General features: G+C 34.7%; 7 protein-coding genes across 12 annotated transcripts in view; 5 read left to right on the forward strand and 2 right to left on the reverse strand.

Annotated features, from left to right (window-relative positions):
• LOC142615759 (3-methyl-2-oxobutanoate hydroxymethyltransferase 1, mitochondrial-like) overlaps nt 1-2201 on the forward strand; it is a 6293-nt gene extending 4092 nt beyond the window's left edge. The window contains exons 4-6 of one of the 4 annotated variants that reach the window (XR_012840843.1): nt 1108-1161; nt 1249-1575; nt 1712-2201. Coding sequence is in view for 1 of the 4 variants with exons in the window: in XM_075788585.1 (XP_075644700.1) it covers nt 1108-1161; nt 1249-1512 (318 nt within the window). In the remaining 3 variants the exon portion in view is untranslated. Of the gene's footprint in view, nt 1-1107; nt 1162-1248 lie in introns of all 4 variants that reach the window. The other 3 variants (XR_012840842.1, XR_012840841.1, XM_075788585.1) reach the window with 3 other exon arrangements.
• Nucleotides 2202-12605: 10404 nt separating this feature from the next.
• On the forward strand, nt 12606-15350 carry LOC142614783 (pentatricopeptide repeat-containing protein At3g61520, mitochondrial). Its single transcript, XM_075787419.1, has one exon. It carries the CDS (start codon nt 12693-12695, stop codon nt 14961-14963), a length of 2271 nt encoding a protein of 756 aa, XP_075643534.1. The 5' UTR covers nt 12606-12692; the 3' UTR covers nt 14964-15350.
• A 20623-nt stretch (nt 15351-35973) lies between these two features.
• LOC142614658 (WRKY transcription factor 22) lies at nt 35974-37883 on the reverse strand. Its single transcript, XM_075787216.1, has 3 exons — nt 37243-37883; nt 36972-37082; nt 35974-36819 (listed from the first exon to the last, which is right to left on the reverse strand). Exons 1-3 carry the CDS (start codon nt 37728-37730, stop codon nt 36285-36287), a joined length of 1134 nt encoding a protein of 377 aa, XP_075643331.1. The 5' UTR covers nt 37731-37883; the 3' UTR covers nt 35974-36284.
• A 7543-nt stretch (nt 37884-45426) lies between these two features.
• Nucleotides 45427-60711, reverse strand: LOC142615738 (exocyst complex component SEC10b). Of its 3 annotated transcripts, none has more exons than XM_075788554.1 (25): nt 60403-60711; nt 60137-60232; nt 59762-59995; nt 59543-59617; nt 58935-59036; nt 58760-58810; nt 58573-58678; nt 57853-57972; nt 55917-56008; nt 53664-53832; nt 53418-53494; nt 53183-53281; nt 52990-53080; nt 51387-51472; nt 51127-51297; nt 49079-49132; nt 48879-49007; nt 48668-48760; nt 48422-48568; nt 48210-48307; nt 47853-47937; nt 47271-47329; nt 46463-46561; nt 46301-46384; nt 45427-45981 (listed from the first exon to the last, which is right to left on the reverse strand). In XM_075788554.1, the coding sequence occupies exons 2-25, from the start codon at nt 60230-60232 to the stop codon at nt 45903-45905; spliced, it is 2496 nt and encodes an 831-aa protein (XP_075644669.1). In that variant the 5' UTR covers nt 60403-60711; the 3' UTR covers nt 45427-45902. The 3 variants fall into 3 exon arrangements, with proteins under 3 accessions (XP_075644669.1, XP_075644670.1, XP_075644671.1); XM_075788555.1 differs by having other exon boundaries at nt 60137-60235; nt 60403-60541; XM_075788556.1 differs by having other exon boundaries at nt 60137-60235; nt 60451-60467.
• A 9582-nt stretch (nt 60712-70293) lies between these two features.
• LOC142616354 (uncharacterized) lies at nt 70294-72313 on the forward strand. The gene is made up of 4 exons (XM_075789226.1): nt 70294-70513; nt 71221-71294; nt 71384-71605; nt 71699-72313. Exons 1-4 carry the CDS (start codon nt 70294-70296, stop codon nt 72311-72313), a joined length of 1131 nt encoding a protein of 376 aa, XP_075645341.1.
• Nucleotides 72314-90860: 18547 nt separating this feature from the next.
• On the forward strand, nt 90861-103675 carry LOC142614599 (uncharacterized). Its single transcript, XM_075787152.1, has 9 exons — nt 90861-91205; nt 91283-91544; nt 100520-100621; nt 100696-100778; nt 100884-101000; nt 101262-101364; nt 101445-102114; nt 102242-102417; nt 103089-103675. Exons 1-9 carry the CDS (start codon nt 91087-91089, stop codon nt 103209-103211), a joined length of 1755 nt encoding a protein of 584 aa, XP_075643267.1. The 5' UTR covers nt 90861-91086; the 3' UTR covers nt 103212-103675.
• Nucleotides 103676-124065: 20390 nt separating this feature from the next.
• Nucleotides 124066-125213, forward strand: LOC142616355 (uncharacterized). Its single transcript, XM_075789227.1, has 3 exons — nt 124066-124245; nt 124346-124915; nt 125076-125213. Exons 1-3 carry the CDS (start codon nt 124066-124068, stop codon nt 125211-125213), a joined length of 888 nt encoding a protein of 295 aa, XP_075645342.1.
• Nucleotides 125214-144179: the final 18966 nt, after the last annotated feature.

Raw genomic sequence — 144179 nt, forward strand, 5'->3', positions numbered from 1 at the left:
TGCACAGCCCAAGTCTCAGCAGATCATGAGGCTGAGGCAATGCTTGATACTGGTGCTACCCACAATTTTGTTGTTGAACATATGATCAAACAACTTGGTCTGAAAGTGAGCTAGTGCTGCATCTGCTAGATTTTAAGTTGCCCTTTGAAGTCCATACCGATGCTTTTGACAAAGCAATTGGTGATGTGCGAACAAAGCAATTGGTGATGTGCTGGTGCAAGAGAAACATCTGGTTGCCTGTGAAAGTAAGAAGCTGAATCAAGCTGCTATGTCTACTACAGATGCCTTAGTGGACTACAAATTCACTAAGCCTAGTGGGGATGATGAGAAATGTAAGTCCAAGGACAAAGGCAAAGACAAGCAGAAGAAAGATGGCAAGAAGAAAAAGGTTGCAAATTCACCCAACAATTCATGTGAGCTTTCATAAGCCTTATCATGGGGATGAGCAATACCCTGCAAGGAATGAGGCAATGCGTGCCCCATCTATTGTCATGGTGCAATTTGACTGTGAAGTTGACAGAATTCTTGACAAAGAGGTAACAAGTTATTGAAAGGGAGGAAATATGATAACTTAGTGAAGTAGAAAGGGGCAGCTGAAACAAAAGCAAGTTGGGAGAAAGCATCGACTTTATGGCAGTTTGAAAAGGAAGTGAAGTCTTACTCATTAATCCAACTTGAATAGGCAGACTAGGCAGGTCCCCCTCAAAGAGCCCTTAAGAGCATTACTAATTTGGCATGAGGAGTCATGAGTATGTTGAGAAAACATAAAACCAAGTGACTAGTCTAATGTTGCCCAAGCACCCACATTCCTCATGCTATCATTAGCAACCCAAACAAAACTGTCCAAAACCAACCAATGAAACGAGAGTCTCTGTCACTCACAATATCTTCAGGCAAACTAAAGTATTTCACCACATTTCTGTAAAACAGATCAGCAGCCACCTCTGCTGTAAAAGTGCAACAAGAGAGACCCAAATAAAATCAAATAAAATATAATAAATCTGTCTTCCCAATGCCTCCTGCATCAAATTATTTCTTGATGTAATAACGGTGTACCTCCTCTGCTTCTTTGTGTTCCACTATAATGAAGCTTCATTGTTAATGCAGGTTCTAGTTTACCATGATCTGCTTGGAATGCTTCAGCACCCCCATCATGCCAAGGTTGGTTGCAGAATTGTAACTCTGGCTAAATTTTTTCCTCTCCTTTTGATTGGCATGTTTCCATCATGAGAGACTGTTCTTTTGCAGGTTACCCCAAAGTTCTGTAAGCAGTTTGCTCATGTCGGAGATGTCATCAACAAAGCGCTTTTGGAGTACAGGGAAGAAGTGACAAATGGTTCATTTCCTGGTCCTGCCCACAGCCCATATAAAATTGGTGGCAGTGATGTTAAAGATTTCTTAAATGAGTTGCAGAAGTTAGGTTTGGAGAAGGCTGCATCTGCAGCAGCTGAAGCAGCTGAGAAGACTAGTAAGGCTGAATCCCCTGGTGGTGGAAGCCTGGCAAGTGATTGATAATGGGACTAATCCAGCTAGTAATTGAATTTTGGACTAGTCCAGTAGCAACCTTCTTCCTTGGTGAGTTTTAATTAATTTTGTTTATTATTTATTATTTCTTTTTTCTCCATTGATAGAAATGAAGAGTCAAGAATGTCATTTTTACGGCAGTGATATAGGCAGTTGTGGGTATTCAACCTTGTTTTCTTAGATACAGTTTGAAGAAGTAGCAGCTCCGCGTTCCCCAGTTTCCTTTCTCCTTCAGTAATGTTGAAGAAAGGTGTCTGAAATGTGCTTTTGGAAATCATTTTCAGGCACATTGAAAAAGTTATTCTTGCATGACTTTGCTCGGAACTTGGAATATTATTTCTAGAGATTCTTAACGTAAGCAAGCAGCATAAGAAAAAGGCTAAAAACCATCTTGAGATTATTCTTATATGAACAATATATAAGTATCCCAAATGAATATTTAACTCTTAATAATGCCTTGATTCACTCTACCATCAAATAGGCAGAGATGAACTCCTTTTTGTTTTATTCCTTTTGTTTTGGGCACACGAATTCTACTTTCTGTAGTGGTCTCTCTGCAGCACAGTGTCATGGAATGTGATTGTGTAATGTATTACGCGAAAGTTGGGACATATAGAAGCATGGTTTGTCAAAAAATTTGTGGACGAATTATCTCGAATCAAGCATAGATTTTGAAATCTTATAGTAAGTATATTATTATGAAAGTAATTAAATATTAATTAATTCCCCTTCTTTCTTTGTAATATATTTGGACCTGATAGCTATTACAATTGCACTCCCATCCTTTACAACTTGAGATAAAAAGCCAAGAGTAATGAGCTTGGAGCTGCTGATTTCAAGATCATAATGGCTTTGTTGTATGAGGAGGTACATTGCATATTGCATTAACAAATGATTCATTCATGTCACGTACACAGCTTGATCACCACATAATGAGGAAAGGCCACGCCAATGCCTTTCGAAGATCTCTTTAATGAGGAAAGGTAACATGAACACTGATTACAGATTGGCTTAGGGCTTGTTTGGTTCTTATTCAATAAAATGTGTTTTTTTACACAACCAAGCATGCTATAATTGAGTTCTTTGCCCATCCTGATTGGAAAAAAGACAAACAAGTACCTATTTTTTAATGTCTAACTGCTCATACTACACTTCATAGAAAAATAGAAGTAATGTAAAACAAAACACGTCTCCCACTAGGAAACCATAATCTCTCACACCGAATTAGCTAAACCTAACACAATTTTTTACCCCAATATATATATATATAAACAAAAATACATCTCTTGTATGGCTAAACTTGTCATCCTTTATACCTATTCATGCCTCTCTCTTTTTTCTTTTTTCTTTTTCTTTTTTCTTTTTTACGGAAACTCACTCCATGTGACTCAAATTCTAAGCAAAATAATAGTAAAATGTAACCAAAACCCCACCGCCTCCATCATATTTTTTTTACTCCTCTATCTCATACTTTTTCAGAGTTTTAAAGTATGATTTTTGTTATAAATTCAAATTTTTATTACTTAGAAAAATAGATTGAAAAATAATCAAAGTTGTAATTTTCTAAGTATATTACCCTTAATACTTTTAGAGTGGATTATTTTCTCAAGTTATTTTGAGCAATCAAATTAGATGTCTAAACTTTTTTTTTTCTTTTGATTAATCTCTTGCTTTGATGGTAAGTAACTATGGATGAGTTAATTTTATTTCTTTGTTTTAATATATGAAATATATATTTGTAGTAGATTGAAATTGTGGAGAAATCTTAAAGGTAATAATGAGTCCAGGGAATTCTAAATGAACTTGTATCAAGGTAAATTTTGCAAATTTTCCTTCCGATCCTTCTTTAAGAAGAAAATTTTCCGATTATCATCCTAATGATAGAGATCAAATTCAAAGAATATCTACAATGTGACATTGTCAACTAGTTGATCATACTTTTTCACAAAGAGAATTTGAAAAGTATAAATTGTTGATTTAATTCAACATGGTTCAATGAATAAAGGATTGGTTTTTCTTTTCTTTTCTTTTAATGTCCCCCCAAGTTTTAAAATACTGGCTCTGCCACTAATTTCATTCACAACATGTGACAAAAATCCACAAATCGATTTTATGATCCATTTTGGATAATTTAATTTACTAGTTTTTCTTATTTAAAAAAATACAATAAAAATAGATCTAATAAATAATAATTATACTTTAAAAAGGTAAATTTTTTTAATTATAAAAAAGGTAATATTGTTTTACTTTTAAGTTTGGGGGACACAGGACACCACCCCAAATTAATCTATATTAAAACTATTTATAGATAAAACTATGTAAATAAATGTGTATAACATTAAAATTGATCCTCTAAATAATAGTGATTCTAATGATATTTGAGTTTGAATTACGAATACATATGAGCAACATATGATCTTCTAAAAATTAGTGGTTCTAATGAATTACGAATACATATGAGGGATCAATATTCAATACATTGTGGAAAAATATATTTATTTTTTGTTTTTCGCTTAGTTATAATTTGAAGAGAAACTCTTAGCTTATATAATATCTTAAATTATTCATTGCCCTGAATATTCATATTCTAATTTCTTCAATTTTGTCTTCTCAAAAAAAAAATCTTCAAGTTCGGATGTCCTTAACAGATTCATGACAGAATTCTTCATTCAATTTCCTGTTAAAAGTAAATATTAAGACAACCAAAAAGAGGGTTGAAAGATATAATTTTTTTTTAATACCAAATGAGGAGTTTTTAAAAGTTATTTCAAGACCAATTACCATTCATAATATTAGCTTCGATTTCACCTGTGTTATTTGCAATTGCAATCATGAATATGAATTGTTGGACTTGGAGTATTTGTTTCTTCATTACTCATTTGTAAGAGCAATCTATTAGGATTCAGACCTAGCTTTAGGAACAGGTTTGCTTGACTTTGTTAGTGTGATTTCTTGAATAACAAGTTGGTTAGAAAATGTTGAAACTTGAAAGGGAGACTTCAACAGAGGATAGGGAAAGAAATTAAAATCGAGTAGGGGCTGTTTTCATTATCCGTGATTGCATAGAAATCAAGTTCTTTAAGAGGGCAATTATTAAAGAAAATATTTTAGTCTTGTAAAACTATATATTTTGTAGAGATGTATATAGGAGTTTTTTTTTTTTAATGTCAATGAAAATAATATTTATTACATTTATTATGTATATTTATATAAATAGTAATAAGCTGGTTTTTTTTTTTTATAGGAGTAAGCTAGTAACTTTGAACATGTATATCAGTAATGACTAAGGCTGTGTTTGGTTGGGTGTAAAATATTTTCTGGGTGTAAAATAATTTCTAAGTAAAAATATTTCCGGGAAAGGAAAATATTTTTTAGGTGTTTGGTGGCATTTTAAAAAATACTTTGGAAAATATTTGCAGGTGTTTGGTTGTAATCTTGAAAATATTATAGAAAATACATTTTCTACTTGTTGCTCACATTTTCTCAGCTTCCAAACAAATATATAACATCATTTCTTAGTAGAGAAACACAAAAGAAACAAAACCCAAAAAAAAAATCATAAAATCTGGAAGAGATTTGGGAGAGAAGAAGGAATCGCGATCGTGCAATCTAGATCGCGCCTCGCGATCGCGAAGTGGCGCGATCGCATTGCGATTGCTCGATCGCGAAGAAGGCGGCGCCGATGCTGGGGTGTGATCTCGCCGGCACCGCCTTCTTTCTACTCTCTCTCTTTGCGCGTCTATGAGCCCTCTCTCTCTCTCTCTCTCTCTCTCTCTGCACATCTGTGAGCCCGGAAATGGTTTGAAGTGAAAATTTTCACTTCAAACCATTTCCGGGTCAAAGGCCTTATTTTTCAGTCAACGTAAATGATTTTCCGAAAAACTCTATTTTCCATGCGCAACCAAACACACGAAAATGTATAAAATGATTTCCTGAAATCGTTTGAAGCCAAAATAAATGCAGCCTAACTAAACATATCATTCAGTTTCTCAAAAAAAAAAAAATATATCATTCAGGGGTGGAACTACATTGATAGGTGGACTGGGCATGGCCCCCACAATTTTGAAAGGGCTGGCCCTTCCAAGAATTATATTACAAGCTTGCTTTGTCAACTTGAAGACGCACCATTTCACTATTTGAAAACGCCACGTGCTTTTGGGTCATAAAAGCTTAACTAAATTGTCACTTAGAATTTGTTTCGAATTCGCTTATTTTACTAAAATTTTAAAAAAAAAATTGCTGAAAATACTGTAAATAAAAATAAAAGTAAAAGTTAACTGAAATAGTACAGTATGACTCATAAAAAGTACTAACAGTAGGACTCATGAATAGTATCAAAAATAAGCTGAATAATAAAATAAGTTGACAAAAAAATTCATGCCAAAAAAATTACGCTCCATTTATTTCGATGGAAAACTTTGTGTAAAGATAGTTTTCCATGTTTTCTAGTGTTTGGTAGCATAAAAAAAGATGAGTTAAATGAAAACTATTTTTGGTCAGCATAAAAAGTATGGCTTATTTTTAGAGATTGTTTTCTATTAAATTTTTTTGGAAAACAACTATATCTCACAGAAAGCTAAATAAGGGAAATTAGGAGGTTGTTTTTCAACTCATTTAAAGTTGCTACCAAACATTAGAAAATGAGATAGTTTTATAGAAAATACTTCTTGGAAAATGACTCGTTTTCTAGAAAACGTCATTGCTGAAACAAACAGAGCGTTAGTCATTACAATTCATTGACTTTCATTTACACTTACTTTTTCCCACAATAAATTTATCTTCCTTAAATAAAAATAAAAAATAAATAAAAAAAGAGGAAGAAAAGAAATTGCTAAAATTTTCACCATGATGAATTGAATTCTATAAAAGACCATGATGTCAAGTCATTGTTTAAATATTTGGTATATCGTGGGTTCCAGTTAGCTCAACTGGTAAAGTCTATGATGGTTGTATAAGAGATCTGGGGTTCAATCCTCGCCTACACCAAAAATTGATTGGTGTCTTGGTCTAATGATAAAGAGTTATTATCAGGAGCGGACGCTATTTTTTTGAAACTCTCTCTCAAAAAAAAATTATGGTATATCGAGTCCAAACACTTCTCCCACTCATTTTCTCTCCTATTTTTCATTTTTTCATCCTCTCCAAAATCCACCTAACCAAACATAGCCTTAAGTCTCGGCCTCTCAGGCAAGAATTCCTAGTTCCACCCCTGAGATCATTCCCTTGGCTAAATAGAAGAGACTTCCTCTACGAAATTGACTCCTTACTTTAAATTCCTTAATCACTTTCGGGTTTGTAAGCACGATGAAGAAGTTATTCTTGCATAAAGTTCTTTATTATAAAAATAAAAAAAATAAGTATCCCAAATGAATATTTTACTCTTGGCCTTGATCACTTTCCCATCAAATAGGCAGATGGGGTCTCCTTTTTGTTTTATGCCTTGATCACGAATAGTACTACTTTCCGTACTGATCTGCAACATACTGTCATGGAATGTGATCTGTGTATTATTCGAAAGTTGGGACATTAAGAAGCATGGATTGTCTCTAGGTTGTTCTTTTCAAACTTTTGTCGAGAAATTATTTCGAATGAAGCATAGATTCCGAAAGCTATATAATTATAAAGCTAATTTTCCCCCCCTTTATTTGTAATATTTTTTGGACTTGATAGCTATTCCAATAGCACTCCCATTTTTTTTCAACTTTGAGATAAAAGCCAAAAGTGACGAGCTTTGAGCTGCTCGTTTCCATATGATAATGACTTTGTCAATAGAATTGTTATATGAGTTATGTGGGGATAAAAGACCTAAGATGCGTTTTTGGGCCATGGGCTCTATTCGAGGATGTTTATCTGACCGAGGACAGATTGATAGCAATAAGGATGTCAAACTTAGAGACCCACGAGCAAACTGTGACGAAAGAAGTTAATGGAAGTAATTCGAGGAGGGGTATTTCCTCAGATCAGTGAAGTAAGGGTTAGATGGTACGTCATGTTGACTAGAATGATCTTTTAAGAGGTCTTGTGGATGAAGATATGTTTCACAGAGGCACAAAGAGCAACAGTTGGGAAATATCTTAGAGAAAGCTACTACCACTACATTAAATACTCTATACCTAAATCTCTGGCTCCATTAATGAGGAAGTGATATTTGAACAGTAATTTTTAGCCTTACAGCTAGTATCTAAAGACTTCAAGAAAGTGCTGATGAGACAAGTATCAAGGGGAGCAGTCTAGATCTACACGTGGAGAGCAAAAATGGGGAGGGGGAAGGAATATAAGAAGGAAGAAGGTCCCAAAGAAGAGGGGGATTGAGAGATAGAAAGAGAAAACACTGTAGACTGGATATTTGTAATTAATCTTTAAGAAAGAAGAAATATAAGAATTTGTTCCTCGGCTTGAGTTCGAAGACAAGTTTCATCATACAAACCCATCCATCCTTATCATTTTGTAATCTTGGGTCACCGTTGTTACCGTTTAAGCTCATTAGAAACAAGATTTCTTACCCACTCTCTATAAATTTATTGTATTATGCTCTTTGGGCCTATACCCTTCCTCTTGTTGGGCTTAGGTACAAATTGCGACCTTACAAGTTACAATGATTTTAAAGATCTTTTCAATAAGGAGAGGTAACCAAAACACTGATTTTGTGTCATATTCAAGATTGGATTAGTGTTAATTCCGGATTGGGTATTTTCTCAAACAGTTGGGTTAGGGCTTGTTTGGTTCTTATTCAAAATTTTCTTTTCTTTTTTAAACACAACCTAACATGTCCCTTACTATTCCAATATTCCCTCCCACAACATGTGACAAGAATCCAGGAATAGCTTCTTCTTTTTTTTGGAGAAGAAATCTAGGAATAGATTTCATGTAGAAATTCTAGAAGTCTAAGAATCCTTTCAAATTAAATCAAGTTTTCTAGTATTATTATCAGTTTTGGATAGTCTAATTCATTGCTTTATCTTATTTAAAAATAATTAAATAAATTTTGAAAGGATAAAATTAATTAAATAAAAATATAAAAGTAATATTTATATTTTTTTATATGAAAGTAATATTTATATTTTAAAAGTATATCCTACCAAACAAACTAAAAAAAAAAAAAGTAATATTAAGACATAATATTTTTTACAATTATTGACATAATTTATTATTATTATTATTATTATTATTGGAGCAAAGTACTCTTATCTGGATGCACCTTATAATTAATGGTATGGATTTTATTATGGTGCTTTTTTTTTTTTTTTTAAAGAGTTTCAACCTATGACGTTTATTCATGATATTGCATTTGTTTAATTATAAGCGGTCTTTAATGGTACATGCTTGCAATTATAGGTGGCATTTGTTCAACACTTTATTTATTTTTTTTTTTTTGATAATCTACAATTCATTAAAACAAAGACGAGAAACAAATGGGGGAATCCTCCTTACAAGCTACTAACAACGCAGAGGGAAGGTTTCCGGAATTAAAAAAACAAGAGGAATTAGAACTAAAAGCAAACTTTGCTGCTGTGTGGGCAGCAGAGTTAAGATTGTAGCCCAAACCTTAACGATAGTTCCAAGGTAATCTCTGGTAACAATTGCAAAAGCCGCTTTGCTGGTAGAAATAGCTACATCGACATTGATCTTTATGCTTCTAGGAGGGGGTGGGACCTAGCATGACGAAACAAGGGAGGGTGTAGGATGAGGCAGTCCATAAAGGGCAGTAAGGTACTCTTGAAACCTATAACGGATGCTTTGAACAACAGCAAGTATGTCTATATTGGCTTTACAGTGAAGCACCAGGTTTCGAACATGCCAAATCTCTTCAAGAGTAAGCGTCATGTTTAGGGACACTGTTCATAGTTCATGTGCTTGACAGGAAGCAGCAGGAGGATTTAAAATAAGGTTGATGATGTCCTCTTTGGAAGAGACCATCTGCTCATCTAATTTAAAACCCCAACATGAGGCAAACCAAATAGATTTGGTCAATTTGAAGAAAAGGTGGTAAGGGTACTCGATATCATGATTACAGAGAACACACTTCGGGTTCTCAGTACCACACTGAGAAGAGACGTTCCCTCTTGTGGGAAAGGCATTGACTCCCACCCTTCATAGAAACACCTTAATTCTCTCAGGAGCTTTAAGGTTCCACAGCTTCCTCCAGCACACATTTTGAGGGTATATAGATGGTGGGAGAGGGTTTAAAGCATGATATGCTAATTTAACCAAGAAGCATCCCTTGGAATCTAACACCCAAATCAACTTATCCACCCTTTGTCTAGCAGGAATAGGGATAGAAAGAATAGCTTGAGTGGATGTGGAGGAGAACAACTCCATAATGACCTCGAATTTCCAGCAGCGCAACTCTGAATCAATAAGCTGAGAAACTTTTAAAAGGGACATATCAACGAAGTTATCTTTAAGGGAAGGAATGAAGCTGTGCACCCAAGGATCCGACCAAACATCGACAGAATTTCCATCCCTAATGAGATAACAAGCACCTTTACGAACAATAGGCTTTTCTTTTTCAATAGCTTTCTAGATGGGAGATGCGGGGTTCAGAGCGGAGCCAATCCTGTTTGACCTTATATTTTGCTCTTAAAAGTCCTCATGCCCAAGCTATCCCTACCAATGCAATCATCCAGGGAAATTTAGCTAGAAGTGCATTGTTAATGTTTTTGGCTTTTTTGAATCCAAGTCCACCCACACACCTAGGATTGCAGACCTTGTCTCATGATCTCCATGCGATAAACCTACCATCCTTCTCTTTTGGTTTCCACCAAAATCTTTTAGATAAGGCATCGAGTTTGTCACGGACCTTATTGGGGACATTAAAGGTGGACATAGCACAATTTGAGATTAACTGAGCAACTGAGGTTATAAGAGTTTTAACTCAAGGGATGGAGGAGCAAAAGTCTTTCCTGGGTTTCTACCCTCTACTTGCTAAAGTATTGGTTTGGCCCATTAAAACCATTACACTCTGACACTCTCTCTCACCCATATATATATATATATATACCTCTCTTGTGTTGGTAGTGACTAGAAGGTGTGGGTTTAGCCCATTAAGGAGAGAGAGAGTTTTGTTGCAAGGGAAGAGGTGTAGCTCTCCTTCCTCTCACACGCGCCTGATCATCCTCAACATCACTTGAGCTTGTGGCTTCTTCCTCTTGTTCCTGCTTTTGGCTCCTCATCAGGTGTGCTATGCTTGTCTACTCCTTTGATTTCTTGCAAATATATGCTATTGATGCTAGAGAGTTATTAAAGATCTTTTACTCTTTTGGTTTTGTGGATCTTGATTCAAGTCATCTTCATCTTATCTTTGATAGTGAATAATGATGTGTCCTATACATATATTGAAATAATAGAAACTCATCCAAATATTTAGAACTTTTGAGATTACTACATGTTCTATAAATCCATTGAACCTCTCACTTATGAAGAGTTTAGTAGCTCAACTAGTTGACACTTCATAATATCTTCAACTACACCTAGGATATAAATTAAGAGTAGCAATATTCGACACGTCCCACGAGCATGACATAGTTAGTATATATGCAGGTTAGTATTTAGTGTAAATGGGACAGTGTCAAAAAAGGACCGACACACTTTAATACATTGATAAATAAGTCAATTTCGTATTAACTGTATAACTTGCAATCAATTTGAAATGGCCTGATTAACACAAATAAATGTCAATTTTTCTCTAAAATAAATATGAATTCTTAATATAATTAAGTAATAAAAAGAATTTTAATGACTATATTGATAAATTCTTCATTGAAACTCTAAAAAGTCCTTAACCCTTTTACCTAAAATAAAGAAGAAAAATCTCTTTTTACTTTGTTTTTATTAGATTGTGTATTAAGTTAAAAGTGGGTTGTATCATTTCAATCCATTCAATTAATGGATTGTGTTAAGATCGAAGGGATTCGACCAGGTTATTAAATGTGTCGCGTGACTCGGGTTAGGGTTGTTATGTTTTTTCTTTTTCATTTTTTATTTTTGCTGAAGGACCCATTGCCTAGGAGTGTGCAGCTAACCCGCCAACCCGCCAAAACCCACCCAACCCGCCAGGTTGGGTCAGCTTTTAGGCCTTGGTGGGTTAGGTTGGGTTACAAAAAAAATTTTGATAATGGGTCTGGTTGGGTTTGGGTCATAAAATTTCAAACCCGCCAAACCCAACCCGACCGGACCCAACCCACCCATATATTTAATATATATATAAATATATTATATAATTAATAAATTTTTTAAAATAACCAGTTCTTCCTATCTTATATAAAAGCTAATTAGTTCACACAAACCTTAGTAAATTACTATTGTTATTTAGTCATTAGTATTATTTGCCTTTAAAAAGTTACATTGATACTAAGCTTTGAGTTTTTTTTAATATATTTATATTTATATTTTTTTTTCTACTCAATTTAATAATAATAATAATTTGACCAACTCATGGGTTCAACCCGACCCATGTGGGTTGAGTTGGGTTAAATTTTTTTTGACCCACCATAATGAGTTGGGTCAAAAAAACCTCTCAACTCGACCCCACCAGACTCATGCACACCCCTACCATTGCCATTGGTATGTTGGGTATATTATATTTACCTCTTACCAAATAGAAGCATGTAAGCAAGGAGGAAGTATACCCTCTTAGAGCATCCGCAGCAGTGGAGCTAAAAATTTAGCAATTTAGCTCCATCAAAAATTACTTTATCTATTTTACCTATACACATGTTGCAGCAGTAGATCTATTTTAGCTTTCAACACAATAAAATAATATATCTACCACAATAAAGTAATACATCTCACTACAATAAAAACACCACAATAAAAAAGTAATGTGAACACAAAATAAAAAATTAATTTTTTTTTAGCTCTCATGAATAGTGCACATCTATCTATAAATGTGCACTGTAGTAATGAGCTAAAAAAATATAGATTTAGCTCCACTGCTACATGCTTCTTTTTGGTATTTTGATGGAGTTAAAATAGCTATATAACTATTTAGCTCCACTGCTGCAAGTGCTCTTACTGGTACACGTTTTCTGCCTCTCACAAACTGGTGGGTCTGTAAGAGGAGAGAAGCATACCCCGTTAACAGGGTGTATTTTCTCATAAGACAGGACAGACTCGGGCCTCCTGAGTTTTGAGCGACCATCTGTGTCTGTGTCTCTTGCCCAACAAAAATGGCCATATCAATCTCAGCATCAAAACTGTTCAAACTCCGCCTCCACTCTCCGATCATCCTCCGCCACCTCTCCACCGAATCCAACCCACCACCACTACCACAACACCAAGACCAAGACTCCCTAATAACCCAAGCTCTCCAACTCCTCCAAGCCCCCGATTATGACTCCAACTCCAACACCACCACGCAACTCCAGGAGCTCCTCTTTTCCTCATCTTCTCCTTCTTCTCCTTTCATTTTCCGCAACATCACTCGTCGCTTATCCTCTTCTTCTGAAGCCCTCAAGTTCTTCCACTACCTTCAATCCAACTCTCCTTCACAAGATATCTTACCCTCTTTGTCTTCCACCTTCCAAGCCATCTTCGAGCTCGCTAGCCGCGAACCCGATTCGCATAACAAGTTGTTAGAACTTTATGGCACGGCTAAAGAGCATAATGTCCCACTTACTATCAATGCCGCAACACTTCTTATTAGGTGCTTGGGAAGAGCTGGAATGGTGGACCAGGTCCTTGTTGTGGTTAAAGAAGTAGACCCTTCTTTGAAGAACACGCATTTTTGCAATGTGGCGATCGATGTGATGTTTAGATTGAGGCGTGTTGATGATGCACTCAAGGTGCTCGACGAAATGCTTCAATCGGATTCAAAGTGCCCACCTAATGACTCTACGGGTGATATTATATTTGGGGCCATGTTGAGGAGGGAGTGGCGTGGGAGGAGTATCAATGACGAGGAAATTGTTGGGTTGGTGTCGAAATTTGGCGAGCACAATGTGTTCCCTGATACGTTTAAACTTACACAGTTGATTACTAAATTTTGTAGGAATAGAAAGACAGGTCATGCTTGGGATCTTTTACATGACATGATGAAGTCTGGTGGTGTGGTGGAAGCTGCTTCTTGCAATGCGCTTTTGACAGGTTTGGGAAAAGGTGGGGATTTTGAGAGGATGAATAAGCTTACTACGGAGATGAAAGAGATGAATATTCAACCTGATGTGGTGACTTTTGGGATTCTTATTAATCTTATGTGCAAGTCTCGGAGGGTCGATGAGGCATTGGAGGTTTTCAAGAAAATGAAAGAAGGGAGTGATGGGGTCTTGGTTGAACCTGATGCAATCATGTATAATACTCTGATTGATGGACTTTGTAAAGTTGGGAGGCAAGAAGAAGGGTTGAGTTTGGTGGAACAGATGAGATCACAAAACGGATGTGCACCAAATACCGTTACCTATAATTGCTTGATTGATGGGTTCTGCAAATCTGGTGAAATTGAGAGGGCACAGGAGCTGTTTGATCAGATGAATAGGGAAAGCGTGTTTCCTAATGTGATCACCCTTAATACTTTAATTGATGGTATGTGCAGACATGGGCGGATCAATAGTGCAGTTGAGTTCCTCAATGACATGCAAAGTAAAGGTGTGAAAGGCAATGCAGTCACATATGCAATCTTGATTAATGCCTTTTGTAATGTCAACAATATTGATAAAGCAATGGAATTTTTCGATCAAATGTCAAATTCTGGATGCTCCCCCGATGCTATTGTTTATTACACCTTGATCTCAGGTTTGAGCCAAGCTGGAAGGATGGATGATGCCAGCTCTGTTGTATCAAAGTTGAAAGAAGTTGGGTTCTGCCTCGATACTGTGTGCTACAATGTTCTAATTGGTGGGTTCTGCAAGAAGAATAAGTTGGATAAAGCATATGAGATGCTCAAGGAAATGGAGGAAGCTGGAGTTAAGCCTGATAGTGTCACGTATAACACCTTGATCTCCTATTTGAGCAAAACTGGGAATTTTACAACCGCCCATAGAGTGATGAGAAAGATGATTAAGGAGGGTCTTACACCCACTGTTGTCACTTATGGTGCACTAATACATGCATATTGCTTAATCGGAAAAATAGATGAAGCCATGAAAATCTTTAGAGATATGGGTTCTGCATCAAAGGTTCCTCCCAACACCGTAATATACAATATTCTTATAGATTCTCTCTGCAAGAATGATGATGTAGAACATGCTCTTTCTCTGATGGATGATATGAAGGTTAAAGGGGTGAAGCCCAATATTACCACATACAATGCTATCTTCAAAGGCCTCCGGGACAAAAATTTATTAGAGAAAGCATTTGAACTTATGGACAGAATGATTGAACAGGCTTGTAATCCTGATTATATAACCATGGAGGTGCTTACTGAGTGGCTTTCTGCTGTTGGTGAAACAGTAAAGTTGAAAAATTTTGTGCAAGGATATGAGGTTTCTGCTTCTAGTGCATAAATTTTAAAGTATATCTTTTGCACTGATGAATTATCCATACAGAGAGAGAGAGAAGCACAGGGTCCAATCTTCTGGACTTATTGCCATTTTCTGGTTGGAATGCCTATTGGGCTTCACTCTGAGCATTGATTGAAGACCATTAGTTTCTCATGTGTGCATGCTTATTGAGCTCATCCTTGCTACAGTACACGCCCATGGTGGGTTCCATCCTTTCATGTTGAACTAATCAATCAAGGAGGGTAAATGTATTCCGAATGCGCATTACTATGTTATATGCTGTCGAGATTTTTGTATTTTGCAAATTATATGCCATTGAGACTGCAAACAATAAGATCTGGAACTGTTCAACACTTATTCTCAATTATAATTGAAGCTTCTTTTCTGACTTGCCTATAAATATCATTGACAGATATTTCATCATATAGCGTAGTCTTCTTTTGGTGGTTTGCATGACTAGAATGTTATGAATATGATGTCTTAATTACTTTTACTAATGTCGTATAGTGTAGTCTTCTTCTAATGTCATGTCTCAACTACTTTTTCTCCCACTCCTATTCTTCATCTTTAATAAGCCAATCTTTTAGCCCTAAAAGTGGGAAGATATTTACACACATTAAGATACAGGATTCTTAATACACAACAACAATGCCAGGATCATCCTTATTTGTCCAACTCCCCCATTGCAACTATCTAATATATCCAAAAAATAATAATAACAGTAACCAGTGAACCACTAGAGGGTCTAGTATGGAGTCTATGGACATTTCATTGAAGGGGGGAAATTTTCAAAATTGCAATTTTCTGGTCTAACTAATAATACTAGTCTAATTCTTGGATCAACTATATTTTTGCATTCTTTTTTTTTTTTTTTTTTAACTCCTACCTTCATGTTACAAACTTAGGCAAAAAGATTTAAAAAATAAAATATTATGTTAGAAAAATAAATACACCAATATGTAAGGAAGTGGTCGATTCAAATGATATGTGTTATATCCTGTTGGTGTCAAGCTAACATGTAAAGAATTGTTGGTGTTGGTATTATTATTTTAACTAAAGGGAAAAAGTTAATTGTTCCCAGTAGGGAGGTTGATGGAGTAGAGGAGTTGGCTTTGTTATATAGGGTTGTTCCCTACCTTAAAATTATTGCCGAATGGAAGGATAATTATTTTTATCTGGCTTATACATGTATTTTTCTTTCAATTTTCATTGAATCTTTCTCATATGGCAAACAGTTTGGAAAATTGCAGCAGAATATTTTACGGGGAGGATTTGGTGAGAGTTCAAGTTTCGCTTGGTAGATTAGAATGTGGTTTGTTTTACTCTCAGATTTGGATGATTGGAAATTTTGTTGCATAAACGGTTCTGGAATTTTGCCAAAGAAAGATATCATTATTTGAGGCACTTAATTATGGTAACATATAGGGAGTCAGGGATAGTAGACCGACAAATTTTGACTGCATACCTTACCGGCGTTGTCTTTGAATAAGCATAAGGGAGGTTGGGAGTGATTTTCTGGATTGCAAATTTCGTATGGGGGATGGTATGGGAGTTTGCTTTCGGAAAGATGTGTGGTGCAGGGATGTTGCTTGAAAAAGCTATTATCCTGATTTATATTTAACTGCTGAAGATAAGTGATGCTTCTGTTTATTCTTATTTAGGCTTATCTGAAGATGGAGAGATTCATTTAATGATTCTTTAGTTTATTTGTGCTTTTAAAGATTGAAAATTATAAACAGTAGTCTTTCTTTTGGATTTATTATATTCTAATTTTTTCTCTATTTTTATTTATCAAAAAATTTATTATATTCTAATTCCCAATGAGACTAGGGAAGGTTTGCTTGTTTTGGAAACTTAAGCATACTGGTAAATTTGATGTTGATTTTTTATGATTTTTCAAGAGGATCTAATGAGCTAGTATTTCATGGGAAGAGCATATGGCATAACAAAGTTCCTATAAATGTAATCCCCCCTCTTTTTTTTTTTCTTTTTTTTTTAAATGTAGCCTTTTTGACTTGTATATATGCTTTAAGTAAGATCTTAGCTCTCGATAATCTCATTAAAAGGCATTGCAAAATCCTAAGATTTTGCTCCATTATGTTTATATATGCGCTAGACATATTATATTAGTCATAGCCACTGGAATCATCTGCTTATGAGCCAATTGGTGGGCATCCTATTTGTTCCAAGGAAATCCTAGTTTTATACTAGCTAAGAAATTGGCAGCTTTGAAGTTGGATCTAAAAAGTGGAATGAAGCAAAGTTTGACAATGTCAATTTTAAGAAATAGCAACTCTTGAACAAATTGAATGATTTGGATGTTAGAGAGGAGACTCGTCCTTTAACAGCTGAGAAAAAGTTAGAACAAGTTAATCTCTGTGCCGATATTGAAAAGCTCACTCTTTTAGAAGAGATTAGTTGTAGGCAGAAGTCTAGAGTGCTACACTTGAGGGAGGGGGACGTAAATACCAGATTTTTCCATAGAATAGCTAATTCCAATAGATGAAATAACGGTATTGAGAGCCTTATGGTTGATGGAATCTTGTCTTCCGATTAAAACATGATTGCTAATTGTATTACTCAATTCTTTCTAAATTTATACTCTGAGCAACAAGTTGTTCAACCATTTCCAAAAGTCTTGGTATTTCCAAGGATATCTGATAATAATGCAAATTGGCTAAATAGACCCTTTGAGGAGGCAAAAAAATTTTATGTTATACAGAATTTTAATGGTGATAAATCGCCTGAATCATATGGGTTTCCAATGGCTTTCTTCCAAGCTTGCTGGGGGATTCTCAAACCTAATCTTATGGCTGTATTTCATCATTTTTTTTTGCTAAAGGTCAGTTTGAGAAAAGTTTGAATGCAACATTCATCACTCTCATCCCTAAAAAACATGCAGCAATTGAAGTCAAGAATTTTCACCCCATTAGTCTTGACTTTGTACTTATTGCTAATGAATGCCTTGACAATAGATTGAAAACTGGTTTTCCAGGGCTATTTTGCAAATTAGATGTTGAGAAAGTTTTTGATCATGTAAACTGAGGATTTCTTATGCAGTTACTAGAACAGTGTGGGTTTTCTTTTGTATATCTACAGTTTGCTTCTCTATTATGATAAAAGGCTTTCTTTGTGGGTTTTTTGAGAGTTCTAGGGGGTTGAGACAAGGTGACCTATTGTCCCCTTTACTGTTTGTCTTGGTTATAGAAGCCCCTGGGAGAATGTTGGATAAAGCTGTCCATGAAGGTCACATGTCAAGCTTTGGCGTGGGTCGTTTAGAGGGAGGATCTTTGGCGGTGTCTCATCTTCTCTTTGCGAATAACACTCTAATTTTTTGTGTTGCTAATCTAGATCAGGTTTTGTTTCTCCGTATGATCCTCATTTGATTTGAGGTGGTTTCTAGTCTAAAGATAATTGGGCAAGCCAGAGTTGATTCCTATTGGTATGGTGCATAATTTTGACTTATTGTTGAATGTCCTTAGCAATAAACAAGGTACTCTTCCAATGAAATATTTGGGTCTTCCTTTGGGAGCTAAATTCAAGGATAAGACAATATGGAATCCAATTCTAGAGAAGATAGAACGAAGATTCGCAAGATGGAAACGTTTGTACTTATCCAAAGGAGATAGAGTCACTTTAATAAAAGCACTCTATCTAATTTACCCACTTATTTTCTATCTTTATTTCCTATACCTGCAGCTGTTGCTAACTGAATTAAGAAACTTCAGAAGAATTTCTTGTGGGGTGGCATTACTAACGAACCAAAATTCCATTAGGTTAGATAGGCTACTGTCTACACTCCCATTTCTTCAAGTGGCTTGGGGATAAGGAAGGTAAGACTTTTTAATGAAGTTTTGCTTGGGAAGTGACTATGTAGATTTGGGGTGGAGAAGGTTGCCCTTTGGAGGCAAGTGATAGACGTGAAATATGGATGTGGATGGGGTAGCTGGTGTACAAAGCCTGTTAATGGTCCATATGGTGTTGGCTTGTGGAAAAATATTAGTCACGGATGACCTTTTTCTTTCCACATTCTATATGATATTAGGGATGGGTCTAGGGTGAAATTTTAGCAAGACTGTTAGTGTGGTAAGACATCTCTTGCAGTCAACTATCCTAAATTGTTTAGATTTTGCCAAGATAAGGAGGTTAGTGTGGCTGAGCTTATGAAGTTTAATAATGGAGCCCTATTTTGGGATGTAAGTTTCTTTAGGGGTGTGCATGCTTGGGAATCAGAGGCACTAGCCGATTTCATGGATACGCTATATGGTGCTTTAATGAAGGAGTTTGGTGAGGATAAGATGTGCTGGAAACCTGATAGAGAAAAGGGCTTTATGCTTAAGGATTATTATAGTCTTTTAGTGGGCTCTAATGACTATTGCTTTCCTTGGAAAAGTACTTGGAAATAGAAGATTCCTTCTCGAGTAGCTTTCTTTGTTTGGACTACTGCTCTAGGAAAATACTTAATGATTGACAATTTACAAAAAATGAAGGTTTAGATATTAAATTGGTGCTACATGTACAAGTGTAATGGTGAATCGGTTGATCATCTTTTTCTTCATTGTCCGATTGCAATGGATCTGTGGTCTATGGTGTTTGGTTTGTTTGGAGTGAGCTGGGTTATGCTGCAACCTATAGTGGGGCTTCTAGCATGTTGGCAAGGCAAATTTGGTCATCATCAAAATGGGTATGTATGGTTGATTGTTCCCCATTGCTTATTGTGGTGTCTTTGGAGGGAGAGAAATAGTAGGTACTTTGAAGATAAGGAGAGATCCATATCAGACCTAAAGCTATTTTTCTTTAGAACTTTAATGGATTGGTTGGCTGCTTTGCGGAACCAATCATTTATATCTTTTCTTGATTCCCTAGATTCTTGTAATTTTTGTTTTTGATTGTTTGGCCCTCTTGTATATTCCCTGTGTACTAGAGTGTTCCCTTTTTTATATCAATAAACTTATTACTTATAAAAAATGAAAAAAAAAAAAAAAAAAGATGTGCCAGAAGAAACAATGCATTATCATTTCAATGCAGCTAAGGCATCCCAGCTTGTATTCAAGTGGTGGTGAGGGTCATTGATATAAACTCCTGAGCTCTTCAATGAGAAATTTGAAAAACAGAAGTTTTATCTGAGGTTGAAAGGTGATGGGCTAACCCAAAAATTCAACATCAGGCATTTCTTTTCTTCATCATTTTGATTTACTTAACTCTGTCTCTGTGCTTTCTATTGTTGCTGTTCTTTTAACGTTCATCTGTGGATCTATTACTTCTCCTCTATATATGTGAGTTGTACATGCCCCTGCATATGTATCTTCTGATAACTTATTCAATTTTGCTTTTGTTACAGTTGAGAATAGTTAGCTTTTAAGTGTTGATAACATGGGGAGTGATTACCTTGCCCAGCAAGTTGACTAATCAGTGGGATTAATCGATGATGGCTATCCTGTTTTTTGGCATACAGCTTGTTGCTTCAAAGTTAAACCATTACTATGCAAAAGAATCCAATTCACAAGTTAAATAGTATTTAATCACCCATTAAAATTTACGATCTTTGATAAATTTATTTGACAAAGGAAAAAGGACAGTAGATGCTCACATATTGAAAGCAGAACAGGTAGACCATATGGTTACCTTATAGAGAAGACTACAATGATGTACTATACTTATTATCTTATAAGTATTCCAAACCTTGTTAGTTCAAGTTGAGTGCTCTTAGACTACATGATGAAGGGATTTGGTCGTTAAGCTTGGTCCAAGTTTGATATAGCGTAGGTTGAGTATGGTATATTATTAGACTATATAATGTGAGAAGTGCAGTGATATATAATCTTTTGACATTTGCAGGTGTTCTTACGTGAAAGTATGCACCATAAAATCCATTCGCTGGTCCTATAAGCCGAATTTACACTCCCTGAGTTCCTAACAATGGTAAGGCTTGTAGAGCATTAAGAAAAGTCATTACTAAGGTATGTTTGGTTGGGGTGAAAAAAAAAAAAAAAAAGGTAGAAAATAGCATTTTCCATTGTTTGGTTGAGAGGAGGAGGGGAGAGAAAAGTGGTGGGGCCCATAAGTTTTCTCTCCTCCCCTTCAAAATACAATCTCTCCAAATTGGAGAGAAAATTAGAGTGAAAAGTGGGAAAAATATTTGGACAAAACTACCCCATCTCTTTTTACTTTAGTCCTCTCCCATTTCTCTGATTCTATTCAGCAAAGGTTGAAGCTGCACAACACAAAACTTTTCTAATTTCACCAAAAAATTAAAAAAAAAAAAAAGAAGGAAAAAGAAGGAGAAAGAGAAGGAAAGAACGAAAGAGAGTAATCACTTTTGTTTTTCGGTAGGTAGAAGAACATTTCTTAAATGGGAAAGAAAGAGGTGCAGAGGGAGTAATACCAAATTTATAGAAAAGATAAGAAGAGCAAAAAAAAAGTAAGGTAATGAATAATAGAGAAAATAAGAGCCAAAAAATGGGGAGAGAGAATGGTCAGAAACAAGTGGCTGTTATGGCATAAGAAAAAAAATTTTAACTTCAAACTAATTTGAAATCATCTCTCTCCATCCAGTTATATGGCTATTGGAGAGACCATTCATTTGTAGTTATAGTCATATAAATTTTTTAATAAGTAACGGGCCTTATTTAAATAATACTCCCGTATAGTATTATAAATTATTAAATCACCACATAGTGAATTTGAGTAGATAGTTTCAACTAGTTTTGAGCTAAATTTTGTCCATGACATAACAAAAAATTAGCAAAAGTAATTGCTATTCCCTCATTATTATATACTAGTCGCAGCCCCGCGCGATACGCGTGATAAATATTTTTAGGGTGATCTTTTTGTTATTAATATTTGTCATGTTATTATGTCTCAAGCTGTGTTATATACGTATTGTAAGGTTGAAATTTATCAACCATTGTGTTGGCTTTATTCTATACCAATTTACTTGTAATTCAGCACTTAGAAACCCTGTATTTAGGTGGGATTCATGTAAGGGTAGTGTGTGAGAGAGTGTGAAGAAATGCTCAAGAATGTGCAGTGAAGCAGGGACTCGCGGCTGGATCACGCGGGTGGCTCGCGGCTAGCTAACCGCCAAATGATGCACACGAGCGAAGCGTGCTGAGAAGTTAAACAGTCACTCCAGGTGGAAAACTACAGGACAAATAGTCCAGTCTGGCCATTCTGTTTGCTCGCGGCTGGAACTCGCGACTCAGTCAAGTCGCGAGTCCAAGTCGCCAGCCAACCCTGTTTGGGAAAATATGACTCTTTGCATTCCTTTCTCACCCTAGTATAAATACCCCTTATACCCACAAAATGTTGAGAACTTCCAAAGAGAATTTTGAGAGAGAAACTCTAGAGAAAAACAAGATTGACTCCCACAATCTTCATTTAGAGACTCTTCAAATTCCTCTACTCTCTTCCTCTCCATTGTTACATCCTAGAGAGGTCCATTGCCAAAACTTTTTCTCACCATACCTATATATGTGAGAAGGCTGTTTGGTGCTTTGGGAAGCAGTTAGAAAGAGACCAATTTCATATTGGTTGATGCTATGGGCTATAGCGGAATCCGGTAAGCTAAAGAAGAAATAGGTTCGGCGCAACCTCGTTGGAGTAGGAGCTTGGAAGGCTTAGGTACACTGGGTAGATTAGGCTTGGAGGGTTTTCTGTTGTCCATATATCCCAACTACATTCTTTAGTGGATTATTGACCGCTTGGAGGGCAGCGGAGAGGTTTTATGCCGAGGGCTTCAGTTTCCTCTTCGATAACACATCGTTGCGTTGTCCTTGTGTTTGCATCTCTCTTCCATTAATCTTTGCCATTTAATTTCTGCTATGGATGTGGTTTTATTTGGTTTAGATTATGTTATCAATTCTGTTTTAGCTTATTTACATTTTCCGCACGTACATTGTTTGTCTATAAGCTTGAATTGGTAATTTGTTATTTGGGAGTCTAAACGTTCAAAAGTGTTTTACACACTTTTTGAACTTTCACATATCACCAATATATAGTAGGATTCATGTTGAAAGGAGCTTTAGCTCACGGAACTATATATTCTTTTTATTAGAGGTTACTATGAACAAAATGAGGATACTTTATAGTAGAATTGATTTTTTTTTTTTTTGAAATATTAATTTTACCATAATTAGTTGACTAATTTATAAATTTTCAAGTCAATTGAACACATTTTGCATGTTACATGTAATTCCTTGTTTCCATAAGGGTAAGGACATTCACAATCCCAATGATCCACTCCATTATTTTTGCATGCTTGGTTTTTTGGGATATGAAATGTGTTTGTTTCGAAAGTTGTATGTTGAAGGATTTATTGATAGTTTTGGAGAGGGATTTTTTTTTTTGTATCTGTTTGATTTAGAATCGAAAATAGTAGTTGTATTCCCTTGTTATTTGATTCACATTACAACGCAATTGCTAGTCCATATTTTACATTTTTGTCCCCTTCTATATTAGCTTGAAGAAGGATTTCTTTTGTGATCACGTTGTATGATCATTTTATGATTGTGTAGTTGTATGATGTTTTTAGTTTGTAATTTTTAAGTTGTTTAGGATTGTAATTTATAGTGTTGTGTGTGTTTTATGGATTAGTGATTGCTCTAGTTATTAGCAATATTTTTTAATTGTCGATTAAATGAATAAAAACTTTTCATATACCCTCCACAAGCCTTATAGTATTTAGGCATAAATGCAAATTTAGTCCCTACATTTTACCTTTTTTCCGTTTTGGTCCCTAAATTTTCATTTTTCCACATTTAGTCCCTAATCTAATTTGTGCTTCTCAAAATGGTCCTTGTCGTCACTACCCTAACGGAAAATGATGACATGTTAAACAGAGGGATTAAAAAGCCCAAGCCAAATAGTCTTTCACGATACAATACTTGTTCAATTGCCACTTTCCTTAAGAAAATCAAAAGACTATATATTAAATTATTGTCTTTATAATATCAAAAGTCTCTTATAATTAAATTATTAATAATATTGAAACAGCTGAAGCAGTCATTAATATCCAGTTCTTCTGCTCTTCCTCTCTTTATTTAATTGAATTACCATAAATATCTCTTTCTCTCTCTCTCTCTCTCTCTCTCTCTCTCTCTCAAAGAGAGAATATATATAATTTAATAGATTTGGAGGATGTAGTTGAATTTAAATATTGAATGAAATGAGCTAAGATTACATTTTGATTGTTAAATAATGAATTTTTATTTCAGCTTAAATGAGTAAATTTCATGGAATAGTAGTAGCTACAGTTGCTAGCTAGTATTGATGTGATTCATTATTTTTCTATATTTTAGAATTTATTTTTATTAGTGCTAGTGTTTAATTGGATACCCTTGATTCTTGTACCTCGTGGGGTCAAAAATTTTGCAGCTTCATTTATTTTATTTTTTGTTATTTTAATGATAATAAAAGTACGTAGAAGTTAAGACTGTAGGTAGAATAACTTGTATAAGTTTCCCCTCAAAAAAAAAAAACTTGTATAAGTTTCAATATTCCAAAAAAAATTTATTATTAATTGGTCAAAGACTTTTGCTTGATTGTTTTGCATAATATGAATTCCTATATTTGAATTCTCATCCCACCTTCCAATTATAGTCGTTAAATTTTAGTTGAAACACAAATGTTTTGCCAATGAGTTTTTCTATTTTCATTTAGTAAGTTGAAATTTACATTCATCTAATAAAATATTGAATATAATTTAGCATATTCTTGTCAAAGTAGATGAAAGATCATATATGCTAATTGTATGGTCTTACAATTGCACATTTGTTTGATAGTTCTCTTGCGATTGTTTGAAGTAATTTTTCAGCTTCCTTATCAAACAAAATAATTATAGCACTCATTTTTTTTTCTTTCTCAAAAAGAAAAAAAAAAAAAAGCTTACTATTATTATTATTATTATTATCATCATCAATGTTGCTTATGAAACTCATACGAATTCTTGTTATTTAATAAACATAAAGTAGAAACAATAGCTTGTAAATAGCAAAAAAAAACAAAGGAATGCAAATCTGCTTTCAACCATTAAAAAATTAATATATAGAAATTAATAGAGAAACATTGTGCACAAGTTTAATGAAAATATCCTTATTTAATAATATTATATCCTTATTTAATAATATTATCGATATGATACTTGAAAGATTATTATAGAAAATTTGGGTAATATTTCTGCTCTATTAAAATTCAGATATTTTAAATTATGGTCTAAAAAATTTTAGAACTACAACCCAAAAATATGGGTATTACATCTGATAAATGATCACAACCCAAAAATAAAAGTAAAATTGTGATTACCTAAAATTCTAATTTTAAAATTTCTTTCCGATTATTTGAATTAGATGTACCAAAGACCAAACATAGGAATTTTTAATTAGAGAGACAAATACTTATGAAAATAGAGTCAAATCCATATTGGAAAAAGCATACAATCTAATGAACAAAAAATTATGCCCATCAATTGATGGTGTCAATCTTGCACAAAAGTATTATAAAGCCGGAGTTATGGTATTTGTCTATAAACAAAGCATCAAACACATGATGAGCAAATAACCATATGACCTTAATGTTTAAACTATAAAGATTGAAAATTCAAACGATAAATTTAGAAAGTACATTGCTAACAAAAATAAAGTGACACTAACCTTTTGCATTAGCCTTTATATTTGTTGGCCATTTACTTATTCTCATAGCATAGGGCCATTTATTGGAGGCTCATAAAAAACACTCATATCAATATCATAATATGCCTTACATGTCACAAAAACTATCAATATTCATATTTTAATAGTATAACTTAAAAAGAGAAAAGATAACAATTAAATTTGATAAAAGAGTACCTGCAATAATGTTTAAGACAGCATCATATATTGTAATCCTCGTCTACTCTGGTAAAAGAATGGTAGTCCTACCGGAGAGAGACAAAGACAAAACTCTTACAATCTTGAATATTGTTTAACCTGGATTTAAAGGGTAATTTGCAATTTTTAAAATTAATCGATTAGAGTAGATAAACAATCAAAGAGAACAAAAGAAAAACTAAAAATACAAAATAAAAATCGCATCAACAAAAGTAGAGTTCTAAAGAATATAAAAAAAAATTATCAACCTAAAGAAAAGATGTAAGAGAAATTAAAAAAAATCAACCAAAAAATTGAGAGAGAGAGAGAGAGAGAGAGATAACTTTTTTGTGAAGGAAAGCTATACAAAGAATGGAAGAGAGAATAACGAATTTATAGTGAAATTGTGAGAATAAGAAGAGACAAAAGAAGGGAAGATGAAAAGAAGGATGAAGAGTGATATTAAAGTAGAAGGTAGTGGGGAGATGAAAAGATAAGGGAGGGAGAAAGTGTAAATATTAAAAAAAATGGGTAACATTAAAAAAAATTATCAAAAAATTAAAAAAAATAGAATAATGACGTGAAAGCTGATGTAACTTAACAGGAGCGTAGCAACAATTAATAAATGATATGCTTCAGCTTTTAGATATATATAAATATAGGGATTCAGATCCTCTAGAGTTCCTAGGAACTCTACCAAGTAGAGTTCATTAAATCCTAACCACTCTTTAATGATTTAATGGTTTAGATTCTGCCATGTCAGCATTTCATTAATAATATTCTTAAAATAATAAAATAATGTTGTAAACAAAACAATTAAGATGATTGTTAATGAAATGCTGACATGGCAGAATCTAGACCATTAAATCATTAAAGAGTGGTTAGGATTTAATGAACTCTACTTGGTAGAGTACCCTAAGAACTCTAGAGGATCTGAATCCATAAATATAGATATAGATTGTATGGATAGATTTAAAAAGACAAGTAGCATTAAAGGAAAGTGACACGTGTATAGAATATTAGCATATTATAGTGCAACACATTTAAAACACGATGATGATGATGTGGCAATGCCATATTTAAAACCTAGAAAGTGAAAAGTGCCAATTGCTACCGCTATTAGATTTTCCAATTCAAGTAATTTCTTAGAAACTGTCCTTCAATTAATTTTAAATAAAAGGAAAAGTTAACACTTGAAAATAACAGAATGGACAAGTGTGAAGATTGAGGATAATACTCCCCATGTTATAACGTAATAATTGAGGTTTCAAGTATAAGTAAAAGGCCATGTTCCAAGCAAAGACACATATCTAATTCCTCATGTTCTTTCGCTTGTAATTCACTAGTTTATGGTTATGTGTACTCTTGTTAAGGCTTTCGTGCAAGTAAGTAGCTTTGTAAGTAATAATTTTCTTAATTAGATTGTTAATTATCAAGTTGTTGTGATCCTTATCTTTTAGCTTGGATAATGGAATCGACAGCTAAAATTTCATCACTCGTAACCTAGATAGATGAGATGGGCTTGGGATAATGGCATGGATAGTTTAAGTTTCATCACTTGGAAGTTTATATGATTATGTTTTCCTAATGATATGGAATCGAGTTGGCGCAATTAACGTGTTTACCATCGATATGAAAGAATAACCAATGATAAAAGAAAAGTCATCTTAGTTTTAGACGAAAATGAACCCATCCCCTTTTAGAAGCAAATTCAAAGTCATAATAAAATCTGTAAGACTCAAGGAAAGCCATTGATGCAACTTGTGATTAAAATCAATGCTTGAAATTAAGATAAGAACAGTTGATTGGCAACGACAGTCCCATATATTCTTTTCCATCATCACATTCACATTATGCAAATATAATCATGAAGAGGTATTTATGCTTGCTTTTTTTCCCGCATGCTTATTCTCTTGGTCTTGGTATTGTTTCTATTATTATAAATTTTGGACCCAATCAGATTGGTATGAACGAGTGTTTTACGATCCTGATATGACAAAAAAATTTCTCCTACCATGAAAAACCTTAAAACCTTGGCCATTTCCATTAATGGTGACACTTGGAATTAAAATATCGTTGACAGTTTATTAAAGAAATGGAACCAGAATTTTTTATTTTTTCCAAGGGGATGGTTATAGTTGAACCAATAGATCCCAATCAGGGGCGCAGCTACATTGCCCCCCCAACCCCCCCAAAAAAAAATTTTCTCCTACAACTATACTAGTAATAGGATATAGCCCTCCCGGCCCCCAATTATTTCTAAGATTTCAAGTCAATCTAATGGATTTATAGTTGGCCTCCTCAATTGTCCAAAACTTTGTTACCTATCCACCTCAGTTATTCCTAAGATTTATAGTTAGTCCAAAATATAATAACTAACAGTTGATCTTCTCAATTGTCCAAAATATTTATAATTAATCCAATGGATAATAACTCACTCTCTAGCATCATTGACAACCCATTTTCTAACTTAATTTCAATTTTTTTTTTTTTTTTTTTATCTTTAGGTACCTACGGAGCTTTGTTGTAGGTTTATAGTTGCAAGTGCCAGCCCATTGCTCCATTTTCTTTCTTCTCAACACAAAAACTCCTATCTCAACCAAAATTATTAATCCATTTTTTTTCATGGTGCAACATCATCTTCTTGACTCTTTAAAGAAGTGAATATGCGAGTGCATTCTCTCTCTCTCTCTCTCTTATCAATCATCATTGTTATTTTATCATTAGTATTATTTTTGTTTCTTTCTTGTGCCACTATGTGTGTGTTGATATGCATATGGTTATTTAAGATTTTTTTTGTTCACATTTTTGTATTGCTATCTTTATTCCATTAAAGATCACTGGGCATAATTTTGATGTAATTGTATTTGTCTATAATAAACTATATAGCTTTTGTATGTTCATTAATATTTAAGAATATAACAATATATCAAAGTTAATAATTTTGTATTCAATATGAACTATGGTTAATATATCACTAATCCAATTTGGCCCCTCAAGTAAAATTTTCTCGCTACACCCCTATCCCAAGGTCCACCACATTTAAACAAATTTTTCATCACTCTTCACTCAATATTTGTCACTCATCACTCATCACTTAAAATACCTCAATTTTCTATACCCACCCGTTTGGCACACTTCACTCACCTTCTCATCACTCAATTTTTCTACTTTTTTGTAGGATCCATTTTTGTAAAGTGGTCAGACCCTTCTGTTAACAAAATCAGCTTCAACCACAAAACAAAAACAGTAACAACAACAACAGCAACAACAACAATAACAGCAGCAACAACACCCATCTCTCCCAAAACACAAACCCGAACCCATAAAAATTTCAGAAGTTCCCTCGCCTCGGCAAGACTGTCACCGGTGAACAACACCCATCTCTCCGACGTGTACGGTGGCACGATGGGGTGGGTCTTTTTTTAAATCGGCTGGTTTTTTTTGTGTGGATGCACATGTTTGTGGGTTTGTGTTTGTGTGTTAGTGTGTTAGAGAAAAGATCGTGAGAAGTGAAGAAAGGAAGAAAGAACAAGAAGAACAAAAGAGAGAGAGAGAACCTAGAAACCCAGTGAAAAGGAATGGGAAAAAAAATGCAACCATACCCAGAAACCCAATGTAATAAAAAAAATAAAAAATAAAAAAGATGAAGAAGACCATACCAACAGCGTGAAAGGGAAAAGAAAAATGGAAGAAGAAGAAGACCACCTCACCGAACCCTGTGAGGAAAAAAAAAAGGTCAAAAGTTGCGGCTAACCTGACTAGTGGGTCTCTCAATGTATATTTAATTATGGAAATGCCATTAAAAATAGAGTTATGGAAACTGAAAACATCTAAAATGTGTTTTCAGTTTTCATAATTCATCATTTAAAAATCAAAGAATTGAGTGATGGAAACAATAACTGGAAACAAAATCCAAACAAGCCTCTCAGTCATGGGTCTCACCATTTTTGAGTTATGGGTGATGAAAACAGAGTTATGAGTTATGAAAACATGAAATCCAAAAACCCCGCCTTAGCTATTCTATTGAGACACATTTTGCAAAATAAGATACTATTCCGTATGAGATATTGGCTTCTCTTGGTATTAAGTTGACATTTGCCCTTTCTGTTTTGTTGACTTGACCACCAATAGAGGATTGTGTTTCCAGAATAGTCAATCAACTCTTCGTTTTGGAGTTATTGATCCCTATTAGTATCACACTCACATTTTCGTTTGACCTTTATAAATATACTAACAGAATGAATTCTATCCACATGAAATGTTGTGTTATTTGAATGTAACTTTATAACAAGTGATGAGTCCATAAAAATTACTAAGTTCATCTATCTTAATGGACAACCTTGCATCATTAGTAGGCCAAAAGATGTAATCACTCAAGCACATTCAACACATTAATGGCGACCGTTACTCATCGGTCTTAAACGCCCATCAATACAATAACGGTTACACATGGGTAATAATCACTTCCAATTATGTACAACAACTATCCAAATCACCTATAAAAGGGATAGTCCATCTCACTTGTGAAGGTAACTGTTACAAAACATTATCTATATATAAAAGATATGAGCCGATACTAACTTAAGCATCGGAGGCTCCCCCACCAAGCACAATCCGATGGTCTCTTCAATCAACTCTCTTTATCTTGCAGGTCTTATAAGATCGTCAAAAGCTCCAGATTGAACGAGTGACCAAACTGACGATTTTGGCATTATCAACAAGGTTTAGTAGCATTTAACTATTTGTCAATGAAACAGAGAATCGTCCTTTTCTTTTTTTTCTTGTTTGGTGTTTTTTTTGAAAAAAAAAATTTCATAGTTTCAATAATTACTATAGTAAAAATAGAGAATTTATATTTTACGCATGTTCGTTGAAAACACTAAAAATATACTCAGAGCTGCAAGTGTTTTTTTGCTTTTTGGTTGAACACTAGACGCTAGTAACAAAGTACAAGCAATTTTCAGTCTAATAAATGAACAAACAATAGACTATTACATTTCTATCTACTCTCATGAACTCTTTTAGCTCTTTAAGGAACTATCGTAAAAGTTATCACTAATTCTTTAAGCCACTACAATTGAGATGCTACGTCATGTTGGAAAGATGCTGACATGACAAAATGGGTAACTTGCTGACAACTTGAAGAGGAACCAACTACAAGAGCTCCTTTCCTTTTCACTCCTTCCTTCCATTCTCCAAGTCCCAATCCTTCGTGTCCACACCTATCTATATATGTCTAAAAGGAGGGGGTTGGAGTGTGGAATTAGCCTAGCCGTCTAACAAAATATTCAACAACAAAATCGAGTCCTTTTTTTTTCTTTAAAGAATTTCAACATTTTTGCTCAATAATAACTCATCTTTATCATCAGACCAAAACACCTCTCTTATTTGATGATAAAATATTTTACCAATTGAGCTTATTGAAACCTACAAAATCGAGACCTAATACTACAATTTTTGTGTCACAATTTGTACCACAATTCTGATATGATAGACTGTAATAGGTCTATCAATTTTACATGAACCCACTCATTTTTCTTCATAACTCAAACTAGCCCATATTAAAATTAGGCAAAAGTTATGTCCCTAGACTTTTTATAGATTTTGTTATCAAAATCATGCCACATCATCCAAAATGTAACAAATTATGTTAGAGAATCATGAAAAATAATTCAAAAAATTTATTTATTATGTATTAATACGGTGCTAATCATATTTTGCACAAGATTCACAACATCAATTTTTTAGTATTAATAATTTTGAAAAGGAAACCTATTATTTTCAATTAAAATTTGCTTGCTTCTATTGGTAAACAACTTTACCAATGCTACAAGTCAGTAGCCACTAGGGAAAAGGATGGACCTAGCCCGCCTCACCTTTCGGCTGTAAATTTCCTACCCTGTGCCGTCAACCATTTAGAGCATTCACGCGTCTTTTTATAAATTTTTTTTTTTTTTGGATAATTGACTTAATTTTAGTTTAATACTCATTTTATTTATCTATTTTAGTTAATAAAATTTTTTTATCCGCATTCATTTAATTTTCTATTTTATTTAAATACTATCTTTTAATTTTTTTTTTTCTTATTCACAAACAAATACAATATAGTAATTGTTAAGATGAGCCACATCATGACCTAGATTTGCCACTCAATGGCCAAAACCAGCCTTCTCATGGCACGACCCATCCAATTGTCAAATCAACCACCCTATGCCCAATTTTAATCAACTAACAATGAACAGTGATCCTTATATTGAGAGTGAGAGGGAAAAATTAAATGATGTTGGATTAAAAAAACGAACATTTTGCTTGGCTATAATTAATGCTAATTAGACTTCAATTTGTACCGTAGCTAGCAGTTGTTTTGGCTAGGTTGTTGCCCCTTTTTTGGATTAGGCCATCAAATTTTAGGGTTTGTTTGAATACTATTTTTTGTTGAAAATTGAAAACTAAAAACACTGCAGTTAGGGCTGTCCACGGGTCGGGTTGGATCGGTTTTGGACCCAACCCGGACTCGACCCGCCGGCGTCGGGTGGAGGGGCGGAGGAACCCGTAACCGACCGCCGGAAAAATCGATTGAGTCGGTTTCGGGTGCGGGTGAGCGTCGGTTGGGCCGGGTGGGCCAGGCGGGTCGCCGGAATAAAAAAAGGATTGAAATCTGAAAAAAAAAAAAAAAAAAAAAAAAAAAAAAAAAAAAAGCGTCGCCGGAATCTAAAAAAACTCACCGGATTCTGCATTTTCTCGCCGGATTGTACATGTTTTTGCTGAAAATCACTGGGCTTTGGCCGGATTTCCTCGAATCGAATCTTGATCTCGTCAGATCTCCTCGAATCTAAGCTTCATCTCGCCGGAGTTGGCCGGATTTAAGCATATTTGAGTGAGGATTTGAGCGGATTTGAGTAAAGAAATGCCAAATGTCGCCGGATCAGAGCTAAGAAACCCAAATGTCGCCGGATTTCAGCTTCTTTTTGAGGTTTTGTCGGGCGGGTCGGGTAGATCGGGTTCTTGAGGACGAAACCCGTCACTCGACCCGCCGGGGTCGGGTTCTGAAGACTAGGACTCGTCACCGACCTGTTGGAGGTGTCGGTCCGGCCGTGACGGGTCGGTTTTGGTCGGGTTGATCGGGTCCGACGGGTCGGCGAGTCGTCTGGACAACCCTAACTGCAGTAAAATAATTTTTAAATGTGTGAATAATATCGTGAAATCCAGTTTTAAAAAAAAATTACTGAAAAAAAAAGGTTTGTGGATCCCGTAAACAATACACAGGACCCACTAAAAACGTTGAACGCTGAAAAAGTGTCCTTTAAACGTGCACTTAGTTGAACTTAGCTAAAAGGTTAGTACAGTACAGGTAATGCACTTAGAGAAAGGTAAAGTTCTACACAAATCTTAACTTAAAATGTTTTTTTTTTTTTTTCTATTTTAGCTAATCACTGCCAAATAAACCTCACATACAATCTACTTTCTTTCTCCATTCTTTTAAAAAAACTATTTCTAATCATTATCTCTCTTTTTTTTTCTCCCATTTCCTTAACCAAAATTCCACTCCTTCACTGAAAAAGGAAATGAGAGAGACCAAGACACGAATCGTTGCAAATCCAGAAATCACATTCTCTTATTTCTCGTATTTTCCACTTTAAAAAATCATCATAAAAATCACTACAAGTTGTTGCCACCTCTTTTGGCAATTTTTGCCATTGTGAGAGAAAAGCGCGAATCAATCAATCATTGCCTTATTCACCTCCACCACTGCCAAACTCATCAGAGTTAAACCTGCAAGCTATCAACAATTTGGGTGAATTGAAAAGAAAGGGAAAAAGAGAATTGGTTTGCAAAGGGATAGAGACTTCTAAAGACATAATAAAAAACTCTTTTGTTAAGCTACAATGCTGGGTTGACATGAGCACAAACAAAATAAGCACTAGCATATATTAAAAATAAAAATAAAAAACACAAATGAGAAATTTGGGCAACACCATACTCACAACCCTAGTTCCCCAAATAATGTTGCCTCATATATATCCTTTCATGTGGTGCGTGGTAGTGAGGGATTGAACTCAAAGCAGAGGAAGTAACAAGAACGAGAGGACGCCATTTTCATCCAGTGAAGAGGAAGTGAGGGAGGGGAGAGACAACAATTTAATAAAAACGTAAAAATAAAATTGCTGCTAATGTGGTTCAAACTAGAGGCATAAATTTGCAGACACATGCCTTCCCAGGAACGAGGGGTGCCGTCACTATTGAGTGAATAGGGGTGAGGGAAGGGAGAGGTGATTCTTCGTTAAAAGTAAAAATGGTTGCTAGCTAGTATGGTCCATACTTGACATAGGTTTGCAAAAAAAAAAAATCTTTCCAAATTCTATTGCCTTATCCTTTCATGTGGGGTACGGTGATGAGAGATTGAACTCAAAGTAGAGGAAGTCATAGGAATGAGAGGACATCATCGTCCTCATGAAGTAAAAATAAAATTGCTACTAAGAGCATTAGTATTGGGTGTAAAAACTCCTCAATTGCTATTTTACCACCTATACCCTTAAAAACATGCAACCTCCAGGTGAGGGTATTTAAAAATTTATACCAATTTGCTCTAGTAGTTTGGTATCCTTACCAACACACTGTAGCTAGTTGCTAAATGGTAAATAATATTTTTTATTTCAAAAAGTAGTTTTCTCTATCTTCATTTAATAAAATAAAATAAAAAAATAAAAACTCACTCTCTCCTCTTTCTCTCTCTTTTCTCTACCTCTTACCGAGGGTGGTAATTCGTGTTCGCGGGTCAGGTTCGTATCATGTCAAGCCATAAGTACTCTGATATATGGGTTGACCCGAACCCGACATGTTTAGTAAACGAGTCAAGAATTTTCAACCCTAACTTGACCCGTTTATTAAACAAGTTAACTTGACAAGACACGTTTAATTAATAAGTCATGTAAAAGTCAATACAAATAACCCATTTAATAATCTATTTGATTAATAGGTGATACATAACCTAAATAAACTATTATCAATTTCCATATATCTAAAATTAAAATACAATTACAACCATAAATATAGTAATAAGCATATAATTACAACAAAAAATTAAGCAATAATAACAAAATTTAATACTTTTATTATCTAAACAGGTCAGACGGGTTCACATGTTGAACACAAACACGACTCGTTTATTAAACAGGTTAGCCGTGTCGACCCGAATATGACCCGAACTCATTTAGCATCAACTCATAATCTGTTTATAAACGAGTTAGTCATGTCAAATTCGCAGGTCATGTCAAATTTTGCCACCCATACTTTCACCCGTTCATCTCTTCCCTCTCTCATTGCTCTCCTCTCTCTCCCATCTTTGCTTAGTCCCTTTTGGTGGCGACACGACAGTAAAGGCTTAAAGGCGACAGCAAAGGCTTGAAGGCGACACGGTAGTAGCGGCTTGTAGATCCTTTTTGGGTTTTGCTTGTTGTGGGTCGTGGGTTTGCCACCATGGGTCTAGGTTTTGCTTGCCGTGGGTCGTGGGTTTGTTGAATCGATGTTTGAGGCTTGGGTTGGAACAGGTTGTGGATCATGGGTTTGAATGGTTTGTGAGTCTTGGGTTGTTTTTTTATGGTTAGTGGCATTGTTTTTTATGGTCAATGGTGGCGGAGTTTTGGACTTTGGGTGGGGGTTCATGTGGCACATATTAGTGTTTGGGTGGCTGTAGGTTGTGATTTGGGGTGAGTGGGTTTCAATTTTGGGTCAGTGGGTTAGGATTTGGGTGAGATAGGAGAGGAAAGAGAAATGAGTTTTTTTTTTTATTTTATTAAGTAGTTTATATTATTTTATTAGATTATATGTATAATAAGAATTGAAATGTTGGATGTATTGTTAAATAAATTGGTAAAATAAATAAAATAGTATTTGAAGATGTAAAATGGATTTTTTTTTTACATCCTAGAACGTGAATACTCTAATGTATTTCGAACTTTGAGACATATATTTGCGAAACACATGCCTTCACCATAGGTCCTAATAAGTGAAGACACAGGTTTTTATAAGAGATCTTTATTAAATTGATTCTCTTAAACTATGGGTTTTAGGACCATAGTTTTCTAATCCCAACTCCATGCAAATTGATAAGTGATAATCATTCAAAAAAAACCAAGCACATGGCAAAAATATATGAACCACAAACAGAAAGTGAAACAAAGCAATTAAATTAATCACTAAATTTACTTTACTCCCACCAAAACAAAAAAGATGAAAAAGATAAAATAATGATTTTATCTACCAAATTACTTCTACGATCCACAAAGAAGAGAATATCTTCCCTTTTCCCTACTCTAGAAGACTCACTAACAACCATAAATTTAGATTCCACCCAATTGTTACCACTACCAGATACACCATCTCTCTCTCTCTCTCTCTCTCTCTCTCTCTAAAAACTGTGTCTACGTGTGTGTCACAAAAAGCATAATCCACGTCAGCATTTTGAAATTTCTTCAAGTCAGCCAGCATTGTTGGCCACCCAGTTACTACAGTTAGATATTGGAGCAAAGCTCGCCGGAAAGTTGTCGGGAAAGTAGTCTCCGGTGCCCGGACCGGCGAAGCCGTCCAAACCCATGAAGAAATCATCGTTAAGAACCATATCCGATATCCCAAACTCGTCCCCTTCTTCATCATCTTCCTCCACCAAGTCCTCTCTCTCTTCTTCTTCTTCTTCTTCTTCTTCTTCTTTGCTGTCGGTTGTTGTACTCTGAGTCTGAGTCTGAGTCTGAGTCTGAGGTACAACAAGCTCTTCCTCGAACGAGGTTTCTGGGGAAGAGTACTGCTTTTGGGCTTTGTTAGGGTCACCAGCGGTGACGTTTTGGGGTGTCAAGGGCTTCTGACGCGTGGACCCAGCTAGTGAGTTTCGGTGCGTGGGAGCTGGGTGGTTGTGCTCTCCTGTGTATGTCACTATGAACATTCCCGGGTCGGTTTTGTTTCGCTCCACTTGTTTTCGGGCCAAACACCCTTTTGAACTACTACATCTGTAATAACCCCTGTAAATAAATAAAAGAAACAAAATAAATTCAATTGTTATTATTTGTCTATTAACCAAAATATATAGAAGAGAATGTTGAATTAACTAAATGCATATCCAAAAATTAATGATTATAATATTAATTAGAAGTAAGGAATTTGAGAGACAAACCTTGGATATGGAGATCCTTTGATGGGTTTTTGGCCATATTTTCTCCAAGCCCATATGTCTGAAGAGAGACCCTCGGCTGGTACATGACTAACTTTCTTAAGGAGATTCTTCCTGAAATAGAAAATTCCAGAATTACAATTATTAACCAGCTTATTTTAAATTAAATGCTAAGTTAAAAATTACTATCAATCAAAGAGAAGATTTTAAGAACTGGGTATTTTTCGAATCTATGATTTTGGCTAAGTACTGAAAAAAAAGCTGTCAAATTTACCTTCTTTTGGACTTGGGGTTGGAAGCAGAGCCAGATTGAGACTGTTTAGTCTGTTGTTTTTGTTGTTGTTGTTGTTGTTGTTGTACTTGATGTTGATGTTGTTTTTGTTGTTGTTGTTGTTGTATTTGAGGTTTGGATTCAGTGAAAGAGGAAAGCGAATTAGAGAAGGATGTGAGAGGGGAGAGTTGTGGAGAGAGAGGCTCAGATTTGGGGAAGAAAGGCTTGCAAAGCTCATGCAAATCCAAATCCTCAGAAACATGTCGTCTTGCTTCAAAGGGATCTGAGAATGAGAAAAGTTGGCCTTGTCCTAGGCCAAGTTGTTCACCAACACTACCAGAAAAGTATGAGTTATTAATATTGGAATAATGAAAATCAGACATAAAAGATGTACTGGCGGTGGTGGTGGCGGCGGTGGTGGAGGAGTTAGTGCGAGAAGCGGTGGAGACACAGCCTCTGACCACAGCCTGTAGATCCCAATCTTCTTCCATGGCCTTAGAAGACAAACCCTGTGAATCTGTACCTTAATTTGTCTCTGCCAACACTGTTTGAAGAAAGAGAAAAAGAAAGACAAAACAAGGCGCTGACTTTTGGTGAAGGGAGAGAGAGAGAGAGAGAGAGAGAAGGGGTTATCTTATTCTTATAAGGGTGTAATGAGTGCGAGAGAATTATATATAGAGACAATGTTGGTAGTAGAGAGCGAAAGTGGGTTTCAATAGTCTAGAGAGAGAAACAAAGAGAGAGGGCAATTTCATTTGGCATCTCTATGCGTATCTTTTGTGCTTTCTTTTTCTTCGTGTTTTTTTATTCAAACATATACCAAAAAAAAAATATTGGTTTTTGGGGGTTGACCTGTGCAAATGTCAAAGGGGTGGGATTTTATTTTACGAGGAAAATTGTGCCACACGCTCTTACCTTTACAAAACTGCACACACCTCGTGAGTTATACCGACAATGAGGAAAAAGAAAACGAAGTGTGTGGAAAAAAGTGGAGGCCAGTGAATTTGTTTTCCATTTTTTTTTTTTGGGTGCTCTCATCAAAAATCATAGATGCCGCTTAGTGGGTAGGTATGTCTACGTGTCCTCACGCGCTTATTTTGCGCCGTTCTTGAATAACAATGACTACATGGGGATGAGGATGGGGATGGTGTTTTGAATCAAAATTGGCAAGAAAGAATCAATTAGTATAAAATACTACTGTAAGTGTATCTCACTTTCATTCTAGTTAATTTCATTCTATATTTATTTAATTTCATTAAAATTTCTATAATTGGTTATTTTATTTTGTTTTTTCCTTGTGAGTTTCTTTAAAGTTTATTTGTTTTTAGTGTTGCAACATTTAAACCGACATGTTTAATTTATTGTTTTTAATTTTTTATAGTTTTTCTTAACTCACACTCACGCATAACTTTTGATTAAAAAAAGCCTTGATCCTGCCTTGAGTTTCAGCTTATCTCATCAAATCTCTAATGTCTTGTTTCAATAAAATATATTTAAATTAAAATAGCACAAAAAAAAACCCAGTGTAATAAACCTTATTCTCGAATCTCAATTACGTAACTGGCAACATCAATTTAATTATCATATTAGTGTCATTTTTATCTTTCACGCAATAATTAAATTAAAATTATCGGATCCAAAAATTAGGGCTTAAATTTGGTTTGCACAGCAAGTATATGTTAGGAAATTTGCAAATATGGAATCGATATTTCAATCAAATTACATAAAAATACGATATCGATCAAATTAAATAAAGATTCTAACAATGGGAATCTCTCAATTACTGATTTTGAATGAAAATTGGAAAAAAAAAACCCACATGGAAAATATATGGATGCCTACGATTTTGCTGGTTGTTTACAAAAAAAAAATAATAATAATAATAATAATAGGAAGAAGAAGAAGAAAATAACCCAAAATTGTTTTGATATTTTGTTTGGTACTTAAAATTAGGCCTAGGCTTGTCTAGTCTAGACTCTAGTAGACTAGCACACACAATTTTTTTTTTTTTTTTTTTTTGAGAAGACTAGCACACACAATTTGACGTGGTTTCCACATGTTTATATAATAAGGCGAGTTGTACATGTCTATTTAGTCGAGCAAGTAGTGGGCTTGATTGAAAAGTTTTGGTCCAATTGTGAGCGACGATCCAACGGCCGAAAATGAGTTCAGACTAAACATGATAGAGCGCGTGGATTGACGGTGTAAGTGTAACGAGTTAAAATTTGGGGTGGCGTGACAGCTTGCAGATTTTATGGGGCCCACATCTTTTACGAAGAAAGAGTCTCAAGAGTTACCAGCAGCGCGTGGGTTCTGACTTTAATGCCGGCAACTTTCTCTCAGTCCCAACCCCCGAATCCTATGATATTGTTTAAAAAACAAAATTAGTATTAAAAATGTATATAAGTAATAACTTATTAATTTTAGTCTATATATAGAAAAGTTTTCACAAATTGTTTTTTACGGTTTTATCAATTTATGAAAAATATTATAGCTTTTTTATGAGAAAAAATATTATAGTTAAAAATATTATAGCTTTTTTTGTTAAGGAGACTTGAAAGAAGTCTTGCTTATGTGGAGAATAACTAAAATTCATAAAAATTTAGAGTTTATGTTCAAAGCGGGTTAAGTCCCTATAAATAATTGCTCAATTGCATAATTAAATTCTACCCTAACATAAATACTTCAACACCCATCAATATGACCTAAAATAAATAAATAAATAAATAAACCTATGAATTGTTGTGATACTAAGGTGGCAATGTTTTACATGACATAGACATGACAAAGTTTTTATAAGTCATTGTTTAGTATAAATAAATTAGTGTTAAAGTGGGTCGACCCGTTTTAACAAGATTATAATAAATGTCAATTTTTTTTGTTGGTGTACTCAATCTACAATTAATCTAGCTCAATTCATTATTCATTTCTAGACAAGTTGACCTAATTTCATATAAACCTAATTAACTTATTTAAATATGTCATGTTTATCCAACATGAATTTGAATTTTAAATATTTAATTTAGTAAGTAAACACATTTAAATGATATATTAGTAAATTCTTCTATGAAATCCTAAAGTCCATAATCCTTGTACCCCAAAAAAAAAAAAAAAACTCATTTGATTTTATTTTTCTTAGATTGTATGTTTCTAAATTTGAATGAAACTTTGTTGGATTGAACTAAGACCTTTTTTTATGGTATTTCTTTTGTACTTTAATTATTATTATTATAATACAGAATTTGTATGGAAGTTGTTTATAACATCCACTAAATGATAATTGTTTTTATCATTAAGTCAAGATATCAATTAGTTTTTAGAATAAGGAAATTCGATTATTCTACAGTAATAGACTATACCAATTAAACTATCGAAAACCCACTATATACTCATTAGTTATATAAGTCAAACAATTTTATAAGTCGTCACGTAATAAGTTAGAGGAGATTACTCTAATTGGTTGAGAAGTAAACTTTTGTCTTGTTATACATAACATGTTAATCATATTAATATTTAAGGTATATTTATTAAATGGTTTTAAATGGGTCATGATCATACAAACAACACGTGTTTCTATAAACTCAACCCAACATATTTATATTTATTAAGCATGTTTACATATGTCAATCCATTTAATAAACATTAGGATTAAGAGGGCTTGACACAATTATTAAATGGATCAAGTTGATGTTTACGTTGTCCATATATATAGCCAAATATCTCTGCTCAACACAGCACCAACATTACATGCCAACATCTATCTAGTTCTATTATGCATGATTAAGTTAACATACATCCTCAAAACTACATATATAGGAGTGTATACTATAGGATACTAAGACACGTGATCTTTATGTGAGTATTATAAATGGTCTAGATCTTAGAGACACACCAAGAACTATGATCGATTCCAAGACAATGTTGATTTTGAATCACTATAAGTGGATGGCACGAGGCTTTGGATTGCAAGTGTGTGGTGTGGGGACAGTGACATGGGTGCAAGTCTATAATTTGGATGTCTTGACATTTGACTCAGCCCAACCCGGACCCAAATCATTCTTTTTCTGTTTTTTTTTTTTTTTTTTAATGGGCTCGACCGTCCTCTCGCTCTCCTTTTAAGCAATTTGTTTCGGTTGACAATTTGATATTACTCCCATCAAGTTGTTTTTAGATGATAGTAACAAGAAAAAAAAGTACAATTTTTTTTTTAAAGATAAGGATTTTCATATTATATTATTAGAATAAAATACTATCAAAATCTCCGTTAAAAGAAAAAATATATAAAATAAAAAATAAAATAAAAAACACTATCAAAATCTCGTTCTTTATTCTTGGATGACGGCATTGTTGGACATGCGCAAAGCATGCCATCCCAAAAAAGAAAAATAATAAAATAAATAATACTCCTAGATTAGAGACAGGATATATATAGTTTTAAGTCCAAACTGGGTTGGAGCTATCTTTCTTCAATCTTTTTTTTTTTTTTTTTTTTTTAGAACCATAATCAAATTTCTTCTTCAACCTACTATATGAAAATTAAATAGTTTATGTAATTTTAGTAATATGATTTTTTTAATAAGTCATATGACTTATTAAAGAGCAAAGTTTGGTTACAAATGTTTAAATTTCAAGTTGTTATAGTTTAAAATTTTGCATAAAAAATAAGCTTATGAATCGAACAATAAATGATATATGATTGACATAAAATTTGACATGTATGTTAAGAAAATAAAGAACCTGCGATCCAACGGTTAAATTTTCAAAATATGTAATAATGTTAATTTGAAAGTATTAATAAATAAAATTTCAAGTTAGAGAATTTATTGAAATCATACAAAATTTTATTAAAATTGGTTGAGAAAAGATCAAATCTAATTTAACCAGGATTTGTTTGGTATTGCCGTGTTAGGTTTCTTCTTTATCCAAAATAAGGTGACTTCTAATTAATATATATATTAATATTGTTTATTACTATTTGTAACCCTAAAAACTAATTTTAAAATATATATGATGATGCATGGAAAATCAATGTGCCAATCATCTATCTAGAAGCATTGGAAGACTTGCAAGAAGGAAGAATACTATTGAAGGGCACTGGTGTGGTGTTGACCTTAAGTTTCTCTGATCCTCAAGTTTGGAACTCATACAAACCCAATAAAGCTCAAATGGCAGTAGTTTTTGGGTTAATGACGTCTTGGGCTAACCACTTTCCATGATGTTAGTTAGCTATTTTCTTAATTGGGCGTGATGGAAGGTGTGGAGTTAATGATAGCGAGATTCACAAAGTTTGTACCCACTATTTCAGAATGCAGGTTGGTGGGCGAATATCTTATGCTTAAGGCCTAGGGATTTCCATAAGTGTACTTTCATCAAAGTGTAATTGTTTAGAGGGAGGGACAACCCATGTTTAAGGCCGCCCACAATACATGTTGAACGACATAACATCTATGTCGAACGAGTTGCGTGGCTCGACTGGAAGGGCCCCGATGCTAGGTGATGGAAAGTCAAACGACTAAACACCAGTGTTGGATGAGTGGTGCATCTGGGTTTGAGAATCCTTGATGTTAGGAGATGTACATGTCAAATGGACATGGCTCTGTGTCAAAGGGTCATCTTTGTGATGATTGGGAGAAATAGTTGGCCAAACTGAATGTCTATTAAAGAACAACTTATTTAGTTGAACTGTAAACTTTTTGTTGAAAGTATTATAGGCTAAAGTAAAAATTAACTGAATAGTATATCGTGAGACTCATGAATAGTATCGAAAAATGCAGTAGAATTCATGAATATAGCAAAAATAAGCAAAAATTAGAAATAGAATATAGCAAAAATTAGAAATAGGTTGAAATTTTCAGCTTGTCCTAAACGGTCGCTAAGCCTCATAGTACCTGATATTGGAAGAGTTCTGACACTCGTTGGATGAGCCCGTCTGGAAGAATGCACCATAGTCATCCAAGGGGTTGGACGTCTGGCTTTGAACAATGTCAATGGAAGGTTGACCGGGGAATATGCTAGATGAGCATGTTGTGGAGAGCGTCGAATGATTAGTCAAATGGGTGAAAATATTAAACCCATCAACATACATTAGAATGATGACATGGAAAGAACGAGTTTTCAAAAGTGTGTGAGGCAACCCTAGAGGAAATCAAACAAAAAATAATTTTCAGTTTATATTTTATTTAGAAAAATGGACGAATCACATGTTAGGTCACAAAACACTGTCAATTTCACTAAAACAAAACAATACACATTCAATGATATAACGCTGTTCTTTTTTCCACAAGAAATCGGGAATCATTAAACAAAAAGCTGTTTAATAATTGGATATGAATGGTGCCTATTTTGCATGTTATGAGTATTATTCATGGCATAATAAGATTCCAAAATGGTTGCCAATATAGAATATAATTCAATTTAAAATGTGGAAAGGCTATGATGATGCATCATCAAACTCATTCTAGGGTCGAGTCTTATAATTACCAGTTTGCAAATGCAAGTAGGTTAAAATTATGGCCACTTGATAACGTAAACTACTTGTAATTAAACCCGGTCCTGATTGCCTTTATCATCATAAAATCGTATGTAGTTCGGTGCAGGTCCTTTTTATGTCTACGTGTGTATGTTTGTCAAGCTGGGATCAAATCTTAGTTGGCACAAATCATGTCAATCATACCATCTTTTCAGCTGAGAAAAAGATAAGAAATGAGTTATATATATATTGTTGATCTTGATGATGCATGTTGAAGAAGAGATGAAAGGCATTTCTAGACTCTAGAGTTGGACCACCACCACAGCCTATGGCACAAACCGGGCTGTCATACGTACCCTATATTTTTTCTCTTTTGCTATGCACTTTGTAAAACGTATTGAGTATTGACATTGATAGAGAGTAGTAAAGCACTAGGTGCTTTTGGGGGTGGATTGGGTTTGGTTGGTAGAGATCTTTTTATGTTATAGCCCATCGTAGATGGACGCTAAGTTTGAGAGATTTTAGTTCAGTTTCCATTTGGTTGGTCAAACATTTGCAGCACTTAACAAAGGTCTCCTTAATTTCTGTCAAAAGTATGGGAATGGGATAGAACAAGACTTTAGATGTCTAGTTAACAAGTCTAGCCGTATATGGTCGATGGAGGCTTGAAAAGAAATGGGATGGTGATAATCGATCATGAAGATATACATTGGTCATTTGTGGGGTCTTCAATATCTTAAGCACTTGTTTTCTTGGTATTTTTTTATGGAGAGAGAGAGAGAGAGAAGGTATCGAAGTGGCCCATTCTTACAGAGCAATTATCGTGGGTTTGGCACAAGGATATGCAAGTGATAGATACCTTAGCTATCAAAGAAGATAGCAATCTACAAGCAACCCACCCCCACTAAATTTCATCAATCAATCTCTCTCTATCTAATAAATCTCATGGAGAGAGAGAGAGAGAGAGCACTTTATAGTGGGAGAAAGATGCTACACTAGCAAAAATAGGAGCCCCCCACCACAATTACGTGAATTGCCATGTGTCCAAATCACTGGCTGCACTTTTTGTGCTTCTGCGTCCCCTTTCCATTTGCGATTCATGAACTTGGTAGGAGTAGACATGTACTTGCATTTTGGACCTTCATTGGTGCGTCCTTCATCATTATTAGAGACTAGAGAGTATCGTAGCATTTTTGTATACGTACTCTTATGACCCATTATTATTAATTCCTTCTTCATAAAGAGAGGAATCGAAGAGTTGTATAAAATTGAATAATTGTAAATCATATTACTTTTTGTATGGATGTAATTGAAAGGGTGTTTTTTCTTTTAAATGAAACAAGTACAAATTTGGAGTTTAAAACTAGGATGACAATTATTCTACTGCATTTATTACAATCTATCACTCAATTTTGCGTTTATTGGTCAAATACGCATATCACTCAATTTTGTCAAGATATATTCTGCAAGGTTGTAGATAGTTGAATATAACATATTACACCATCACGCACCAATGTCCGCTTCTTAACTGTAACTGAAAATGAAATAATCCAACCAACTATTTATTACTTTTGGCAATACATATTTCTTAAATCATGCAAATAGACTGCATTTTCAGAAGATGAGATGTTCCACAATAATTACTCAAAAGCCTAAGTAATAGGCAGATAACTTAAGGCAAGAAGTGACCTCCAAACAAGCAAAGATCAAAAGAAAAGTAGAACAAATAATTCTCATCGTATCTAATTTATATTGAAATAAAAACAAATACTATTTTAAGTTTGGACCACTCAATGCAACAAAATCAACTTTGTCATTATTCATACCCAAAAGTATCATTTACAAGGGCGCACACCGGGACATGAATTTCCTCGACACACAAACAAGAGCTATTGAACCTAACATAAGTTAAAGCCTTAAATAAATACAAACCTATTGCTCATCCTATCCATACCTTCAAAAAATATACACTCCAAGAAAGAAAGAAATTTAAATAATAAAAAAAATCTATTGTACTGAATTTTCTGTCCAAAGATGAGCTCATCAGCCTGGCCATTAATTTAATCTCGTACTGGTTCAGGTGCCACCAAATTAATTCAACTTGAGGAGTCGGTCCCCACAGCTTAGTAACAGCTTGCCATGAACTATTCAAGAAATCTCAAAGTCAAATTTAAATCAGCATTCCACTTCCATATCAACTCAAGCTTGGCCACAAGGAACTAAGTCTGGCTGCGAGTTTTGCACTCTTGTAGTCTTCTCTAAGCTGAATAAACCTGAGTTGGGAGATGAATCAAAATTTCACCATTAAAAACAGGCACCCGTCAATGTAAAAGACTCACCACTTACCAGAGAATGTCATAAACTCAAAACAAAATGTTCTTGTGAAATACGTTAAAATGCACTTCCTGGATGTGTTTGGATGAGAAGGGGGGAAAACCCAGAAAATTTAAACATTTTCTACCATTCTTATCCATGCTTGGTATTTAATGGAAAAGGAATTCTTGCTTCTTGGTAAAACAAAAAATAACTTTTTAAATGCATTCCTAGTGAATGAGTCACAAAAATTGCAATTTAACATGTACTCAATAATACCTTTGTGCATCTTTTCGGATACTGGGGGTACCCTCAAATAGAGTCGAGAGGCTTTCAGGAGCAACAATAAAGACATTTGCCATGCTGAATACAAAAATTCATCAGTAAACTGAGATACAAAATTGAATAAATTGAAAATCATGCAAACCTTTTGCAACTTACATGCCCAGCAATTCAAATTTTTCATCAACAGAAGGAGCGTTGAAACTGCGCACAAATTCTCCATACTCAGTTATGTCACGCTTCAGCCGCAGTCCGCCACTGTCAAAAAAAAAAGTGATTGAACATTTGTGCCAAGGACAAAGCAGACAAAAAAATCAATTTAAAAAGTATGAACAGAATCAACAAGAAATTGCAGAGTTTGACAATTTTTTTTTTGTTTGATAACAATAGTTCATCAAACAATATAATCCACAAAGGAAGATGATCAATAAAGCCACTGAACTGTTGGTGGATCAGAAAGACCTTTAGAGTGGAGAGGAAAAAAAAAAGAAGATAAAAAAGACGCATAAGAAATACTGAAAACAAAACTCAAAGACTGAGTCCCTGCCAATTCTAGAGGGGCCACAAACATAGGTAACAAGAAAACTCAAAAAATTCACTTTAGAGGGGAGGAGAGTGAAAAGAGAGAATGTGGTTTTCATTTTAAAGGGTAATACTTTGCCATATGTTGTTGAAATTGTTTCTTCAACTTCCTTTGTTGAGATTTTCATCATTTTTGTAAATCAATTACTCCATATAGTCAATATACAGGAATAACCTTCTGCCAATATCTGGACACAATAAGCTAATAGACCTCTCTGTCAAAATATATTAAAAAAAGGTTGCACAGTGCATAAAGACACCTCTGATAAAGCTCCAATTTATATCATAATGACAAACAACCATTCGCCATGTCAATCATACACAACTTTCATGAAATGATAAAAAAGAATAGCGGGGCATAAAACATTTGAGCCAAGCCAATCACCTGGGATTAAAAGTGAACTTCTGCCAATGATTAAGCAGCCCTTTATGCAAGCGGTTTCCCTAAATAACAAAATGATAAATTAGTATGTGAACAAAGATGTTAATATTAAGCATATCAAAACTTCAAATTTGCAGTCCATTCCCCAAAAGAAAGAAAAACAGAAAAGAAGGAATAAAAAGTGAAGGAATATCATATACACAAAAAAGGTTGCTGGAAAAACAACCAACAAGGTCAATAGTTTAATGCAATTATGATGCTCACACTAATTATGCTGTGTAGAAATGTAAATTAGTTGTCAGCATTCATTCTTTACCATGCCAAGGTAATCTATCTGTCTTAAATTCAGTCAATTTTCTTCATCATGAACAAAAATGGATCACATAATTATTTGATTCTTCAACTATGAAAGCTTCTGTTCTTACTGAATGTCCATCATACATGCTTACTTCACCAAATGCATGCTTGAACTCATTTGCACACAAATAACCCAGGCCAACAAGAGTCAAAGAGAGAAATGAGTCATTAAAATGACAGTCATATACAAGACTAGTCATGAGAAACTTCAGAAAATAAATATCATACCAATTCAGTCAGGAATGCTTGTTTGTTAAGACCTTCCAGTGCAGTGAATGCAGACTCAAGCACACGGGAAAGATATGCTACAACTCTAGCCAAGAGAAGAGAAACATTACTCAATATCCAGAAACATCATCATAATCAAATATAGTTTTTCCAATTAATGTAACAGATGGGCACAGATTTGTCACATAAAATGATTGACAAACATAATAAGTTAAAAGGTAAAAACAAGGTTATATATATATATATCTTAAAATAACCATATTTTAAACTGGTGAAGTAAATAGGTTTTCAGACTCAGTAAAAATTTCATCCTTATTAATTAAGTTCACAAGTTCCAAATTTGTCACTTCAATTTACCTCGTGCAGGCATTTGTTGGTCGATGATCAGGAGCAATTCCATCATCAGGAGATCGATAATCTGCTGCCTTTTGTTCAGCTGAAAGTAACCGCTCCACCTGAAAAGTAAGAGATTGCACCATCACTTGATCAATTTTTATAAAGGTTTTGTGCCCAGGTTACCTGCTTCTATGCACTAGAATCTAAAGAAATGATTTAATTCAGTAACGGACCTCAGCCATCACAGTTTCAATGCACTGTTGAAGCCCTTTATAAGCAGCAGTCTCTGCACTGGACATAGCAGTTGCCATTTCTTCACATGAAGCAGCATGTGCACCATCCACGGGCAGTAAAAGCCGAGAAATAGAATTTGCAAAATACTGAAGGGAAATGTTCAAATCATGTTTAAGTTCTCAACCATATCAGGTCATTATCTCATGAGCTAAATTTAAACAATTAAAGAAGGCATCCTAACATACTTGCTGAACTATAGCCACGCTACTACCACAACGCTGTACAGCAACCATGAAAGATCTGAAACTGCTTTCACCAGCAGCAGCAGCAGCTTCTGCCTATGTATCAAGCAATCACTCTTATGTTGGGTTATTCCATTTTAGACAGAAGAATTTTAAAATATATCTCACAATACATATAAAATGTATAGATATGGTAATGGGATCAGGTAGTTACAGCCGATGCAGCAGCAGCAGCCACCCTTCTACTAAGATTTGTGCCCAGTACAAACCTTTCCCTCAAATTAGCAGCTTCAGTCAGGCTGTCTCTAGCCCGTTCCAACCCTTCAGTTATGTATTGACTGACCTGCAAAAAGAGAAAATCTGAGCTCCTATGACACGAATCTAGAGAATACCATGAGTTCATTGACAACTTACTTGGTCTAGCAGGCAAGTGAAAACCGCTTTTACATTGGTTGCAAGGGTAGCAGGCTGTTCGTGGACAAGTTAAAAGTAAATTAGAAACCGGGTAAAATATCTGAATATGTTCTTCTTTTTTTTTTAAGTAGAATTGATTTACTAAAAAATAAAAGTAAAAATCAGGTTCATGATAATGAACACAGCCAAAAAAATTACAAAGCAAAGTTAAGAGAATTGTGAAAATCAAAAACAGAGTTACAATGAGTAAAACCCCAAACCCAAGACCACTCAAACAAGGTGCAAATCAAAGAAGATTTCAACTGGTTGGATCTCTCCCTATTATGAACCATGCACACCAACCACATCAAACAAGATGGCACTAAATTCTAAATTGCCCTTTCCCAACCAATTCCTCCACCCAAATGATAAAGATGCAACTGTCATTAGCATTACCTACTGAACTTCAAACATAGAGAAAACTTCACAACACAAGGCATAAGTAACATCACAGTGAAGCAATAAATGACTCACTGTTTCCCCACTACGCCTACATAAGCAACACCAACTAAAGAAAGAGAAGCCCTTCTTTATGATATTATCAGTAGTAAGGATTTTACCCCAAACGGCCATCCACATAAAAAAAGAAACCCTCTTTGGGGCTTTAAAGCACCATATACTCTTCCAAGGAAAGGAATACCGATCATGCCATGAATAGCCTTATAGAATGAGCTAACATCAAATGTATCATTCCCATTTAAACACCATCTCATCCTATCTCCCCCCTTCCCTTTAGGAAGAGTAAGGAAAGAATGAATTTACTGAATCCAGTTCCCAATTGTGCAACTCCCTGTAAAAATCACATTCCAACTCCTTATCTCTCTACCCACATGATGATCCAACAAATCAGACGCTGAAGCTTTCTTGTCAACTGAGCAAGCAAACAGATCTGGATACAGCTCCTTTGAAGGAGTGTGTCCACACCATGAGCCATGCCAAAGCCTTACTCAAACACCTTCGCCAACAACAAAAGTTACATGACCAAAAACAACATATCCCATCCCATTTTGATGCTCCGCCCAAGGCTACAACCATGCAACCAGCAACCCTCTACTAGCTTTTGTACACCATCCACCCTAGTCTTCCCCATATTTCAAAGCTACCACCCAATACCACAAGTGTGAAGTTCAAAATCCGAAACATTAAATACAGGTAGAACAGAGCTCAAGACCTCAACCACCATCAACAATAAATGCTGAGATGAAAACTAGTTGGTGCGGACACGAGATATAGGCCCCCAATTATACACACATATGGGAGGAAGAACAAAAAGAAGACGGCCCAACCTGTGGCCTTATGGATGGAGCCTATTAGTTATTGGGCTTGAGATTAAGCAAGCCCGAACATTTAATAATTAGGGTTTTGTGTTGTTAGGGTTTTGTGTTGTAGCTATTTAAACACTTTTTTGATTATTGTAACACAGCTTTGGAGAAATATAAAAAAACGTTTGTTTTCTTTTTACACTGGTGCCGACTCCAGTTTGCTTGGTGCTGATTCCAAGCAGCCCTTAGGTGCTGACTCCTAGGGTTTACTCTATCATTTTTCTTCTCTATTATACTATTGTGGTTGTCCTACGTCACTAGTACAGGTGGCAAAGGGATTCACCACTTCATTAACTAGTCTCTTTTTACCATTGGATGCAAAAGAGACATAGATAATGTCAAGTCACTATTCCAATCACCTACTTCAATTATTCAATCTTCCCACTCATCCACATAAACAACCCTCATTGCAATTTGACTTGCAGTGGTATTTTGAAGTGGTTTACTATTCCTATTCTTTAAGTATTTAGACAGATTTTTTGATAGGTAATTATTTGGACAGATATTAAAATAACTGCTTAGAAATCTTCAAAATTTCAATTGAAGCAATAAACTTGGAGAATTCATAACCTAATTTTACAGAAAGAAAACAAAACTGAGGTAGAAATGAAAGCAAACACATTTGCACATTTTATCCTTTTTTCCCTTCAAATAAGATGTAAAGTTGATTGCAGGGTCAAATGTTACCTGAGATGAAAATAAAGTGCATCTAGAAATTGCTTCTTCATTCCAGCGCACAAACTCTGTGACAACAGTGACAGATATTTGCTGATGAGAAGATGTTACTGAAGCTCCTCTTGAGCGCCCAATTGTCCCAGTTGAATCAGAGATCTGATTTTCAGCACGCAATTCTTCGATCTTCATGGCATAATTAAGTTACAGTCGTTTCCACTAAAACAAGATGAGAGCTAAAACATTGATCAAGAAATGATGAAACTGAAGCAAACCTTGGCTTGATATAGTTGTCTAAGAGAGGCCTGCTCATGTTCAGGATATTCATCCTTGTGAGCAGAAAAGAGAGACTCTGTGAGGCCTGAACCAAGAGAGAGTTGCTATTAAGACAGCAAGGTGAATCTTGTATATGAATCAAGGCATGTATTTAAATGAGGCTGTATTTATGTCAATGTTCACTTGAAAGAACCAACACTTACAAAATTAATAAGTAATAATTTCAGGTCATCAGCTATGATACATTATATTATGCCTAGGTTTGATGAAAAAGTTAAACAATCTAATATGGACCCACTACTAAATTGCAAAAATATGTTAAAGGAACTACACAGAGTATGAGTTTTCACAATCCATGTCTCTAATACCCCAAAAAAATGCTATTAAGAACGAAGGAGCACTAATATTTTTAGAATTAAGTTGAATCTTTTTTTCTTTTTTGACAGGTAAGAGTAAATTTATTGATAAAAGAAAAAAAACAATTGAGTTCATGATGATGAACACAACGAAAACAGCAACAACAAAACAGCAAAGAGACAAAGATATCAAGAGACTATTCTAAATGAAAGAAGTCTATGATGGAAGAACAATCTAAGGAACCCCAACACCAAGATCAATCAAAAAGAGTTCGCTGGCATAAATCTTTTAACTAATCCAACGATTTTTCAGTATCCTCAAATAAGAGATGATTCCACTCTGTCCAAACAATCCCCATCAAACAGATTGGAACCAAATTCCAAATATTTGACTTTTGGAATTTGGTTCCAAGCTGTTTGATTTGGATTGTTTAGAATTAAGTAGAATCAATTAATTGAGCCAGGTTAAAATTAAACCACTTATCATCTGATATAGTTCAACAGGTAATAGTTACTAAGTTACCAAATTCATAACAATAATTAGGTTCCCAAGAACTGTTGCAACATTATTCACCATAACAAGCTAGAGAAATTTCTGGATAGCAGGCACCCTGAGTTATGACTGCTCACAAGATAACATGAAAACCTGCTTGAAATCATGTATCTCTGCTGAACTATTCTGTCATAAATTTCCTTTAACATTACCAAAGTTTCCCCTCATTAGTGCTAAGGATTAAGGATTAATGAAGGAACCAAAGTTTTCCTTGAACTTAATAAAGGAAAAATTATTACCTATCTCTGGATTTTTTTTTTCTTTGGTTCCCTTTTGGTTCACTTAAAGGAAAACAATTGACAGGAAATTTGGTTCCTTCATTAAGTTAAAGGATTAAGGATTAAGGATTAATGAAGGAACCAAAAGGGAACCAAATTTATTAAGTTTTCCTTTGGTAACAATCTGCTAAACTATCTCTGCTATTAAGGATTAATGAAGGAACCATTGTCAACATGGTTCCTTCATTAATCCTTAATCGCTGATATCCATACAGTTTTTTTCCCCTTTTGGCTTGGAATATTTATTCACCCTCTGGACTTGAATCTTTGCACCCAATAGCCCATATTTATGGTGGTGGTGCCATTTGGCCCATAGGTCATTGGCCAAACCAGTATTTCTCTCAGAGATGGGAAGTTTGCAATAAGGAAAACGTTTAGGTAAAATCCAAAAGCACAAGCATATTAAATTCATTACCCTCAACATCCAAGTCACCACATCCAACAGCTCGTAAGTCTCTAGCTAGTTCTTGTGTCTTCTCATATGCCACTGCTACCATTCTTAGATACTGAAAACTCAAGTTAAATATGAAGAAAAAAAAAAAGGATGAGATCGTTGGTTCAACCTGGAATTTGTATGAGTAAAAACAAAACATAGTTAATCTACTCACTAATAGAAGTCCACCCTCTTCCATAGGAGGCAGATTCACAAGAGATGGCTTCACTAATAATTTGTCAAGGAGAGCTGTCACTCGCTGCTCCAAAACTCGCTGCATACAACATACAAAAGTAGTCATTTATAAAATTAACAACCAATATGACTTTTATGTCACATTAAAGTTTAATTGCAAAACAATTAAGTATATGAAACGTAGGAAAAAAAGAAAAGAGTCCCCGCATGCATACCTGAACTAGAATTGCCATAACTTCATTGGGAGAAGGGAATACAGCCATAATTGTTGCTGCTTCTTTACGCACAGTATCTGCAAGAGAATAACAAAGACATAACAAATGTATCAAAAAAAAAAATTTTGATAGGTAAAAAAGATATATATTCAAGAACACTTATGCAGAAAAACATAAGGCAGAGAGAAAAATACAGTATCAAAAAATTCAATCCTTCACATTAAGATGAGTGACAATCCTTCAAACCTGTAATTTCTTTGTACAACGAAGAAAGGCCACGAGCAACATTGCTGGGACTAGCTTGTGCACCCTGGTCACCAAGAACCGATCTTGTGTCTGCATTCATGACTTCCACATCAATAAACATTGGTCGTGTTGCCACATAATGTTGCATGGCACTAGTACCCCGATTAAACTGCAATGCAAAAGTAGGCCAGTCAGATTAAGAAGGAAAAAGAAAGGAAGGGAGAAGCAGAGGTGAAGGGGGATCCATCAGTGACTTCTAACAGATTATTCAGATTCAGTTAAAGCTAGCTGATTCACTTTTTTTTTTTTAAATAATTATCCTACTATTACAGCATCCTAAATTCATATTATCTGCTCAAAATGAAAAATAGGTCAAATCAAAATCATAGAACAATGAAACAACCAAGATGCAAAATGGTCTCCCACAACCCAAAACTCCCCTCCCCCCAAGCAGCCAAAAAATAAACGATTATAAGTATAAAGACAATAATAAAGAAGGCAAATGAAATCTAAAGGCTCTTTGCATCAATGCTTAAGATTTTGAAAAAGCAGTAAGTTGCATCATAATCTGGATAACATCAAAGAGTAATACGTCTAAGCATATAAAATCTATATGAGTTCCAGAAAATTAAATACACAGCCATTATTCTTATTTTGAAGAGTAGACAGCCATTAATGTTTTGAAGATGCAAGTAACCAAATAAAAAGTAGTTAATCACTATTTAATGTGCTGACCCATTTGGCAAAAACAAAAGAAAAAACACTGAATTTTTATTCAAAAATAAAATAAAAATAAAAAAGGAGAAACATCTCAACCCATGTACACAGGAAGTGTACAAGAGTTGCTATTAAAATCATCTAAAAGTACACAATCCAAAAATTCCAGAAAATTAGAGAGAAATACTTAAGGCTGCCATCCAATCATACATAACACAGAATAATAACAATTTTAACACCAAATGCAATCGCTCTTGTCCCTTCAAATGTGCGATTATTACATTCTCTCCAAATAATCCACATTACGCATAAAGGTATCATGCCCCAAATATCAACACTGCTATGCCTACCTAAACCCCCTTTCCAACACTCCAACAACGCCAATATGCTTTTAGGCATAGCCCAAACAAACAAAACACCAGTGACCATAGAACTGCGTAGGAACAATGAAGTAACCGATGGTCAATAGAGTTTCCACTTCGCTTGCACATACAACACCAGCCTACCAAACCTAGGAGAAAGACTATGGAATAGTCTAGGAATCTATGCAACAGCCAGGTGATTGGGTGTTGCAAATAAAGGAAAAGTATAGGCATTGGATGATTGGAACTGTGGAAGGCTGGAAGCCAACATTTCTCATAAAGGAGAATAAAAGGTGTTAAAAGTAAAAATAGGACATTCAAAAAAATCCTCTTTGTTTAATGTGGACTATATGGAAGGAGAGGAACAATTGAATGTTCCATGATATGGAATTTTTTTTTTATGATAATATGGAATTAATTTTTGAAGAGTAGAAAGCTAGCTTCTTGAGATCATAGTTCGAGTGGTCTAAAACTAAAGGGAAATTAGCAGTACACACTCTACTAAACACATTCTTATACACACTTGAAATGCACTGAAATCATGACATGAAGTAACAATTTCAGGCATTTCAAGTGTGTGTATAAGAATGTGAAAGAGGGTGTGTATAGTAAACGCTACCCAAAACTAAAACCATAGGCACTAGTGACTGTGTATTCTGTGATAGATTTTATTAAATTCATTTCTTTTTGCTTGTAACAATTAGTACTTGTAATCTCTTAGAAGTACTTGTAATCTCTTAGAAGTACTTTGTGTACACATCCTGGTGCATCAAGTATCTCCTTTTGCTCATAAAATTCTATTACTTATAAATAAATAAAAACCAAAATAACTAGCAATATTGTAAAAGTTTCCAGATTTTTGGAGAATACTGACATATATTAACACTGATTCATACTTATCAAAAAAAAATTAACACTGATTCATCACTAAGCCTTCAAACAATTGTAAGTGGCCTATAATTGATCTCTCCCAATGTTGCATATAAAAAACCATGGAAAAGAGAGAGAGATGAAGAAAGAATGGGAAAGAAGAAAGTGGGGGAGGGAGAGAAGAGTTAGTTGCTAACGCCATTAAGTTTAGAATTCATACTAAATTTCTTTCTTTTTTTTGATAAGTAGAATTAATATTAAATAAATTATATTATTACCTATCAGGCCTGACAAATAAAATTACCTGAGATAAAATTTTAGCACATTCTGCCATTGTAGACAATTCTCTTTTCTGTGATGCTGCATCAAACCTAGCAAGCAATCTGTTTTCCAGTTCTACACAGAACAAAGATATTTATAGAAATTAATATTAAATAAATCATATAACTCCAATATTAAAGGGAATTGCTGAAAAATGGTTTCTTTTTCCAATCCTTAATTTCTAGAATTTTAAAATTTCCCAAAATATATTTTCAAAATAAGAAGTTCCATGTGCCCACTACTTCTCTATAACATATATGTTTTAAACTTGACAACTTTTGCCCAAAGATCACATTACTCACTATCAAAATCTTGTTTCTGGGAACAATTTTAAATTTGCTTTTGGCATGATATTTGGAGTGGAGGTATCACAATTAAGGATAACTAGATAAGTATCTGGATTTATTTTTAATAGCTATAGATAGCAATGCAAAAGTGATAGACTATCTAGAGTTCCACAACAATAGCTCTCATTGGAACCCAATTTTCCTCAAGGTTAGTATTAGGAGTTAGAATCCATGGCACATTTAAGGGTGGACTTGTATGCTGGTACAATAAGCTGGGAGGAGGAAGACAAAATGGCATGTAACCCCAAAAGAATCATCAGTTTGAAGTGAGAAGTCATTATAATAAGGCCACATGGAAGGAGACAAACAATTTCCATAGCAAAGCATTTGAAAAGTTGGTGTACCTTTGAGGTTGGCTTTCTTCTTTTGGTGCACTGCATTGGGGAAAATTTTAACTACAAACAATTTTAGAATGATGGGAATAAGTATCATGGATTGGTGTTACATGTGTAAGAGTGAAGAGGAGTCAGTTGCACATTCATTCCTCCATTGTGATTTTGCCAGACAATTGTGGTCACTTGTGTTTTCCCTGTTTGGTGTGAATTGGGTGGTGCCTAATTTGGTGGTGGGCATGTTATACCACTGGAAAGGACTATTTTGAAAGAGGAGTAACGGTGAAGTATGGAAGGCTATGCTGTTATGTCTGTCGTGGTGTATTTGGAGAGAAAGAAACAAAATTTTATGAAGGAAAGGAGCTACCTGTGATGAAAATTATCACTTTTTTTTTGGCTAAATTCAATATTTACAATGAGGGATGATTTGAACCTTAGACGTCTTCATTGGAAACAAAAGAATGTGCCAATTCAGCTACAATGCTCTTGGCTGAAATTTTTATTTTAAAGACTCTAAATGAGTGGACTTTAGCATCGTCTTTCTCCACCTCAAGTTTGCTTGATTAGTTGATTTCTTGGATAACATGAGTTTTAGATAATCCATTGTATTCTTCTCTTTGTTTTTGGCTCTTCCTTTGCATACATCCCATGTACTAGGGCCTTGGACTCTTGGCCCTTTTTGCACTTTTAATGAAATTATTACTTACAAAAATGCAGAATTATAAAGTACTACGCAACATTGTTGAAACTTTGTATATAGTTATTATTTGTACCATCTATGTTTTCTTTTAAAAAGTAAACAAATTAATTCAAAAAAGAAGGGAAGATAACATATAAGATACGTGAATCTATCCCTATATAAAAAATACAATCACGCATACAAGTCTATAAAATCAAAAGAGGACATCAAAGGGATGCTACCCAACGCAGTCATCCAATCATACAAGAACCTCAATAGACACTAAGATTACAAATTCTGTTTATATCAAACAATCTTATTTTTCAATTTTTTACCCGGATGAACTAAGATTGAAAAACAATATCAACTTCCAACATAAATTTCAAATTGGGTCATCCAGGCAAAAAGAAATTATATCGAAGCATTTTATAAATATATATATATATACACACACTTTTCAAATTCTTTCAAGCAAAGTGAACTTCTTAAATTATGTAAAACACAATAAATAGTTTTGATATTAATAATAAACAAATATGTGCACTATTGTGTAAAACTTACCATTACAATAATCCTGCAGATTAGCAACCGCAACTTCCAATCCTCTGCTAGCAGCTGCATTTCCCATAACTGATGCTGCACCTATGCCTTGTCTTCCAATATCCTCCTCAGCAAAAGACCCTGAAATCAATAGAAACAATAAGATGATTGGCAGGCATTGGAAAGCACAAAAAAATATATAAAAAGCAATATTAATGATAAAAAACCTTTTGCCCCCCCCCCCCCAACTTCCTTTCATTTATGAAAGCCTCAAAATATTCGCACAGATAATTCGCATATGACACAATCCTATTGTAAACTTCTCTAACATTCTTGCCACGTAACTGTTGGTCTGGTTATTGGTGTAAACATAAAAGAAACCTAATCATGGGTATAGCTTCCAAACTCATGACGACCTATGCACATTCATCTCTAATCATTCTCAATAAAGAGAAACTTTAGATCATTTAATTCTGTTTATATCATACAATCTTCCACTAAACCTTCCTTGGTCTTCAACCCTCTTCTCGCATTTGCAAAGAAGCTTAAACTATTTTTCTCATGCTTTTTCAGTATAAGTCTTCATTGCTCTTCTCACAACTAATTCTACTAACAAAAGAATGATTCATGAATAGGTCACAAAAAGCAGTTAAGTTTGGAGAGAACATCATCAAGCTTTGCAAACCAATAAGGAGTTGGCTCATGAAAATATAACTATATAGGAAAGTGAGGCCATCTTACGCAATTTTTGTGCAATTGAAGCAGCCTCAGCAACACGGCTGTCATCAGAAAATAGAGGTGAAAGTTCCATTAGGTCTCCTGGGCTGCTATTGAACTCCATCAAGTACTGCAAGAATTAAATTAATAACATGGAATTAGTGATACTAAACAACGGGTAGCATAAACTAAATGATCAGTTACCAAATACCTTTATCAGCTCTATTGTTTGACTAGCAGTTTCTCGCTGAGCGTCTGCACTCTGACAAGAAAAATAACATATAAACAAAAACATAAAATAACAAAGTTTCAATGGAGATGGTACCAAGATTTTATCAAGTTCAGGGATCTAGGGCATAATGCAGTGAAGCATAGGAAAGCTTTACCTGCAAATGATCTCCTATCTTGGCAGCAGTCTGCCCTACACTTGAAATACGGGAATCCAACCTTGCAAAGCTACCAAACAACCCATCCACACCTTTTTCCAGCTGAAAATGAGATGCATAGTTATTGTATGCAAAACTCCCCTTTTTTTGGATAAGTAATCAAATTTATCAATGCAGAAGATCACCTCATATTCACCATGATGAACGTAAAGCAGCTACAAAAATTACAACAACAAAAAAATCCATTTTCTGTATGCAACTCCATTCTTCAGACTCTAATCCACTAGAATACAGAGTATTTTCATAATTTACATGTTCCCACTATTCCAATGAGTTGAACCCATTATCAGAAACAAAGCACAAGATCGCATTAATCCCAATCCCCCACTCATGGTCCTGAACCAGTATTGTGAAAACTACAGAAAAGACCAATAAAATTCAATCCACCCCCACCCAAGAAATAAAGCAAGGCTCCCAAATATCCAAAATGTACACAAATTTTCACTACTTTGGAGATTTCACAAAAACGAGTTATTCGGGTTTTTTTTTTTTTGCCCTGTATCTAGCATTCATAATGTTTCACAAAATATTAAAAATCAACTCATTACCTCAGCAAGTGTCTTGCGGTGCTTAGAATCTTGAATAGACACCTCCTTCTTGAGATTGTACAGTCTTCCATCAATCTTCAAGCAGTTTCAAACAAAAATAAATAAATAAATAATGAAACCTTGGCAAACAGCTAATTTACTTTTTCTTTTCTTTTTTTCATCAAAGTCAACATTTCATAACCTAGGTTTCTAAAAATAAATAAATAAATAAAACCGCACCTGCTTTCGAAGATCAACCAACTCCTTATAAGAATCATTGAACAAAGCTAAGAGCTTATCAACTTCTGGAAACAAAGGTGCGGCGGCCGCACCTCGCAAATGTCCATTCGACAACCCGTCGTTTCCACCATGCCCCCCTCCTCCTCCTTCCGATGAATCCGCTTCTTCGTCTTGAAACGACGGAAGAAGCTCGTTCACCAAGTTCCCAAACAACGCGTCAAATGAAAAATCACCCTACAAGAGTTTCTCTTCAAATTAAGCAAACTTCTCAAACCTAATGTTAATAACACACACTACTACTACTACCAATCACAAAAGAGCCAAAGACCTATGATTCCGAAATTGAAATCGATTCGGTTTTTTTTATAGGCTTACCTTAAAGTCATCTACGTCGAGAATGAGTGGAAGAGAGCTAACTGATGAAGATTTTGAAGTTCTATCATTCTTCATTTCATTTCTACTTTCTTTCATCTACTACAACAATAAAATTGATAAGGTCACGATTTCAAGCTCATTGATAATAATGCAATTAAAAACGGAATTGAAATTACTACAATTTCATGCAACAACAACGAATTTGAAAGTGTTTTTTTCTTTTTTTTGATTTGGATCTTGTGGAGGGTAGAAATGGAAATTGGTACCTCTGGCCAGAGTGAGCGAGAGAGTCAGAGAGAGAGAGAAACACGCACACACAGAGACGGTGGCGCTGACTCTGAGTTTGATTTCTTGGGTCTGTGCTTTGGCTGGATTAGATCGAGGGAGAGAGATGACAGAATGAATGTTCGCCAACGAAGGCCAAGATGAAAATGAAATATCGGGAATGACGAATTTGACCTTCTGATGGTTCACGCGTGGTGCTTGATATTGACGGTAAAGTTGGTAATTTACAATGTGCAAACAATGGAGAGCTGGACTTCTCTTTGTTATTTTCTTCTCATTGTTTTGTGTTTGGTTTGGTTTTTAACTTGGTGGCCTAATTTATTATTCCTAACAGTTGCGTTTTTGACCAACTTTTTCTTTCTCCCTCAGCCTCAAGGTTTTTCATTTTTTTTTATTTTTTAATTTTTTCTTTTAGGTAATTTCATTATACTTTTCATGATATTGAACTTACGCGGTGTCTTTCTTTTTCTTTTCTTTTTTTTTTGGGTAAAAAGTGGAATCTATATAGTATATAATAATTTTTATATATAATAATTAGTAAAATTAAGAGAAAATTTAATTAGATTTCAAATTAAAATTCAATTAAAATTTAATTTTGCTCCATGTGTCCTATTTAATTTAAGTTTTTAAATTTTTGTGCCAAGTGAGTTAATTCAATGTAAAAATTAGATCTCAATTAGAATTTAATTTTGCGACATGTATCCTATCTAATTTAAATTTTTTAATTTTTATACCAAATGAGTTAATTTAGTGTAAAAAAACGAGGAATCCAAAATAAGTAAACCATAAAAAAAAAACATAATTTTGAATGATTTTATATTTGTGAGTCTTTTTTTTTTTTTGTAGAACAAAAAACAATTCAAGGTTATAAGTCATCTATATATATATAAAAGTAAAGTTGAGAGAAAATACAATTAGAGTTTAAATTGGAATCTAATTAGAGTCTAAATTTACGCCACGTGTCCCATCTAATCAAAAATTTTAAATTTTTAAACCAAGTTAGTTAGTTCAGTGTAAAAATTCGATTTCAATTAGAGTTTAATTTTACTGCACGTGTTTCATCTGATCGAAGTTTTTTTAATTTTTATGTCAAATGAGTTAATTTAGAGTAGAAAACGACGAGTCCAATATAAATGAATCATAAAAAAATAATCATATATCTAAACACTATATATAAAATTAAAGGATGAGAGAGTTTAATGATTTTATATTTATGAGCCTTTTTTATAACTAAAAACAATTCATTTGGCACAAAAATTATATATATATATATATATAATAGGTAAAACTTAGAGAAAATTCAATTAAATTCTACAATTGAAGTCTAATTTTGCACCATGTGTCCTAAATTATTTATTTTTAGAGAGTTTTATTTCTTAATTTTTGAATCAAATGTAGGACCATATCGTAAATATCTATTTAAGTGAGTTGATGTGTACAAAAATCAAAAAGTCTAGAATTAATGAACATAAAAATATTTTTTTTAAATGGAAAATTTGCGTTTTCTACCTAATAACATTTTTACAAAACTTTTTAAATAGTTAAATATATATATATATATATATAAGAATGACTATTAATAATATTCAAATTATATATGTAAAATCATTATACTATGCATCTTAACGTGTATCTTTTAAGTAAATCCATGCATATGCATAGACTTACAAACTAGTATATATTAACTGACCACAAATACATACTCTCTTCGTCCCAATTTGTTTGTCCTCTATTTCATTTTGGGATGTCCCAAAATATTGTTCTGTTTCTAAAAATAAGTCATTAATTTACTAATATTCTTATTATACCCCTACTTTATTTTCAAAACTATTTGAAAAGAAAACTAACAAATATTTTTTTAAAATCAATCTAATTGGAACACATTTTTAGTTGCCTCATTAAGAAAAACTCTTTAAAAAAAAACTGATTAATTTATTTAACGATAGTTTTGTAAACTTATACATTTTTATAAGGTAGACAAAATAATAAATGATAAATGATACTCTCTTAAAAAGTTTGACCTTTTAAACAGGACAACACAAATTGGGATAGAGAGAGTATATAACATATACGACTAGCTTTGTCAAAAACCAAAAGAGGAAGAGCACCACAGGCAATGGATTCTCAAAAACTACAAAATCTAAAGCTTTTTTACTACCCAAAAAAATTTAGATAGCTCATCCGCACATTGATTCGCTTCGCTTCATAGTATATATGCTTCATCGAAGCATTAGGGAATGTCCTCAAGAGATCCTGCAATCAAGTAACAACGGTTCTAGCATAGTAGCATAAGATAGGCTCAACATCTAATTCAACAACTAACTAGGGAAGAAATTCTCAGTTGCTGGGTTAAAACAAATGTCCACAACTCAGTAATAATAATTGTCGGGTTTCCCAAGGCCCTAGCAAAACCAAACACCTCATCACTGTTTCGAAGCAGCCCCCCTCCTCTAGCCTTTATAGAATTTCTTAACAAAGACCCATCGGTGTTCAGCTTGGTCCACCCTTGCATGGGCTTAATCCATTTGATCTACACCTGTTCTCTAGGAGTTATGCAGGCAACATCAAGTCATCTATGGCCATTGTAAAAAAAAAATTTGCAGCAAGCCTTCTAACCCAGATGCAAATGGCACTATCCAAAATTCCATATCTTAAGATTAAAAGAGTTTCTATGTAACCAGAGTTGCTAGGTGACTAGAGGCAAAATAATTTTCCAAGGGATGGCAAACTTAGACAAGCTTTTAGATTATACAATTTGATTATAACCATACTTCAAAAGGGGAGGCAAAGAAATCACTGTCTAAATTCAAGATTCCCAAGTCTACCCAAAGTTTGCTGGCTGGCACGCAATTCCTGAACAAGTGATCAAAGGTTTCCAAAGCAACGTCGCAAATCTCACAAGTTGTATCAAGACTAAAACCCCTTAAACTCAAGACTTTTTTGGTGGGGACACTTTGGTGGAGGCAAAGCCACAAGAAGAATTTGATTCTCAGAGTAGTTACAGATTTCCATACCTAAGCACCATTAAAGAATTTTCGGTTCAACAGATTTAAACCTTTTGCAATATGATAAACTTTCCAAAGAAAAAAAGAGTCATCTTTATAAAAAGCCCAAAGTAGTTTATCTTTTGCAAAAGGGTTAATGGAAGTTGGGGTACCTTTGATTTCCTATACAATCTTATTGGGCAGCCTAAAGGATAACAGTTACATCTGATTCCCAGCCAAAAAAGAGTGAACCATCATATGTTCCTCTGCTAAAGTGAGTGGATCATGTATATGGATTCTAATCGGGCAAGAAGAAAGCCAAAAATCATTCCAAAAACAAATTGGATTTCGTTACTAACAAACCATTTTAGTCAAGCTTAAAGACACTACAACCAACTTTACAAGCAGCACAATCTCGAGAACAGTGGAGTTTCTTCCCATTATTACTAAGTTAACCAACATTTTTGCTCAAGGAGCTTCTTGCTCAAATGCTAATCTCCAACATAACTTGGCTAATATTGCTAAGTTTCTGGCTCTCATCTTCAAAATAGTCACGCTCTAGGTCATTGGTCAAAGTTAGTTTGTTCCAATTAACTAAGGCTGCATTTGGTTGAATGTAAAATATTTTTTGGGTGTAAAATAATTTCAGGTGAAAATATTTTTGGAAAAGGAAAATAATTTCTAGTGTTTGGTTGTAATTTTAAAATTATATTAGAAAATAATTTCAAGTGTTTGATAACATTCTGAAAATGCAAATTTTCTACTAATTTTTCACATTTTCTCAACCATTTTCTCAGCTTCCAAACAAATTTTATATCAAAAAATCCGTCAGCACCCACAGAAAATCCACCACCACACCCACACACTAGCACCACACTACACAAAAACCACCAAACACACCACCACCCACACCACCGCAACAACAACAAAAATATTAGAGATCAAAAGCCACCAAAACACCAAAAAATCAGAGATCAAAAGCCACCAAAAGCCATCAAAATCAGAGATCAAAAGGCATCAAAAGCCATAAAGATCGATAATGGCGGCCAGATCGGTAACGGCGGTTCGAGCTTGGGGCTTCGGGCGACGAGATTGGTCGTTCGATCTAGAGGCGGTAGCGACGACAGGGGTGGGTGGTGGGTTGTAGATCGGTGACATGGGATCTTGCCAGCAATCTCGCGGCTCGATCTCGCCGGCGTGAGCTCGACGACGCGTCTGGGCTTGGGGCGATGGTCTGAGCTCGACAGCGCGAGCTCGATCTCACTCTCTCTACTTTCTCTTCGTGCTTGTTCTCTCTCTCTCTCTCTTCGTGCTCTCTCTCTTTGTTTTCAGTCAGGAAAATCCAATTTGAAGGTAAAATAAAAACGGGTTTGATTTTCCATCAGACAAGGGCTATTTTACGGTCAAACTGTAAAATAATTTCAATTGACCAAATTTTTAGTGCCTACCAAACACACAACATGGTGTAAAACAATTTCCTGAAATGCTTTTCAGCCAAAACAAACAAAGCCTAAGTGTAATTTTCTTTTTCCTAGGGTTGAGCCCTGAAGGAAGTCCCTTATAAGTTCAGAAACTGGTAGTAAAAGTATTCACACTCGGTCTTCCATATGCCATATGTTGGTATATTTTAGCATCAAGGTACAAAAATAGCCCATTACTCAATTATGCAAAGTCTTTCAATTGTAAAAAAAAAAAAAATTGCAATTGTGCTATAGTGCCATCCTAAATGTATGATGGCATTGTAGCGCAATTGTAAACCAAAATAATATATTTTATTTTTTTCACCTTTTGTTTTCTCTCTCTTTTATCTTTCAACTCCTCTCTCTCTCTCTCCAATCACCATTTGCTCTCTCTTTCTCTCTCATGGCCCTGTCGATGACCCTATCTCTCCCCATGCCTCTCACTAGCCACTGTGCCTCTACCCATTTTCTCATCAATCCCTCACTCATGACGTGGTTGTGGGTTTGCAAATTGGATTTTCTGGGCGAGATTAGCGTGGTTGTGGGTTTGCAAATCGATTTTGGTTGTGGGTGGTGATGAGTTTGGTAATTGGTTTTGGCTGTGGGTCTGAGGCTGAGTTTCGGTGGTGGCTCTAGTGTTTGGTGGGTTTGCTTGGTGGGTCTAGGGCTGAGGATCATAGTGGATCGGTGTGGTGGGTCGTGGGTATTGGTGGTATGATGGGTTTAGAGCTAAGTTTCGATGTTGGCTCTGGTGTTTGGTGGGTTTGCTTGGTGGGTCTAGTAGGTTTGCTTGGTGTTTCCGACGGTGGCACCAATGGGTGGTGGTGTTGTTGATATGGATCAGTGGGTGGTCATTGGAAATTTTTTGATAGATAGGTGGGTGGTGCTGGGATATGTGGGGGTGGCAATGTGTTGTTACGGTTGTTTGTTGGTTTTTGTTTAATTGGTTTTGGTGGGTGGCATGGTGGTAGCGTGGTGGCAGCTATTGTGATTGTGATGACTAATATGGGCTATTATAGTTGTTGTGTGTGTTTTTTTCTTGTAATCTTTTGGTTTGTGGTTGGTGTGGTGGTGTGGTTGTTTCTAGGTTTCTATGTTTTTTTTTTATTGTGGCTGATGCTTAGAGGTAGAGGGAGAAAGAGAGGAAAAGGAAGAGAGAGAGAGAGAGGGAGAGAAATAGTAAGAAAAAAGAATAAAAAAGAATATTAAAATAAACTAGGAAAAAAAGAGTTTGAGTTGTTAGGTGTGCTGTAAAATGGTATGGTGTAAATGATAAAATAGCTTTTGAAAAGATAAAATGAGATTTTTTTTTTTTAGAAACCGAGTGTGAATGCTCTAAAGATGAGAGAGTTTGTGTTACTACGGACTTAAGGTTTTGATTACTGATTAAAGAGTAATTATGGGCTTTTGGGAGACTAGATACACAAGCTTGACTAGACCTAGAATTATGACTAATATATTTTCTCTTTTAATTATGAATGGACGACCTATTAGAAACATACTTAGCAATCACATCACTTGTAAGACGGATTGCTTTACTCTTCCCTTCATTTCATTGCTCTGCTATGCTAGAGCTGTCACCACTATACTGGTTGTTAGTGAGGTCATTTACAGGGAGTCTACCCATTATCATTGGGTAGGAGTTCCTGCCTTTTAAAGGAGGTTTTTTTTTTTTTTTTACCACAATCCACTCACCATAAGGATCTAGAGCAACATTTTTTACAAACATTGTGGTTGCTTAATAAGGCCATGTTGGTCTTCGTATGATGGCTAATACACCCACAAGTGAAACGTAGACTGTTTCTACCCAAAAAAAAAAAAAACAGAGTATTAATTCCCCTGTATTGGACAAGTTGGGTTAGCTTTCCAATAAGAATGGTAAGGTGTCGACCGTGTGTCTCTGAGTCTTAAGTCCATATCAAGCCCTTCCCATACCAACTTGGTTCTCAGCCTAGGGCACAGGGCTCTGTGGAGTCTTGTGCGCTAGAATGTAGTAGTGTGGTTCCTTTCTCTCAGAGAAAGTCGTCGTCCCTATAGGAACTTAGTTACTAGTAGGGTTTAGTTTCCTACTTCCTTCATAAGTGTGGGAGTTCAGAGGTATGAGTATGGAGGAATTAACTAGTAGATGTGATCAGTTATCGTTGTTTGCAAAAGAGGGCGAGAAGGTTATCTTAACCAAGACTCACGTGTCAACAAACCATATGTTGGTAGCAAAAAATTTTATGAAAAGATCGTTGAATATGGAGGCAATAGTACATACTTTCTGTTTTCTATGGCGCATAAAAGAGAGTTTTGAAGTGACGAACATGGGAAATAATGTGATGCTATTTGCGTTTGGACTATGCCAAGAAAGTTTTGCTTGGTGAACCATGGTCATATGATCGGCACCTAGTTATTCTACAATGGTTTGACGAAAGTAAACCTATTTCAGAATTAGAGTTCAAATACTGCTCCTTCTAGGTGCAAATCCACGATCTTCCGTTCATGTTTATGTACCCAAAAATCGCTGTTCAGATAGGTGAAACAATTGGGCTGGTGACCAAATCACAAGACCTATTAGAGATGAAGGGGGGTTGCTTCATGCAGGGTCCGAACAACCATTGATGTAACCCAGCCTCTGTGTCAAGGTAGAAGGATTGTGTTTGACGAGAATTCTGCAGGCTGGATTATCTTTCAATATGAAAGATTACCTAACATATGCTATTGGTGTGGAATGCTAACCCATAATGACAAAGATTGCGAGATATGGTTGAAGAGCAAGGGGACTCTATTAGTGGATAACCAACAGTTCGGGCAATGGTTGAGAGCTTCACAATTTAGTTCATCTAGAAAGCAAACGATTGAAGTCAAGGGCTATGATGTTGAAAAGACTAAGCCTCCTTCTATAAGAGCACTAGGGCTAAATCGTGGCTCATCATCCAAGAGCTTGGTGGAGGGGAAGGTGGACAGAGGATGGTAGGAAAAGCATGTAGCAGTGGTGGAGGCTAGAACAGAGAGTGGTCAGAAATTACCAGACACAAATCTGGAAAACTCCTTGATTGTAGGGATTTCAAACTCAGCACATCCTATCCCGGATTTTGAGGCTATTATTGAGGAGATTGACAATGCAGTTAATGAGGAGCATCCTATCCCAGACTCTACGGGTGAGAGAGAAGAAGCTGGGGAGGACCAGGGTTTATATTTGGAAAAAGGAAAGGCAGGGGCGTTGATCTCAGGGGAGGATGGTAAGTCCAATGTTAACATGTTAGGCCTTTATGGAGATGCGGAGGGAGAGTATGCAATGGGCTGGGCTGAACCAAATGGAAAAAATAAAGAAGGGAAATAAGGGAGAGGTAAAAAGGCCAAGGTAGAGTTGGGGAAAAAAGCAACAACAGGACCCAATACTAGCCCACTACGTAAGAAAGGAAGTTGGACCAAACAAACCACCAAGCCCATGTTGGAGAGTCATGTTTATCTTATACAGGAGAATGTGGGCTCTAAATGAAAATTGGAGGAGTCTAGCATGTTGGAAGAACCTGGGACTGAGGGGGAAAAAAGGTTGAAAGTTGCTGATGAGACTAAGAAATTAAGTGCTCTCTTTGCCACACACTTAGGATCGGCGGAGGTTGCTAAGCAACCCCACTGGGTCCAATGAATCTATTAAGCTGGAACTGTCGAGGGCTTGAGAACCCATAGACAGTAAAACCTTGAAGAAGGTAATTAGGCTAGAGAACCCCAATTTTTTTTTCTTAATGGAAACAAAATCAGATGAGGAGTGGATAGAGGTGGTGCAAAATTGTTGCGGATTTAAGGATAGTTTTGTTGTTCCAAGCAATGGCCTAAGTGGGGGCTTGGCGCTTTTTTGGAGGTCAAACATAAAGGTTTCGGTTCAGAGCTCTTCCTTGTTCCATATTGATGCAATTGTGGAGGGGGTGATAATATTGCGCAGCGGCATCTCACTGGATTTTATGGCAACTCGAACACTTCATTGAGGGTCGATTCTTGGCGCCTTTTGTTGTCCTTTAGCCATGGGTTAGACTTGTCGTGGCTGGTCATAGGAGATTTCAATGAAATCATGTGTGCCGCTGAGAGGGAGGGGGGAGCAAAGAGATCCAACGCGCAAATGTTAAGGTTTAAGAATACTGTTGAGTCATGTGAGCTTAGAGAAATCAATTATAATGGGCCGAAGTTTACTTGGATTTACCAAAGGAAGGACAGGTATCAGATTAGGGAGAGGCTTGATAGGGCCTTAGCCTCTTCAGATTGAGCCTTTTTATTCCCCTCAGCCAAGCTCTTTCACAAGTCCTCGTCTACTTTAGATCACAGCCCCCTTTTGCTAAACTCTTTTCCAAAAAATAAAAGGAAGAAACATAAAAGGGTTTTCTGTTTTGAGTCTATGTGGTTGCAAGACTAAAGATGTGAGAAAGTCATTGCTCAAGCATGGAATGAAGGTTAGAATGGTGGTTCGGCTTCCCCAATCAACACTTGCTCAGATTTGTGCAGATATCGGTTGGAGGCATGGAACACATCGGAGTATGGACATGTGGGTAAGGAAATTTCGCACTTGCAGAAAAGGTTAGAGTGGTTGGAGATGCAACCCACTTCCCCGAGCACCATTAAAGACATGAGGGAAACCAGAGTAGAGCTTAATTGCTCGTTAGAAAGAGAGGATGCTATATGGAGACAGAGAGCAAGGCTTAATTGGTTTCGAAAGGGTGAACAAAATACAAGGTTTTTCCACTCTAAGGCTTCAGCCCGATTCCTGAAGAATTCCGTTGATGCTGTCTTTAATCCGAATGAAGTTTGGCAAAAGGATGATAGCAAAATAGAGAAATGTTTTGTGAATTACTACACCGAGCTATTCACTTTGTCAAATCCTGTGGATTTCTCAGAAATTATTGAGGTAGTACAACCGAAAGTCTCTCAGGAAATGAACTCTCGTTTGCTCAAGGAATTTCAACCAGGTGAAGTGCTCCAAGCCTTGAAGCAAATGTATCATCTGAAAGCTCCAAGACCTGATGGTATGCCTCCCCTCTTTTTTCAACATTTCTAGCCAACTGTGGGTACTGTGGTTACTAAAACTGTGTTAGATTTTCTTAATTCTGGTATTATACTCTCAAATTTCAATGCTACTCACATTGTTTTAGTGCCAAAAACTAGTAGTCTTAAGAGAGTTACGGAATATAGACCAATAAGTCTTTGTAATGTAATCTATAAACTAGCTTCAAAAACATTGGCTAATAGATTGAAGAAAATCCTCCCCTCTATCATTAGTGACTCACAAAGTGTCTTTGTTAATGGTAGATTGATTACTGACAATGTCTTAGTAGCATTTGAAACTATGCATCATATCAGCCAGAGAAAATCAGGGTCCATTAGTGAGATGGCGGTAAAGCTCGACATGAGCAAGGCTTACGATATAGTGGAATGAGCGTGTCTTGATAAGATCATGGAGAAACTGGGTTTCTATCAGAGGTGGAGGAATTTAATGATGCAATGTGTTTCCTCGGTCACCTATTCTGTTCGGATTAACAGTAAGCCAAGGGGGCAGATAGTTCCTACAAGGGGTTTGCGCCAAGGTGATCCACTCTCTCCTTATATCTTTTTGCTATGTGCTGAGGGCCTTTCAGCTTTGATTAAAAATGCTATTTCTGAGGGCATTGTGGAGGGTATTTTTGTGTGTAGAAGGGGCCTTAGTATTTCTCATCTATTTTTTACAGATGATAGTATTATTTTCTACAAAGCCTCGATTGAGGAATGTGATGCTCTACATCGTATACTAAAGGTGTATGAGCAAGCTAGCTTTTAGGCAGCAGTTGAATAGGGCCAAAACGTCCTTATTCTTTAACCCCAACACAAAAACAGAAATAAAAAATGAAAACCAAGCTAGATTCGAAGCACAGGTGATAAAGCAGCACGAAAAGTACCTTGGGCTGCCTTCTTTGGTGGGAAAGAACAAAAGGAATACATTCAAAGAAATTAAGGAGAAGTTGGCCAAGAAATTAGCAGAATGGAAGGAAAAATTACTTTCAAAAGCAGGGAAGGAAATTTTGATAAACGCAGTAGCCCACGCAATCCCCACATATTTCATGAGTTGCTTCAAGATTCCTGATACGCTTAGTGACGAGATGACAAGCTTAATTAGAAACTTCTAGTGGGGGCAGTGCAAGAATGAAAGGAAGATGGCTTTGTTAGCTAGGAAAAACCATGCACTCCAAAAGCCCAAGGGGGGATGGGTTTTAAACAGCTTAAGCAATTTAATCTAGCCTTATTGGCCAAGCAAGGATGGCGGTTGCAAACGGGCAGTGACTCTTTACTGTTCAGGGCCTTTGAGGCGAAATATTTCCCCAACTATAAATTGCCCAAGCTTCTGTAGGGTGTAAGCCCTCCTATGTTTGGCAGAGCATCATGGCAGCTCAAGACATTGTTAGGAGGGGTATGAGGTGGCAGGTGGGTAATGGAAAGAGTATACACATTTGACAAGACAGATTCCCTTCCCTTCTCGGTACAAGGTGACTTTCCCACCCTCTCTTTTACAGTCTGATGCTCAGGTTAAGGAACTTATTGATCTTAGAACTAGGGAATGGAAAATGGAGTTAATCCAAAGGATTTTCCTCCCTCAAGAAGCAGACATCATTGGTGGTATTGCTTTAAGCTCTCAACTACCTAATGACAAGCAGATTTGGGCTGTCACGGCAAATGAAAGGTTTAATGTCAAGAGTGCATACAAGCTAGTTATGGAATTGTCTTCAAGAAGTGAGGTTGCATCTACCTCGGATGACAGCAATATGAGGAAGTTTTGGAAGTACCTATGGAGTATCAATATTCCCCACAAAGTGAAACATTTCACCTAGCGTGCATGCAAGGAAATTTTACCCACTAAAGAGAACTTGAAGAGAAGGAAAGTACTTGAGGATAGTGGGTGTGATAGCTACCATACTTATGAGGAGTCCACGGGTCACCTTTCCTGGAGCTGCTGTCGTGCCCAAGAAATGTGGGCTATTTCGAAGCTCTTTCCTAGAAATTGTGCTTGGCCTTTCTTGTCTTATTTGGACTTGTTGTGGTTCATTGTTATGGTAGAGCAGTGGGATCAGGATTGGGTAGAAAAGGTAGTCATGGTGGCTTGGGCTATATGGCAGAACAGGAATGAACACAGAAATAGGGGCAAAAAGAAGAATATTAGTGTTGTGGTCCATAAGGCAATTGACTACCTACATGAGTATCAAGCCTGTTGTGCAAAGGTGGAGGTGCATATACCAAGCTTGGATGCGAACTGGACCCCTCCACCCCCTCGACATTACAAAATAAATGTTGATGAAGCAGTTTTTGGAGCACAAAAAGCTGTTGGGATTGGTGTACTGGTCCGTGATGCTGAGGGCAGAATGGTAAGACTGTTCAACATTAACTTGAACGCATTATCTTGCAAATCTTCCTTGGGTAACATTGGCTATGTGGGCATTAATGCTTAGGACTAGGCCGATGGCTTGCCTAATCTTTTTGAGCATAAGTGGGTCATAGTATTCAATAGAAAGCACAAGTAGCATAATCATATAGCAACAAATGAGAAAGAGGCTCTAAAGTCTAGCTCCCATTGCATGATTGCTAGAAAGTGTTGCCCCACAAACTAAGGGCCACCTTTTAACACAAAACCTAGATCTTCCTGCCTTTCAAATTTAACAAAAAATTGTCTTGACCTAAGTCAATGCAGTCCATACGACCAAGATAATTGCACGAAGATTTGATTTTTGCAGATAGGAACATGAAACCTCATTTATACATATGTAATACCCCAAATTTATCATCATTATTAATTATTATTTCATGATAAGATTGTTTATATAGTTAGTTTTTTTTTTTATATGCTACTTCAATTGGTGTGAGGTGTAATTATATGGCCAAACAAAGAATGCTACCCAAAGTTAACAGATGAGACAATAACTTTTTTTTTGAGAAAGAGATGAGGCAATAACTTGCACAATTAGGAAACTGTATACACTGTGCATATGTATAATACGTGTAGTCCTCATTTATTTTTGTTTCAGTTATAGAAAGATAAGGGAATTAAAATCTTTAAGTCTTCTTATTAGTTAGGAAAAATGATAAGAGAATAAAACATATTTGGATTAGAAGTTTAAGAGTTATTGGAATTCTTTGGAGTTCCAACCTATCTAAACAAATAAACCTTAATTTGAAGTTAATTGGAAATTAAAGTCTTGGAAGCATATATAATATAAGTTGTTGGGTCTTTTCTTTATGCGAGGGAATCAAAATAAGTTAGAGGAAGAGAGAAACGATGGATGATAGAGGCTACGGCAAAAAGGATTAGAGGCAATGTTTGTTTGTAGCAAAGGTAATATGTCTCTTACTTAGAGTTCTCTATGGGCTTTTGTTTTAATATTGAGCCTTGATCTCCACTCGTGGGGTTTATATATACAACTAGGCCTGTTTGTAGTACATATGTTGTAGTAACATTGATTACTGGTAATGCACAGTTTAAGAGTTTTGATGTTGGGTTTCACAATATTATGATTCTGGCGGTTACTATACGTACCTTTTAATCGGTGAACTTGGATCAATTTATAGATTATAAACCGCAACATGTATGGGGAAACTCAGTTATTGTATGATTGGTTGAACACTTAAAATATCAAGTGGTGGCCTAGACTATCAAGTGTGGCTATAGAAGTTCATTTGAACTCTAGTAGTACAGATTAGGTTTAAGGTAATATTGTTGCAATGGGACCTTAATAAGGAATATTAAATTGATTAATCCAATGGAAAAATTATTAGGTACTCCCGAAGTATCATAAATGCGTACTCCCCCCTCTCACATGAATGGTGGGTTCTACCATGAATTTAAATAGTGGGACCCACCATTCATGTGAAAGGAGGGAGTACGCATTTATGATACTCCGGAAGTACCCAATAATTTCTTAATCCATTGGTGTATACGAAAGTAGTTTCCATATTTTAGTTTTGTAGGATAGTAAAAAAAGAAAAGGTTTCTAATGATTAGATTTCAAGCTTATTGATTAAAGTATTCCTTTGTATAGAGCTTACAGAAGACTAAAGTGTTCGGCTATGTTGGGATATATTAGTGAGAGAGGTAAGTAATTATGCATAATATGCACAAGTTTTGTTCGTTAAATTCTTATAAGTCAAGGGTTTTCTAAAGATACGTTTTCTAAAGTTTATCAAAAGCATTTTAACATCATTGAAAGAGAAACGACTTTTATATAATGTTTTAAAGAGAAATTTCAAAAAATTTAAATAATGTTTTGAATGTCCAAATCTCATTTAAAATATGATTTCTAAACTTAAACTATTTTTAGAAAATAATTGAGTTTCAAGATAAGTTTTCTAAGAAGGTTCTTGTTCTTCAAATTTGTTTAAAACCAAGTCATTTCAAAGTCATATTCCTATTTTCCAAATGGTATTTAAAATGTTTCTTTTAGCAAATTGAATTTTCAGACTTACTCAAGAGTGTTAAAATATTTATATAAACTCCTCAGTTCCTATTCATTCCCTAAAAGAGTCAAGCATCCTTTGATTTATGTTCAATTTGATATTGTGATCTTCAATAAGCCTCTATATTTGGAATGATTGTTACTATTAAGCATACTATTCTACTTTGTATAAACTTTGCTTTTGTAATATGTGACTTATTAAATGTTTTTAAAATTGATCAGATATATGTGTAAGTCTGCTTATAGGATTGTACGTGAGAATAAGTGTTAAATTCTAACCAGCAGGGGTTAGATGTTGGTATCCGCTCACAGAATTGTATGTGAGAATATGTGATATGTATACATGTGACACTGTGCTCTGATCAATTATTTGTATGTGTTTTTGAATGATTTTAATATTTGATTACATATGTATTAAGTGGCTCATTATATGTTTTGGAAAACTATATTTGATATCATTGAGTGAATTTGTGAAATCAAAATACTCATACTTTACTTGACTTTATTCTATTGTGTATTGTGTATAATTGCTTACAAGATATGTGTCTCACCCCATCAATTAATATTTTCAGATTAAAGTTTAGTTTAAGAACAAAACCTTTGGATCACTTTGTAAGGTGCAAGGTAGAGCATGAGAGTTTTTAGGCAACTTCAATAATGCTTGAAGCCTTATAGGATTTTTAGTTATTTTTAGTTCGCTTAAGATTTTACAATATTTGGATATTATTTATAAAGTGTGGATTTTAGATATTGTAAGAGGTTTATTAAGAGCCTTGTTTATTTGTAATTTTTTTTAAAATTTTGGAATTAATTACGTTTATTGAGATATGCAAGATCAACAAGTTAGTCATGCATCTAAATTCATGTTTCATGGATCTAGGTTGTGACACCATGTTTTTAACAATAATAGTATGTCCCCAAAGAGCCTTGTATGTACCTTATCTTCTCTAGATAGGCTAATGCTAGCAAACCTATCAGAAGTTAGCTCTTCTTTCGTTTCAGATTCCACATCTTCTTGCATCAAAGCATCTGGACCAAAAGCTTGCTCATAAGCCCCTGGAATAGCACCAACCAACTTCTACTTGTAAATATTGGGGGAATTCCTATTAGAAAGTAGCCCTTCTGAATCACCAGCAGGATTGGAAAACGCATCCTTGTACTTCTTCATACTCTTGACTAACATGTCCACTTCTTCCTTGCTACGCTCAGACTCTTTCTCACTTAACATTTTATTCCTTACAACATAACTATCCTTACACTTTAGATTGCTAACCGAAGGGGGGGGGGGGTTGGGGGTATTTCTTATGCTAAGTTGTCAACTGTTAAGCTTATCTTCTTTAATGTCATATCTGAAGCCATATATATACACTTTGAAGTAAGGTTCCAAGTGATAATCAAGTGGTAATAGAATCTTTTATGGTTTCCCCCTTAGAATTTAGTTAATTTTCCAAAGCCACTTCCCAATTGGATTGTTTAAGCTAAGGGTTAACCAAGTCAAAAGGCCTTGAATTGTTTAAACAACTTTTTTTTAAATAATTATTTTATTTTAATTTGAGAAAAAAAGTTTCAACACAACCATTATGGTTTTTATGAGCTGAGAAGTAGGGACAAACCTAGAACTTCAGACAAAGACAAAAAAGATTTCACATAGGAACAAATTAAATATAAAAAAAATTCTTTCAATAAAAAAACTTTCATGATAAAATTCTTTATTAGCAATATCTATTTTTATAGTTCCATATCTTTGAACATTTTTAGGGGGTTCAACATGTAAAGTTTCAATATTTAGAATTGAAAATTCAATAGTAACCTTCGAATCTTAAACATTCTATAGACACCGCATTTTGTACCCCTTACAACTTAGGCCATTGTTCCCCAATAATATTGGAATTCTAAAGCCCAAGGTTGGTTTAGACCCCGATCAAATTGAAATTGACTTGAGGAAAGTGTTTTCGTAAAATATAACTCTTTTATGAACTAAATAAGCTATTTTTGGAAAAAGAAAGGAAACAAAAACCCTAGGGCATGCATGCGCATGCTAGGGTTCTAGAAACTATGAAAGATAAATTTTCAGTATTTAAAACTTGGTTTTGAACGAATCTCACATCGTCTAAGAGCTGTTCCAAACCCCTATTTTCTTACTATAAAAAGCCATACATGGTACATTTTCAAAACACTCAAAAATTCCCAAAAGAAAACACAACATTCACTACAAATAGTGAATCAAAGAAGAAGTTTTTTCGCAAAATATCATCAAGTCAATATTTTTCTAATTAAGGTATTTTACAGCCTTAATCTTCGAGTTTCAAGTTTACTAATCATTTTTTATTTGATTGTGAATAGATTGACTGAGGGAAACGGTCAAAATCAAGCAAAAGAGCTTTGTGTTTTGAGGTATAATGTTCTAGTTCCTTTTCTTTTTCTTTACTTTGTTTTGATCTTCATTTCCTTTCTTTTTCTTGTTTGTTTATATTACAATATGCATGTTTAGTTTAGGTTTTCTTTACTTTGTTGTTTTGAGCATGTTAGTTTTAAGATTCTGTTCTGCTGTGTTCTTGTGTTTCTGGCTTAGGGTTTAGGGCTTAGGGTTTCAATATTTACATTCTAAACTCACACTCTAGCATGCATCTAACATACAATCATGTCATTATTCTTCCCAAAACAACACTTATCTATCCATAAGGCAAAAGGAAGCCAAACCACAAATAATAAACCCTAGCATTCATCTAACATATGAACACCCTATCATACATCTAAACGAGGTAGCAACTCAAACATTTCAACATGGCAATCACAAGATCATGTAAAGCATATGATCAGACATAAAACAAACATTCAAACAACATACATCATCAAATGCATGTTCATACCTATGCATGACCTACCTTCACTTACCTTTCAGCAACACAACACCTAGGGGCATAATGAATGGGTATGTGAATGTATGTTTATGACATCAAAGCAAGAAACAAGCATAAGACCCTAATTCTAGGCATGTTAGAGACAAACAAGCATACAAGACAAAGACTTAGATACATATAAACACATGAAAATGGACCAAACATGTGAAACAAACAAACCAAACAACATAAGAAATCTGGATTAGGGTTTCTGGGCAAGTACTTGCGTACATAGCTAGAGGCCTACATATGCAAGATTTAACCTACGTACGCATGCTTATGGCATATGTGCGTGGGACTTGTTCAAAACATTAACCTAGAAACACGAAACAGGAAAACAAAGCACAAACAAAAAAACCTGATTCTAGCAATCAAACATGTTCAAAACATAAAAGAACTATAAAACTAACCTAAACAAACATGCATAAACATAAACTAAGTAAAAAGTAAGATTAAAGCATATGAAGAAAAGCATAAAGAAAAAAGAAAGAGTTGAGGCTTGATACCTCAAAAAGGAGTTCCCAAGCTTTGATTTTGACTATTCCCTTCAGTCAAATCTATCATAAGTCATTAAACAAGAGATTAGATATGTTAAACTAAAGGATTGGAGCAAAAAAAAAGTCACAATCAAATAAAATTGACTTGAGGGAGTTTTGTGAAAAACTCTCTTTCAATTCACTATTTTCTAGTGAATCTTAGGTTTTTCCTGTGAGATTTTTCTGTGTTTTAAAAATGTACCATATAAGGCTTTATATAGTGGAAAAAATGGGGTTTGGAATGGCTCCCAAACAAGTGGGATTCATTCCAAACCTCTACCATTATTACAGAAAACTTGTCTTTTCCATGCTTTTGAAACCCTAGCCGCATACGCAGGAATGTGCTTGAGTACGCATGCTTTGGCTTGCGTACGTAGGTCATTTCCCACGTATGTGGAAAGATCTCTTTGGTCATTTTATTTCCAAAAATAGATTTTTGCTCAATTAAAAAGCTATATTTTCCATTTTAACATTTCTCAAGTCAATTTAATATTTGATTGGGCTCTAAACTGGCCTTGGGCCTTAGAGTTTGAGTATCATTGGGGAACGGTGGCCCAAGTTGTAAGGAGTATAAAATGCGACGGCTACACACGCAGGCCCTATGTATGCGCAAGCATACTTATGCCCAAAAACCCTAATCCGAACCTTTTTGCTTCTATTTCTTTATTTTACTTATATAATATGTATTTGCCTTGTTTGCTTTGTTTGTTCTTTGTATGTTAGTTTAGGGTTTTAGCCCATTTTTTTTGCCATGAACATGCAAATAACATGTCCATGCATTGATACATAGGTGCTGTGATGCAATAAGGTAAGACATGCATTTACATGAATACGCATTTGTTTATGGATGTGATCTTATTTTGTCTTGATGAATATGACTTGAGTTTTGATGAACATGATATGCAAGTTTATATGCCATGCCTTGGATATGATAATATGCTTATTTAATTGCTACCATATCTATGTTTTTGCCTTGGATACAATATAATGTAATGTATGATAGATGTATGCTAGAGTTTGAGATATGATGAGATGAATGATAGATGTATGCTAGGGTTTGGTATGATTTGCTGCCATATTGTTTGCTAGATGAATGCTAGTGTGTGTGTGTGTGTGTGTGTGTGTGTGTGAGTCTAGAATGATAAATGTTGAATATGCTTTTAATGAGATTAAGACGAAAGACACAATGTGTGGAAGTCGACCCATGAGTCGGGTTGGGTACCTTAACCGTCCTATTTCCATACCTTACACCTTCCTATTTCCATACCTAAACTTTGGATACGTGCTCTCATAGTAGATCAATCCTTCAATGAAGGACGCTATATTTATGGTTCCTAGATCTAATCTAGGTGGTGACTCCATTTCTTTCTCTACCCCGATCCATTCGGGCGAGGTATACTCTGTAGGAAAAATACTTGTTTATATCGTATACAAAACATACACAGCGAAAAATTAAGGGATCTACTTCATTCGCAATTGATAACATGCACTATGTAAGTTTTAGAATTTAAGAACAAGAAAGTGTACCTTAGTGTGGTGAATTTCAAAACAAAGATCAAAAGCACTTGGGAACACTTTTAATCTTCACTCCAATTCCACTAACGCCCAAGAAGTGTGGTCTCTCAATCAGTTTCTAAGGGAGAATTAGAGAGAGTGGCATGCACACACACATACACCATTTCACAAGAGTGTTATTTCTTCTAAAAAATTTTGTATGTTTCTCCCTTTACATCTAACTGATTATCTAATTGGGTTGGCTTTTTGGGCCTTTCCAATTGGGTTTAAGTGTGTAGCTTGGAGTGGGACCAAAAATGACCAATAAGATACTAGCTCCAATGAGCCTTGGGCTTTTCTGTCAACTCTTGACAAGTTCAAAGTTACCATTAACTATATTTAATACCACTAGATAAATATAGTTGCACTCTAGGCCTTATTTATATATTATATCCCAAGACTTTATTGTACATGCAACCCCTTCATAAAATATTCGTAGTAATACAAAGTCATGAATGTAGACTGCCACTTTGAAAATTACTACATCTTAATTCTTTGAGTACCCAGTTTAATTATTTAAGTTATTCATCATATATATATGAAATCCAATTCCATAAATATATACTTTAGTAACTCCTTACTAAAGTAGTTAAGCCTAACACTCTGAATAACCAAACCCATTAAACTTATCTCAAGGGAATATTTTGTATCTTCGTTAAGAGATTATGAATTCTATCTTGAGAATATATGTTTCATCAACACTAAATGTGGTTGCCCAATATACTGAGATTTTGATCGTATCTTTAGACTTCACTCCTGATATATCAAAACAATTTACACTTCATGATCAGGTCCATTATCCTTTAAGGATTAAAAGTTCATGTAAATAGAAGTCATGAGTTTATTATCCATTTGACAGTCATTAGGAGAATAATAAATCTCACAACGGTCCAATTCAATATGTTTCAACTCTTAAAACATATCAATATACCAACTAGAAATCTCCATTTTCATGATCAAGACAAATCATCTTAGTTGATATGTTATAGTCTTTGCAGATGAAATACCCAATTTCATCACCGACTACGAACTAAAATTCTGAGTTTACAAAGAATTTGTGATTTATATCTTCTGTGACTAAATTACATAAATCGCATACTATGCATCTCATGGACTATGTGATAATGTCTCAATATTCATGTTACCATTATTTTTAGATAATAATAAAACAACTTTATTAATCGCAACATAATGTCATACATAGCATCATACAATAGGATTTAAAGGCACACATTCTAACAATCTCTCACTTGCCCTAAAGATTATTGTGCACTAATCTAATTTTCATTTCCTCTAAATTTGACTCAAAAGTCCTTTGGGGCAAGGCTTTGGTAAAAGGATCCTCTAGATTCTTTGCACTATCTATCTTTGCTACATTACATCTCCATGAGCAACAATGTTTTGAATGATATAGTACTTTCTTTCTATGTGCTTTCCTTTCTTGTGATTCCTTGGATTGTGCAACCACTCCACTATTGTCACAAAACAATGTGATAGGAACTTGCTCAACTCTCACGACACCAAGATCAGAATGGAATTTCTTGAGCCAAGCAACTTCCTTTGTCACTTCACAAGCAGCGACATATTTAGCTTCTATGGTGGAGTCGGTAATACAAGATTTCTTAACACTCTTCCAACTTATGGCTCCACCTCCTAAGGTAAACACACAACCTGAAGTGGACTTTTTGAAATCAAGATCTGACTGAAAATCTTAATCTGTATAGCTAATGGGAATCAAATCCTCACAACGGTAAACAAGCATGTAATCCTTCGTTCTCCTTAAATATTTGAGAATATGTTTTACAGCTTGCCAATATTTAAGTCTTGAATTTGATTGATATCGGCTGACCATGCCTACTAAATAACAAATATCTAGTCTAGTACAAAGCATGACATACATAAGATTTTCCACCGTCGAAGCATAAAGAACTTGTCTCATCATGTTTTCTTCCTCAATAATCTTAGGCCTTTGGTCATCAGATAGAGGAATTTCATGTCTGAAAGGAAGTAATCATTTCTTGGAGTTTTGCATGCTAAACCGTTTTAGAACCTTATCTATATATCTAGCTTGTGACAAATCTAACATCCTATTCTTTCGATCTCGCCAAAGCTTGATCCCTAGAATATAGTTAGCTTCGCCTAAGTCCTTCATATCAAATTGGCTTGACAACCAAACTTTAACCAATGACATTACCCTACATCATTTCCAATGAGTAGAATATCATCAACATAAAGCATTAGGAACATTACTACTTTGTCTCGATGTCTTTTGTACACACATGGTTCATCAAGATTTTATTCAAAACCAAATGACTTGATTGCTAGATCAAATATGATGTTCTATGACCTAGATGCTTGCAACATGTAGATTTCTTCTTCAAGATTGTCATTAAAAAATTCAGTCTTGACATTCATTTGTCAAATCTCATAATCATAATGAGCAGTAATGGATAAAAGAATTTTGATAGACTTAAGCATGGTTACTGGCGAAAAAGTTTCATCATAGTCAATGCCTTCTTTTTATGTATACCCTTTCGCCACTACTCTTGCTTTAAAAGTTTCAACATTTCCATCTATCCCTCTTGTAAACCTATTTGCAACCAACAAGTTTAATGCAGTTAGATGCCTTTATAAGATTCCATACATGATTGGAATACATAGAATCCAATTCAGATTTCATAGCTTGGACCTAGTGATTTGTATCTATATCATTCATTGCTACTTTATAAGTATAAGGATCAGATTCAGCCTTTCCTGAGATAGCTTCATAAGTTTCTTCCAAACCTATAAATCTTATAGGTGATCGAACAATCTTCCCACTGCGACGAGACACCTGTGTATTGGACTTCTCATGAGTAATATCTTGTGGTGTATCTAATACAACCACATCATCCCTAATTTCATCCATTGGTTGTGCAACTACAGATTCAACTATTTCAATCAAAACAACTTTACTCCTAGGATTAAAGTTATTCACATAATCATCTTCTATAAATTTGGTATGAGTACTAACACCTTATTATCCTTATGATTATAGAATTAATAACCTTTAATTTCCTTTGAATACCCTAAAAACATACATACTTCTGTTTTTGCTTCCAACTTATCATATTTCTCTTTCAACACATGTGTTGGACATCCCCAAATATGGAGATATTAAGGGTGTGCAGCCAACCCACCGATCTGCCAAAACCGACCCGACCCAACCCAACCCGCTGGGTTGGGTCGGTTTTTAGGGCTTGGTGGGTTGGGTTGGGTTACAAAAAATTTTTTGATAGCGGGTTTGGTTGGGTTTGGGTCATAAAATTTCAAACTTGGCAAACCCGACCCTACCCACCCATATATTTAATATATATATTTAAAATATATTATATAATTAATAAATTTTTTTAAATAACTAGTTCTTCCTCCAATTCTATATAAAAGCCAATATTAATGTATATTAGTTCATTATTAATATATAACCAAGTTGGAATATTAGTTCATATATTAATGTATATTTTATTTATTAGTTCATATATTAATGATATATTTTTTCTGCTCAATTTAATAAAAATAGTAATAAAAAAAGTTATCCAACCTATGGGTTCAACCCGACCTAACCCAACCCATGTGAGTTGGGTTGGGTTGAGTTGGACTTATGTAATGGGTTGGGTTGGGTTGAATTTTTTTTAACCCACCATAGTGGATTGGGTCAAGAAATCTTCTCAACCCGACCCATGCACACCTCTAGGAGATATTTTATACTAGGCTTGCACCCACTCCACAATTCATTGGGTGTGTTGGGAACAAATTTTGATGGAACCAAATTCAAAATATGCATTGCAATTTTTAGTGCATATCCCCAAAAATAAATTGGTAAAGTTGAGTATCTTATCATGGATTTAACCATTTCCAAAAGAGTCTTATTCTTTTTTTTTGCTACACCATTTTGTTGAGGAGTTCCAAGTGCAGTCAATTGGGATACAATCCCATTTTGAATTAGGTAATCCTTGAAATCTCCAAAAAGGTATTCGCCACCTCGATCAAATTGAATAGCTTTTGTGCGTCTACCCAATTGATTTTCAACTTCAGACCTAAATTATTTGAACTTGTCAAAGGTTTCGGACTTCCGTCTCATTAGGTACACATAACCATATCTTGAGTAATCATCCGTAAAAGTGATGAAGTATTTATAACCTCCTTTTGCTTGGGTTGACATAGGGCTACATACATCTGTATGAACTAATTCAAGCAACTCTTGGGCTCTTATATCTTTTGTATTAAAAGGTCGTTTAGTCATTTTACCCTCCAAACAAGATTCATAAATTGGAAATTCATCAAAGTTCAATGGCTCTAAGAGTTCATCTTTGATCAGTCTTTGAATTCTATTTGAATTAATATGACTCAAACGCAAGTGCCAAAGATATGCATCATTAGAAGGAAACTTTCTCTTTAATGATTTTACATGTAAGTTATTATCTAATTCAGAATTGTATAATTAATACTTATTAGGAGTTAAAATTTAAAGACCATCCACAATATTGCCATAACAGATAAGCACTTTATCCTTCTTTATTACAACATTGTCTTTCAGGATAACACAATACCATGTTTACTTAAATAAGTTACAGAAATTAAATTCCTACGAACATTAGGTACATATAGATAGCCTTCCAATATTAAAACTCTAGAACTAAAGCATAAATTAAACACTCCAACAACTACAACCGGAATCCTGCTCCCATCAGCCAAAGTAAGAAAAAGTTCTCCCTCATTTAGTCTTTTGGTCTCCTGGAACCCCTGCAAAGAATTGCAGATATGATTAGTACAATCTAAATTCACACACCAAGAACCTGTGAGATTTTGTATTAAACATATTTCAAGAAGGAATGAAAATTTCATACCCTTATTCTTGGCAGCTGTTAATTTTGGACAATTCCTCTTCCAATGCCCTTTCTCACTATAGTGGAAATACTTTCCTTTGGTGTACTCCTTTCCCTTGTTGGCAACTCCTAAGGCAATTTGTTTACCATCTTGCTTGGAGAAGTCCTTATTTTTCTTACCTTTGCCTTTCGACTTAGATTGAGAAGAAGAAACTTCACCCAAATTGGCTTCAATACTGGATGTACTAAGAATGTCTTCCACCGCCACTAACTTATTCATTAATTCAAACAATGAATAAATCTTTTTGTTCATATTATAATTAAGTCTTAATTCCTTGAATGATTCTGGTAGTGTTTGGAGTATCATATCCACTTGGGATTCTCCATCAATGTCAGCACCTAAAACTTCCAATGTATTCAGATTAGAGATCATCTTAAGACAATGCTCCTTCATTGAACTACCTTCAGCCATTTTGGTATTATAAATTTGCCTCATACTTTCTTGCCTTGCAGAATGGTCTTGCTCACTTGCAGAACTACCTTCAGACTTAGCATAATGTCCGAAGTTAGTTCTACATCTTACATTTGATGTTGTAGAACATTTAAAATAGATGTTAGGAAATAGTACTTGACCATCTCATTAGATTTCTGCCAACGATCATATCGTTGTTTTTCCTTAAGAGGAGCATCTAATGAAGGAAAGTTAGGACATGGTTGTGTAAGTACATATTTGTGCTCTTCAGCAGTTAAAACAATGTACAAATTTCTTTTCCAATCAACATAGTTGGATCCAGTCAATTTGTTTTAATTAAAAATAGCAACAAGTGGGCTAAATGATGCCATGATAAAATCTGAAAACAATAAACATGAATATAATAAGTAAACTTGACATTATTAATTTAGTATATAAGCATATAATATGGAACCTTAATAAAACCATAATATAATATATGCAACGACAACCCAATCTCATGTTTATAATTCATTGGTAGCAAGTTTATTATAAACACTATAATTGATTGAGAACTATTCTTATTATTAGTGTCATCATGATAACTTTTATCAAACACTAATAATATGTCGTATTACCTTTAGCCTCTAAGTAATAATAACATAGCTCATTTGGGAGATTAACATTAGACTTAATTTAGTGTACACCATTATCTAGAATCATGTGTAACTACATTTCATCTCTCTTTATAGTGTTTAAACTTGTAGTACCATAAAACAAAACACTCTCCTTTGGGATAGCGAGACATATATGCGAAGACGAGGTGTTTATCCATACTACTTTAAACGATAAGTTCAATCTTATAGTACTATGAAATAAACACCCTCCTTTGGGATCGCGAGGCATATACTTCAAGACGAGGTGCTTATCCTACACTACTATGAACTAATAATGGAGGCCGTGAGATCCAACCGTTGTATCTCTCTCCCACTAGATGTTTAAAATAAAAAATTTAATTTTAAAACGTGTCTAAACAAATTACACATAACCTTGCTCTTTATACATATAAAAAAAAACACTTTGAGAAAATTCTAAACATTTAGTCCTCGATCGATTGAGAATGTATCTCGATCGATCGAGAAATATTCTGCCTGCTCGATCGATGCTCAATCGATCGAGCTTCGTGAATTTTGAATTTTCAGAATTTGCCTAAGGCAGTTTTTAAACGTTTTTTAAAAACAAACAACCATTATATGAATATAATGGATAGAGATTGATATCAAAACTGAATTTCATTAATGCTATAGCCTTAAAGTTCAATTTAACATACATAAACTCAAATTTAAACAATATCATAACATCAATATCAGTTTTTATCAAACAATAATTTCAACAACCATGCAGAAAATTAATTTTTAACAACATGAAACTATCATCTCTAATTCCAAAACTCACAAAACATGTTATACAAATGCGAAATTGAAGACCGCTCCGATACCAATTGTAGGAAAAATACATGTTTGTATTGCATACAAAACATACGCAGCGAAAAATTAAGGGATTTACTTCATTCACAATTGATAACATGCACTGTGTAAGTTTTAGAATTTAAGAACAAGAGAGTGTACCTTGGTGTGGTAAATTTCAAAAAAAGATTAGAAGCACTTGGGAACACTTTTAATCTTCACTCTAATTCCACTAATGCCCAAGAAGTGTGGTCTTTGAATCAGTTTTTAAGGGAGAATTAGAGAGAGTGGCATGCATTCGCATACACATACACCATTTCACAAGAGTATTGTTTTTTTTAAAAAATTATGTATGTTTTTCCCTTTGTATCTAACTGATTATCTAATTGGGCTGGCCTTTTAGGTATTTCCAATTAGATTTAAGTGTGTGGCTTAGAGTGGGACCAAAAGGGACCAATAAGACACTAGCTCCAATGGGCCTTGGGCTTTTCTGTCAACTTTTGACAAGTCCAAAGTTACCATTAATTATATTTAATACCACTATATAAATATAGTTGCACTCTAAACCTTATTTATAAATTATATCCCAAGACTTTATTATACATGCAACCCCTTCATAAAATATCCGTATTAATACAAAGTCGTGAATATAGACAGCCACTTTGAAGATTACTACATCTTAATTCCTTGAGTACCCGGTTTAATCCTTTAAATTATTCATCATATATTTATGAAATCTAATTTCATATATATACTTTAGTAACTCCTTATTAAAGTGATTAGGCCTAACACTCTGAATAACTAAACCCATTAAACTTATCTCAAGGCAATATTTTGTATCTCCGTTAAAAGATTATGAATTCCATCTTGAGAATATATGTTCCATCAACACTAAATATGGTTGCTAAATATACTGAGGTTTTGATCGTATCTTTAAACCTCACTCTTGATATATCAAAGTAACCTACACTTCATGATCAGGTCCATTATCCTCTCAGGATTAAGAGTTCATGTAAATAGAAGTCATGAGTTTATTATCTATTTGACAGTTGTTAGGAGAGTAATAAATTTTACAGCGGTCTAGTTCAATATGTCTTAACTTTTAAAATATATCAACATACCAACTAGAAATCTTCATTTTCATGATCAAGACAAATCATCTTCGTTGATATGTTATAGTCTTCGCAGATGAAATGCCCAATTTCATCACCGACTACGAACTAAAATTCTGAGTTTACAAAGAACTTGTGATTTATTTCTTCTATGACTAAATCATATAAATCACATACTATGCATCTCATGGATTATATGATAATGTCCCAATATTTATGTTACCAATATTTTTAGACAATAATAAAACAATTTTATTAATCACAACATAATGTTATACATAATGTTAAATATAACATCATACAATAGGATTGAAGGGCACACATCCTAACATACTGCCCATGTTGCGTCCACACACTGCCCCCCCCCCCCCCCCAAATGAATCAATTGTAGATGTTTTCTCGTGAACTACCCATACCTTGAAATATGATTTATAATATTATTGAAGTAACACCAATCACATTTATTATCATATTAATTTATAAATATTTTTGTGATAAAATTCATAGAAACTTTAACACTTTTCAACAAAAAAAAAATTTAACGGTGTTTTTCAAAAAAATGATAAGAATGGTAAGTGGAGTAATACTATGTGTAGACATGACATTTTGTATCCCTTACGACTTGGACCCCCGTCCCCAATGATGGTAAAATTCTAAAGCCTAAGGTTGGTTTTGGGCCCAATCAGATTATGAATTGACTTGAGGAAGGTTTTTATGAAAAATATAACTCTTTTATGAATAAAATAAAGTTATTTTTGGAAAATAAAGGCCACGAAAATCCTAAGGCTGCATACCCATATATGCGTATGTGTAAGCAGGTTTGATGCATACGTACGTATACATGAACCTGTGTACGCAGCCATGGTTCCAAAAGCTATAAAAGATAAGTTTTTTTACATTAAAGTTGAGGTTTGGAATTAATCCTACATCGTTTGAGAACCATTCCAAACCCCCACTTTTCAACTACATAAAGCCTAACATGGTATATTTCAAAAACACACAAAAAATCCTAAAAGTAAAACCTAATATTCACTAGAAATAGTGAATCAAAGAGGAAGTTTTTCACAAAACATCCCCAAGTCAATTTTCTTTTGATTGTGACCTTTTCTAGTCTTGATCTTCGAGTTTTGAAGTTTACTAATCAATTTTATTTGGTTGTGAATAGATTTGATTGAAAGGAACAGTCAAAATCAAGCCAAAGGGCTTTTGTTTTTTAGGTTTAAGTTCGAAACCTTCTTTTTTTCTTCTTGCTATTTCTTATTTTAATCTTTTTGTTTCCTTTGTTTTTCTTGCTTATTTGTGATATAACATGCTCGTTTAGTTTAGATTTTGCTCGCTTTATCATTCCTTACATGCTAGGTTGTTAGTTTAAGTTCTTGCTTTGTTCTATGTTCCTGTTTTTTGGGTTAGGGTTTTTCAGGGCATGTCTGCATGCACATGCTTTCTGCATGCGCATGCTTTCTGCATGCGCATGCTTTCTGCATGCGCATGCTTTCTGCATGCATACGTAGGCTCGAAGTATGCGTACGCATACAACTGGCCTGTGTATGTAGGCCTGTGTATGTGCATGCATACTTGTGCCTAGAAACCCTAATCTGAGTTTTTTTTTTTACTTTTGTCTCTTTATTTATTTCACATAATATGCCTTTGTTTTGGCCATCTTTTATGTTTTCGAGTCTTTGTTTCTCTGCTTGATTGCTTGTTTGTCTTTAACATGCTAGATTAGAGTTTTCTCTAATGTTATTTTTAATATACCATGAACATGCATCTGTATGCTTATGCATTGGTTGCATAGGTACTGTGGTGCGGTGAGGTAAGTCATGAATTCACATGAACATGCATTGATTGGAGAACATGATGAATTTGAAAATGTTTAGTTGAAGGATGAAATACCATGATGATATCTAGTTTGTTTGATCTTAATATACTCATGTTCCTGTTTAGATGAAGATATACACTGGGTCGGCTTCCATTTTGTTGTGGTTCTGAAAAAGTGGGTTTAACATCTCTGAAAGCTCTTGCATTTGAAGTAGTGAAGAAGATCTCCCTCTTCTTCTTCTTCTTCTTCATATCTCGGAGAGACAAAGATAGATCTTCAGAGAGAGGGAGATACTTGTTCTAGATCCTGGGTTGTATTTGAACTTGGGCTCGAGCTTCTTGAGGGCTTGTACTCCCGATTTCAAACATTAAGACAAAAGGAAAAAGAAAGAGAACTCCTTTAGTGCATTATCGGATAACGGATACAACAATAATAAGAGGAAGAGGAGAGGAGAGATAAAGGCAAAGTGAGAGAACGAGAAAAGAGGCGCGGAGAACGAAAGACACATAAAGAGACATGGAGAAAGAGAAAATAGTAGGTTTTGCTAATATAGATGAAGAGATGTGAATAGGTTATGAAGTGGAGAGAGAATGTGTATGCGAGTACTCAATATAGCCATTTTGCGCATTTGTAGAGCACTAATTTTCATGGGTCCCCACAACTAAGCTTAAAGCTGATTTTTTGAATTGAAAAACCCACTGAGTACTTCCTTCCAAACACATTGCAAGTATAGTTATGGGAAAATTTTGAGTTACAAATATGAGAATTGGGTAATGAGTTAGAGTGATAAGATTTGAGTGTTGAGATATGAAAATTGAGTACCCTCCAAACCAAACATAGAATGTGTTTGGATTCAAGGCTGCGTTTTGCGTTTTGCGTTTCAAGCTTTTTTTTTTTTTTTTTTTTTTTTCCAAGCCGCAGATGTTGACCAGTCTTCCGTGAACAGTGCATTCGTGCACTGTTTATGGACCCACAAATTTCACTTTTCAGCCACTTTTTCATTAAAAATGGGTCCCGCGGTACTATTTACACATTTTAAAATTATTTTGCTACAGTGTTTTCAGTTTTCAGTTTTCAGCAATAAGTTCTATCCAAACGGACCCATAACCTAACTTGCTTCTCAACTCAAACTGTCAAGCATAATATAAACAAAAAGTGCGAAAAAAAGAGAGTCAACAAAAAAGGAATACAACGCTAGGGCCCAAGCCCAAGGGTCTGGTAAGTATATTTATAGTTGAATTTAGGATTTTATTAGTACAAAAAGTAGGAATTATAAGCTAAGGTGCCATGCCCCCCCCCACCCGCCCGCCCGCCCGCCCCGAGCTCCCTTCCCCCTAGTTTCGTGTTTGTTGAAAAGTTGAAAGAAGTTTTCTCAAGATGTCCACAAGTTTGATTCTATCCTTTTCCCTGTAAAGTAGGTCCTTAATTGACCATCCTAGGGGCACAATGCCAATTCAATTATCATTCCATAATTTACCAAATAATTGAATCACAAAATTATGAAGAGAAATATATGTTGAATACTTATTTTTTAGGCTATTCCCTTCCCTTATTATTATTTTTTAAAAATTATTTTTGATATTTTGATAATTGAAAGTTTTTTAATTGATAAATTTTTTTACTATCGATTAAAAAATTTATGATTTTATGGTTTAAATTCCGTTTACATCAAAACGGATTGGTGTCTTTAGGCCTAACAATGAAAAATAATTTTTATAAAGTAGAAGCACAAGTTGAAATTAAGTGTTTAAGTGAGGCCCAGTTAACTACCGAGAACCGTTGTTTGAACTCCTTACCCAAAGGGCACGGCACATTATTTACACCTGTCCTTGTCAAGGTGTAAACAGGGAAACAACTTAGGTAAAAAAAAATTGCCGGATTTTCCTTTCCCTCTTCTTTCATCCCGCTCAGACAAATTTTTGTAATTGGCTCTTCTCTTTTTCAAAGTTCGCTCCATTTGTTTTTGGTTCCCAGAAATAAAAAAATGAAACAGAAGATAGTGGTGCTCAAAACCAACAACCGAAAAACCATAACACACACAGTCGCAGTCACAGACTCACAGAGATAGATAGATGATCGGTGGCACGAGCATTGGCAAAACCATCTGCTCCATCTGCTACGAAGATCTCAAACCTCTCGTTGAAGATCTCCAAGCCATTTCCATCTGCGGCCATGTCTTCCACGAGCTATGGTCAGTCTCTCTCTCTCTCAATTGAAAATCGCAAATTCAGAGTGTGTGAAATTGACGCTTTTGTTTTGAAACCCTAGTTTACAACAGTGGTTCGAGTATTGTTCGAGCGCGAAGAAATGCAGCTGCCCCGTGTGCAAGCAAAGCTGTTCCGCGAGCAATGTCAATCGCCTCTACTTTCAGTCGGTTGGGGATTCCAACGATCTGATCCTCTCTCAGAATGTGGAAGACGAAGATCCCCGTGAATTGCGTGGTCAAGTTCAGAGATTGGAGGTCAAGGTCAAAGGGCTTAGCTCGCTCTTAGAGCGCCAGGGAAAGGAGCTCAAAGATGTCAATGACCAGGTAAATTCAACTGCTTTTTGGATACTTCAAATATTGGTGCCATTTCCAGTATTGAAGAAATTAGGGTTGGTATTTCATTATTATTATTATTATTATTATTATTATTATTATTTTTGTTTATTTTGTTTGGCTGTGATTAGTATTTGGCTAGGCTTGATGGATTTTTTCATTTCTTAAGACTTCGAACTTTGAAGGACGGATATAACTTGCAAGATACTACTATGTCTGAATTTTTTCTGGTAGGTGATTTCTCAGTGCTTTGGTTGGTTGCTGAGAAATCTAGGAAGCATGGACATGAACACGGGTGCAACACGGTTACATGAGTAATTTCTGAAAAAATATAACATGAAATGACCCGTATGACATCGGTACAACACTGGTAAGACACCCTAAATGAAGTGTCCGTGCTTCCTAATGAGAAACATAGGGGCTTGAAGTAGATTAAATATGAAATTTTGTATACTTAGTTCAATTGAGGTCGGTTTTATCTAATTTTTATTATTAATTTTCTAGAGATGGCAATAAGAATAGCATAAAACAAAAAAAAAAAAAAAACTGTTTTCTATTCCCCATAGGCTTCCCCTATTATCTAAAGGAGGATTTATGAATCTGAACTGCTTGGTTGAAAAGTTTCAAACGGAGGAGCAGCTCGAGTTATAACTTATTTGATATTTTCTAATCTGTAACAAAACCCACTTGAAGTGTGCTTTTTATGAAGTATATAGCTTGATTGAGCTGGGTTTTTCATTATTAGGACACTGGATGAAGGGTTATAATTCATTCTTTTGGTTTCAAGAAATTACATAGGACAAATTTGGGAAATTTGATTATGTGTGCTTGTGGTGGGTTTAGGGTTAGGAGAATTTGTGGATCTAGGGTTTAAATTGTTGAAAAAAGGGTGAGCTTGTGTTAGTAATTAAAAGTTAGTCTGATGACTATTAGATAGGAATATGTATTTGGGGTTTTAGGGTTTTGACTTTTGATAGGTAAAAGAAAGAGCTTGATTTAGGATTCTAAAGAGTAAAAGAGAGAATTTTATGGTGTATATGAACCTTAGGAACAGTATCCTGAACAGTACCACAAGAAAGAAGAGAAGAAAAGAGGAGAAAAGGAGAAAAGACCACATGAAGTTCAACACACTTCCAACAGACTTCAGTGCTCAAAACACTCAACATATTTTTTAATAAAATTTTGTTTAAACTCTCATTACATTTAGTACAAATATATATAAGGACTCATTAATAGTAACTAAAGACCTAATTAGAAACTAGTTTGAACTCAAAGAAAATAAAATGTAAGATACTTGGGATCTCTTAGAAAATTTTATACTCAACTAAACTACTAAATTATCTTAATTTGCTGGGATGGAAAGTATAATTTTGCCCTAGAATTCAAATTGAGACTTTTAAAATAAAAGGCAAAATTGAAAATTGTTTTAACCATAAGACACATAACTATTATCTAGACTTTTAAAACTGCAAGACTTTTACTTCAATTGGATTTGAAATGTCCCATGCAAAAAATATCGAATAGGGGGGTTTACAAGTAGTAACAAAAACTTCTATGTCTGTCATTCTCTCTTGGTTGGAAAAAAGTCAGTCTTGAGTTTTAAAGTGTTGACATATAAGAACTTTTGAACATGAAATATACAACAACTCTTCAGTCAACTTTGGAGGTATCAAGGATAGCAACTTTTTCGTCCCCGCCATATCATTACATTCATTTGAAGCAATAAAATCAATAATTGGAGGTCTATCACCTTACAGTCGTTCTTGAGTTGATCTATTGTAGTAACATCGATATCTTTCTTGGTTTTTACTTTTCAGTGATCAAAATTATGCTCACCTTGCCTCTTTATGATCTACATTGTCATTGTAGTGCATTACTTTATCTATTCTTGTAGTTGGACTTGTGAATAATAAGGCTGATTTCTCTCTTTAATGCCACCTTATGACATTAAATTTTAACCAATGCACAATTGAAGTTGTTGTGTAAGTATATTTGTAGAGCTGCATCCATCAGATTTTGAAAGGGTAACAAGTGAAATTTTTGCCAAGAATGGGGATAAACTTGGGTCTAAATCAGAATATATAAGTTCTTGATTGGTTGTTATAGCAGCATATATCTCCAAAATTGCAATTGCCTGTTTATCCAATGTTTCTCGCATAGTAGACAAATCTTCTAGCTTTGCTCCTATGGAACATGCCATTCCATTTCAATTGTTGTAATTTTTTCTTGATTTCTACAAAATCTTGAGAAAAAGTGATAAAGGAGAACTTAAGCCCAACAAAGAAATAAATCCCATTAGTCTAATGTATTTTATTTTTGTATGTTATATTTAAATATTTTAATGGGTTACTAGCATGTGAGTGACTTTTAATGAAGTTGTATGGCTAAGATTTAATTGTTATGTGTAAGATGAAGGGTCAGGATTTTAGGGTTACTAAAGCCTACTATAAATACACTTTTGAGTCATTGTAGGCAGCCTTTTCTTATCCATCATAAAATTCTAAATTTGTATATTCCTGAGTTTGAGCATAGAAATTGATATTTGATTGTTAAAACTTCAATCTTTTTATCTTTTTTCTTTGTCTGAATCTAGTCCCCTACACTAGATCTAAGTTCTTACTGCATCAAGTGGTATCGGAGCGAAAGATCCTCGATCTAAGCCACGAAATTCAGATTTGAGTCAAATGTTGCAATGTTAAGCTATGGTTGATCATGGTAGAGGTTGTGGAGGGTAGAGGAAATTTAGACCAACATATAGAGATGGTTGAGATTAGGTGTATGATTGAAAATATATTGGTACAAGTTCTTCAACAATGGGAACTTCTGAGAACCTGCATGGAGATTCTAAAAGGCAACCACGAATCTTGGGACATACCAGACAGTTGTATTGAGGATGAGAATGATGATATAGAAGAAGAAAAATTCCTTTCATGATGCTGGACATGTATAACATGCAGCATGAGGTGGATTGAAGGAATTGAAAGATGAAACTTTTGAAAGAATTTGTGTCATAAAATTGGATTCTGCACCAATTTATGAAGGTTACCTTGAAGAGCATAGTCAAGGAAACAAATTTGGGCTTTATGAAGATAAAGTCATGCACCAAGGTGAGCCCATAATCCTCACTATGGATGAGACTTTCTCTCTTCAAGTAGAAGAGACCGTTGATTTTATCTAAAATCATTCAATAGTAGAAAGGTTCCTCTTGATGAATGGAGTTTTAATCTCCCAGAACTTGGACATGTTCAACATGATGGTTTTACCAGGGTTGATGAATTTTTCTCAAATTTCTTTTTGATAATTTGTTTTTTTAGATAAAAGAAAATAGGATAATTCGATAGTTGGGAAATGGAGGATTTGAATCTTGGACATTTTTGTTTGAAACACTAGGAAGTCCTAGTTGAGCTACAAGACTCTTGGTAGTTTTTTCTCAAATTTTCTAGGTAAAGTTAATCTTACATAGGAAAGATCAATTTTTTTTTTTTGATAGGTAATCAAAGAACTATCATTAATAAGTAAAAGATGAAAAATACAAGTTGTTCATGATGATGAACAAAAAGAAACAGAAGAAACAAACAACCAAACAAAGGAGAGGGAAATCAAATAGTTAATCCAAGGGAAAACAAAAACTTTGGAAGAGACGAAGACTTAGTAAAACCCCAACAACGAGATTTTGTTGAATGAGAATTATAGAGGTGAACAAGAGGTATGTAAGAGTGATGTTAGGTAAACTTTGTGGAGGAGGCAATTTGACGTTTACAAATCTAGGCATGGATTCCTCTTTAGGTTTTTTTTTTTTTGTGTGTGTGTGTGTGTGTGTATCACAACATGGCTATAAAGGTCAAGAGTCCGAATTTGTTCAACAAGATATATTAAGAGTGAGAAAAGATTAATAAGTAGCATATTGATTTAGCTTGTCTTGCAGAGGAGAATAGGATGGAAAGGATTGGTTTGACATCAAAGAGATCCAGGTAGGGATGGTTTGAAGTCAAGGATGAGTTCTTCTCCAACTTGGAGAGAATTGATGCAAGAGAATTTAAGCCAAACAAAGAAAAAAGGGCCACTAGTCCATTGTATTTTATTTCTTTATGTTATGTTATTATTATTTTGATAGTTAATTATAATTTTATTGAAATGAGACTACTTTGTGGAGAAAGACGAAGTAGCCTAAAGAATTACAATTGATAAAATATCTACATATGAATCAAGTCTATGAAGGATTGAATAGAGTTACTATTTGTGAGACTAAATACAAGAGACCACACATAAAGAGAACTAATGAAGTATGCTTGCAATTGGGTTGAAAAACACTCCATATCCTCAAAAGTACGTCGTTTTTCCCTCCATAAAGTCTGCATTGAACATAAAGGAACAAGATTCCAAATGTTAAGTCCCCTACGCTACCACTCACATAATAAATCAAGAACCTTCTTTAGTAATACCCACCAAATCACAAACATCCTAAATGCAAAACTCCACAACTCTAAAGATACACTACAAAGAATCAAAAGGTGGTCCATAGTCTCCATACTACTATGGCACATGCAACACCAACTCACCATTTCCTGTTGATAAGGTTCTCACAAGTAAAGATTTTTTCCCTGAGCCAATGTCCACACAAAAAAGTAGATTCTCCGAGGAGACTTGACACTCCATATGGCTTTTCAAGGGAAAGGCATAGGGGTTGAGCCTCATAATGTCTCATAAAGAGAATGCATAGTGAAATCCCCATTACTCTTTAGCTTCCATCTCATCCTATCATTCCCCTAATCAATGGGAATATGAGATTCTAACAGATGGAAAAATGAAGCCACCTTATCAATCTTCCAATCATTAAAATTTCTCATGAATTCCACATGCCAACTCCTCCTCCCCCTACTCCTACCTATCCAATAATAATTCTATAGAAGCATTCTTATTCACAACAATTTCAAACAGTACTGGAAACATCAACTTTAAAGGTTGATCCCAACACCAACAATCATGCCAGAATTGAATTTGACTACCCGAGCCCACATCAAGCTAAACGCATTGTAAAAAATGATTTCCCCTCATTCTAATACTCTTCCATTACCCGCAACCATGAGTGCCTTGAATACTCTTCCATAACCCACAACCACCCACAACCATGAATGCCTTGAATACTCTTCCATAACCCACAACCATGAGTGCCTTGAATAGGTCTAGAGTACCATCCACCCCTCTCCTTCCCTTACTTCACAGTAACTACCTTGTCTCCACAATTTGTTTTCCTTTAACCCAAACTTCTATAGCCACTTTCCCAACAAAGACTAATTGAAAGTAGTAAGTTTCCGAATCCCCAACTCTCCACTAGCCGAAGGAGGGCACACCTTATCCCATCCAACCAAGTGGTGTTTGAACTCTTCTCCTAAACCAACCCACAATTTTTTTTTTCCTGTAACCTCTCTATTCTATTTGCCACACTAGTGGGAATGATGAATAAAGATAAATAATATGTAGGCAAGCTTGAAAACATGCTCTTTAATAGCGTCAACTTCCCCCTTTAGATACATACATCCTCTTCCAACTAGTTCGATGGCATTCAAATTTCTTCAAATTCCAAATAGTCATCAAAGCACCTAATAAGTTAGTGGGTCTTGCCTGGCTTTGTGGCGGAAGTATTATTTTGTTGGAGTTATTGGCTTGGGAAATGTAATTCATATATTTGGAATGTAATTCCAGGTTATTTGATGTGGACTATTTGGACAAAACGGAATTGTCGTTCCTTTGAAGATTTTGAGAAGTCTTTGGTTGAGTTAAAAGGCTTGTGTCAGCAAAGCCTTTTTGATCGGTCTCAATGCTGGGGTTTTACAAATTGTTCTTCTCCTTTACATTTTTTCTCTTCTCTTAGTTTAGTCTCTTGATTGCTTTTCTATTTGCTTTCTGTTTTGTGCTTTGTTGCTGTTCATCTTCATGAACTGTAATGCCCCAAATCCATACCAAGGATTTAGATACATAACTTGTCATATATATACAAAAGTTAAAATAATAGAACATAGTGTAATTAAATATTCATAAATAAGAACCAAACCATTAAGTCTTTCTTATAAAATCCATCAAAACTAAAACTTTACGAATAAATTCTCCAAATACAATCACAAATAGTTTTATGAATACTAAGCTCACAATCCTAAGAAAACATAATAATATAGTCCATTAACTAACATAGCTCCAAATGAAATCTTCAATCTATGACTCCAATGATCATCCATCAAAAGAGATTCCACTATTCTAATCTGAAAGGGTGGAGAAAAGGGGGGGAGGGGGGTTGAGCTAGAAGCTCAATAACAAACTATATAACATGAAGATGTCTCTCAAACAAAATAATAGTATCATTGAAAAAGTATAATCTCTACAAAACATTTACACAGTTTTAACAATAATATAATATATTCTGTAGAATTGTCAAAAATGAAAAATTTAACTATAACACTGAAATTAATAAAAAAAGTAGTAACCATTTTAGTTTGCGAAAATACACTAAGTACAATATAATATAGAAATAAACAACACTTAACCTTGTGTTGGCAAATGTTGCAGACTGTCTAGCTAACCATTTGAAAACAATTTCTCTTTCTTTAACAATATTTATAAATTGTTCACAATATAAAACAGAAAGAACTTTTACATAATCACAATATAAATCATAAAATATATACTTATAGAAAGAACTTTTACATAAAAGGTTCACTATTTTGCAAAGCTTCTTTTAAAAGTATACATATATACAATACAATATCTCGAGAGGAATCATGTTCTAAAGTCTACTTACCTCAAACCACCAAAACACGTTTGGCCTCAACGATTTAGAGCAATGTCACTAGAACCTAATACAGAAATAAATAAATTATTAAGTGGTACAAATTCCACTACTAATTAAAAATCCTCTTACTAAAATACAATAATACACCATCCATCATGCATATTAAAAACTAAATTTGGGTAAAATGAATTTCTCATTAAATAAAATCTGGTGACTTTGTTTATATACATGGTGAAGCTTCAGCCCAAAATAGAGCAACTAACTAACTGCCTAAACTAACAAAACAGAAAAGCTAACAAACTACAACACGTGTGGCATGTGTAGATACTAAACAGATATTTACAGGATAACCAAAAGCTTCAAGTCGTTTTATACAAGTATGACTAAGCTACTGTACAAGAATAACTAAGCTACTGTTGTTTCTGCAGCTGGCATCTTCTTCAATTACTTCTTGCTTTGCCTGTTCTGCATTTAGTTTCTGTTTGTCTTCAATCTTCATTTGTTTTACTTGCTCTGCATCTGACTTAAGTTTGCTATGACCCTGATAATGAAGCTCTTGCATTAGCGGTATAAAGGTTGTGTGACTTTGTATCAAACCTAACATTCTTATATATAAACCATTAGTTGTATATTGTAATATTCAATCAGACCTACCCTTAGTACATGCTAAACATGCATATAGAAACCCAAGAAAAGTTGTGATGATAATAGTAATGTATCATTCGATTTAAATCTATTGGACATGAACCTATTATGATATTCTCCTATCAATCATCGATCTTAGTAAAGTATCTTATCCAGCAATATTAACACATGCTATACCAGATTGAATCAACTTCAACGAATAGCAAAAATACAGCCGTCGCACCCAGGAAAAATAAGAAGATTTCCTTTCACGCGGTTGATTTAATTGGATCCAGTAATTATATATAACGGCAGGGACACGTTAGGGTTTAACTACAATTACTAAAACAACCTTAGTTAAGCTTCTCTAATGTCTAATTTGTCCCTTTAAAATAACACTCCAATTCAGTTTAGGAAGACCAATCCCACTCCAATTAGTATTTCTTAAATAAAATCAGCCAAGTAGTTACGTATACCAACTGCACTAACCTAATAAAACAAACTTGTGAATTCACTTAGATTTGCAGGAACTTAAAAGCAAGGTGTGAGATTTCCCTTCAACTATTACTTTAATTTATTTTAACATCTAATAAAAAAAAATAAAAAAAAAACGAAATGCTATTCTTTGAACTGGGTATTACATGAACACATTGTATGTTTCTTTTTTTTGACACCATCAATAATAGTACTCATATTACCTATCAAAAAAAGGGTTTTGATGGTTAAAAGAAAAGGTTTAATTTGGAGTTGTGAGGAAGAAAAGAAAAAATAGCATTCTATGAAGAGCAACACCTGTGAACAAAACCACAAGAAAGAAGAGAGGAAAAGAGAGAAGAGAAGGGAGGAAAGAACACGCAGAGGCCAACATGCCTCAATGTTCAAGATACTCTGATACATTATTAAAAAACTCCATCTAACCCTTGAGTACAAATATATTATTTTACTCTATTTTATCATTCAATTTTAATTATGTTATTAAATTTTTTATTATTATTTAGTTTACATATAATTCTTGATTAAGCCATGCATTGCATGGGCACAATGCTAGGTTTAAGTTAAAATCCCAAATTAAAAATTGTTCTAACCCTATGACATTTATAACTAGACCTTTAAAACCTTATGTCAACTGGACTTCACATGTGGGTCCCATAAAATAAAACTTGAATAGGCAAATTTGCGAAATTGTAAAAATTAATCTTTATGACTGACAAGAAAGGTGGAGCAGAACAGAAAAATAAATCTCTACAGTTGCTAATATGAACTTATGTTAGGAAACATGGAATGAAACAACCATTAATTTATTTGCTTCAATTTTTCCAACAATGAAGCAGATTACTGGTTGGTTGAAGCCAGAGAAACGTAGTCCTCTGCTTTGAAACTCGTTCTCCTGCAAACATTCGTGGTCCTAACTTCAAACATGAATCAATAAGTTGTCTTGATTTCATATCCTCAGTTTCTCAGCAACCAAATTTGGAGTTTTAAGTATATTCTTCTGACTTCAATGGTTACAGCTATTGTTTTCATGTGGTTGTTATGAGGAAACTCTTTTCTTTTTTAGCTGTGTTCTTGCAAGGAGCTGGCAAAACAGGAAGCAGCATTAAAGAATGAAGCCTTGAAAAAAAGAACATCCATGCAACAGATGCTTCATATGAAATCTGAGGTGAAGCTTTCTCTTTTCTGGTTTCAATAAATTTATGAGACTTTATATTGAAGTGTTGGTCAATTCTGTCACAGGAGCTTGAAAAATCAACTTTGGAACGCTTGAGGTTGCAAGAAAAGAACATGTCCTTGGCCAAAGAGCTTGCAGCATTTAAGTTGTGAGTGCATTTGCACTATGTGCAAATAAATTTTCAATTTTTGGTTGATATATATATATATATAATTTATTTGTTGTTAAAATGGTTATATGGTTCCCAATCTAGGGTATCTGATCTGGATCTCGATGAGGGGGAGGTTCTAAAGCTTGCCTCCTTTGGTAATGGCGCCAACAATAAAGATACCATAGACATTCTACGGAAATCCTTGGTCATGCGTAATAGGTAGATTATCTACTGACATTTTGCAATTTGATTCAATGCATGGAGAGAAAATTGATCTAGTTCTTGTTGAGTGCTTATTCTCAAATAAACTTTATTGATTTGACAGCCTTATAGCTTGAAAGATGATATTCATAGCCTTGTTCTTGTGTAATATTTATTTGTACAATAAGAAAAAATAGTTGTTTATTACCCTTAAATAATATACTTTTATCTTTCTTATGTTCTTTCTCATTTATATCTATGCTGGCCATTTTCTGATAGGAGTTACAAAGAATTGATGGCCAAGTGCAACCTCCTTGGAAGAGGAGAGGCTCGTTTTGGTAAAAAACTTGAGAAGGCTAAAGAGAAAATAAATAGATTAAAGGTGAGTCCATGATGAGATTGTAGGTGAATCTCATTTTGGTGTGTGGTTTCTAATTTAACTTTTTGTTTGTTCATTACCAGACAAGGCTACAAGAATTGGAGACTGCTCTTGAAGTAAAAGATAATGAAGTTCTAAGGTCGCTAAAAGCTTCAAAGAAAAGTAGTTCCAAAAGGGTTATTCAGAATGCTGTGAAATGTAACTCTAGTTCCAATCCTTTGCCTGCCAATAATTTTCCATCCGAAGATCAAGAGAAGCAACTTTCTGGATCCAAGCTTACTTCAGATCAGACAGGAAGCCTGACTAGTAATCCATTGTGTTCTAGGAAACTGGAAAAGTTCAGTTTCACTAACCATATGAAATCTAATAAAAAAGGTATAAACGCCATGGCTCTTGACAAAGGGAGAGATGATTACTTCTTAATAGATGAGGATTCTTCAAAATTTTCTACAGTTCCTTGTGGACTATCAAATCCTGATTCTAGATGTCAAATCGGTGAAGATGAGACTGAGCAGACCACTACTCCATTAAGGTCAGAGGAAGCTTCTGACTTGAATGAAGAAACTAAAGTTCATAGACTAGATAACTTGGTAGGACATTTGGGTTCAAAAACGGGTATCAATAATGATATGGGAAAGACTCATGCTACTCTGGATAAGGATGTGATATTGGTTCCTGATGATGTAACAGAGGTTGAACCCATGCTTAACATTCGAAAGGAGTCTCCATCCCCACTACCACTTTCTGAACCAGGTACTATATTGGTGCAATTTGAGTTTGGATAGAGCTAGTCATGAAATAATTAACATTTTAGATGATTGGTAACTTGAGCTATAAACTTATTATTTATTCTCTTTATATGTCTTACAAAATCCTTCAGGGGACATATGTTTTTCTGGTGGATTTCTTGGCCCTGATGGAACAAATAGGTATTTGGGTAAATGGTGCAAGAGAGGCCTGAACAAGGAATCAAACACAGGTAATTTGATTGCTGTTGGAGCTGATGGTAGAGGCGGTAGAGTCAAAGTTCTGAGATCCTTGAGCCAATCTTCACTGGTGGGTTCATGCACTCATTGCTTTTGTTTAATTTATTTTTGTACATTATTGAAACATTCATATTATCTATCAGTTTAATGGAATCCTTGGATGTTTCTTTTACTTTATTTTTGTAATGCTCATGGAGCCATTTATTTATGTTAATATCTGCATGATTCACAACTTAGTAAATGTTAGGCATGGGGGAGTCTTTGTTTTGGAATTCTCCAATTTTTATTTTCAGAAAGGAATTTGAACTTCTTATCTGCCAGTAATTTTTCTTTTTAAAGGCTTTATAATTTTATCATCACCAAGGTATAGGTTAATGGAAGACGTGTATATGAGATGTCTGTAGACTGTAGGGTTTCTAGAAATGTGAGTGTAGGGATTCTGAGGAAGCATAGGATTAGGCTCTGTTCCATGGCTTAGGATGTTGTCAAATATGAAATTAGAGTTTCCCCATGACATAGCCACTTGGAGTAACATATCAATTTCGGTGTTGTATATTTTTGTCCCTTTTTATTTCTCTAAGATTTTAGTGGATTATCTGAGCAATGTATGAGTTTAGGGGTTTTGCCAAACCAAGTAAAAAACTTCCACCTTTTGTGCATGTGTTTTGTTATTTATTTACGTGATATCCATATTCATTTTGTTAGATTAGCCTCAACACTTCCTATGTTCTGTTTTGGCAGGATGGTAGGGAGCCTTCAGTAGGGGCAAAGAGGTTCAAGTCTGGAGCCAAAACAAATAATTCTCAGTCGTCACAAGGGTGCCTGCAAATAGAACACTTCTTCGGAAGGGTGGTCAATAATTAAGTGTTCAGAGTTTGCATATTATAGGTCTTAGTTTCTCATTAATGTCGATTTCCTGTGGCCAAGAAGAAAAAGGCAAAATTCATTTGTTAGGCTTTCCAGAAACTAGAAGAGGGGAAAATGATGAAAAAGCAAATAGCATATATATATTTCTATTGAGTTCGTTTCATCCCGCTTATCAGAACGGGATCGAAAAGTAATCTGCCTTCTGAGATTTGATAAAGTGGCTAAGGGTTATCCCTCTTCTTAGGCTGTCCTTACATTCCGCCAGGCACCTAAATCCTAGTCTTCGGAGTTTGGACAATTAATTTTGTTAAGTTTTACACTTCTACTTAGATTTGGTTTATAGGATCACAATAAAATAGTCTGTTAATTGTTAAACCTTATTTTTTTCGATAAAGTTACTGATTAAACTTAAATGATTATAAACTGGAACAAAATTTATTTTATTATTATTTTATTTTTTACAATGATAATCTTGAAAATGAACTTGCTGACCCAATTGGATGGACCATTTTGTTGGCGATTTTGGTTACCCATGATGAAATAAAACATTTGTGGATTTGACTAATTTATTTGAGCTTTTCAAAAAAAGGTGGTCTCAAAATCGGGATTTTATATAAGATTGTGAGAGATAAAAAGGATTGCAGATTGTAAAATTTTACATATTTTTTAATGTAAAGCCAAAAAAATACATTGATAATGATTGTATGTTAAATAATTGCTTAAATTATAAATTCACCTATAAAGAAATAAAGATTTGCATCAATATGATATAATTTGAGTATCATACATTGTTATTTCTATATAAATGAAATAAATATACTTTTTCTTTGTTGATAACCGGTCAGAGAAATAAATATACTTGAGTTCTTATCACAATGTATCTAAAAAGTTCAACGAATGTTTAAAATACAAACACAGAAACATTGCATAATATTGTAATCCGAGCAATATATAAACACTAAGCCTAACCAAATACACCAGTTAATTTTTTCCCTCTCTAATATACAAATAATGAAAACTAATATCTAACACAAGCAAACTTTGATACATTCATACAATTAGATTTTGTGAAATATGATCAAATGATATACGAATTATTTCACCAACTAATACATGAAATAGAAGTTTTAAGATGATCAAGATTCAAACCTTTATTTTCATAACATATATTAATTTTTAAAATAATCAAAGTTCAAATATAACACTCAAAATGATGGTAAAATAAAACTAAATTTAGTTTATAGTAGGATTAGCAGGATTGGTAGATAGGATCCTATGATCCTACCAAATATGTTATCGTGGTACGATTCTATGATTTGGAGTGGCGATTTTGACAACTATGCTTTCAAGCCATTTTTTTTGTCCAAAATGAAGCACTATTTTGCTACACTAGGCATGCAGTTTTGGTGTTGGCGTGTGAGTGTATTTCATTATTTCATCCCCCTTCCCCTATATATATGTGTGTGTGTGTGTTTCTCAAAAAAAAAAAAAAAAAAAAAAATGCTACACTAGAGTGTTAATTTTTTTTTTTAAATTTCTATTAACTAATTTGTATAAAAAAAGGCAAGAGACTAAACCCTTGTTTGGGAGGAGCGAAAAGAATGGAATGGAAAAGAATGAAAAGAATAATTTTAGAATATTCTCTCATTCTCTTGTTTGAGAGTTTTAATGGAAGGAATTGATATTTCATTCCCTTATTTAGGAATTTAAGTGGGAGGAAATGAAATGGGCAGTGAAGAATACTTATTATTCTATATTTTCTCAAAATCTCAAATTTTCATTCTACCTAAAATTGGGAGGAATTGGAGGGGAATGAAATTAGATTTAATGGATTTTTTTACTAAAACTTCCAAAATACTCCTATATATGTAGCTATTAATTTTAAAATAGGGGTCTAAATAGTAATATTGTTATAAAATGATTTCATTCATTTCATTCTACGTTACTCCCAAATAAAATTACTTACCTTCCATTATTTTATTTTAAACAACCAAATAAGGTTATTTTATTCCATTTAATTTAATTTATTTCTTTTCTATTCCTTTCCCTTATGTAGACATTGTATTTTATCTGCTTTTGATTTGCGTGCTAAACCATGAAAATTCCAAAAGTATTACCTTTTCTCCATGGGGCCACAGGAACATCTAGATTGATGGGGTGCAACCCGATTAGGCATCTGAGCACCCAAAGTGCCATTTTGGGCCAAATTGACCAAAATGCCCCTGGTTAACCCTGGGTTGACTGAAAGTCAAAATATGGTCAAAATAATCTCAAAACAACATTTTTCCTATTTCTACAGCAAACTCGAGCAACTTGGTGATTTTCGTCAACTTTGACCAAGTTTATCCCAAGGCTAACTCTTGGGGACACCAGAAATCTTAATTTTAATCTGATCGTCAGAACGGGTTGGGACCATCGCCATTGTGAATATTATCAAATTACCTTTCCAACGACTACTCATGGGTTGAAATCGGAGTTAAAACGGTTGAGATATCTAGAAAACTGTAAAAAAGGCGTCAGCATGTTTCCCGATGCCATAACTTTTGATCTGGCCATTGGATTTTCAATTTATTTAGTGTTTAGAAAATTAGACATCCAGAGATTGGACACTAAGATCAACTCAATCTAAGTTCGGTAAAGCCTTCAAATATGCATCTGAAGTCGAATCAGGATAAGGCTAGAATTGCTGATGTTAGCAAGCTGGCTGCGTGGCCCTACAAGGTGCGCCAGCAGTTGAAGAATCACTTTTTTCTATAAAAGCCTTCAGACCCCTCATTTTGCAAAAAAGAAGAAGAAGGGTTTTTTAGGTAGTTTTTTGGCAGATTCTCTCTCTCTTATTTTTCTTTTAAACAAATCCAAACACATTAGAACACCTTAGATTCTCACATTTTCTCTACAATCTACAAGGTAGTGTTCTTGCACCTAATCTTCCTCTCCTTGATTCCATACCTTAGATTTGAGGTTTAGGGGTGTGGATGTAGCTTTTTAGCTACAATCCACACCCTTTTCTCTTTATTGCTTTTCCTTGCTTCTTCTTGCTTAATAAAATGCTATATTTGCTTTTCCTAGCATGTTTTATAGCTTTTCTAGCATGTCTACTTGCTTTTTTGCCAGGATTTATTGCTTTAATGTTGTTGGCCTAGCCTTCTTGGGTTATTGTGCTTAGATCCACATGTTTTTAGGCTCTTTGTCCATGTTTGTGCTTAGATCCACATGTGTTTAAGGCTCTTATCCATTTTTGTGCTTAGATCTACATGCTTTTGTGCTTCTTGCCATGTTTACGCTTAGACCTGCATGCCTATGTGCTCTTTGCCATGTTTTTGCTTAAATCTACATGTTTGTGCCTAGATCTATATGTTTATGTTTAGATCTATGCGTTTATGTGCTCCGTGCCATGCTTGTGTGCTTAGATCTATGTTGTTTGCTATGCTTTGTGCTACTTTAGTCATTTTGTCTCTTGATATCTCTCTTTCTTGCTTTTTTGCCCTTTTGGTGGATTGTATATCTAGATCCTGTGGTCTAGGCCTACATTTGCACACCTAGGCCCATATTAAAGGGCTTGGATCATTTCCTTTATGCATATCCATGTTTGCTTGCTTGCTTGCTTCTATGTTTTATATCCATGTTAGCCTCACTAGATCTAGGTTTTGATGTGTGCTTTGTGCTTTTCGTGGGTTTGTGCTTAGGTGGTTACATCCGTCCCTCCTAGGGTTTGTTTGGATGTGACCACTTGTGAGATACACCTCCGTGGTGTTGGTGTGCTTGCTTTACACATTTCTTTGCTCTGTGCAATGTTGATACGCTTACCTTGCTTGCTTTGTGCCACCAATTTGGCTTTCTTTACTTCTTTGCATCTTTTCACGCTTGCCTATATGTTCATGCATGAGTCTATGTGTCGTCCATACTTCAATCCAATGGAGCCATGGACATTCAATCCAAACCTACATTTGTCTTCTTAGGACATCCCCTTTTGTTTGATAACATGCTTGTTTGCCTCCTTTATATGCTTAGTATGCTTTGTTCACCCTCGTTTGGCTTTCTTTGGTAGTATGTTCATTGCATCCTCTCCCTATCTCATTTGTTTGTCTGCTGGCTTGTTTCTTTTGTCTTTGCATGTACAACACATGGAGCGAGGATACTTGGAGCAAGGGTACGACTTCTTAGGCACAAACAAAAAGGGCAAGGATGCAAGCAAGATGATGCAAGCTCACAAAGGGCAATGTTCAGTAGATTAGGGGGCCTAGCCCTTCCAGGGCGGTCTTATTTTTTCCCTCTCTCTAAGCCTCTTCTCTAGAGCATGTATTAGGATCCCCCTCCATGTACCCCCTTTTTTACTTTTCTAGCTCTTTGCTTGGGCCATGTTTCCTGGTATGACAATATTTGTTGAGACATTGGCAATGTTTGGTTTATTTTCCTGCTCTGTGTGATAGCATTGTGCATGGTGCATGTTATGTATATATTTGCCTGCGTGTGTGTGGGTGATTGTGCACTTTGTATGATGGACTTTCGTGGCTACGTGAACAACCCTCTCTAGTCATGAGAGCTCTTGTCCTTGTAGTATGGGTATGTGCTTAAGGCGATTGCCGTAGGTGTATATTCATGCTATATTGTGGTGTGATTGTCTTGATCCATGTCACCAAGTGATATTGGTTTTCCCGTGTATGCGACACGTATCAATTCATTCTAACACTTTAGAGGGCTTAGGCTCGTCATGGTGAGAGCATGTCGAAACGTGCTGTATACACAAATGTGAAACTTGCCAGTGTGCCATATAGCACCAAATGCGAATCTCTGTCGAATTTTCGCCATGAAAATGGGGCATCCCTATTGCCGTATACTCACACTGAAAGCTTGGTGAGAATAGCATTTGGCGTGCTATGATGCATTGGAGGTGAAGCGCTGTCGGATTTTCGCCACGAAAATAAGGTGAAATGCTGCAGGATTTTTTCCATGGAAATTTGGTAGCGACTTCAAACACACTTGGAAAGCATTGATCAAGACCACACCTATTCCAAAACCAAACCTCAAAGCCTAACACATTTAAAGCCCCGAAAGCTAATGCCACTAGCTTGTTTTCAATTGCCAATGTCCAAAAGTTATGATTTTACCAAAACAAAGGACTGTCTTCGGACATGTGTTGTGGGGTTCCTAACACCTTCTCTACACGTAACTAGACTTTTGAATTCAAGAATCAAGATTTTTGCCCATCCATATTAGATTAGGAAAAATGCCATTTTTCTTCACCTAGGATAGGTAATAAAATCAAATAAAGTTAGGTGACCAATCACACCTTAGAAAAAACCCAATGATTGGTGGCGACTTCACTTACCTTTGGTAATTTCCTTAAAAATCGACTCAGATTCTGGTCACACACCTGAGGTACAACATACCTCCTTATTATTCTCACACCGAGATATAGAAAAGCACGCAAGTGTTGCCGTGATGGGTGGTCGAGCAGCCGCGAGGCATTGACACATTTTTTAAATATATTTCATTCCATTCCATTCATTATCATTCATTTATGATCATTCCATTCCAATTCCTTATGAACTCTCAAACGTAGCCTAAGGAATAAGTGTTTTGGTTTAGTCTAGTTTTGGACACTTTCTACTAAAAAACGCATCATATTTAATACTTTCTATAGTGGCTTTAGTTTGGTCAATGTAAAAACACACGACTTTGCTTCTTCAATTTAGTGAGCTAGCATTTTTCTTTTTAGTTTTCCAGTTTGGTTTGAGATATACGTTTTTGTTTTTGTTTTTCAATATTTATATACCTATTTTAGTTTAGGAATTGTTATACTGATAGATAAATCAATCATATCATATCATCGTATCGTATATATTATATAATAAAAGTTGAGCTTAAAAGCTGTGGTTATGCCAAATGACTGTATCAAATTGTAGTAATTTTTAGATAAAAACAAAAATTTATTTGTTCTTATAAATTTCTTTGAATAAAATAACAATAAATGTTTTATCGAAACATGCAACTTACATTCAACAAATAATAGACTTTTTTAAAAAAGATTAAATTTAGTTGGGGTTTTATTTTTATTTTTTTAAAATTTATTTCTTTTTTTGGATAAATATCAAATTTTTGGATAGGAATAAAAAAGTTAATAATGTTAACGACTTGATTTTTATGGTATTTGGTTTTAAATAAACTCTTTCCTTTTGTTTATATCAATTTCTTCACAACTTAAAACTATTGTTTTATATAGAAACAACTTCTTATAAACTTAAAAAAAAAAAATTATTTATTTATTTTTGTTAGTTTACTGTAGTTGAAATTTTGTTTGTTGAATAAATATAGGAATGATTATGGATAACAATTTTATCATACTATGTGTGGGTACTCAGGATTTTCACCTCTCGGGCTAAGGGCTTTTTGCCTTGTAACCTTATTTGGCTTGACACCTTATATCTCACATCGAAGAGAACTCCTCCCACTTTTTCACTTATAAGCTTGCGCCATGGTGAGGAGTGTGCCATCAGTTATTGTGGGTACTCAGGATTTTCACCTCTCAGGCCAATGGCTTTTTGCCTTGTAACTTTGTTTGGCTTGACACCTTGTATCCCACATCGAAGAGAACTCCTTCCACTTTCTCACTTATAAGCTTGCGCCATGGTTAGGAGTGTACCATCGCAAGCTTATAAGTGAGAAAGTGGGAGGAGTTCTCTTCGATGTGGGATACAAGGTGTCAAGCCAAACAAGGTTACAAGGCAAAAAACCCTTGGCCCGAGAGGTAAAAATCCTGAGTACCCACACTATGACTCTCATTTTTTTATTATCTGGTTACTATAAATAAATGGGTGGGATTCATGAATTCTCTATGTTTTTTTTTTAAAATTAATATTTTGAACATCCAAGTATCTATCAACTATCATTTCTTAGGGTTATTTCGAAGCACTTGATCAAACAAAACTCTTTGTACTGAATTTTTGCTTTGAATTATTTATTAAAAAAAATATTAAATTTGTATATTCATCTTTTCTTTCCTATTTTTAGATTCAATTAATTTTATATTGTAAATTTTTTTTTTACTCGTTCTTATTTCTATTTTTGTCGTTAGTATAGTAATATAATTACATGTGTGTGGAAGAGATCTAACCATTCTATGCTAGATTGTTGACAATAGTTTATTATATAACCCACACTATGAGCCGGTAATTTTTTTTAAAAGCAGATGCTTCTTTTTTATTGATAAGAATTTGGTTCTATTTGTTGAACTTTTGCTGTAATTAAATTTTTTATTGGTTTTTACAAATATCAATATTATACAACCTATATAGTAGCACCTAAAGGCATTTGAATAATATTCGTGAAAAAAAACTAGAGGAAAGCTTATTATGAATATCAATAACATTTTCCTTCACTAGATCGCTATAACTAAGTAATATAAAAGCATGTTGTTTGATTGCTTGATGCAACTAATAACAATACAATATATGCAATTATATGATATTGACTCAAGTGGTTGATTTATTATCTCTAAATAAATTATTCTATAAGTTTATAGTCAAAACCTTGTAACACACGAGAATAATACTAGTTGTCACAAAATTTTCACAATTGTTAAGGTGTTAGTTTCTTAAATGTCAAAATAAAATAACAAAATATGAGGTCGAGATCAACCACAACTGAACATAAAAATATTGTGAAAATGTTTTGACGTAGTTGCCAGTTCCTTGTAGATCAAAATAAAATAAAATAAATATCAGATCAGAATCCACCACAACTTAAAATAAATGTATTTTATTGTGAAAAATGAAAATGTTGTGAAGTTTTATAGTTATTACAATATTTTCACAACTACTAAGGTGTAGGTTTTTTATAGGTCAAAATAAAAAAAAACAATAAAAATATAAACAAGATCTACCACAATTGAAAATAAAGATGTTGTCAAAATGTGACATTTTGTTGTATTCTTAGACTTTTTTTTTGGCTTAGTCAAATTTGGAGAGCCAAAAATTCATTGTTTCTCGTGCACTGACATTTGGTTGTATTCTTAAACTTCTTTTTTGGCTTAGTCAAATTTGGAGAGCCAAAATTCATTGTTCCTCGTGTAGTTTTCTTGAGTTGATTTTTTGTTTTTGTTTTTGTTTTTTTTAACGCAAGGTTATAAGCAAAAACACAGTTTTATACCTAAAAAAAGAAAAATTGGACCCCTTTATGTTTGGGGTAGTTTTATTCCCCCTTAAACTTTAAAACTGACCAAATACTCTCTATTGTTGCTTTTTTAGTTAAACCATAACAAAGTCTTATGATTCTTAGAATATTTCATATAATGCCTAAATACATTGACTAAATACATTGACTAAATTTTAATATCACAAAATTTTCTTTGTATATTTTGAGTTTTATGTAGTAGTCATTCTTAGGGTGTTCTATTTTTTACATAAAAAAAACATTTATTTACTAGTTTTAAATTTTCTAAAGTTATAATTTTTTCTAATGGAAACTTGAATGACACGTCTTTTGTTATCTTGTTCTTTTTTATTTATTTATTTTCTTTATACTTAAAATGGTGTTAATTTAAAATAAAATAAGCTAAACATCGTAGCTAGACTTATAAAATATATTATGATAAAAAATGAAGTATAATTAACAAAGTCTTCATTGTGGATAATTGTAGGTTTTTTTTATTTTTTATTTATGAAGGCCATCAATTCTAGCATATGTCATCATTGTTAGAGCATCCACATCAGTGGATGGATAAGTGTGTATAAATGTGCAAAATGAGAAAAAATCATTAATTTTACACATTTTGAGCAAAAAAGCCTCTACATCAGTTCCTCTAAACTCATCTATATAATACACTTTGCTACAGTACTGTGTAAATTTAAATGGGTACTGTAGCAGGTGTATTTGATTTTTTTATTGTTTTTTCTCTCTCCTCCCAACTGACTCTCACCTCCCTCTCTCTCTCTCTCAGACACAGCACAACTCTCTCTTTCTCTCATCTTATCCATTTTTTTCCTCTAGCCGCCGATCGCCATCGCTGCTGATAAGAACAAGGTCGAGCAAGCCGAGTTGCCGGACGGCCATCGTGAGGAGGTGGTGGTGCTGCGAGGCGTCGATCTTGCTCCGATTCGTTGGTTGTTGTTGTTGTTTTTTGTTGTTTTTTTTGTTGTTTTGTTTTGTTTTTTTTTTGTTTTGTTTTTTTTTTTTCCTGGTGTGGGTGAGGCTCGACGGATCGGTGGGTTTGTTGAAGGGTGGCTGATCGGTGGGCGATGAATGGGTTTGGGTGTGGGTGACGCTCGATGGATCGGGTTTGTTGAATGGGTGAGGCTCGACAGATTGGGTTTGGCTCGATGAATGGGTTTGTTGAAGGATCTTGCCGCCGATTTTGTTCGATGAATGGGTTTGTTGAAGACTGGCTCGCCAGAGAAGACGCAGTAAGGGAGGGAAAGTGGCTCGCCGGAGAAGATGCAGTGAGGGAGGAAAGAAATAATAAAAAATGTAAAAAGATGGAATATTTTATTAAATAAATGTGTAGAATAGATAAACTGATGTGGGGGTTTTGTAAAAGTAAAGGTGTAAAATAGAAAAAATAGGTTTTTTCGTGTAAAATAGACAAAAAATTTAAACGAGCTGATGTGGATGCTTTTAAAAGTCTCTAGTGAGTGTATATTGTCTTTAGTAAAAAGGTAGAATTGAATAAATATTCATATGTTAAATAGTTACATAGGGTCTGTTTAGATACCGCTTATTTGCCAAAAACTGAAAACTTATTGCTGAAAATATTATAGCAAAATAATTTTTAATGATAAATAGTGCCGTGAGTCGTGAATAGTGCCGCTTCTATGCGTTTTTGCTGAGTTTTTGGCTGGGTCATGAACAGTGCCATGGGACCCAGCAAAAAACGCAAACACACAACAATTCCTTCCACGCATAGTTTCATACTTTTTCAAATTAAAATTCTATTTTAAATTTTTTATTCACGGCAGTAAAAATAGTCAACACTGGAATGTTTTAATGAAATAAAAATTTTGTTTGAATTTTTTCGTTGATCATAACCCCTAAAAAGTTAGGGCAACTAAATTTGAATGAAATTATTTTCTAAGCATTACCAAAAGAAGGGAAAGACAAAACAAATTTTACTTTGTTTTTGAATAGTTTCATGGCAACGTGAGTTTTCTACACTTTCAATTATGCCATGCTTTTCGTGAAATCCTCATTCCCAATATTTGTTGTATTATGTTGGTATTCTGATTGAGACTTTTTTATTATACATGATAAACTTGTCATGTCGGTTACGCAAAATGGAGAGTCTTTTCCGCGTGGTCTCAATAATGCTTCAAGTCTATCACGGTAGTCAACCTTGATTCCGTACCAGTTGACTAGAAACATGAAAATGGAGAAAAGTGGAGACGTAGATTGCAGTTTTGCTACGTAGAAGAAATGCATGAAGGTATTTTATAGCTATAGCTGGCATATTATTATTATTTGCCAATCAAACAACAAACATAGTCTAGTAGGAGTTAAAATCTAAAATGTTTGTTGAGATTGCTTGGCTTGAGAGTGAAAAGTCTTGAATTAGTCATCGAATTTTCGTTAGTTTAGGGCAGTAGGTATGATAGATTCCTGGGTTTTGTCACAACCTTAAAGTTTTCAATTCTTTGTTTCGTGTCTGGGGAACGAAAACAGAGAATTGAATCTGAATATTTTCAACCAGAGTAGTTGCCAAAACAATGAACTCGTCCTGCTGCCTAGATAAGAGGTGACTCATATGGTTGAATTCTTTATGATGCATTGCATCAGTTCTGGCTGCTACTTTTTGCTGCCATATTATATTAAGACCTTTCGGCTTTTGCATTAGGCTGTGGGTCTAAATTTGGGACGGTTCGGTTAAGAGCTAGAAGCTGTATATGTATATTAGACCACATTGCAATACAAATATACAATCCTTTAACACTACTAGCGATGTTGCAATTATTTATACCGTACAAGTACTAAGAGTGTAATTATATAATACTGTACTCAATAATATATAATATTAACACGACATATGCTGTCAATAAAGTTTGGCATTATCAAAAAAAAGTTCGACAACTACCTCGTATGACATTTGAAGTAAATGGTAGGAAACTACAAGATTATGAGTAAAAAGTCAAGGGATAACATATATGGTAGAAAAAATTTATTTATTTGGTGAAGTGGTTAATCAGTTAGTACAAAAAAAGAAAAAAAGAAAAAAAAGAAAAGAAAAGAAAGAAAATTGTTCTTTTGTCAATAAAAGAAAAAGGACCACCGATAAAGAAAGCTTCTTAATCACAAATCAACAAATTATTTTCTTTTATTTTAGAAGTAGGGTCTAACTTAATTTGTTAAACCAATATAAATTTAGATATTTCACTCATTTGTATTAGATATTCATCAAGACTAATTTTAAGGATTTCTACGTTAGTTATTTTTTTTTCATTATTATTTCTTTTTGTTTCTTGTTTTTTTAATTAATTTTTTTAATAGAGAATTCACCATTTATAGAAGTAGCTCACCCAGCACATACATTCCTTGGTCTTCTATCACTCAAAGGAATAGGCTTTATCACATCTATTTCACCAGGAATGAAATTCTGACCAATAAGAGTTGAATTCCATTGTTTGGTAACTGAGTCAATGAGAGAACTAACACATGAATCCCTTGGGAATATACTGCATCGTGATAGAACCCCATGTTAGGAACCCTAATTAAACAGCTTAGATGGATAAGATTAGCCATGAAACTATATTGAGAGGAAGATGAAGGACCTGTGCTCGGCGTTGTCGTTGGAAAAGGTGGGGAGGGCGAGCTTGGTGACGAAGAAGTCAATGGTTGAGAAACAACCAAGCTCAGGGCTAGCTCTCTCTCTCAATTATATATTTATTTATTCTATTGCATAAAATGACTTCTGTTGGTAAGATTAGGGATGAAATCAAATAAGCACGAATTTAGTATTAACTAGGGACGGAACTAGGATTCGAACCCGGAGGGGCCAAAGCTTAAAATAATTTTTTTTTTTTATGAAAATAAAAACTAACATCTATTTCATATTTAACAAAATACTACATATAAAATAAGTGTTTCTTAAACATTTGATATTATAAAAATGTTAACGAAGTATAACATATAAAATAAGTGTTTCTTAAACACTTCAACACATTTATCAAAATGAAACTCGGTGCTATTTCATATTCAACAAAATACTACATATAAAATAAGTGTTTCTTAAACATTTCAACACATTTATCAAAATGGAACTCGACTCCATTTCAGAGGAGATTAAAAAATATATATATATATATATTTAAGGGCCAATCTTAATTTTTCAAATTATATATGTATACCAGTTTTTTTTTTTTTTTTTATAAATTGGGGGGGCTCTTAGGACCAAAATTTAAAATTTCATCACATATATATACATTAGTTTTTTTTGGGGGGGGGGGGTGGGGCATTGTAGGTCCGTCCCTGGTATTAACAAATCATTAATAAAAACAAAGGTACAAATTTTTTTTTAATATATTAAAATGTAATTATTGATGAAAATGATACTTGATGTGCTGTCAGCTGCAACTTTTTTTTTTGGTGTGTGTATGTGTTTTTGATGCGTGTGTCTCGGTTGGATAAGGGCAAAATTATTTTGTTAAATTTTAATTAAAGGATTAGATAGTTTGTTTGGGATAAAATTAGTTGATTGAGCTTAATTATTTTTAACTTTGCTATTAAAGTTTTATTGTTGTTGGGCTAATTTTTTTTTGGCTTGTTAATTTTGTTTTGGATTTTAGATTTATAATTTTTTTTGAAGTCTTTAAATGATCAATGATATTGTTAGTGAGGGGCTAAGTGTAATTTTATTGAACCAAAATGCTAAAATTAGTATATATATATATATATATAAATTCTAGTATTTTAAAAAACAAATTTGGGGGTTGGGGTTGGGGGTGGGAAACGATTGATGTAGAAAGAAACTGAGGTGAAGTCTCATGTGTCATGCATATAAGTTCATCGGATTGGATTTCGAACCAACCATATGGGGTTGTTTGAGGTTTGGTTTGGGAGTCGTTTGGGGGGTTAAACCACCGCACGTGATGAAATTTATAAGATCTATCTCTTTCTATCTCTGATTTTTAATTTTCTTCGATAAAATTTCGGTCTTTGAGTATTTGTTAATTCATTGCGTGATTTTGGAGCTCATATTATAGATATTGTTTTGGTTTTGGAATCTTAAACTCTACTTATTTCCCGAATAATTTTAAAAAAGAAATGAAATGATCTCTTTTTTACACGAACAAAAAGAAAAATTGGATCATATAGAAAATGTTTGGATTCCAAGAAAGGTGGATCATTCAGAAAACGATAGATGCCCAAAAACTGAATTTTTGGATCCCTAGAAAATATTGTAAAGAAAAGAAAATTATTTATGTAAATTTTAGATTTTAGATCATTTGTTTAAAAATTTTGAAGGATTTAATTAAAAAAAAAATGCTATCTATTCAATTGATTTGGCAGGTTTAATTGATGATTGGTCCAAGTAGCTTATATGATAGACATAGGAGGTGCCACTTAAAGGACACATTAGCATGGATATGGATGGAAGAGCTCCGGATCAAAATGATAGCTAACATCAAGAGACCGAATCAAAATTTCCCTTAAGTTTAAGAGGCAAAATAAAAAATAAAAAAAATTCAAATTTTAAGGGTGTAGTTTACCATTTAGTCTTTTAATTTAACAAGTAATCTAGCTTGTAACTGTATACATATACTAAATATGTATTAAAATTTTACCAAGTATATATATATTTGAAAATATAAAATAGCTATTAATAAAATAAATATATGTTAATTTGAAACAGATGAAAAAATTAAGTTGTTATCTATGAAATTTTCAATTTTAGTTTGTCCAACCACTATTTGTATAATAATAATAATAATAATAATAATGAATCAATGATGATTATTTATTTAAGATTTATTAATTTTGATTCTATGGTTTTCTCATTTAATAACTCATTTAACACAAAAATTAAGAGATGTAAAATTGTCTTTTTAACTTTTGTAGTGTAATAAATAGTTGTACCAAAATTAAGAAAATTAGATATGACACATGACAAAAAATTAGATTATAATTTAAGATTTAATTGGATTTTTTCTAAGTTTTGGCTATATGTGTGTGTGTGTGTATATACATATATATATATATAGAGAGAGAGAGAGAGAGAGAGAGAGAGAGAGAGAGAGAGAGAGGGTGTTGGATGTTGATACTAATTTGATGCATATATATTATGCGGAAATGCACTTTTCGTCCTTATATTTTGCACAAATTCCCATTTTGGTCCCTACATTTTTTTTTATCACATTTAGTCCCTATTTAGAAAAATGCCATCCATTTTAGTCTTTTCCATTAGTGCCCTAAGTGGCAAACGGAGGAATAAAATATTTATTTCTCTCTCTTACATGTCACCAGGCCTCTTGTCCGTTCACCTTCCTGCCTTATTTTGTTGCATGTGAGCCTCACGTGACACACTCACACTGCTAACCCATGTGTATGACAAACAAAACCCTAATTTCAAAATTGCCTTAAATAGGTAAACCCTAATACGCCCACTATCATTGTCATCCTCAGTCACCATCACTTACCCAAATTTGATGAAACTTTAGCTTTAACCTTACCCACATTGACCATCGTTGAAACCAAATACCTAGAAGAAGCCGACCCTAAAGGGGCGAAATAGCCATATTGATATGAAGTCACGTTTAAAAATATCCTAAAGGTATGTTCTCTTTCTCGATCTCTTTATAGCTATAAGTGGACTAGAATGATAAAATAAGTTTAATTGTTTTGTTTTGGAATTTTGTATAATACTATTTGTCTTTTTTGTTTGTTGTTTTTTGTGTTTATGATGGTTCTTGTACACAGTCCATGTGTTCCCCTGTTCTCATGTGTGCCCCTGTCCCTATGTGTTCCCGTGGTTGGTTGTATTAGTTTATTATTTTATAAAGTAATTTATCAGTTGAAAATTGTTTAGATGTATTGTATATTAATTAGTTTATGAAGGGGAATAAAAATGAACATGACGGATCTACATGGTTGATGTGAAGATACAAAGGTGACGGGTTCATATTTGACATAGCCAAGGAGCGCGGATCCACAGTGGACGGATGAATATGATGCAGTAGTCATCCTTCCAGGCTTGGTTCCAAGAAACCTTAAATGGGATTTATGCTATACAATTAGGGCTAATGTGGCTTTGCTTGATCTCCATGTGAACGTGTATAAGAGGAATTCTTGCGTCACACGTTTAGCCTTGATCAAAGGACTTCTATAAGGAAAAGAACTCTAGAAGGTATGCGAAAGGAAAATAGTTCTTATTCTAAAAGGAAAGGACTACATGGTCAAGGCATGTATGTTAACCCTACACCACTATAAATACTCCAAAACCCTCAAAAACCAAGGTACGTATTATTGACTCAACTCTGGCGCTTTAGGGTTGTGAAAAGTTCTAACTTGACTTTCAGAGGGTTTTTGGCCAGCACCACACCAGTGCTCTTTGTTAGGTCTTCGCTTTTCGTTTTGTAGGTGTTGTTTCGATTTGGGAGTGCGTGTAGCTTATTGGTGATTTTTCGGTATCATCAGTTTATCATTAGTTTATTAGTTGAAAAATATTTGGTTGTATATTATATACAGGATGGATGAGTTTTTTAGTCTCTTTGTTCACCATGGTGGGCATTTTACTTAGGACCCCCAACAGTATGTGGGAGGGATAGTCAATATTATGGGTAGAGATTGAGGGTATTGTGAGAGACCAGGAACTTGGCTCTCAGAAAAGAGATAGGCATTGCCACCTTCCCCTTTTAAGGATCATAAGGAGTCACCACTTATTTTAGAAGTAAAATAAGAAAATTATGCAAAAGATTACAAAATGTTTTGAATAATACACATTCTCATTAATTTGAAATAAGGCATAAATGCACTTTTAGTCCCTATATTTTGCACTTTTTCTATTTTAGTCCCTACATTTTAATTTTGCCACTTTTAGTCCATAAACCAATTAACGCCTGACATTTAAGTCCTTTCCGTCAGTCAACCGACGGAAATTGCTAACGTGGCTGATGGTGAAATAAAAAAAAATATATAATCCCACATTAATTAATTAAATTAAAAACAAATATTAAAATAAATAAAAAAATTTAAAAAATGAAAAAAAAAACTTGGGAAGAACATGAAGAAAACAAGAACTCCAACCCAGATCGAAGAACTTAAGAACATAATCCTAAACACATAATTTTCTTTCTAGCTGAACCCAAACCTAGAAATTTTCTCTCTATCCAAACACAGAAAAATCTAGCCACCACCTCCACCGATCAAACCCAACCAACAAACTTAAACCCGAACCCAACCAACAAACTTAAACCCAAATCCAAAAATTTTCTTTCTACCCAAACACAGAAAAATCCAGCCACCACCTCCATCGATCAAACAATCACTACCCACCATCACAGCCGCCATAACCTACCATCCCAACCGCCACAACCAAACCCAACTCGGTCTCAACCCCAGCCACCCCGATATCTACCCACCCCAGCCGACTCATAACCTACCCACCCTAACCCAACCTCAACCCCAGCCACCCCGACTCAAGCCACCCCAGCCGGTCTCAACCCACCCACCCCAGCCTGATCTAAACCCAACCTAACCTCTACCCACCCCAGCCGGCTCACAACCTACCCACCCCAACCCAACCTCAAACCCAGCCACCCCAGACCAACCTCAACCCACCCTACCCCGATCTCAACTCACCCACCCCAGACCAACCTTAACCCACCCCACCCTGATCTCAACCCATCCACCTCGATCTCGACCCACCATAGCCACCACGAGCCACTGCACCACCAGTTACCACAAGAGTGAGAAACACGAATGAGAGAGAGAGAGAGAGAAGAGAATGAGAAAAGTTGATAGAAAGTGAGAGACACGGATGTGAGAGAGAGAGAGAGAGAGAAGAAAAACTAATTTAACAAAGTGAGATGGAAGAGAAAATAATTTGAACCCAGTTTGTGATCTCTTCCCAGAGAGAGTCAAGATAATTTTTAGATCTTAATTTTAATGATTTTTGGTTTTATTTCTGTTTTTTATTTAATTAAAATTAATAAATTAATTTTTTAAATTTATATGCTGACGTGGCATTATATACTGTGCGATTATATTATTTTTTATTCCACCGTCGGTTGATTGACAAAAAGGACCTAAATGTCAGGCGTTAATTGGTTTAGGAACTAAAAGTGGTAAAATTAAAATGTAGGGACTAAAAATGCATTTACGCCTTGAAATAAATACAACTTGATAGAAAGAGCTATACATGGCTTTGTTTCCTAGTTACAATCTAGTAAAAATTTACAAAGCCTTGTTTCCTAGTTACAATCTACCCAAAAGAAAATAAGATACTCTTCTACAAACCTAAGATTCTCAAATCGGGGGCTAGGTTTCAAATCTATTTACAGGAAAAGGATTTTTTATGAGAAGTTTTAAATCTATTAACAGGAAAAATGAATATTCAAATCTGATTATTTGATTAAGAAACAAAATGGATTTTAAAAGAAATTGCAGATATGATTTTTCAAAATAAGAAAGAATGAATTTTTTTCAAATAAAATTTCACATCTAATTTTTGTGTTTAGAAAACAGAAGAGGTTTTAAAAAATAAAATTCGGATATGATTTTTATTTCAGGAAAAGAATGGAGTTTTGAAAAATAAATTCAAATTTGATTTTTGTTTTAGAAAAAGAATGGAGTTTTGAAAAAAAAATTTCAGATCTGATTTTTGATTTAGGAAAAGAATGGAGATTTGATTTAAAACTTCAGATCTGATTTTTATTTTACATAAAGCAATAGATCTAGGGTTTAATCATATGCATTACATAATTACATGAACAAAACACATGCACATAAACAGACATTCATCATATAATCACTAGAAAGAAAACTCAAAACAAACAAAAGAAAGAACATGTTAGAAAGACATGGAGAATTAAATTAGTTTAAAAAATATATAAATAAAAAGATGGAAACTTGCTTGCATCAATGCATCAATGAATTTTACAAGGGAATGGGGAAATCACTTTAGAGTTAGAGAGATGGTGAGTCTCTCTAAGTCCTAAAGTGATTGTACTTAACAGAAAAGAAAGTCCTAAAGTTGAACTTCCAGAATTTCTTTTATGTTAAGAGCAGAGGGGTGCTAAATTCTGATTTTAATTCTGTATTTGTAGAGGTGTTGTGCTTAAAAAACAAGTTAGGATTGCTTAGAAAATTAGTAGGCTTGAGTTAGGTTGAACTTTATCCCTAAAAAATTGAATTTGATGTGTTTTTAGCTTTGATCTGAAGGTTTCTGAGCTGATTGGCACTCTTGGGTGCTCGGCCCAGTTTTCTCTTTTGGTTCAATTTGAACTCTTTTTTAGGGATTTTCTGAGTCGAGAATTGCACTTGGATGTATTTTAAACTTGTATTCTAAAATAATCCCTTTTAACTTGATAATCAGGTCCTTAAAATAATTATTATCTAAAAGATAATTATTAAAAAAACTTAATTAACAACAACTCCCTTATTATCTCATCATCCATTTCATCCTATGCAACTGAGATTATTTTTTATCAAATCCATTAGCCAATCACATAAATTACTTAATTAATTTTAATTGTTGACCAATCAAAATTAATTTCAATTAATCACATGTGATCAACTTCATCCACATAAAATGCATGCAGACCGTAAAGGCCTAATCATGTGATATCTTTTAATCCGACGGACTGATTTGGGAATTGGGCATATCGCTGTGATCGTCATGGTCTTAGGATCATTTTTATGACATGTGATGAATGATTTGATGCATGAAATGCAATTATGATTTATGGATATTTAGAATGATCATTTTGGTCATCTTCCAAGATTAAATTATGGGTGAAAAATTGAGTGTCTACACGTATATGTAGGGAATTTGGGTACATTGTAGTGGGTACTATCTGGTTTAAAATGCCTGGTGTGAACCCAGAGCATGCGAATTTTCACCAAGTCGTTGATGATGACGTTGCAATGTTCATGACAGACTTAGTACAAGGACATGAAAAGATACATATATATGTTGATCATTCGGTAGATAAGCCTGAGGAGATAGCAGTTGAGGATATTGAGCAAATAGAGGCAGTACAACCTGGTGAAGAACCTACTGTAGACTAGGCACTAGATGCTGTTCAAGTTGATGACTTAGTAGATTATAATGATCATGCTAGCTATTATGAAGATAAGGTTAATTCTGAAGGTGATGTTAGTGATCATTATTATGATCAAGCTACTTATGAAGATGATAATGATAAACATGATGATCCTTTTAAGGTAAATGCTGAACGATTCTATTCTAGGAGGGCTGGTAAAGAATCGGTTATTGAGGAGCAACATGAGGACCCAGTTGATGATGTTGTGGAGGATAATACAAAGACTGGGGGAAGTGACCTAGAAGAGGAACTAGACCTGCACCGTACTGGAAGGAGTTTTGATGATGATAGTGGTGACAGTTGGGACAGCAGGGAAGATGTGCATGATGAACTAGTCCAAATGAGTGCTAGGGGAATGAATTCAGATTATGAGAGTGAGCAGCTGCATAGTCATGGTGAATCATCATCTAACACTGCTCAGGGTGAGGATGGCAATGATGATGACCATCTTGCTCTTGAAGATGTAGACCATTCTAGTAGGAGAAGGAAGTTTCGAGTGTTTAAGCCAGTAACTAAAGCTCAACATATTAGGTTTGAGAAGGATATGCTTTTTACTTCACCTAAGCAATTTAAAGATGCTATTACTGATTATGCAGTTAATGGAGGCTGGGGTGTAAGGTTTGTAAAGAATGACCTACAGAGTGTTAGAGCCCGTTGCCAACCTAGATGAAAATTTGTAGCATTCCTTACAAAGGTGACAAGGGAGAGGAGCTATCAATAAAGAAAACTGATAACTGAACACACATGCACTTGGAGATATAAAAATCCAAGGTGTACTTTTGCATACATTAGGAAGAAGTTGGTGAAGAAGGTTAGGAGGTAGCCAGACATAAAACAGAAAGATATTTAAGATAATGTCTATGAGAAATACATAGTGAATATAAGTGTAGGCAAAGCAAGCAGGGCTAGAGAGAAGACCCAAGATTTTGTTGATGGGGCTCATATACAACAATACAACTAGTTGTGGGACTATTGTGAGGAGATGAGGAGGTGCAGTCTTGGTAGCATAGTACTGATGAAGGTCGACACCATTAATGAGGGTGACTTAGTAGCTGAGATAGGCTTGACAGTTGGTGTGCCCTATTTTGAAAGATTATATATATGCCTGGAGGGTTGTAAGAGGGATTTTTTGGATGGATGCAGGCCAAGCATTAGACTGGATGCATACCATTTGAAGACCGAGACAGGAGGCCAGTTGATTAGTGTAGTTGCCAGAGGCCCCAATGAGGAGTACTTCCTTTTTGATTTTGTAGTGGTAGAGGTTGAAAGCAAGGATTCTTGGATTTGGTTTCTAAGATTGTTGTGCTGACATAGGTGATGACAAAATATGGGCTTTCATTTCAGATCAACAAAAGGTATGTATTCAATGTGAACTAGTTGGTTTTCAAAATAGCATATGAATATACTCTATATTATCTGTAATGAGTTATTGTTCTTGGTAGGGATTGGTCCAAGCCTTTGTTGATAATTGGCCACAATATGAGCACAGGATTTGTTGTAGGCATTTATACAATAATTTGAGGAAGAATCATCCAGGTGTGCTCATTAGAGACTTGTTCTGGAAAGCAGCCAAGGCAACATATAAATAAGAGTTTGAGAGGGCAATGAATGAACTGAAAGAAGTTGATGAAGATGCATATAATTGGCTTAATGCCCATTCAACAACTACCTGTGCCATACATGTGTTTAGTGGGAATAGTCAAAGTGACATAGTTCTTAACAATATGTGTGAAAGCTTCAACATCAGGATTCTTAAATTTAGAAGCAAGCCAATCATTAGCATGGTATGAGTTATATTGTCTATGATTATTTGTATGTGCTTTCATTTCCATAGTTATATGTGTTTGAATTATACATGTATTGTCCATTTGTATGTGCTTACAGCTTGAGTGCATCAGGTTGTATTTAATGAGAAGATTTCAAGCAAATAAGGAGATGATTTTAACGGTAGAGTTAGAACTATGTCCTAAGATTAGGAAGAGATTATACAAAGAGAAGATGGCTAACAACAGGTGGCTAGCATGTTGGGTTGGTCATACCAAGTTTGAAGTGAAAAATATGCTAGAAAGTTTCACTGTGGACTTGGCTAAATCCAAGTACAGCTGTAGGAAATGGGACTTAACAGGTATACCATGTGCCCATGCCATTTCCTACATATTTTTTAACAAAGAGGAGGCTGAGAAGTATGTGCATTATTGTTACAAAGTGACCACTTACCAAGCTTGCTATGAGCCATTGATAGACCCAATTAATGGTCAGAACATGTGGAGACCACGTGGCCTTCCACCTGTACTGCCTTTTATCAAGAGAAGACCTTCTAGTAGGCCTAAGAAGAAGAGAGCTAAGGAGCCTGATGAACCAAGAAGTGTAAGGAAACGAAGGGGAGTAGGCATCTCCAAGAAATGCATGTCTTGTGGCAAACTAAGGCATAATAGAAGAAGCTGCAAGGGAGAGGTTTGTGGCAACTCTTCCTTACCAGGGAATGCCAAACAAACTAGTAGGAGTACTAGGTAGGTAAAATGTGTAAACTCTTTCCTTGTAACAGATTTTGTGGACATTAACAGTAGCATATTATTTTTAAATGATAACTGTACTAACCTTAGATTGTTTGTAGGCCAAAATTGCTAACAACAAAAGTGCATCTCCAACCTCCAACACTACTAGCAATAGAGTTGCACCTCCAACCTCTAACACTGCTGCCAACAGAAGTGCACATCCACAATCAAGTGGTACCACATCCAACCCAAGCTAGAAAAGGCAGAAGAAGAGCATGACTATCACATCTGAGACTCTAAATGCGACTGGTAATGTATCAAGATACATGGATGCAATGAGGTTTGCTGAGAGCCAGTCCTCTGTGCATGGTCCAAGAAGACACTTAATACTGGCAGTGGCTTTTGTTTGAATTCCCTTGGTTTCTTGTTGTTATGTTCATGCCTTTTTCGCTTTATTTTATACTAGCTAAATAGTTGGCTAAAGTTTGGTGTAATAATGTAATAGCTGAGCAATGACCTCTTTTTGGTAATTATTTTCCTACACCAAAAATTTATTTGCAGCAGCAGTATATGGCTGAATTGGAATAGCATATTGACAAATGTTCTCATTTACTTGTTGACATTTTGTGATAGTTTGGGAAATATGAGAAGTACTATTATGTATTGACAGTTTTTCAATAGCATTGTCTATATTGAGAAGCAGGTATTTGAATTCGTACGTTTTTAGGCCCCTTAAACACAACTAGATTAACCTAGTTATTTAGCCAAGTGATTAATTTAGGTAAATTATGCAGATCTAGGTTAACACATATAAATCATATCATTGTAAAGTGCGGAAAATAAAGAACACAACAATATGATAACCCAGAAAAACCAAACTGGTAAAAAACCTGGGGAGGATTTAACCTAACTATCCTCAAGGTAAAACTGAATCCACTATGAAAGAATTGAAGTTTACACAATAGCAACTTAGACCACTAACATCCTATTGCTACCTCGAGTAGGAAACTTACTACCACGAACATGTGACAACTCCGAGTCCACGGATTACTTCTTTCTTGAATTCCCAGCAAGCACAAGTACTCCTGCTTGCATATCTTTAAGTTCTTGAATCTGCAACTGAATTGATCGCTAAGCTCTTGACATCAATCTAGATCTTGATAACCCTAAGTGTATGTGAAGGCAAACACCTCTAGATCTCACAAAAGATTCACACACACAGCATAAAAAGCATTCTTAAAACGTGGCTAGGGTTTTCCCTTTTATACCTAGGGCAAAACATAAAACCCTACACGTAAAACGGGCTTGGGTTGAGTTGAAATTTTTTTTTTAGAAAAACAATCTGCACGAGCTTCGATCGATTGAGTCTAATTTTCAATTGATCGAGCCAGACAGATTTACACAGTAAATCTTGCAGAACACTCGATTCCAACTTTACAACTTAAACATACTTTGAGCAAGTCTAAAACAAGACAAAACGTTTTGATCATGGTTTGCCAACATTACAAAATGAAGTTCTAATACATTTAAACCTAAAGTCTTAGAACCCAATAAAATTATCAAGCAAATTGAATTACTTGAATTAGCATTATGTACTAACAGGTATTTGAATTACTAGTTGCCATTTTCTGATAGTTTGGGAAGTATGAGAACATGCATTCTTCTTGTTGCCATGTTGTGATAGTTTGGGAGGTATGAGAAGTAGCATACCATATTAGGTCATTTCATTTCATTATATTGGAGACAAAACTACGCTGACCCATTACCTGATACCCTTAACCTTTTTTTTTTTCATATTAGAGGGAGGATTCCAGCTACATATCATGAATTAAAATTAAAAGTTGTAAAATTAGAAACCAAAATTGTAAAGGTTAGATTCTAACTAAGGAAGTAGCATTAACCCAAAATGTTTTTCCATTCGTATATATTTCCAATTACAAATAGAGCATTAGGTGAGGAATTTTTTATTTGAAGCTTAATATTACAAAAACTACCAACAACACCAAAAAGTTTCGCTAACCATCTACAAAAAACTAATCCCATCAATTTAACCAAAATACATACCTTCCATAACTAAAAGGACCTATCTAACCAGGAGATCACCCACCTATCTAACCAACCAAAGACATAATCAAACACAGGCAGATCACCAAAGATAGTGCCAACATTCCTGCTAGAAACTTCTCTCTCCCTTGCAGCTTGCAATTTGAGCCTTAAGTGTGATAATCCTTTGCCTTGGCATTGGGATAAGCACTTTTCCATGTTGACATATTTCATCATCATGCCATTCAAAAAATCTACTCTTGCATCCAACCTGAAATTGAACTTGAAGACTGAACCCATATGTATACTAGAAAAAATTAAAATGTCTCTAATATTAGACATTACTCAATAATTTGGACAACCGTAGAACCTCTTGCCAAGGTTGTTCGCTGTCCACGACACCACTACCATTGGTTTCTCACCATAGTAGTATCTCATTGGACCTCTTCTCCTTAGGCTTCTAGCAGTTGATACTACCAAGCTTGATTCCATGGTAGTGATTTTGGGGTAAGGGAAAATGCAGAGGAGCTCAGATGTACGAGAGGAGAAGAGCAAGAAATTTAGGAAAGAGGAGCTTAGATCATGAAAAATGGAGTTTAGGGATTGATATTTCGTTGGAGGTGGTGGTTTAGAAGGGAGTGACACACACATGTGAATGTGTCATGTGCAACAAATTAAGGCGGGAAGGTGATTTGGTAGGAGGCCTGGTGACACATAAGAGAGAGAAATTAATATTTTATTCGCCGTTTGCCACCTAGGATTTTGCCATTAGGGCACTGACGGAAAGGACTAAAATGGATGACGTTTTTCCAAATAGGGACTAAATGCAGTAAAAATAAAATGTAGAGACCAAAATGGGAATAAGGGCAAAATATAGGGATGAAAAGTGTATTTCTGCCTATATATTAACATAGACAACTTAGATAATTAGATGTTGATATATATTTTTTTAGAGAGAGTTTCAACCTATGGCGTCCGCTCTTGATGATAATTCTTTATTATCAGACCAAAACATCAATTAGTTTTTAGATGTTGATATTAATTTGATGTTTTGTTTTGTTTATATGATTTCATTAGAATAATTTCTTGGGTGTTGGATGTTTTGTTTCCTTATATCTCAACTGACACCTCATGTTGTCTACAATATAGACTTCCAAAGTTTAAACTCTTTTCCTCCAACTACCTAATTATTAAAAAGAAAAAAGAAAAGAAAAGAAAAGACTAGAATGGACAAACAGGATATATAACATTTTGAATGAAGTAAACGCTGACAAAGATAATTGAAATATCAACAATAAGAGTTACAAGAATTGGAATGTACTTAATATCATGCAAAATAATGAAGTGATTAGTGTAGATAAGAAGGTAAGTTATGGAGCCAAATAATTAAATTTATTTCAGATCTTCAAATGCAACTGAATTTTTTTTCTTAATTAAGTTGTGTCCTTTTTATTATTATTATTATTATTATTATTTTAGTTTGGTTCCAAAATTTTTACTAATTTTCAAGGATCTTATTGGTGCAAATAATTGAAAATTTTTTATCGATCATTTATATATATATATATATATAATATTATATGAGAAAGAAAAACATATAGAATTAAGTATTTTGAAGTTGTAGAAACAAAGATGCCTACAAGATTGTGAATTATAAGTACATGATTAGATTTTATGCAACAACATCTACAAAGCTGATACAAATAGATAGATAATCAACTTATTGCAAAGCAAAAGTTTCACTTGGTGCCATTTAACTAGTTGAAGTATCTTTCTCACAAAAAGATTCAAAATATTTAAAAGAAGTTTATTATTTGTTTTAAATTAATTATTTTGTACCTATGTGTGGGTTTTGATAAAAAATTAGATTTAAGCAATGTGCATTTATTATTAACATAAAATAAGTTTTTTTTTAGATATGATTCTATATTTAAAATAAAAATTTCTATTTATTTTTTAATTTATATTTAATAGTTAAAATATTTTGTTTGATTTTCATATGCTTCTTGATTAAGTTGTGTATTGCATGAATATGATACTAGTTAAAGATCTGGTGATAGAATTCTTGTGGATCTCCAGTAAAGTTATTATTTATATTGAATTTGGACAAAAAAATTGCAAAATAACATTATTTTAATAATTATTATTTAAATTGGCACTGTTTTAAAACTATTTGAGAATCTAGTCTCTTTTTTAAAAATTTCAATTCAGTCAAATGACTCAAATTAGCTGAAATTGCGTTAAGTGATAGTTTTAGAAACATGATTTAAAAAACAAAATTATTTATAAAGTCTAGATCCCCAAATAACATCAAAATGATGTTAATTTAAAAAAATTATTATTAAAAAAATATTATTTCACAAATTTTGCGTGATTTTGGGAGAAGACAATAGATACAAAACAAACAAAATATCTTCAAGGGATTTTGTCAATTATATTCTATAATTAGTCATAATTTCCCTATACTCGACAGTCGAGTAGAACAAGGAAAAGGAAAAGTACAACCTAATTAAACAGATAGAAACGAATTTGATTTTTTGAGCTCTTCGTGATTTTAATTTTCTCTTAATTGTTCTTAGGATAGTCTAATACTCGAGTGTAACTTGTTTTTGTCATTTTTCTGTCAAATCCTACTCTCAGGACCCCTCCTTTGGTGCAATGGATCTAAACTGTTTCAATTGAATGCCCCAAAAAACTATTATAGGTGTGAGACAACATCAACCTCTTACACAATCTTATGTTTGCGAGAAAAAAAGTTGATTAGTACTCTTAATCATTAATAAATCTTTAATTTTATTGAACTCATGCATGTTTAGCATTTAATATTTTTTTGTTGTTTTTATTCATATATAATTCTCATTTGCTTTGTCTAGTCAGCTAGCTAGCAGTCTCAATCTTTTGAAGATGAAGTGTCGGTTTAGGGATCCGCTTATTTTGCTAAAATTGAAAACTTTTTATTGAAAATACTGTAAATAGAGGTAAAAGTTAGATGACATAGTATAATGGACCTATGAATAGTACCAAAAAATGCAGTGAAACCCATGAATAATAGCAAAAAAAGCTAAATAGTAAAATAAGTTCACGAAAATAATCTATATCAAATGCACACGAAACTTTTTTTGGGGAATGGTGAATTCTTTTCTTTCTAGGTCCTCCTATCTGATTTTTTTCTGACTCAACTTAGATCTCTACGATAACATTCTCCTTCGGCATAATCTTTGCGTCTAGTGAATCGATGAAGGTGAGACAAAATTTGTAAGTGATAGACACATGCACATGAATACTAATCTAAATAATAAAAACAGCTTATGTAGAAAATAATCAAAATTTTACTGCAATATATATATATATATATTAGAAGTCTTTTACATAATCATAATTCTTTTTGTGATTTTTTTGAAGTTAAGATCCCACTTACTATTTATATGGAAATGGTTGTTAATACTTAAAGTCTACAATTGATTTCTCTCCAAAAAAAAATCAGGTGCATCTTACGGGACGACAAAGTTTAGTAACAAATTTGGTTGTAGCTTTAAGTTACAACTCCGTTCAATATCTTTTTGTTGGATGTGAATTTTGATAAATATACTATTGAATTACATTTTCTTCTTAAATTCTCTATGCTTGAAAATTTTGACAAATCCACTATTGACTTGCTAACAATCTTTAAAGATTGTTAGCAAGTCATCAATTGAAATTTTAAATTTCAAAATTTTGTATTCTAAGTGTTTGTTTGGAACAAGCTAAAAAACTTAGCTTATTTTTGTTACTATTTATGGATTTCACTGCATTTTTTGGTACTATTCATGAGCCCCACTATACTTTTCAGCTAACTTTTACCTTTATTTATAATACTTTCAACAATTTTTTTTAATTTCAGCTAAATAAACTATTCCTAAACGGACACTAGAATTATGCATAAAAAAATAAATTTATAGATTGAATATTAAATAAATTCAATTGATACGAAATTTTACATGCATGTTAAGAACATAAACAATATGTAATCCAATGATTAGATTTTCAAAATATGTAATCATGCTAATTTTTTTAGTGGGAGTTGTAGCTTTAGGATACAACTAAGTTTGTAGCAAACCTTTTCCCAACTTATGTAAATTCTAATATATATTGATGGGAGAATTCTAATATATTTATTAATATAGATTCATAAAATAACCTGATTGTAATATTTTTAAAATTATATTGAAAATATAGATATACTTGAAGTTTAGAATTTCACTTTAAAACAATTTAATTTTGGAATTTATCATGTAATCATTCTCATATTTTATGACTTATACAAAAATTTACATAAGAATAATAATGATGAATTTTTTTTCTATTATCACATTTGAAAGGTAATAATAATTTTTTTTTATAAAAATTTTAAAACTCTTACTTCTTTATTTTTATAGTTATTTTTCTTTTATAGGTTTTTTATTTTATTTTATTATTTTTATAAATATGTTAGAATTTCAACCTATAACATCTACTCAATGATGATTATTTTTATCATTAGACTAAGACACCGATCGATTTTACAAGTTTTAAACCTTTAAGGACATTGATAAAAATAATTTTTTTCCCTTTTCAAATGAAGTTTGACATATACAAGAAATGATAACCCATTAATTATGATATACATAGAAAAAAAAAGGAAACATAAAGAGAAAATATATAAAAATAAAATAAAATAAAAAAGTTCAATTTTATTATCCAGGGGCAACTTTATGAACATAAATATGAGATAAGAACCCTTGACCCCTTGGTTCCATTCCTTATCTTGCACAAGTTTTTTCTGACAGTGCATGAATGGACTTTCTTACTCTACCTTGCTCCATCCACCCCGAAATAGTATGTAAATCTTTCTCTATATATATAATTTCTATATTATTTTTATACGTACCTTCTCTCTTAACATTCTCATGACTATCCCCAATTTATTTTATTTTTTTACTTTATTAATATCAAAGCGACCTTGTCAAAGAACACAAAAAATACACTCAATTCGCCTGGCTCCTGTTTTGCACAAATTTTCCTAGCCAGGAAGAAGAGCGGAGATTTCCTAGTCAGAACATCGTAAATGCCTAACATAATCCTATTTATCCCGTCTCGTCCAATTGTCATCCCTTCAACCACGTAATGCCTAACATAATCTTACGCATGAAAGTGATGTTACTCGCCCACCGAAACATCAAGCGTTCACACGAGTGGTTATATAAAGAATTTATGTACTTATCATGTTCCTGAGTTGCTTAAGCCAGCAAGTAACTGCAAAACTTTCTGCTGCACGCGTGTCATGACTTTGGTTAACATGACGACTTTTAGAAGAAAAAATTGAAATATTTTTCCAAAAAGTTGGTAATAATGGAAGACAGCCAGACAAGCGGGTCCAACTGAAAACCTAAACAGAATATTTAAAAGCTGACCCAAGAAAGTCAAAATAGCCACATCATGACCATAAATACAAGATCGTTGTCGCTTTGACAAGTATAAATTTTCTCAAACCCTTTGCACAATTGCACCGGCCGATGCGATTATAGCAAAGAAACATTTTGATACATTCTTTTATGAATTTTAGCTCGTGTTAGCACCATCAGCCTCCAGCATGTTTGATAATTTTCTGGGTTTATGACCAAATCCACCTTTGACAACTGGTCAACCTAGATTAGCATGCCTTGAAGCCAATTGTTCATTCTTATTTTTTTGGCCTTATCTACTCAAATTTGACAAATGTCAATGTCATCATGCTAGTTTATATTATATATATCTAACGATGGTTTTAGGAATGTTTTTAGGGTGTTAATCATAAATTAAATTATATCAAATTTAATAAAAATAGAACTTCATATATAGACCAAAAAAAAAAAAAAATGTAAATACATAAAATCTTATAATTTTTTTTCTACTATATATATTTTTTTATTTTTAATTTTGAAATCATTGCATGATAGTTTATTATTAAAATCCTACAAGCTACATATCTATCAAAATTTTAGTTGTACAAAATTTTTCTTGGACTTTTTATTTTTATTTGTAAGTATCTAATATATTGGTAAAGGGACCAAAGTTTAAGGATAAAATTTGACCTCAAACTTAGTTATAGCCTAAGGTTATGATTCTTACTAGCAAATTGACATGGCTATATATCTTAAAAATCTAACTGTTAAATTACATATTTTTTATGTTCTTAAACACATGTTAAATTTCATACCAATCAGATGTTATTTATTATTTAATCTATAAACTTATTTTTTTGCATATGATTCTAAACTACAAAAACTCGAAATTTAAAATTTTGATTAATGAAATAGCTATTAATCTTTGATTTTTTTTTTAAATTTTGCAATTATGAAGGATATAAGAAAAAAAAATATAATCCAATAATAGATATGTCAAAATTTACATCCAACAAAAAAATATTGAGTGAAGTTGTAGCCTTAGTCTACAATTAAGTTTGTTTTTAAATTTTGTCCAAAGTATAATTATGTTGGGCCTAAAAAAATTCTAAGGTGGTCACAAATTTTTTAAGCATAAAAAAATCATAAATTTTTTTAAAATTATATAATAATAATAATAATAATAATAATAATAATAATAATAATAATAATAATAATAATAATAATAATAATAATAATAATATATTTTTTTTCTATGCCTGAACCCATTATTGAGCCGTACCCCTATATATATATATATATATATATATATATATATATATATATATATATATATATATTATGATGATGATGATGATGATGCTAAAATCGTCAGTAGTTGAAGTCGTCCAGATAGCTCCGGTATAACCTGCAAGAGGGGGGTAACAAATGGGTCACTAGTGTGGTGCCTGCCGGCGAACCTCCGATGATAAAGTTAGAGAGAGAGAGAGAGAGAGAGAGAGAGAGAGAGAGAGTTGGGAAATCGTAGCTGGTGAGAATATATTTCTGATTGTACCCCCTACGTTTGGTGGAGTGAAATATATAGGCCTCTCTTCTTCTAGCTGTTGGAACCACCATTAATGGCGGTTTAATTTTCTCCCTGGGTAACGCCCTTGGCATTCAATGTGGGGATATGGAATCTCTTGACACTTAATGCATGGATATGAAGGCCTCTGAGCTGTCTTTTTATTTCGTCTAAACCGTAACGGCTTGGCTAATAATGGTGGCATTTATGGCTCGTTCCTCTTCCTTAGCTGTGTTTGGACGAACGATGCCTTCAGGCTCATCGGTTGCCCCCCATTCCTTGGTCGTCAAGTCATTTGACGAACCGGGCAATATGGAGGGTCGCCCAACGATCCCTTATTGATTCCGTTTCTATCACATTTATGGTGACGTGACGGTGTGGCACGCTTGGCGGCCATGTGTTGCGTTTTGGTTGGCTGGACGTGGGTGCGTTCCTCGACGAGGCGTTTGGTCTTCCCACATCTCAGTTTTATGGGGAGATTTTTAAAGGCTTTTTTTTTTCCCTTGCCTTTCTTCACTTTTGTTGTTTCTCTCACCTCTGTGTTTTCTTCATCTTCTGCGATTCCTCATTTCCGTGGCTCTTCCTTTTTCTGAGCTCCGGTCGCCTTGGTCTTTCTTTTTGAGGTATGGTACTTTTTCTTTCCTCCCCTTACTTGGTTTTGCTTCGTTTTGCTTCAAATAGGAGCTACTATATTTTCCTTTTTTGATGTATGAGTATTCCGAGGTGAGGTGCCACTGCCCTTCCGTTTCCTTTCTTCTTGCTCGTTTAGGGGCGCTTCTTGGGTCCAGTCTTTGTTCGGAGGTTGGGTCCTTCGCTCCTAGGGGTAGCGCTCTAGGGTTGGTCTTGGCTGATCTTAGTCCTTTACTGCGCCAGTCCTTAGATTGGTTTAGGTTTGTGAGGAAAATGTCAACAAAGGTGAGATCTAGTGAGTTGGACACAGGCTTGTCATCTAGCGACAAGGCCATGGAGGTTGATACTGTCGTTTCGGCGTCTCCATCTTTAAACCCTTCATCTTCTTCACCTGTTGTGTTGAGGGCTTTCCATGCCCTTAAGGAGGTGTGTTCTTTGGACGAGGACACCCTTTTCAGATTTAGGGATAGGTTTCAAATTCTTGACGAAACTAGGATTCGTCTCCCTTGTTCAGACAAGAAGACTTGCGCTTTCAATCTTGGGGAGGTGTGTTTTTATAGGGCTGCTCTTCTGTGTGGTCTCAGATTCCTCATCCACCCTTTCATAATAGAGCTCCTCCACCATCTAGGCATAGCGCCAGGGCAACTTATGAATTCCTGGAGGATTGTTATTAGTTGCATGGAGATTTGGATTATAGTGACGGAGGGAGACATGATCAGGATGGACGAACTCCTATACCTGTACCATTTGAAAGAGTTGAAAGAGTTGAAAGAGTTCGGATACTACGAGCTAGTGCCTTGGGATAGAAAGGCCCGTCTTATCGCAAGTCTTCCCTTGTCATTTCATTATTGAAAATCTAGGTACTTCTTTGTTCTAGAGATGGCTGGAAAACCCTCTCGGACTATCTTTGGGGAGACATCCCTAGGTTGTTGCGTAGGTGGGGCACACCCAAGCTTGGTGCGTCTTCTTTCATCTTTGTTTTTTTTTTTTTTTGTGAAAGTGTTTGCCTTTTTTCCGTCTAACTCTAACGCCTCATATTTGTTTATTTATCGCAGCCAAGACTCGTCCAAAGTTGAAGAGTTGGTATAAAACTCGCGTCAAGAGTGCTTCGGACTACACGAGGACCATCGACGACTTTGACGATTTGATTGACCCTAGGACTTTAGCTCGTTATTTCCTTGGTCTCGAACCTTCTTCTTATGTTTTACGTGCAATAGCCAGGGAGGAAAAAAGTAAGTTTCTAGTGTCTGGGGACCCTCATTTTTCATATTTGGACTTTTTTATTGATATCATGTTATTGGCATTCTTTCACAGAGGTGACGATGAAGTTTAGCTAGGAGCTATACGCCAAGCTAATGGCTAGGAAGAATGAGCCTTTGTCCAGCATCGGCCAGAAACGACCTCGGACGACGAAGGAGGTCGTTGAGACTACCGCGTCCACTCCTATTGCATCCGACCCTAAGGCTGCTTCCCTTGCCTCTGTCGAGGAGATCACTCCTCGTCTGAAGAAGGCTCATGGTAGTGATAAGGGTAAGAGTAAGATGGACTCCAGTGTTTGGGACGACGTTGCCACTGCCATAAGGAGGGCCCACAACGTTGTCACTTCGGATGAGTTGAAAGGTTTAAGTTTGGGTCCCTCTCATGAGCTAGTGAGTCGTCATATTCATAAGCTCATCTAGGTATGTTTCTTGTTTTTGCCGTGTTTTTTTTTAAACAATTCTTGTTTTGCAAATCACCCTTCCTCTCCTTTTTTTTTTTTAGATCCTGGGAAAGGCAATCCATCTCACTACTAGGTATCTGACCAACGAGGAGAAGGTCGTTATGGCCAATTCTAAGGTGGACGCCCTGGAGGTTGAAAGCTCTACGTTGAGGAAGGAGCTAATAGTGGCAATGGACAACGGGAATAAGATGAAGGAGCAGGTCAAGGCGTTGATGACGATCTTAAGGCCGAGAAGATGCTGTTGGAATGGAAGGACGAATAGCTTCAGGTGGCCAAATGTGAAGTTTTCGTTGCTGGAGAGTGTGCTGTACAAGCTTCTAGCTTACTGATGAGTACAACAGCATCTTGCTCACTTGGTACTTCAAAGGTTTCAAGCTGTTGAGGAGGTATCTAGTGAAACATATTCCTAGTGTAAAACTTGAAGTCCTTGACTTTGAAGTCGTGGATAAAGAGATGGAAGCTGACAAAGCTATTTCTGTTGAAGACGTTGCTCCCAGGGAGGACGTAGACAAGGGATCTAGTGGTGGCTAGGATGACCCTGTTGCTTGAAGAAATGTGCCAGAAAAACTCTGCTTTCCTTTCCCTCTTTTTTTTTGTTGCCTCGTTTGTTTTTGGGCCTCTTGCATTTACTTTTGAACACTTTAAAATTTAGGTGCCCTATTTGTTTTTTTTTTTTGGGCTTTACTTCTGAACATTATGTTTTTTTATTTCGAACATTGAATTTCACCCAAGCAACTAAATGACGTATATTTTGTTTCATTCTGGTTTTGCAAATTTCATTTTACCTCGAAGAGAGTTTGAGAGGCCATCATGTTACTAGCCTTGTCATTGGACTTGTGTCCAGGAGGGGATTTATGTCAATGGCCTCATCAAGGTACACTCTCTTGTTCTTATATTCTGAAACTTACATGGCACACGTTATCAATTGCAAATGAAGTAGATCCGTTAATTTTCCAATGCGTATGTTTTGTATACAATACAAACATGTATTTAACCAACAACACACACACACACACACACACACACACACACACACTCTTTCTCTATGCATTGCATATTGCATAAACTAAGGTACATAATTCTTTGGTTTTGAATTTCACTACATCAAGGTACACTCTCTTGTTCTTATATTTTGAAACTTACATGACACATGTTATCAATTGTAAATGAAGTAGATCCGTTAATTTTTCAATGCGTGTGTTTTGTATGCAATACAAACATGTATTTAACCAACAACACACACACACACACACACACACTCTCTCTCTCTCTCTCTCTCTCTCTCTCTCTCTACGTATTGCACATTGCATAAACTAAGGTGCATAATTCTCTGCTACTCTTATACATACGAGAATCAAAGTGAATAGAGAAAGTGGGAAAGTAATACTTCCTCTAACAAATTCTAACAACTTGACTAGCAAATTATACAGAATGTAAAGCGGACTAACAACTAGAAAAAGAGAAGGAAAGAGTTCAGTCAACTACATATTAAAAAAGCTACTTGCAGTTTAGTGATGTAACTCTTTATATGACTTCTAGCTTTAGCTTGAGTTGTGGCTTGTACCATTCTTCAACATGTTGAAGCCATATTTAAAGCATCTTCAAATTTCTCCCTCAAGATTAAGCATAACTGTTAAGAATGACCATCTTGATAAGTAGTGAAGTAAACTGACCAGAACTAATAGGCTTAGTGAAGAGATCCACTAATTGATGTTTGGTAGGAACAAAGAAGGTTTTAATTAGGCTAGCTTGTAGTTTTCCTCTATCCAAGTGTAAATATTCCATTTTGTTCCGACCTATATCCAGCCCCCTGGTTCCAATGATGAGAAATCAAATTGCTACTAAAATGATTAACAACATATGTGGAGCCCGTAACCTAAAAGAGCCCAAAATCCATTTTCAAGCCCAAAACCCATTTTAAGCTCAATTTTCAAAAGGCTTACAAAGAGTTTGTACGCATGTGTATGGACGCATACCTACTCTTTTGGTTAGAAGCCTAAAATTGATTTTTTTTTCTTTTTTGGTGGGATTTTTGGTCAATTGATTTGGCCCGTTAACTGATTAAAGTTTTTTACCATAAACTCTAGCCTCTGCTAAGCCTATAAATGCCCCCACTTTCCACCACCAAAAGGATCCAACTTTTCATAATAGCGGAAGCTCTGCCAAAATCACTCCAAAATACTTACTGAGTTTCTAAAAGTGTGTGAGGATAGCTTTTATGAGCACTTGATTGAGTTTTCTAACCATTTGGTTATTAGAAAACTAATCTTTTTCTTATGATTTCTTAATCACACTAACCTTTTTGTGGTCCTATAGCCATCTTTCCATCAGTCTCAGGTTTCTTAACCATATATCCAAAACCAACCTTTATCCAAGTTGTTGATTCACACATAAAGATGTTGTAGTCGATTTCAACTGAGGGATCGGTCAATCTATGTACCTGTAAGAGTATTCACACCAAAGGTTCTAAATTTTTTAGCTTTTAATAACTCAAAAAACTACTTTATCTATTTTAACACCTCACTCTATAATATACCAAACATCAATGGTTTTTTTTTTACCACTTCATAAAATATTTTTTTAAAATTCTTTTATAATAAAATTTGCATCTCTTTCTCTGTGTCTTTCTTCTCCCAAGCAAAAGCAAAAACAACCAACAAACCCACCATTAACCACTCACGGCCACCACCACCATACCACCATTGCCATCCACAAGTCACAACCCCCACATCATAACCACCTATCCACTGCACATCCACCACCCACCACAAGCGAACTAGCCACAACCACCAACTCCTCATGCTATTGGATGGTGGGCTGTAGTTCAAAGAAAGAAGGGTTAGTGACCCAAAAAAGGGATAAATGGCAACAACAACAAAAAAAAAAGAAGAACAAAAGGAAAGAAGAACTCACCGCCTAGGTGTTGGGAGGAAAAGGATAGCCCATGACATTGGGATTACGCCATCAAGGCCATAAGCATAGATCGTCCAAGGGAGATGTGGAGGGTCAATAAGCTCACCTGTAATAGGCTCCTCCTATTATAGTTTGCCACCATTAGAAATCATGACAAACGAGGTAAAGGAAAAGAAGAGAAGAAGAAAAGATTGAGCAAATACCTGAGCAGTAAGGGAAGGCATGAGGCGAATGATGTTAAACTCCTCATAGTCCAATCCCTCAAGGAGTTGCCCGGCGTAGGGAACGCCAATTGACATTGCACCCTCTCCGCCAAGTAGAGTTCCCTCAAGCCCGCTCTTTTAAAGGGTCGGGTAATCTCCAAAGCAGTGATGGCGACAGGTTCTAAGTCTGGAGATGCAAGAAGGGGCTAGGCGGCCTATGGAGTCTAGTTAACCTATAATGATACAAGGTTAGAAGAAGAGTATCCTAAGGGAAGTGCATGAAGAAGCATGAAAACTAGAACTCTTAAACTTACCTTATTCGAAGTTAACCTAGCAAGGTAGGCCCTCACTTGAGGGAACTCCCTCAGATTTAGATCGATGCTTGGAGTAATGAGACCATACCTCAAAACCCATCGCTACAAAAGGAAGCACAAGTCACAGGTTAGTTTGCAAGATGACAAATGCAACATGACAGTTTGTAACCTACAAATGAAAATGCAAAAAATGGAAAGAGAACTAACCTTAATGAGCTTCCAAGGCCCCATAAGTTGCTACAAGGTGCCCTGGCTAAGAGTATCAAGGGTAGAGTAGAGATAGACGAGACATGCCTGCCCCCAGTTGGCCCTCTGTGCATCTCCAAAGTCTTGAAAAAGGGTCAACCACCTTAAGGACATTGTTTACCATCCATTGGTAAAGAGATAAGCTCCTAACAAGTGAAGAAGAAAGGCCCGGACGCACTCCTCCGTAGTCCTCTGAGGGAAAAGCAAGTAATTTAACACCAAGTCGAAGTAGCAGATGGTCTCAGTGAAGTACTTCCTCCCCAACATGTCAAGACCCAGCTGGATGCCTGACACACCATCCAAATTAATGATAGCCCCTTCGAATCTAAGGCTAGTCATGTGGTAGATGTTGTAGGGAGTCACCATCATCTCCTACGCAGTAATATGAAAGGTGTGAGTAGTATCCCACCACTTCTCAATGAGATATTACACCAAGGTAGCACTTGCGGACCTTTCCAAAAGTAGGCCAATGATAGGCTCGAAGCCTGCCTCCCGGATATAAGCCTTGGTTTCGGGGAAGAGTAGTTTGTACCACTCCACCACCTTGTTGGTGCTTCCCCTACCAGCATAAGGGGATAGGAACTGCAAAATAAGAAGATAACATTAAGAAAAAATGATGAGAAATGGTGTTTTTGATGCAAGAATGAAGATGGAAGGAAGGATGCAGTGATGTTTACATGCAAAATTGACAAAAAAAGGGTGTTAGGATTGCATATAGAAGTGAAATAGTTGAAAAGAAGTGAAAATGGGTAGAGTAAGGCCTCTACCAGGTGTCTCACGTATGCGGGTCAAAGCCCACATATGCTGATAGGACCCCGTGTACGAAGGCCCATCCGCATGTATGTAGAGCCTCAAGAACAGACTTGCGTATGCAAGAACAAGAGCTGCATACGCATGAATCAAAGTTGCGTATGCAGGCTCGAGCCTATGCACATAGAAGCATAGACAAAAATAGTCCTTCGACATTTTCAAGCATACATCATCCAAAATAAATCCTAAACATGTTCCTACCCCTCCTAATGTGTTAGGTTTTCATCTAAACCCATCCCATAACAAAACCCAAGCATTTGCATGGCCAAAAACTCATCAAAATGGAAGATCAAAGAGAAACTTGAAAATGAGAAAAAGTTTGAAAAACTTACAGATTCAATCATGGGAATGTGATTCTTTGGCCGGTATGTCAATGGTGGAGACCCTATGAATCTCATTGCCCCACTCCAACGGGTGAGGGGAAATGCATTATAGGAAAAGACGTAAGAAGTCTTCTTGGCCTTGGGTTCCATTAGAGGAGATGAAGTAAGTTTAGAGGGAAAATGAGAGAATGAAGGAGTTTGAGAGAATGAGAGGATCAGATGGTGTGAAGGAAAAAGAGGAGAGGGAGGTTTTTGTAGAGAGAAAAAAGAGGAGTTATGAAGAGTGTGAAGAGATGGGGAAGATGAAGAGAATGAAGAAGAAAAAGAAACAATTGGTAACCGTAGGGAAAAATGAAAAAGCAGGAACACACCTAATGGCTAAACTACGTGTAGTTTAGTCATGAACCAAAAAAAATACAAAAAAAGGAGGAAAAAAAAAATCTCAAGATTGCCCCAATTAGGCACAAAATCACCAAATTCGAAAAAGGAAGCAGAAGACTCTTCCCCCAACGAAGCATGTACATCCCAAAACAGATCACCTAAATTCAAGAACACTATCCCCAGTAAGGAAGTAGAAGATTCTTCCCCAATGGATCAAGCATATCTAGAACATCATCCCCATGGAAGAGACAGAATATTGTTTCCTGATGGATCAAGCATATCTAGAACATCATCCCTATGGAGGAGGTAGAAGATTCTTCCCCGATGGATCAAGCATATTTAAACAATCCCTAGTAAGGAAGCAGAAGATTCTTCCCCAAAGTTTCCTTGATGGATCAAGTACACCTAAAGTATCACTAATGAGGAAGTAGAAGATTCTTTCTCAAAGTCCTAAGCAAACCATGAAGGAAGCAAAAGATTCTTCCCTAGTGGATCATACATCTACAAAAGCTAGGAGTTTCTCATCTCCAAGTAAGTCATGAAAGAGGTAGAAGATTCTTCCCCAGACATACCTACTCCTCAACGAGTTTTCACCACCCCTAGTGAATCCAACAATTAAGACTACTTGTGCACATATCCTCCAAGAATTGAACATGTAGACACAGTAGAAAAAGGTAAAGATAGAGATAGAGATAGAGAAAGAGACCAAGGTCAACCTAGGCAAGAGCCTCACTAGAAAAGGTAGAGAAAGAAGTGAAGAAGACAAGAGGAGCAAGTCACCAAGAGAAGTTCAAGCTAAGAGCCCCAGACGGACACCACAGAGACTGTATCCTTTTGTTGTTTGTTGGGTTAGCTTAAAGAGTGCCCCTGTTCATTTTTCATTTTTCTTTTTAAGTGACTCTAGGATAGTGAGTCACTCACCATTTGCTTACAAGTGGCAAAACAGGTTCTGGGATAGTGAATATGTCATTGCTAGTTTCTCGAGCAATAAAGGTGGGATCTTGGACATACGAATCCCACGCAGCCCCTCGAAGTTGCACCCCGCCCCATGTATGTGTGATGTGTGTCGTGTGCGTGGGTTGGGCTCGAGTCATATGTTGAAACAAAATGTTTTGTCTTCTATTATTTTGATTCTGTTAGCGAAGCTCACGGATCAAAAGAGGGGCATCTGTAGACATTGCATTTTGTACCCCTTATGATTAGGGCCCCAGTTCTCTAATGATGCTCAAATTCTAAGGCCCAAGGCTAGTTTAGAGCCCAATCAAATATCAAATTGACTTGAGGAGTGTTAAAATGGAAAATATAACCTTTTAAATGAGCAAAAATCTATTTTTGGAAATAAAATGACCGAAGTGGCTCTCGACCCACGTACGTGGGTAGCGGCCTACGTATGTGGGCCAAAGCATGCGCACGCAGGCACCCACATACATAGCTAGGGTTTTAGAAATATTAAAAATGAAAGTTTTCTACTGTTAGGACATATGTGTTTCATTTGTTTAGAACATGTCATAATTTTATGTAATTGGCTAATCCTTTGACAAAACGCATTTTACTTATAATTGGGTAGAATTAGGATGAGTTTTATACTTCAAGAAACTGTGTTTCAAGATCAAGTGTTGAAGTCATCAAGTCTGTCCAAGAAACAAGCTGAATAGTGCAAGATTATTAAAGCTCGACAGCTAGCATGTGTCGAGATTTAAAGAGCTGTTCCAGCCCCGTGGCTCGACAGCTTCTCGACAGCATCTCGATACCTCTATCTGTCGAGGTTTAAGAAAAACAGATTCTGAGTTCTATTTTGATTCCAATCCGTGGATGTGTCTTTGGGCCTTCTTTTCTCCTAACCCTAGACATATAAAAGGATTATTTTAAGGGCTGTAAAAGTGTGGCAAGTTGCACAAGCATTGAGAAATCCTTGTTCATGCAAATTATGACTTGAAACGAAGTTCTTGCCTTAGTTCATATCTCTTGTGAAGAAGTTGTTGTGTCTTTGCATCATAGGATTTTGTAACCAAGCATCTTCTTGATCTTCATTATGTGGATGAATTGAAGAACTTTGCAGCCAATAATCTTCTCTAGTTGGTGATTGAAGTCGCGTACTGGGATCCGCACAATTGGTTAGTCACGTACTTGGGAGCCGTGCATTGAAAGGAGAAATTGTCACTACAGAACAAGTCTAATTGGGTATTGGGGTAAGGGTTCAACTGTAGGTTGGTAAAGTACTTGGGATTCCTTTACTTGTAACCGCTTGTTGTGATGATAGTGAAATTTCGGGAGTGATGACCTTAAATTCACCCGGTGGGGTTTTTGCCGTGTAAGTTTTCCCCATTCGTAAACAAATCACCGTGTCATTTATTTTTCACTGCATACTTAGTTTAATTGGTGATTTGTTTGTGCTACCACGCGTTTGCATGCTAAATTGGTTAATTAATTGAACTTGGCTAATTAATTAATTAATCCATCACAATGGGTCAATACATTTTTGGCCTATCATTTACAATGATGGCTGAGATTTGAAATAAATCCCACATCGTCTGGGAGCCATTTCAAACCTCATTTTTTTTCCACTATAGCCTTATATGGTACATTTTCAAAATGCACAGAGATCCCACGAGAAAAATACAAGATTCGCAAAGAGAGTTTTTCACAAAACACCTTAAACTCAATTTTATTTGATTGC

This window comes from Castanea sativa, chromosome 11 (genome assembly GCF_040712315.1).
Source record: "Castanea sativa cultivar Marrone di Chiusa Pesio chromosome 11, ASM4071231v1".
Taxonomy (NCBI): Eukaryota; Viridiplantae; Streptophyta; class Magnoliopsida; order Fagales; family Fagaceae; genus Castanea; species Castanea sativa.

What these genes read in the sequence shown, in the direction of transcription:
- LOC142614599 (XM_075787152.1), top strand. Translation starts at nt 91,087, where the DNA reads ATGATCGGTGGCACGAGCATTGGCAAAACCATCTGCTCCATCTGCTAC. An exon ending in TGCTTCATATGAAATCTGAG is followed by an intron (nt 100,622 to 100,695) that starts GTGAAGCTTTCT and finishes ATTCTGTCACAG; the next exon opens with GAGCTTGAAAAATCAACTTT. An exon ending in CCTTGAGCCAATCTTCACTG is followed by an intron (nt 102,418 to 103,088) that starts GTGGGTTCATGC and finishes CTGTTTTGGCAG; the next exon opens with GATGGTAGGGAGCCTTCAGT.
- LOC142616355 (XM_075789227.1), top strand. Translation starts at nt 124,066, where the DNA reads ATGAATGAACTGAAAGAAGTTGATGAAGATGCATATAATTGGCTTAAT. An exon ending in GCAAGCCAATCATTAGCATG is followed by an intron (nt 124,246 to 124,345) that starts GTATGAGTTATA and finishes ATGTGCTTACAG; the next exon opens with CTTGAGTGCATCAGGTTGTA. An exon ending in GAAGAAGCTGCAAGGGAGAG is followed by an intron (nt 124,916 to 125,075) that starts GTTTGTGGCAAC and finishes GATTGTTTGTAG; the next exon opens with GCCAAAATTGCTAACAACAA.
- LOC142615738 (XM_075788554.1), bottom strand. Translation starts at nt 60,232, where the DNA reads ATGAAAGAAAGTAGAAATGAAATGAAGAATGATAGAACTTCAAAATCT. An exon ending in TTATGGCAATTCTAGTTCAG is followed by an intron (nt 53,282 to 53,417) that starts GTATGCATGCGG and finishes TGTTGTATGCAG; the next exon opens with CGAGTTTTGGAGCAGCGAGT. An exon ending in ATCCGAAAAGATGCACAAAG is followed by an intron (nt 45,982 to 46,300) that starts GTATTATTGAGT and finishes CTCCCAACTCAG; the next exon opens with GTTTATTCAGCTTAGAGAAG.
- LOC142616354 (XM_075789226.1), top strand. Translation starts at nt 70,294, where the DNA reads ATGGAGAAACTGGGTTTCTATCAGAGGTGGAGGAATTTAATGATGCAA. An exon ending in TTCTGAGGGCATTGTGGAGG is followed by an intron (nt 70,514 to 71,220) that starts GTATTTTTGTGT and finishes AAGCTTCTGTAG; the next exon opens with GGTGTAAGCCCTCCTATGTT. An exon ending in AATTGTCTTCAAGAAGTGAG is followed by an intron (nt 71,606 to 71,698) that starts GTTGCATCTACC and finishes CATTTCACCTAG; the next exon opens with CGTGCATGCAAGGAAATTTT.
- LOC142614658 (XM_075787216.1), bottom strand. Translation starts at nt 37,730, where the DNA reads ATGGAAGAAGATTGGGATCTACAGGCTGTGGTCAGAGGCTGTGTCTCC. An exon ending in AACCCCAAGTCCAAAAGAAG is followed by an intron (nt 37,083 to 37,242) that starts GTAAATTTGACA and finishes TTTCTATTTCAG; the next exon opens with GAAGAATCTCCTTAAGAAAG. An exon ending in AAAGGATCTCCATATCCAAG is followed by an intron (nt 36,820 to 36,971) that starts GTTTGTCTCTCA and finishes ATTTATTTACAG; the next exon opens with GGGTTATTACAGATGTAGTA.
- LOC142614783 (XM_075787419.1), top strand. Translation starts at nt 12,693, where the DNA reads ATGGCCATATCAATCTCAGCATCAAAACTGTTCAAACTCCGCCTCCAC.